The sequence below is a fragment of the Polypterus senegalus genome, chromosome 3 (assembly GCF_016835505.1).
Source record: "Polypterus senegalus isolate Bchr_013 chromosome 3, ASM1683550v1, whole genome shotgun sequence".
Lineage (NCBI taxonomy): Eukaryota > Metazoa > Chordata > Cladistia > Polypteriformes > Polypteridae > Polypterus > Polypterus senegalus.
Genome location: NC_053156.1, coordinates 203,844,962 through 203,989,140, shown reverse-complemented (window position 1 = coordinate 203,989,140; position 144,179 = coordinate 203,844,962). Strand labels below are relative to the sequence as shown.

Genomic DNA, 144,179 nt, shown 5'->3' with positions numbered 1-144,179 from the left:
TCTAAGAACAGAATTAATGGAGCCTAACACACAAAAGCATTTTGCACTTCATTTTGGCACTGTAAGACATAGGTCAGTTTCAAGTTATTCACTCTCTCGTTCTTTCTCAGTACTCTCCCTTCTACCTTGGACAGGGCAATGTGACGGGACAAGAAAATCATGGCATGGTCAGAGTTGCCCAAAGGCAGCGTTTCTCAACCTTTAAGTATTTGCGACCCGTGTTTTCATAAGAGTTTTAATCGTGCCCCCATAACGTTTTTTTGAAAGGAGCCTACTAATACCAATTTGTTCTTTTTTAATTAATGATATCTCATAGATGCATATTTTATTATACCTACTTAACTTTTATCGACATTTATCCAACTCTATATTTACTTTTCTAGTATCAGAATGTAGTTTAAGTTAATTTGTTTTGCTTTCAATAGATGTATTTTTCATATTTTTGATTCTTGTTTTCTTTTTTTCACATCTTCTTGCCTCCCTTTTTGTTACTTCGCACCCCCCTAGAGGGGCCTGCCCCATAGTTTGAGAACCACTGCCCAAAGGGGCACGTGGAATGGCACAGTAAGCTTCACAAATTGTGATTCGGAGTTTTACCCACTCTAGTTGCACATTTCACCAGCTGTTTGTATTTGGAAAGCTCAGATATCAAGGTGCAATTCTTAATGTCACCAAAGATAATTGTGGAATGTAGGAATTCATTCTAAGCAGCTAAGACTCGATTAGCTAAAAGCTGCATTGCAATAGTGCTATTTGAAAGAGGCAGCACATAAACTCCAATTAGAATGACAGTATAATTGGCTCTAAAAGGATTGTCTCTAGGAAGCTTGACAGTCTCATTGCGGGTTAATCAGGCAGTCAAGCCTTGGTAATACAAAACACTGAAGCAAAATGAATAGTCAGTTCTAGAACTCATAAGTAATTGAACCTCATCCATTTTATTACACAATGATTGGACGTTTCAAAAAAACATACTTCATAGCTGCTGACACAGAGGAGAGTCCCAACTCTGCTACCCGCTTTCTTCCACTAAGTGCTGGCTACACTCTGGTCATAGGGTGGATACTCTACAAGTGTGAATTCAACACTTATGCTATTTTTTAAATCACTTCTTAAGATCAATCAAGGTATTTTCATTTTTTTGTTTAGGAAAAAAATATGTTTTTGCATTCACCTATTTAGTTTATCTAAGGATACCATTGCTGGAGGAAAAAATTATTCTCAGACTGCTGCTCCTGTCTAGGATTGGTTTCTGCCTTGCCTGCTAGGATAGACTGTGGTCCTTATGGCTTTGGATTAGATTAGGCAGTTAGAGAAAAGGTTAGCTTTATTGTTTAGAACTACTATGTATGTATAATTTCTCATTGTGGTGTATCAGTTATTGCACAAGAGAGTGTACAAAATTATATTTAAAAATCATGCAGCAATTTCTTTAAATCATTTCCCAAGGTCAGTAGGTTTATGAAATATTGCAACATCTGATATCAGCAAATTTGCGAAAACAGTGTTGCTATGCATTTTTCAGTTTTTAGCCTCTATCGAACTTATTAATTTTTTTTTATCATAAATGCGAACACAACAGTATGGAAGCATTTCTGGGAAAGGTAAAAGGCTATGAAAATAATGAATTGTGTGTAGTATTAACAACCTTCCACTGGAATTAGATTTATTGGTTATAACCCATTGGATGGCTTCAAGTCTCACGTGAGGCTCCTGTTTTTAGAGTTCTCTTCAGCTTTTAACACCATCTAGCCCATCTTCTTTCAGAGATACTTAAACAGATTTTAATTTGGACTTCAATTTGGTATGGTGGCTTATTGACTTTTTAACAGACAGGATTCTATAAGTTAAAGTCAATGGCTGTCTGACATGCTGCCCTCATCCACAGGGTCTCCCAGGGTTTTGTTTTTTCACCTCTTTTGTACACTTTACACCAAAGACTATCATAGTAAATTTAAAAACCAGTTTATCTTAAAATCTGTAGATGACTCAGTGACTGTTAGGCTATTGAATAAGCATGAATTATTTTGCATGATGATTTTGTTAACTGGTGTGATGAGTGTTTTCTATGCCTAAACATTACAAAAACTAAGGAACTTCTAATTGATTTCAAAAGAAACACCATTCACCCACAAGGAACAATCATCAAAGATGAAGCACTGGAAACTGTAATAAATATCTGGGGACAATGATAGACACAACTGACTTTTAATGAAAATACAAAAGCCATCGGCAAGAAAAGGTCAATGTCGCTCTCTACTTAAGGAAGCAGAGTCTTTTTAATGTGGGTCCTACCATTATATCACAGTTTTTAAATATTGAATTAAGAGTGTCTTTAGTTATGTTCTGCCGGCCTGGTTTTGGAAATCTTAAAGTCAACAACAAAAATAGAATAAATCAAGTTGTAAAATGGAGTAGTAGGATAACAAGGTCTAAACAGTCAAATCTCACAGACTTGTTCGACAAGCAAGAATTTTGGAAAGCAGAGCCTGTTTTGTCAGACAGGACTCACCCACTACATTCTCAATTTTAGTTGTTGCCATCCAGTCACAGGCTCAAGGTTCCAAAAATAAAAAAAACTACTGGTTCAGATATTCTTTCTTTCAAACTGCTATTAATTTTCCAAATAACTTCAGTTAAACATCCACAGGCTTAAATCATAGGTTGAACAGCTATCACTTGCAACAGTCATCAGTCAAGTGTTTTTTGTTGGTTTAATTTTTTTCTTTAATATGTTTGATCTGATGCTTCACTATTAATATTATATTCACTGCAATATTTAATTTATTAGTAATAAGTTTATGTTTTTTGGCTCTGTTCTTAATGTTATGCATTTTGTCTCTGTAAATCCTGCTGACAAATCAAATTTCAATAAACTTCAACTGAATTGAAAGGTAGGCCAAATATATGGGAAGTAGTAAGGCAGGTCCTATTAAAAACTGCTAATGATACTTAAATTACAAATGCTAAGTGATTCACTGATTAAGTATAGGATACCATAAAATATGTTGCACTCACTAATTATATGGTGCAGCATAAAACCTAATAAGGTACAGATGTGAAACAGAATTTGTAGTTTATTTATATTGTTGCCCCATTTTTATATGAAGGACACAACATATAATCACAATGCTCATTTAAAATGCAGTTGTGAAAGCTAATTGCTATACTATAAATAAGGTATAATTAGTGACATGTAAAAAGTACTAAGTAGAACTAAATCATATAAGGTTTTAAATGTAGTTATCATTGTTTTGTTATACCAATAACATGTTATTTAGTTGTGGTTAAATAAATAGACCCTAATGGCCTTAGGCCAGAATTAAAAATCTACTGGCTTTTTGAGTAGGCTACAGGCAGTATTTTTAAGGTAACTTCAACAATTCATATATAGCAGAGCATTTTATTTTTTCATTTTGATTTGAAAATTAAAGTGCATCCAAAATATACACTTTTTTCATATTAAAGGTAGCTGAATAGCAAGCATACTACTTTATTTTTCCAGGAGACTGGTTCAAATCCTGCAACTAGATACTTGTTATATAGCTGAAATAAATATACCACTCAATTTTGTTAGTTTTTCCTCTCCCATTATTCTCCTCTTCCTCTCAATTTCACCTCCTCTCTTCACCTCTCCTCACAGCGACCTCTACCTCCAGACTGATTACATCAATATCCCACATATACCCTCTTATATCGATCAGTATATAAAGAAATCTCCAGGTTGTAATTTCCAAACACCTTCTTTATTACAGCAAAATCTCCAACTCATAACTCTCCCTCTAGGAACTATCCTCATATTCCCTCTCCCAGTTCTTTATATATCATTTTTATAGTGCCACCTACTGTCCAATATTAAAAACATTAATAATGCAACATAACATACCCCCTTTTGCAGGAAAAGGTGAATAATCATGAATAATATTAAAGCATTACAAGAAAAGAGCATATATAAACATGCAGTATTTTTTTCCCTTTTTTAATACAGGAATAAACTGTAATCTGTACTTTTCAACATTAAAAAAACCAACCAATTCCACTATCCCATCAACCTTATAACCTGTTCAGTTTGCATGTGTAGCTTCCAAATACTGTAAATTTTTAGCTAATGTAGTCCTTTGCCCACACCAGAGCCTGTTGCATTCGACCTCTCCATGTATTTGAAGAAGCTTGAACAGTTGTAGCAGAAGAAATAGGAGTTGACTGTAAGGAATGGGTCGGCACATATGAATCCTCGGGTTGTGTGGCTGAAGTCAGGCAAGAATGGGCTGGCGTAGCTGGGGCAAGGTGAACTGAATTCCAGATCTTGCCATCTGACCAAAGGTGTGCGGCAGGGCCTTTCTGAGTTATTACCTGGTAAGGCTGACTGAACTTGGAGTGATTCTTTTGAACTATGTCTGGCTTTTTGAACTATGCCACACACAAAACATGTCAATGAAGGTGATTTTGCTCTGCAACGCATATCTGTGTACTTTTTTATTTTTTGTTTCTTCTATACATGCTGTGCCATACTAGTATACTGCTTCAATGGCACAGATGGAAGCAGATCTGTAACATTTAGTTTAGTAATCATTGGGCAACCATGTAAGAGTTCAGCAGGTTATTTTGTGTTATTGCATGTGCAGTAGCACAATATGTCTGTAAAAAAATCAGTCACAAATGATTTCCAGGGCTTTCCTTCAATATTTGCAGTTTGCTTGTGGATAGTAAGCAGAACTGAGAGTGTTTGATGTTCCTATCACTAAGAATGACTTCAGAAGAAACAAACTGAGATTCATTGTTAGTAACAATTCCCAATGGATTCCCTTCCCTACTGAAAACTGTTTGCAAAAAAATGTATAATGGTTTCCAAAGTCACAGCAGATGCAAAAGCAACCTCTGGCCACTTACTGAAGTAGTCAATAAGTGTAAATAGCCATATGATGCATTTTGGAAAGGCCCCACAATATCAATGGCACGTTTGTCCCAAGCTGTCTTTGGGAGGGGCACTGGTTGTAATGGAGTCACCTTTGTGTTAGCGGTTTTATCATGCTGTATGCAAGTAATGGATAATTTCACAGCATCTTCCACTTGGGAGTCCATGCCAGGCCACCAATAATCTCTGTTTTGTTTGTACAATCTCTTGATGTGTAGAATGTGCCAGATGAACCATCTTAGACTGTCATTCTAATGGAACGTTGACTCGATGAGCTCCACATATAATCACTTCATTGTGTACAGTAAACTCTGTCTGAATTCTCAAATATGGAATAACAGTAGGTGCAAGTCCTTTTGAAGTACAAGGCCATCCTTTGGTAATTTAAGTTTTGACCTTTTGTAAAATACGGCATGCAGCACAGGCACTTTGAAACTGATCTGCAGTCACTGTAGCAAAGTCAGCAGACACTAGCACAACAAATTCCATGTCAGAGTCTTGTTCCAATACTGTCTCTGACAGTGGCAAGCACGACAAGCAGTCAGCAATGGTATTTTCATGCCAGGTTTATACTCATTGCTGTAGCTGAATGACATAAGTCACGCTGATAACCTTGCAATTCTAATGCCTGCTTGTCCAAGCCCCTTGCTAGTGAGTAGTGTTGTTAATGGACAGTGATCAGAGCGTAAGGTACAAGTGGGTGTGCCATTTTCCTGTAGCCCACATGCAAGGAAGAGCCTCTATTCCAATAGTACTGTCTTTCACAGTCTGACATTGTACAGGATGCAAAGGTAACAGTTTTCTCAACTCCACCATGATTTTGTGTAAGAACAGCATCAATACCATAATCTGATGCATCTGTACTTACAACTGTTGGCAATAAAGTGTCCAAAATTGCAAGCACTAGACTGGTAGCAATAAGTTTCTTAAAATGATTATAGCTTTCTTGTGTAGCATGTGTCCAAGAAAGTTCCCCAGAATTCCTAACCAATGCATGAAGAGGATCCACCACAGTCGCATAATCTGGAATGAACTTGAGTACTAAGCAGTCAGTCCAAGAAATGCACATCATGAGGTGGTGGAGCTTCAGTTACTGCAATTCTGTGTTTTACATTGGGCTGAAGGCCAACAGAAGAAATGATACGCCTAAACATGTTAGTTCAGTTTTTCTGAATTGATATTTCTCCATGTTAAGCTGCAGCCCACTGTTGTGAAGACACTGGTTGTAACCGGTGTTGATGAACACATGGTGAGACCCATAGACTATGTGGATTATTTGGACCCAGACACAGAGTGTCTCAAATCACACATGTTTATTTACAGCCCCTTTCTCAACACCACAAACAGTGCAGTAATCACCACTAAAACAGTCCTTTAGACCTCCTTCTCTCTCTTAAGCCGCCTCCAACACCACTCTTCAAAGTTCTATCCACTTCCACCCAACTCCGGCTCTCCGAATGAAGTGAGGCAGCTCCTTTTATAATGCCCTGGATGTGCTCCATGTGCTCTATGATCTTCTTCTGGCAGCACTTCCTGATGTGGCGGAAGTGCTGTCCTCCAGGGCTCGGGAACCATCCAGGTGCCCCTTGGTGGTGGCCACAGATACGGAGTTAGGATGGAAACCAGGGGGGCTGCCCCTCTCCCGGTCTTTCCCTGCTCCAGGCATCCCGGTGGGGCAAGGTCCTTGGTTGTCTGTCACAACTATAATGTCATCTAATTAACACTGCTTCCCATCCTGCCCTGCTAGTATCAGGGACATTATTCACTGAAAAGCACTTGGAGCCAACACCAGACTATAGGGTACTCTTTTAAAATTTAAAATTCCACCATGTGTTATAAATGCCATAATATCTCTGCTGTCCTTGTGTGAAGATACTTGATGGTAAGCATTTCGAAGATCAATGGTAGAGAACATTTTAGCTTCTTAAAGCTGTGTAAACACTTCTTCAATGTGTGGTAAAAGGTGGCTATCTATAGCCACAGCTTTGTTTGGCTCATGTAGTTCTACATTCAGTCATATTTCACTTGACTTTTTCTGGATTACTACTAATGCTGAAACCCAAAGCGAAGAATCAGGTTTTTCTATAATGCCTTCATGTTCTTGTCTTTTGAACTCTTTAGAGACATCCTCACAGACAGAAAATGGTGGGCAACAAAATTTCTGCTGAACAGGTATTAAGTCATGTTGTAGTTTAACCTTATGTATAAATCTATTAGTCTCACATAGTGCATGAACATTCTTAACATTCATTACTGTCATCTTATATATAGCGTAACTAGCAAATTGTGCTTTCCAAAATTTCGCAAGAATAAAAGCGTTAATGAAATGATGATGATGGAGAGAAGAACATCACACTTTACAATAAAAAAGGAGATTATTTTAATAAGTAGTGACTTGGGAGAGGACTCAATATTAGAATAGTCACTTGATTAGTATGGGATGTTATTATAGTCACTTACAATAGCATGAATATTTACAATACAAAGTATAACATGAACAGGTTAACAGAACATTTTTCCCCTTGGGATTAATAAAGTATCTATCTATCTATCTCGGTAAGAAGGGAAATGCAGGGCACATGTAAGTCAGTATGTGTGACTGACGTCTATAATAATTGTTAGAAAACACAATTTGTTGCATAAACATTATTGTCAGTGAAAGTATTCCCCTGTGTGTAACCCACAAGTACCTGTACATTTAATCGGTGTTACTATGTAACTCTGGAAAATGTAGTGTACAACTGGCCATGGGTAATAACAGGGCCTGGCAAATAAACTCCAAAGTTATTAAACGTTTGTCGTTGTGACTTGGTGATAGTCATACCATATGCTAAACGAATGGGGAATTGCCTACACTGTAATATAAAGGGAATATATGCTGTTTTGAGTTGTCAGTGTTATGGAATCCCTGTAGTTTCTCCGTTGTAATGTTTCTTGCTGTCTGGCAGTTTGCGGCTGCTCTTCAGAAAAGTTGTGTGTGTAATTCGTTTTTCGTTCACTGCCTAGGTGCAAGAATTGCTGCCACTGATCTTCTGATAATGTTGCTCTGTGGTTTGTCATACGTTGTCTTTGTTGTCATAAGGCATCTTGCCTGTGCTGGTTGGTCTGGCGTGATGTACATGTTTCTGCCTGTGTGCATTGGTGTGAGTATGTAGGCTGGCAAGACCATTTCTGTTGGTTGCAGCTAGGCTGTTTGTGCCTTTTCATTTTATCGCGTGGCTTATGTTGAAGTGAAGGAAAAAGGAGGTATAAAGTGGTATTGTCATAATGCAATTTGGGTGAGTAACAAAGTATGCACCAAATAAACAGTCAAGTACCACAGTCATACTGGTCATATTGAACAACTAAAGACTTGAAGATACAGTAAGCCTAAGACCAAAACTCTGACAGGAACATGGGTTCCTCGCTATTGTTTTGGAGGGATACAGTAGTTGTGGCAACTGTTGTTTATATTGAGCACAGACAGACACAAGCAAAATAATATAAGGATTAGGGATTTTCTTGGCTGCAATTTGTTCATTGTTAATTTCTAATTTAAGTGCCATAAAATGGTCGATGCCTAACAGATCTACTCCCAATGACACAAAGTAAAGTGTAGCTTACAGCATGATGTATCCCTTGTAATAAAAGGAGTAATATACCTAGCACAGGAATAGATTTCTTTATTTAAGTCTTTAGTTGCACTTTTGACAGGGAAAATGGTACAAATGCTGAAGGTAGAATTCCTCTGGCAGAACTGAAACTGCTGAGCCACTGTCTACAAGTAAATTTACTGAAACTGATTGACTGCCAGGAGCTTGCTGGAACACCTGTGCAGTAGAGACCCTTTCTTCATTGTGCAGCTATAATGTCATCAATGCTAAGAACAGAAAGGTCAGGCACAGTAACTTCTTGTATAGCACAAGTGGATGTGGCACCACAACATACTTTGGCAAATTTACCACACTGTCTGCATCTTACTTCTTTTGCTGGACATTTACGATTTTTAGCAAGATCCACAGCGATAACATGTTTTTTCTTGCACCTCAATTGAAGGCTGGGCTGGTGCTTTTTGTTGCTACAATAAATCCAGGTTCCTGCCTCACTCTTCTCGTATCCTGTAAATTTGTGTGTATAGCATTAACAGATGATTCAGTATTAGCAGCCACGGCTTTAGCTTCAGCCACAGCACATTCAATTTGCCCAGCTATAGCAATCGCTTTTTGTAGTGTAAGTTCTGTCTCTAGGAGTAGTCGCTTTCGAATGTGAGGCATATCTATTTTTTCTATGATTTGATCTCTGAGCATTTAATCCACTAGCATGCCTAAATCACAATTAACAATGAGTGTGCGCAATGCTGGATTCACCGAGCTTCTGTGCTCTTTGGTGAAACTTATTTTTTCATCCATGACTTTTGGAATAAAAAAATCTTTTAGAATCTTCAGTCCCTAGGCAATTAATCAACGGGGCGGATTAATGTTTATCTGATAGCTGCATATCAGTAAGAGATAGAACGTAGTTGTCAAACATCTTAATCCAAGAATTAAATGGTACTGCAGGAGAAATGCGGGAGGTGGTGAGAGTCCAAAAGGTGATATTCTCATCACTAATATGTTATATAGCAGAAATAAATGTACCACACAAACTTGTTAGTTTTTCTTCTCCCTTTCTTCTCCTCTGCCTCTCACCTCCTCTCTTCACCTCTCCTCACAGCAACCTCTACCTTCTGAATGATTGCATCAATATTCCACAGTACTTCAATTTTCCTTCCGTATCCTAAAGCAGATTGAGGTTAATAGATGTGAATATGTTTTACCCTTTGATGGAGTGCCACCTTGTTCAGGCTTTGCTCTTGCCTTGTACTTAATGCCACGATGGACATTAGCCACCAGAACAATTAATGTTCTTGAATGAGGCAGGGACTGAAGAGGGATGAGTAGATCTTTTCTATTACCCAGGAAATCTTTTGTCACAACATACAGATTTAAGTATTGGTGACTATTTTTGCATTAAATGAAAATGCATGAATCAAATGTTACTGGTTTGTCACTGTTTAAGAACATGTTTGCATACATGGCAAATTTCACGTAAGAATAAAAGTAAAAATGGGAAATTTTACTTAGGAAACTTGAAAATTTGGAGTTTGGAAATTCCAATAAAGTAAACTGCAGAAGCAAGGTCACATTTGTAATTATCATAACCTTTATCATGAGCTGTTTTTGCTGAACATTTCACAGATATTCTTATCATAACCAACACACACACACATAGTCCAATGTCTGAAGGTGATTCTTTAAAATGAAACTATGCTAAATGTGCTTTGAAGTTGATTAAAAAATTACAGAGTAGCTCTCTTTTTGGTTTGTGATGTAGAGGTGATAATTTGATTATGAAGTAAGCACTGCATACTAAAATATGCCATAGACAGAAATGAAAGCACTTTTTCCAAAGGTGTTATTTTATATTTAATAAAAAATTTTCATATGTTTGTGTAAAATGCTTGTTATAGGTCAATGCTGTTGCTAATCAAAATGACACACAATCACAAACAAAAGCCTGCAATTAACATTTTTTTCCAGGACCATTTGGTATTCAGTATCAATTAGCTGCCTTCAAAGCCTTTTATTTTGATTTGATTCCTGTAGTATAATACTGTAAATATCAACTTTTTATATTATTGTACTTGCCATTCAGCAGTGCTATGTCCATCAATCAGGCCTTGTTTCTACCAAAATGTTTGTAATTCTCATTATGGCAAATTAAGAACCTATACAAACAACATAGTTTTTTATGATTATTGTAAATCTCTTGCTTTTAACCATTTTGTGTCCATTCTGATATTCAAGAGGTATAACATCGATGTCTTTTGTCACAATGGACTTTACAAGAACTTTCCTGATGATGCCTTACACCCACTGTACTGTGCATATTAAAGTTGAAGAAATTTGAGTGGGATCCAAATGTGAAAACAAAATCCTTAAAATTTAACAAATATGCCAGTTTTTCAAGGTTAGAATATTATTGATCTGCATCTTCACATTGCCCACATACTACAAAACAGCAAATCCAAGTCATTTTAGAAATGAATAAAAAAAGCAAAGAGGAATACACTTCACTGAAATTCAGGTATTTTAAAAGAAGACCAGCTCTGCGCTTCACTATGCTGCTCATCATTTACTCAGCAACCTTTCAGTTCCAGGGGTTCTGTTTCTCATAAAAAGTCATCTGCAAGCACTGTTGCAATTGGCATTATTGGATGTTGATATATAAATATGATTTGCTGTTTCTGCTCTGTAAAAAGTAGAGAATAATCTCTAAAATACTGCAATATGATCACTTAGCATGTGCTATAACATCTTGGTTTGAGAGCGCTTTAGTTTTTTTCATTATGGTTTGGCTCTGTCCAATAATCTGCCTTTTCCATTTTCTGAGTATGTTTTATTATGTGTGCACATGCTGAGTGACTGGCATTGTGAACGGAGTGGTCTTGGCTCTTTCAAAAATCTGATCTTTGATAAAAAAAAATGGAATGCATTGTAATCAGTTCAGTTTAGATTTATGGATATGTGTATAAAGTACAATGAAGTTGCCACTTGTATGCTTTACCAACACGAACCACGCCACTTCATGTGATTTTTGCTTCATAGGCTATGTAAAATAACAACACATAATGTATAGCAGAAAAGTGTACTGTTAAGGATAAAAATCATCATATGATTTTAGCTCATATCTGTTGATTAACCACTGTGTATGTATGTGATTCAATATGTGTGTCTGCATTGTCAATGAAAAAATGTGAGTTGAGTACACATGACACAAGAAAATAATATAATTTGAGTGTGCCACCTGCACTTCTAGACATTGTGAAATACCACATTTGTTTACTCAGATCAGATTATTTCAGTGCACACTGACTGCTCATAGTCCTCCATATTGGCTAATATCAGTCCTAAAAAGACTCTTTTGGTCAGATAACTGCTAGAGAACTCTCCCTGTTTAAACATTAAGGAAGGTGTGCAATTTTCAATACTTTGCAGGACCAATCCAGTATAAATATTTCTGATCAATTTCTTCCTTATGAATCTTCTTTATGGCCACATTTGACCCTAGAGAATTCCAAAGGGTTTCCGTATCTCTATGATAAAATGAAAAATAATGACTGGGCACAGAAATGTTAGGTTTAATAGCATTGCCAATGACAGAGAATAAAAATGGAAATAATAAATTGAAGTTTCACTAGGAAATGACCATAGCCATTGGTGCATCAAATTCAGCTTAGTACTTTTTATCATTTGCTTTCAGTTATGTTTGCTATGATGAATGCATTTACAGCACTTGCCTCCATATAATCATAATTCCCTTGAAATGATATTTACCAATGCAGCAAGTCATACTTAGGAATTTACAGTGCCATCAATCAGTCAGTCAGTCAGGCAGAATGCTCCCAAGTAGTGAAGTCTGATCAACAATATGGGCACTAAAATCTAATGATCCAAGTAACCTAAGCCTTCTTATATCAAGCCAAGCATTTAACCATAAGCCATTACGTTTATGGTTCACTGCAGTTCTTCACATTAAAATGTGTAATTATGGTTAATTTATAATTGGTTTTATTGTAGTAAATTTACTGTGCATTTAAGAGCTGGCAAAGATGTGACATAAAGACTTTGAAAATTGAGGCCTTTGTGTAACTTTGCTGATGGCACCACTGAATCAAGTGCACTTTAATTTTTTCTTTTAATCACTGTTAGGTTGATGTTATTTAGAGAACAATGCTTTTTTAAAATGCACCACCACCAAGCTGTGCTTCCTGCCAATATAATTAAAGAGGCTGAACAACAATATGAAAATCTTTTTTTATACATATATACAAACTGTCACTTTTCTCTAAAAAACCAAATCAGCATATGCGATACATGCTTGATTTGCTCTCCTTTCAAACAAAGAAACGCATTTTCCTTTACAGAAATGTTTGTAATTGCTGTTCGAAAGTCTGTACTCAAGACTTATTTTGCATTACCTAAAAAATTCAATATTTTGCACTTGTCACTCAAGGCACTATTCTCCTTGACCTTTAGCACAATCCAACAAATCCTATTGAATTTTTAGGAAATAAGTCAATCTCATAATTAGTAGAATAATAAGGTAGCATTGTGTGATATTATAAAATAAGTAAATCCCATGATAGACAGTTTGATTTGACTCTATTACACTGTATACAGTAGCCCCTGCACTTTCACTTAGAATTTAAGTTAAAAGTAATGGATGGAATATTTATGAAACACAATTGTCAGAATTATTTTTACTTTAAAGCAAACAAAAAAGTGTATTACCTCCCCTGGGTTGCTTGGTGGCAGCCCCCTGGATTGCTGCAGTGCCATGGTTTCCCATGGGGCTGCTTGGGATTTGGAGTTCGGGGTACCACCAGGGGGTGCTGCAGGGCTCGTACAGCTCTATTTCATTGGGCTTCCGCCTTACATGGAAATGCTTCCGGATCACACTGTTGGGACAGATATGAGGACAAATATGTGCAGCTACTTGGAAGACATGCTTAAGTGGCTGCTGTATCTGTTTTTCTGTATGTTCAATGAAGTTTGTGTATCCATGTATGTAAATGTTTTGTAATTTAGCAATTTACTGTTAAAGCAGTACAGTTGTAAATTACTGCAGTTGCTGTGAGTGTGTGCTGCTTGAAGAACACTGTACAAAAGAATAATGAATCCAGTCTATCTGGTTTTGTGGACTTATAATTTCAACTACATAGTTTTAACTAGATGGATCTTATATATACCTATATCCCCAATTCTTGCACTGTAAGGTCAGCCTCCTGTGCTTTGGACCAGATGGCCTCATAAACCGGCTATGCTTGTACAAAGCATAGATAGGAAGCACTGCATTTTCATTAGCATTTGATGTGCATTTGGATCCACTGATCATGCAAACGTTTAACTTTTCATTTTGCTAATGGAGAGAATTATATAGATCTGCTATGATTAGAATAATTATATAAATCTTCTTCAGGGTCAATTCAGTGACCAGTATGTTGTATACTGTACTCTAACAAGCTTGCAATCTCTAAAAGACTCTTGTGGTTTCAGTTCACATGATTCTCACCAAAACAACTGAGATAACAAATTAACTCAGACGCTAACTACATCTCCCTCTTAGCCTGATTGAAGCACATTATGTAGCAGATGCTATTCAAAGTCGCATTAAATTAAGGTATCTGCAGGCCTCTTTGTGTCACTGTTGTGGTAACTGTCTCCTTACTGTCTATGCTGCTAAAGCTTAGAACCATTTAGCCCAGAAACAAACCCTTGAATGGGAAGAAACCAAATTAGTCAACTAATGTCTATTGCTTCAGCTCCTTTCTTCCAGTTCTGTATGTATACAAATGAATTTACTGAGCATCCCAACTCTAATTTTTAAAGACTGACCATGGAGATGAAAAGCATCTGTGCTGGGATCCAGATGGACTCTAGGCTTACAGTATCTCATAAGTCTTGGTCACTGACAAAGAGTTTTCTCTCGTCTTTTTCTGCTTCCCTCAATAATATTATCACAAATTGGCCAATGCCGTTAAATGAGTTAAAAAGCTTTCACTGAGTACTTGAGGTTTAAAGTCACTAGCTCATACTAATATTTTGCCAGGCATATTATCCAATGTAGTCTGCTGAATCACAACATATCGATTACCCAACCTGTATTTTTTAGTTCTAGCCAACTCACTCTGAATTGCATGCTGGGAAGACAGAAAGTCAGCTCCTGTGCTCCTATAGGGGAGAGGTACCTGGACTGGAAGATACAAATTTATTTGGGAAACTGTAGTGAGGATTGATATCAAAAGTCAGAGAAAATATTGTCAAAACTGAAGTGTTCTACAGGGGACGTTACCAAAAGCTAAACAGCCAGAAGTTAGTTACAAAAGATATACCATCACAAAACATGATTGCAAAACTGACAAAGTTGAAAGGTGAACTGACACAAGTCAAAAACAAAAAAAAGATACAAAACATGGTTAAGATAAGAAGTGCTACGAGACAAAAATCAAATAACCCTGAATACTATGAATTAATTTACTGAAGTTGTTCAACCACAGACGCTGTAGCCAAAATCAAAGTGTATAACTGATTAAGTTCCTAAATGGGAATTGCCATAAATCAATAACAAGGTACTATGCAAGAATCAGAAGGCATAAAGCCACCAAAATCTAGATATACTGTTACTGAAGAAGAAATGAGAATTGCTGTGAATCAGTACTGATGTGTGATAAACCAAAGAATCTGTGATATGGTCCATGTTGTCTTCTGGGAGACAGCACCACAAATTGTAAAAACTGTTAACGAATACACCATCATGTTGCACACTTTCAAGTTGTGCTAGCTCAACTGGCTGAAAATAGTTTCTACCCACTCCAGTTTCATGGGCCACTATACTCCATCAATATGGCTCCACTTTGCCAGCTTCTCAAAAAGAATGTGGCTTGATTCTGGACATAAAATTCTTCAAAGGTTGTACAGTTTCTCAGCTGGAAAACTTTGGGCTCTCCAATATCCATCATTGTCACTTATAATGCATACAGTACAGTGATGAATGCAGACTTGTTTCAGTTGCACAGTGTAATTGAAATACCCACTGCCTTGACAGCCGAACAAAAGTACCATCCATCCATGCATCCATTATCCAACCTGCTATATCCTAACTACAGGGTCACGGGGGTCTGCTGGAGCCAGTCCCAGCCAATGCAGGGCGCAAGGCAGGAAACAAACCCTGGGCAGGGTGCCAGCCCACCGCAGACAAAACTACCTTTTGGGTGTTTTATATTTTCTGTCCAGACTTGCAAGTGATGACAAACAATGCCTAATGAGCTACCAGTCACACTTTGGAATGACCATCAGCTTTATATTGCATGTCACAATTCATCCCGGTCTATAGAAATGTGGTGGTAGACATGCTATCTAAACACACTGCATTTTAGTAGGCTGCAAAAGTATTTAACAACATTGAACCTGATCTTGTGATTCATTTTCCACTTTAACACTTTGAACTTGAGGTAGGAGTTAAATTGTATGTCACTGAGACTGTCAAAATGCGACATACAGGAGAACTCATATCTCAGCATACAGACACTATAGATGCAGCCATCTATTCATAATTAGTAGAATAATAAGGTAGCATTGTGCAATATTATAAAATAAGTAAATTCCATGCTTATGAGTCTCAGTTACCTAGTACAGTGCTCCCATCAGATTTCTTTTTTGGAGGCAATTGCACTGTGAATATTTTGATGATGACAGTGATTGAGATAATGACAATTAATTGGATGATGTGGAACCTGTAGGCTCTGATACTGATGCAGATAGCTGTCCCGAAGGCATTTCTTCCCCATAAGGTGTCCAATTTGTCATGGCAGTCAGAACAGCAGTACACGGACATTCTGATACCCGCTGAGTGCAAACAGTCACCAACTATCAAATGTGTTGTGTGCAGCAAGCATGAACAGTGTAAAGAAATGTGATATTGTTGCAGCACATGCTGTTCTAAGCATGCACTCTACAAGGTGCCCTGCTTTAAGGACATTTAATTCTAATGCACATTTTGTGATGTCACTTGTGAAAATCAAGCAATAAACATTTGTTTTACATATTTGACAGAGTTACTGTTGATAACAAAACTGTTGTTTTCTAAAATATTTCTTTACATTTTTTTACAGGTTATGAAAGAGTTCATTATTTATCATAAATACACAGACTTATGCTGCATTGTCCTGGTAATAAATGGTCCAGCATTTCATTTATTAAGACACCATATTGCCAAGAGCACACACAGGCGCGCGGGAGACAGACAGACACACACACACAAAGACAGACACACAGGCGTGCGCGAGACAGACAGACACACACACAGAAAGACAGATACACAGGCGCGTGCGAGACAGACAGACAGAGAGACACACACACACAAAGACAGACACACAGGCACGCGCGAGACAGACAGACAGACAGACAGACACACAGGCGTGCATGAGACAGACAGGCAGACAGACACACACACAAAGAAAGACACACAGACGTGCGCGGGACAGACAGACAGACAGACACACACACACACACACAGACAGACACACAGGCGTGCACGAGACAGACGCACACACACAGGTTCGCGCGAGACAGACGCACACACACAGAGCCCAGAGACAGACACACACACACACACAGGTGCTCGCGAGACAGACACACACACACACACAGGTGCTCGCGAGACAGACACACACACACACACAGGCGAGTGCGAAGACAGACACACACACACACACAGGTGCTCGCGAGACAGACACACACACAGGCGCTCGCGACACAGACACACACACACACACACACAGGCGCGCACGAGACAGACACACACACACACAGGCGTGAGAGAGACACACACACAAAGGCGCACATGTGCATTGTTGCAATGTTACTTTTCTTGGTTGTTTATTAAATTACAGATTTTTCAAATGTTCATTTTTTCCCTGTGCTTAAAACTCATTAAAAAAAAGTGTTTTTGCAGTGTTAGTTTTCTCTGTTGTTCAAGGTTTTCTTACTGTTATTCAATGTTTTTACATTTAGTTTACTATTACGCTGTGCATTTAATGGTATAATTAACTATATTTGTGCTTAAAAACTTAAAAAAATATATATTTACATACAGTTCATACGGTCTGGAACGCATTAATTGTATTTACATACAATCCTATGGGGGAAATTACTTTGGTTCATGACCAAATCAGGTTACAACCAGAGTTTTGGAATGAATTATGGTCGTGAACCGAGGTTCCACTGTCAGACAAAATTACAGGCATTTTACTGAAATACAAACCAGTATTACTGATAAAGAAAATTAAAGGCACACAATACAGTGACGCATATTACAGCCACATACAAGGTCCCTTGTCATTTAATATAGACTGTTCCTACTAATGTTTATGCACTACTGTTATTGTAACAGGCTTAATGTCTAGTTGTAATTAATTTGGCATTGCTTGTGGTTATTTTTATTTACCTTTGAGCAAATATACAGTACATGGCATGGCACACCATGAAACGTTGTGTGGGTTAAGCATCATTACTGATGACTTCAACAGGCACTTTACTGACCTAATTTTCAAAAGAAATATCGGCTCTGCCACCATGTCCTTAGCACAGCCCCTAGTTTGACCAAACATTTGGCACACCTGGGGCTGGATATCTGTGTTGAATCACAAAAACAGTTCCATAACAACAATGTGGTTCATACAAATTATTATATGAATGGGGATCTGTCTGCTACCTTAAGTACCTCAGATTTTATGTCCATTGAGTTCATTATAAAAGGAAATTTTTAATTACTTCTGGGAAATGTTATTTCACTTTCTTTCACACTTGTTGCTAGTTTATCACACCTAAACACCGCACTGTGTTAAATTTAATTAAAAAGTAACATGAAGGAAGCATGTTTCACATTAATTATTAGTCTAATTACCATTATACATCACCATGAAAATATATATTATACAATTTTTTTTGTAAAAAAAATACATTGCAGGTATTATCAATACCATTCTTGTGTAATTGCTGGCTACTTTCATTTTACATGTGGCAAAGTAATAATTCAAACCATTTTGTGAGTTTTCAAAAATGTACAGAAATAAAGATGGTAGTTTTTAAATATGTAGAAATGATACATAAGTGAATGTTCATGTTTTAATGAATTTGATTTGTTTTATTTTATAACAAGTACCTACTTAGCAAAGTAAGTTATTAAAAACAGACTGCTCCATTATCAAACTAAGCTTTTCCATACATTTTCCACAATGTGTTTAGTTTTGGTCCATCTAGGATCACTGCATTTTCTAACATTTTTGGAGGTGTTAAAAACTAATCATACACTAAATAAATTGTATCTTGCCAATCATAGCGGGTTTGGAGAAAATAAAAGCTGAAAGCCAGCAATATTGGAGGCATTTTATTTCTCCTCCTATTCAGTTACATTTATGCCTGCCAAAAGATAATATTGTTCTCCACACTGCAGAGCCTAGTGTCCTCATGGCAGGAAAAAAAAAACCCTGTGCTTCCAAGCAACACTGAATACGATTTTGTCTTTTTGACAGCAGTTAGGAATTGAAAGCCCTGGTCCCTTAGATCTTTAAAACCTCCATTTAGCCCACCTAGAAATTTATTGAATAGACCTGCACTTAGTATTTAATTAATTTCAGTTTATTTTTGTATAGCTTTCTTTATGGAGTATTGGGTCAGACCATTTGCTTAAGTCTCCAGCTTTAAATCAATGAAATAATAATAAAAGCATACATTAAGTACAAGCATATGCACACATACTGTATTAGGTTGACACTCAGTAAATTATATTATACTATTTTAATTAAAATAAGGACAGTTGACAATTGAGGATAGGAAAACCCAAACTCCCAAAAACAGTTTTTCCAAAGAAAATACACATTTGGAATTTATTAAGGATGCCATGTGAAAAAAATACTCTTAAAAACAATGTCCTTGATTCTATTTAGGAAATTAAAATAATAAGCAAAAAAACAGGGCACACAATATCTATAGACAGTAAGTAATTTTTTTTTTTACCAAAATAGAAATATACCTGGCTTTTTATTATTAGACAGCAATTGAAAATTAGCATTCATTTATTTAATAAACACAGAGAAATCTGCTTTTTACATGAATTCTGTCATAATGCTTAACATAAGAGTGTATTTTTTTCCAATAAGAAGACTTTAAAAATAGCTGTAAATCTTTCTGCTATAAATACATATTTTGGTAGTTTGGTCCACATTCCTATTTTTTCATGGAACAAGTGTTATAGCTTCCATGTTAAATACAGAACATAACACTCTCAAACAGGGCTGGACTGGGAAGCTTATTCATGCCAGGATCCCAAGTCTAACCCTGACCACACAGTATACATCAGTTTTCTTATACAGACACAGACTCAAAAAACCAACAAACACCATTTTATCTTGGAATTTTTTATGAATAAGGAGACAATAGATTCAGCTTTTACACATATATTTAACTCTTAAATATTAGTCTCAAGGCAACCTCTGATAAAGTGTGGAACAAGACTTCATAAATGTAAACACTTCATAAATAAATAAACCATGTAGTTCTATAATATTTATATCATAGCAAATGTGCAAAAAAGCACTGAACCACAAAAACTGTTGTCAGTGAAATCAACAGTGCATAGATTATGTTTGCAGTTTCAACTGTGAGTCTGGAATCTACACAGCCGAACCACTGTCAGTGTCTGGATGGTAATGCTGAATACTCTTCCATAAAGTTTGAAGTGTTGGTCAAAAAAAGACCACTTTGAATTTCTTTAATAGACAAAAGACTCAAATAATGTCTCAGCACCACAGAATTCTGTTCAGCATTTTTTAAAGAGTGCACTTATTATGCAAAAAACTATGAAACATTTTGTGTAGCCTATTCAGTCCCTCTCATCATAGCGCTAAGGTTTAACTGTCAGAGCACGAGAGATGTACTTTAAAAATATTAAAATAAGGTAAAAACAAGACACGCTCATTAAGAAACTTATCATGAAATAAAGAACAACAGGTACACTTAAAAACATAAATCATTCTACTCACATATGTGTTTCATTAATAAAAAAATAAAACATTTTGCATAGCCTATTCAATCACTCTGAGGGAAAAAAAACGTAAAAAATATAACCATATGCTACACTTCATTAAAATTTGAAACAATAAAAAAACAAAATAAATATTGTCACAAGAACGAGACATGGACAGATAAAGAGTTGGGGCAGCAACCCGTATAATGTGGTATCCTGGCTGCAAAAGGTCGTTTTATCAAATAATCAGCACTGAAGTGCATTCAACTGAGTCCAGAACAAGACTGAGGAAACAAAGGAAAAGGGGCAGGTTTTAAAGGGGGAGACAGGAAGTGAGGTCATATGGATCCGGCACGTGGTCTTCCACCATTGGTTCATAGCCGGACGTGACATCAGAGGGACTGGAGCTGGTGTGGCCGACTTCCATTGGCTCAGTCCCGGAAGTGATATCAGGAGAGCCAGGTGAAATTCCCGGGATGGTCTACAGGCAAGGGAGAAAAGAGTCAGTGCACTCTGCCACACCCCGGCATGCCTCCGAACTGCCTTCACTCAAGCCCTTTAGCTGCCTCCCATGCGCACGTGTGTGACAATATACAGTAACAAATACCAAAACCCATGCAACTTCCAAATATAATTGAAAGTATATTATAAGCTTTTAAACAATCTTCATATATAACTTTCATCACAAAAGCACCAAATGTGTGCACCTCTCATCATAGCTCTCCTGCTTAACTGTCAGAGCGCGAGACGCACGCAAAGTCAAAATTTGACTTGAACGAAAACATGTAACCATCCAACCAAAAACCAGAAAAAAAAACGTCCAACGTTAAACTGAAAGGATTTGTGCCCACTACAGAGCAATAACGCCTGCTCGTTTTCCAGTATAATAACATTGTATAATTTCACCATTAGTTTATTTCGCTGGTTGATCTGAATGCCAGGCCAGGGAGGAGGCCACCGGGAAAGCTCCTGCTGATTATAAACATCAGTCTGGCTCTGCTCTCAAACCTGTTTACTTAAGTGCAGGGTCATTAAGGTCCGGAGCCTCTTCTGGAAGCAATGGGAATCATTCCTGGACAGTTCACTCCATCACAGGGGCCCACTCACAAACACTCACCCACACTTGGGGCTGATCAAAAGTTGCCAATTAACCTAACGTGTGTTTTGGGGGATGAAGATGGCAAAACCCATGCTAGCAGGAGAAGAACATGAAAACTCCACATAAAGAAATGCCACTTATCTAATTTGTATTCTTAAAGAAGGTGTGCAAACAATAGCATTACTGTGCTGCCCACCTCATTCATTTCCAGACATGTTTCAATAGGGAATTCAAAATATTGGACAAACTTTATTGTGGCCTTTAAGAATTTTTAAAGAGCTTACTTACATCTCTTCACTATTCAAGAGTAAAGTAGATGAGTTACACTTACCTGTATTTTGTCAAATCAGGCTATGGCCCTTAATTCAGTGATGCAGTTTATTGCGTGCAACTGCACAACTTCTAGAGCTACTATGTGTTTTTCAGCATGACTGTAACCACATACATTGCTTCAGGTGTAGTCTCACTAATGCAAGACAAAGCATTATTATGACATCCCTTAGAACATTACATACATTACATACATATATGCTCACACCCCAAGTTCCCAGATTATTAGGTACACCCCAAACATCCACACAAATTCTACCCTCCAACATATCATGCATTACATGATAGAGGTGTGTGTAACAAATTAAGAAGATTAACATTTCTATCATCAGTTAGTATTCAGCTGAGCATTGGAATGGGTTAAAAAAGACACTTTATTGACTTAATGTGGTATAATAGTTGGTACAAGCCATGTCAGTTCTAGCAGTTCTCAAAATGGTTGTTGTCATGGGACTTTTATACAGAACTGTTTTAAAGGTTTACCATAATGGTGCAAACAGTATGGATCATAGTGGATCAAAGGAGAATGCAAAGGAACTGTTGTGATAGGTGTCTGGTCACACTTACAGGTAATCTAACTTAGACCCCATTAAAATATCCGACTACGCCACCCAGTTTTATTAAGAGACTCAGAACTCTTGAAATTTACCGATAATAGCACACAGGTTTCTTAAAATTGGGCAGTGAGTAAACACACAATGAAAGACACAACAGTAATTACGGAAAAGCAAGACAATTACACAAGACATTGTAAAGTGTATTAAAAAGATAAAAGAACATTAAAAAATCTAACTATATCAGGAACAAAATTCCTTTTTTTAAAAGGAAAGCACACAGTTCATACTCTAAAAGTCCATTAAAAACATGAAGTGGAGGATACAACCTTTAGGGGTGCAGAGTCCAGTTTGCGCACTGTGTTACCCCAACAATTAATTGTCCAACTGTCCATGGATGCACTCTGTTCACCGGACACTCGTTTCCCAACAGAAGTTTTGTCAAATCGTTGAATTCTTGTCAAGGTCTCTTCATCGTTCCGTTTTTCCACTCTGGGCTCCTTGTGTTGCTGTGACCTAGGCACGCCTCATTTCTCGTCTGCCAGCTTTGCTTGGTCCTTTCATGCGGTTTCCCTCTTTCGCTGGACCCACAATCGGCGTCTACTTGTGGAGCTGTCTCTTCCTCCCTGAAAGTAAGTGTTGCCATCCTTGTGCCTCACGTCGTACCAGCCACGTACCCTCATCTGCCTGCAAACCCCTGTGCTCTGTGTGAGTGTTTATTTAGCGTTCTCAGTGGACTGTCCCTCTACCTGCCTTCTCCTGCCCAGAAGTTTAAATCTCCTTCAGTCCCTGTCATTGGCAGTTCTGGACAATCGGTTTAAACAATGGTACATCTAAAGTTCCTGGGTTTAATAAGTATTGTAAACACAAGTTAACAAAATGTACTGTAAGCAACGATCAATGAGTACACATATGCTGATTAGAAACCAAAATTCTCAGACATGTTAATTTCCAAGTGAGGTAAATACACACATTTTCTAAGGAAGGAGCAGCTCTTTTATCACAGTTTTGTATTGTTTGTATATTTGATCAGTTAAAACTTCAAAGAGGTGATTCTTGTGTAAGACAGCCAATACCGCTATCCTATTGATAACCATGACAATAATCAGTAACGGGATTACCCAGGGATTCTGCCTTTTAACTTCTTACCCCAGTCCAAACAATAGGTGTGCCTATTGCCTCTTCATCTGTTGTGTTTTAAATGTAATATTTACATGTTCTTTTGCCTAAGAGAGGGATGGAACCACCCAGTGTACAAAAAATGTCCCCCTCTGACACTGTACAAACAAACAGATCACAACCATGCAAATCATATTCATGTTGAACACTGGTGGAGACAAGGTAATCTCAGAATGCATCACTTACCAGACTTCTAAAATGAGTTACAAAAGGTAAAGACCATGTTGGGTGCTAATATAAGGAAAAAATAAGAAAAAGCAGCTCCAGCGATCACAGAAGAATCAACCTGGGTTACTGAAGAACAGAAAACATTTTGTTATATCCAGGTTCCTTGTGCATCATGCTGATAAGAAGTATCTGAATTTGGCTCAAGCAACATGAGTCTATAGACTCAATTTAGTGAATTTTGATTTAAAAACATTTTCTCATTATAAAAAACTGGTATTTGAAATTGTAAAATGTGTGATATTTTAATAAAAAATGATGTTTTATATCATGTCCTACTAAATTTGTGACTTCTGTCATTCAGTCCCACAGTGAGAAGGAGAACTCAACCTGGCTTGTTTTTGAAAACCTGGCATTTTACTAATCAACAGCTCTTAGATGTTTCATAGTTCCCATTGTAAAGATTTTATAATAAACACTCTGCAAAATGATTGCATTCCACAGCTTATAGTATAGTATAGTGCTGACTTCTTTGTAACTCATCCTGTATGCTTTATATACTTGTAGCAGAACCTGAAATAACATTCTCTTTACTATTAAGGACATATGCCACTTTTATGTAGATCATATATCTTGTATCATTGAAATGAAATTCTATGCTGCAGTAGTTGCCTTTTCATTTGACTGCCTTGGTCGGTTCACAGGGTACCATAAGAGCTATTAGTCATATATCAAGTTTCTGCCTAAAGGTATTATCATTTTGTCATCTGTAACGGAATGAGATCTGTCCTGACCAGATAAATCTGGGCCAGGCAAGTAATAAAAATCAAAAATGTTTGATTTTATTAAGGTATAGAAATGAACATACAGTACAGATATACCTTTTAAAATACTATAGAAACAAAATGAATACAAAACTACAACAGGAGAATTAATGGGAAGAAGCGTACAAAATAGTAATAACTAAAAAAATTTGAAAGCACAATGGACCATTTATACTTCAAAAATACACTCCATTAGCTTTTATGATATTACATACAAAGAAAGAATTCATTTTTAATGTAATAATCTGGGATAAAATGGGATAAGTGTTAATACCTCAAACTATTTGATTGCTAGATATTAGTTAAAAATACAATTAAATGCCTAAAAGTAATTTTCTTGTTAAGGTAATAACTCAATTATAATACTAATATAAAAAGACTTGTAGTTAGAAGTTTTCTCAGGTGATATTACAATTTTTTTTCTGTTACAACAATGCACTTTTACCTTTGCCAAAAAGAAAAAATAAAGGCCAGATTGAAAATTATTATTCCCCGTAATTTTATTTGTAATAAGAATGAAAAATGTTCCATTACATTTTATAAAGTATGATGGCATAATGCTACACCGATTAGTGTATGCTCATCACAGCTCCAGGGATCAGGATTCAAATTCCGGCCTGGGTACTACAAGTATGATGTTTGCTCATTGTTCCTGCATCTGCCTTGGCTTTCTGCAACTTCTCCCGTTTTTCCCCACATCCCAATCATGTGAATATTAAGACAACTGACAACTGAAAATTGGCCCAGTACTTGCTTCTGCGCATGAAGGTGACCTGCGATGGACTGGTATCCTGTCCAGTGTTTGCTCCTGGTAAAATACAGGTACATAAACTGATGTATTTTATCAGTTTAAACACACTTGGATGAATGGACTTCAGTCCCTGGATCCTATTTATATATTTAAATAATGTATAATAAATTGAGATGGAACTAGTTAAATTTAGTCAAGGGGAAATACATTTACAGTACATGTTATGGTGCATTACTAAAGGTTAATTAATAAAACCTGGGACTTGTGTGCTTGACATTCACTGTAGCACAAGTTATCTATATTTGGTCACTGTAAAATCTTTGCATTAAACCTTACATATTGTTCATATTTCTGACAAGAACATTATGGAACTGTTGAGATTTATTATATAATCATGAATAACCATTACAACTGTTAAACATTGTCCTCAGTTCTATATCATAAAAACATTCTCATATATACCATTTATAATGATCAGTATTAATTCAACATTAATTAACACTTAGAACACAAAACATAATAAATTTCTTATTGCAAACTAGTCTGTGCATACAAAGCAGTGGTAGGAAACCTTGCATATGTAAGACTTGCATATATGTTTCTCACATTTGCAGCAGGTTGTCCCTGTTTTGTAGTCATTTCTTCCAGACCAGATGTTACATCTCCTTCTCTTCTGTCCCCTTGTATTGGCTTCTTATGTGATTTGTTGATCAGGGCCAGGCACTAGCTACTGAATCTGCTGTGCAGGGAAGGTGGAGTCACAGGGGCCTTTCCAATCTCCTCCAAAAAGAACCACTTCCATTTCCTCTTGCTTGTCCTCCAGATAGGGTTCAGCTCACTCCATATGACAAAGGCATTGTAGGTTGACCTGTTAATTATAATTGTGGAATATCGTGAGATTCTAGTGGGTGGTTCTCTTCTTGCACCTGTATGTGCTTGTTACTTTGTCAACTTCTCCTTTGTTGGAATTGCAGTCAAGGATGATGGCAGATTTTCTGTCATCCTGAGTGCAGATCTCTGCTGCCTTATGTAACATGCTCATAATGATGACTTTCTTGTTCTTCTTTTGCATATATGAGACAACTGTGGTGTCATGGGTGAAAGAAAACTTATGGTTAAAAAATATACACAGAGATGGCATGTACAGTTTCACAGTTTTAAGATTCCGTAAAATCACCAATTTCCTTGATTTGATCCACATAGGTGGATCTAAAATCCATCTCAATAGATACAGGTCAAATTTGACCTGGATCAGCCTCAAAGTTAAAAAATTTGTAGCACCTGTGCAACAGTATACAATTTTAAAATAGTTTCATTTTTGTGTATTTTGGGCTAAAAGAATGACATTTAGAATATTTGGTCATATTTGACCTGAGCAGTATGTAAGGTTTATAGTTATAGAACAAAAAATGTTAAAAAAGCAATATATTTTCTAACTAGATAGCAGAAGTTCACACATTACTGAAACTAAAAAGGTGCAAAGATTCAACTAAAAATGTGATATGATTCAGAGTAGTCCTTTTCCTTCTTACTTTAGCTATCTCCATGAAGTACAAGCAAAGAAAACTGATGATTTATTCTCACATTTGTATACATTGTCATGTCTGCCATGTCTGTAAAAATATTGTGAAAGAGACATCTTTCTGCACTGTGCTCTTTACTTGCAGCTTGCTCTGGCTACAATGTGCTATCTTGCATGTTCTCTATTTGACATGCCTGATTGAAGTTGTCTATGTCCTTCATATACCGATAGCTTTGCAGCTACATGAGATACTTTGCATACTTTGTGCTGTATTGCATCATGTTTAAAGGAAAGGCAGAATATAACTGTTGATGAATAGCTATTCCCATTGAAATATTCATTCCCATTCACTTAGTGCAAGTCAAGCAAACACAACAAGTCACACATTAAGTTGTGGATAGCTCCTGATGTAAATACCATAAACTGAACACTATTCCTAATTTGGAGGGAACTCCCATTCGATAACCAGGGAAACACAGTCCGCAACTTATTTTGCCTTTCACAGACAATAGAAGAAATTTCACTGCTGACATTATTTTCATATCACTTTCCCCAGCAAACAGGCTATTTACCAAAATAAATACCTGCTTACCAAAGCCTTTACCAAAGCCTACTAATTGCAGTGATCAAAATGAGACAGGAATTGCTTTCTTTCATGAAAGACAAGACAAGAGATGATCAAGACAATGGTAACAGAAAGTGCTGACAAAGTTCCAGGTGGGACAATTTACACACAACAAAACAACTGAATAATGTGGTACTTTCCATGGAAAATAAGCTACTTCCCAAAAAGACAATCCTGCTCTGTACAAAACTCTAAAGAAAATGCCACAGAAACTGGCTTCCCTCTGTGAAAGGCTACAAAACAGATGTTCAAGGAGACAAACACCAATTTAGTGCAAAAACAGTGAGAAGTTTGAGCATACACACAAAATAAAACTAAATAAAATTGCACCATTTTGTGCTCAGGTGCAGTTCACAGATTTCAAAATGCTTCTGGACTGCTGATGTGAACATCTTTATAGTTAGTGCGTCACGATACTTGATGTATATATACATATTTGTGAAATGCATAGGTATGCATGGCTGTAATTTAAAAAAAAAAATTTTTTACAAACAAAATATTTTCTACATTATTTACTATTTTATGTTTCTGGCTGATTGAAAAGTGTTGCTTTCCTTTTTACAATTAGAAACTGAATCAGTTTTATGTGTAAAAAGGCATTATATATGCGCCTGACCCGACACAGATTGGACACAGAGGCACATGTATAAAATAAATAAACTTTTTATTTTCTTTAGCTGGAGGGCATGTCTTTCCCATGTCCCCCAGCCACAACACAATCCCAAGCACAATACAGCAATACCAAAAACACTCTCTCTCTCTCTCTCTGTACCACCACCCCTCCCAGGCAACCTTGTCCTCCTCCACCCGACTCTGGCCACTGAGTGGTGGTTGCTGGCCCCCTTTTATTGGGCACCTGGAAGTGCTCCAGGTGTTTGATTGAAGACATCCGGCTGCACTTCCAGGTGTGGCGAAACTAGTTCCCAGAAGGGTCCAGCAGCTCCTGCTGCAGCACCCCCTGGTGGTGCCTGTGGAACCCAAAAGGGCAGCACAGAACTCCAACCCCCATGAAACCCTGGGGGAGTCCGAGGCACCACTGCAACCCAGGGAGGCTAACATCTAGCATCCAGGGGGACATACTGGGTTTCCCATCCTTGCTCCCCTGGAAGATATGGGCCCCGGCTGCCTGCCACATATGCTAAGCAGCCTCACATTTTTAGAAAACCGCTTGTGTCATATCATCCCTTCTGGTCCCAGTTGCTACTGGTAGAGTGACCCGGTGACAGATAGGAAGATGCACACATAATAAAAAATTGTTAACAAAAGATGAAAATCATTTGCACTGACTGCTGATGCTGACTATTTTATTGCTTTCTGTTTTACATATCCACAGAAATAGAATAGTTGTGATTTTTTAAACTATTAACTGAAAACATTTGTTATCATTTAAAGTGAAAATATACACAAACAAGAATCTACGGTATGTTTCATTTTTTTATGTTATGTAAGTGTTTTAGGGAATCTATGATTTTTAAGTGGCAGGGTAGTAGAGATGCACTACTAGAATGATGAGCTGATGTGCCATTAATGAGAACAAAGGGATTCACATGTTACTTATTATTGCCTCAGTTGTTATAGTACTTAAAAAATGTTAGGTAGTTCTAGTGTAAAGAACTACAACCAGGCTAATGCTTTATATAACTTTTGGGTTCCTCTGGTACATTTTTTCATCAAGATCTCAACACCCATAATTCAAACTACCCAACCAGAGCTCAAAATTTTTGCCTGCATCACTGTTCACAAAACCATATTGCCTACTGCACACTTAGCATTGCAAAAGGAGCCACAGCAAATCCCCTTATATATGGTCAAACCTGACCTCTTTTTATTACTTAATATCACACAATGGACCTTCTGGACTGTCCAAAAACTCCTTTGTTACATCTCCGGAAGAGTCTAGTAATTTACATAGGTGAAACAGATAATCTGCAGATTCTTTCAAGGAGGTTTTTAGAGCAGTCAAGATCAAAGAACCCACTAAACCCTGCTGTTGAACATTTCACTTTCTTTGATCATAGCCAGTAATCTATCTGCTTGTGTCTTTTCAGAAGGTTTTAAAGACATCCAATAAAGAAAAATAGAAACAGCTAAGCTCATTCTCAATTTTAGGTTGCACATTCATGCAGCATTAAATGATTGACTAACATTTCAATCTCTTCTTCCAACTTCTCTAATTCTGTCATTCTTACCCACTTTGGCATTCATCTCCTTTCATTCTGTTCATTCCTTCCTCACCCCTTCTATATATACGGTAATGTCTGCCTTGTATCTTATGGTGTTGAGATGAACATGTGTCCCCCTGACACTGAGCTGAGATAGGTTTGATAATGAATGGATAGATATTTGTGTGGGGAAAGGAGAGCTGAAAAAGACTAATGTTCAAAGAGGATACAAAACCTACACTAAGTTGATTCTTTAAATCAAAAAAATAAAGTATCTGCCTAGCTAATATAGAATGCACTATAGCAAACTGTATTGTTCTCCTTAAATTTGTATAGTATTGATCTTTGTAATGACTTAGTTTAGTTCCACTGTGTATCCATGCTGGCTGGATGAGAAATGAGGGTGGAAATGACCACTAAACAGTTTTGAAAGAGTAACAAACAGAGGAAAATATTTTGATATTATAAAATGTGAAAGCAAAATGGCCCATAAATGATATGCAAGAAGCACTGAGTATAATTAAATAGTATCAATAACTGGAGCTGGAGCTAAACACAAAACTGATTAAGCCTTCAGGGAAGTCCACCTTTCCATATTCTAAGCAAATGTTATTTTCAGAGTGGAAAAAAGGCTGAGTTGATCTAAATATTTAGGAACAAATGGGAGAAAGCTGGAGCATTTGATGAATTACAGAGACATGGATAGATCACATACAGTAGAAGGACTGGGCAAGATTCTTAACCCAGGTTCCAGGCAGGCATGAGGCAGCAGCACTTATCATTCCACCACTCTGTTACTCAATTAACTGATAAAGTTTAAAATTGTGAAACACTTTACCAGCATGCAGATTAAGAGCCCCAGCTCTTGAGCGTAGTTACAATGAGAAAAAAAAACACATGGGTCTGAGTCAACAAGGATTTCACACTTTGTACACTCAAAAATATTCTTGAACACCTTGTACTTAGATGCTATGTGGTGGAGCGCTTCCTAGCATCAAGGCAACTATGATTCATTTGCTTAAATTTATTTACTATCAATAAGCAATATTGACTTTACATACTTAGCATTATGATTGTTTTCCAAATTCAGGCTTTCAATTTTTATTCAAATGACAAGTCCTACCTTTAACTGAGTATTTTTTGCTTCATTTGTGTTCTCAGTTTGAACTTGGAAAATCAGATTTTTGTCAATTTTTTTTTGGTATGTATGTATCCCAGTTTAGTTTCACCTTTATTTTGATTCTTTTGTGTGAGATCTCTCTCATCTCTTATGTTCACAGTCAATGTTTCCACCAAAACTGTACCATCTTTATCATTCATTCTATCAGGACTTAAACCCTTTATTACAAACCAACTGAACCAACAGGCCATCAAACAAAGTTTCTCAATTTTTTAGACTGATCATTGCACATGAGCCTGTTTTCCTGACACTTCCTCTATCTCCTTTCTTTTGTCGAGCTCCTAACCTACATAAACTTCTCATCCACAGATCACTTCACATAGGAGAGCAGCATTCCTCACTAGGCACTTTGAGCTGCTATGCCAATTGCAAATCTACCAATACCTGTGAATCTGCCCCCTCTGATAAATTTGACATTAAACAACAGGTCTAAAAACCTTATCTACTGCACTTCATGTAGGAGTTGTCCAGCCATCTGCATAGGTGAAACAGGGAGATGGCCAGCAGACCATTTCAGAGAGCATATTTGAGCAGTTAAAACTAAAGCCCTTACAAAGCCTATTGTAGAACACTTCACATCATTTCATCATACTGTAGTTACACTGAACTCACTGTTTTCTTTCACATGGATTCAACTTTTCAAAGAAAAACAGAAGTTAAACTCATTTTCACCCTGGGATCACATATTTCTCCAGGTTTAAATGACAGAGTAAGTTTAATATCTCATTCTTATTTTCTCTAAAGGAAGCTTTTTCTCTGACTTTGTTCCCTCTTATATACTGTATAATACTTGTTCGTTCCTATTAAGTTTCACAACTAATGAAGGCTATACAGCTGAAACCTTTTATCCTTTTATGACTGAAGATTGCCTAACTTTTTTCTCTTTACAAAAGTTGTCAGATAATAAGGGTTCATCTAAAGAAATGACCAGTTCTTGATTTAACAGGTATACTGAACTGTGAGAGGTACTAGTTGCCATTTTTCTTCATGCAAAGTATTTCATTGTTAGAAAAATAAAATCCACCTAACCTGGCACCGTGACACTAAAAGTATAATTATTTATTTTGCCTACTGTTGACTTCAGGCAGCAATAAATCAATATCTCTGTCAGGGAAAAATAAGCATTTCTTTGATTTTTTAGAGTATGTTATACAGTATATCACATAACAAGCTTTAAAGAAGTAATACCACCAACATATGGTCATTATAATGTTATTTGCAGAAGTAGTACACTGTATATACTATAAATACAATAGTTATTTTAGGTATGAATGTTTTACAGTAGTTGCATAAATCAAGATATTGTTTTCCATACTGAATTCACAGGACCACCCATACATGCATATTAGTGTGTTTGTTTTGGGAGTTCAGTTTTCACTTTATGGCCCATCATACAAAACACTCAACTCATTTGTATCAAAATTAGTTTATTTTTCTAGTGAAAAGTACAATTATTTTGCACTTCAGTTAACAGTAACACCTCTTATGTGGCAAGTATTTGTAGAAAATGGTTACCTCTATTTCCCCTGTGTTATTTCAAGCTGTTTTCAATCAATGGTTCATCAAGTTTTTGGCTGTCAGCAGTACGCAATTGCATTTATTTAAAAGTTATTAATGTGTGTTAAATTATATTCATAGGCAGCCACAAAACAAATTCCATCTTTCATATAGAAAATGAGTTATGCTGAAAAATGTTTTATTTTATGAGTGTAAAATATGTAATTCACCAACACAGTGTTTTGAGCTGTGTAATAATACAAAGGTGTATATTAAAAAATTGATCTGTTACTAATGTTCTAAAGTTAGATTTGATTCAAGTGCTGAAATAACTCATCGGTAGCTAAGTTTCCTGGGTGAGAAACTAGACACGTTGTAAGGTAAAAAAGTAACTTCAAATTATACGTCTACATTATCAAATTGTATCAATAAATTTGTTGCAATTAGTACATAATGAATGTTAGTACTAGGAAGTGCCTTTGTATAATATTTTTTTTCTTTCCCTCTAGTGCAAAAACCACAGACAAAAATAATGAGTGAAATGATTGATTAATGAAAATGTTAAATGTAATTGGTTGGGTTTTCTTGCTTGAAATGCAAGTGTACTAATCATTGCAGTATCATTTAAGCCTGTGTGATGTTCAATAGATCACACTGTAGTATTTCATACTGATTACAATTTTTTGGCTTTGCCTGGTTATTGTTTCCAAACCACTGCAAATGAAAGTGGGAAAAAGATACTGTATTGTGTCTAAACAAAATATGACCAGTAATTCAAATTTGTTATAAGATTTGAGTCATCTATGGGCTTTATGACCATTCACTCCAAACCCGAGCCACCCATAATAGACCTCATCCAAGGGGCAAGGACAAATATATGTCAAAACTCTGATATATTCAACTTTTAATACATCAGAAAAACAGTGCCAGGGAGGTTGCAATGGTTAATACCTTTGGCTTGTAATACAACATTGCAATGAATAACTCTGGAGACAATATGGCCCTAGTAGGCACAACTTGTGGCCAGGACAAAAATAGTGAAGGAAGAGCTTGATTAAAGAAAATAATAGGATGTAAAGGGGGTTGGAATTATACCCAGATTTCTTTGATGAAGTTTAGTGTGCTAACTTTTACACACCCTCACAGCCTGGAATTCATTGTTGAAAACTTTCAGCTTGTGTCAAAAACCTGACTTGTGGTGACCTATATAGCAAATGTCAAGTCTATGGATTAAAACATAAAGCTGTAGATAAAGAACAGATTATGCATTACAGCTATACATATTAGGATAACTCCACACAAAAATTGTTTAGCAAGCAAACTTGTTTAGATAGGGGACCATGGCCATTGTTGTACAGATTCTTTGTTTGTATTAGTTTCAGGTTGGGTTGCCAGCAACCTGCACTTCCAAAGCAATGTTACATGAATAAAGGATCTTACTTAATTTTATAGCAATGCTAGGTGAGACATTGATGTTGCTCAGTTAATGTCATCATACCCTTAATATCATTGAAAACTTTCTTTTTCGATCATTTCAAGTATTATTCAGGAAGATGAACTGCTGCCTCGATCAACCAGATCAGTTATCTAAACAGCTGTGTCTTCCAACAAATCATCTAACATGTAAAGATTTCATGGAAGAAAAATTCATAGAGAAAAACCGATGAGGTACTGTAGCAGCATTTATTTAGAAAGGGTGCTTGGTTACATATAGTATGCACAGCAGTGGCAGTATTATGATTTGCTAAATACTTTGTATTCTAAGTGAACATTTATTTTTTCTGTGGACCTCACATTGCAGCAAAAAAAGCAAAAGATATTCCAATGGAATACACTATAAAATATCTTTGATACTGTCCTGCATGCCGGTATAAGCTGGAGTTGGAAGTAAGATGGTGAAATGCTGGAAACTACTCATTATTATTAAAAAGAGGTTCTGCATATACACTGGGGGTGGAATTTTTCAAAAAATTCTTTATATCTGTAATTATGTTTGTTATACTTGGACAGACTTGGCATCAGATGTAAAATATTACAAAAAACAACAATGGAATGGTCTAGGAATTATTATTTTTAGTACAAGCACATAACTTAAAGACTTTCTCCTGCATATGTCAAATCTATTGCAGGATAAACTTCATTCCATGACAATTTACAGTCAAAACTAAGAATAAAACTGAAGTATGCAAGAGAAACCCATTTTGATTAGAATGTTTACTGGGCATAAGGTAATCAGGCACTAGTGCTTCATAGGTAAACAACCACACTGAAACAGTTAAGAGACCCCAACTAACTTTACAGATACATGGTTGGAATGTTGCAGGAAAACAATTTATTAAAGTCATCAACTTAAAAAAATGATTTCCCTCATATTCTGGCACATAAACCATTAGCTTTTTACTATTTTGGACATGCTACTTGTAGACACTGACCTTGTTCATGTTAGTACATATAAAAGTATCCTATTTTAATGGAAACCCTACAGCCTTTTTAAAATTACTGCAATTTGAGTGTCAAATTTGTTGTATGCAGAGTGACAACTGAAACATTAATAGGGCCAGACGGCTGCAATATTACAGTAGCCAACAAGAATATGTAGTAGATTGATCTTAAATAATAAAGGCACTTTTAAACAAAAATTTATTTTGTTGAAAATTATTAAAATTAACAGAATGAATACTATAAAGTTTAATATTTAAAGAAGCTGCCATATCTGCTTAGACCAGTATAGAGAAATACATTAATGCAGGTTTTCTGGATATGTGATTAAACAATAGAGAGAACAGTTTACATCTATCAGCTTTTCAATCTTAAGCTTCATAATTGTCCTGAAAATTTTAATCAGACACACCCACTCACCTCAGTTTAATAGATATTCAAGACATTTATTTATTTATTTTTTTATAAAAGAGCATTGCTGCTCTCTAGTGTCCAAACTATATTAATGTATATATGTTTTCATGCTTTACTCTAACAGTATAAACAATGAGAAAAAGGATCAGACTATGGCCAAAATCTGAAGAATTTAAAATTCTATTTAATGATACTGAACATTTCTGTAGCATAAACACACCTATGCAAAACCTTGCATTTAAAGAAACCTTATAAATCATAGTCTATACAAAAACACATTTCTTTTACAGATGAGAGCTTTCATTTGCTATACTAAACAAAACCAAAGCCTGGGGCATGCTGAGCAATATACCGAAATTGCTTTATCAACAAAACTACTGTTAAATTTGTTGTCTGCCAGAACACCTTTGATTTTAACACATTTACTCAAGACTTACAATTTTTAAGGCTGACATCAAAAAGGAAAAATGTGTGTATCATTTCATGTCACATTAAATGTAATAATATATTACAGCCAAGTATTTAGGAATACTACATTAGTCCAGCTAGATGTGGCAGTACACTGTTTGGATCCAGAAGGCTGGGTTCAGTTCACTTTCTTTATCTGTGTAATGATCTTTTCTTCTACAATCAAAAGATGTGCAAATAAATTAATGATTAATAGATCGATCCTGTATGGTTTGTGTATCTTAGGATGGTATAGTGTTAGTTCTAGTCATTTTTCTTAAGTGTCCCAAAACATAAATTAGGTTGAACAAATAGCACAGTAAAATTACATAAGTAAATGGAATTATGTTACACTGTGTAGTGCATAAGATTATTCAAAATTACAGCATCCTGAAGAATTCACTTTACTGAAAGGCAGATCCTAGTGAAGCAAACATGTTTTGCAATTCTGCAGTTAGAAAATGCAGGCTTATATTTATTAATGCCAAAATTGCCAGTTCCCAATTTAGAACTGAAAAGAAGTGGGTCCATCCTGTTGAAAAGGAATGTGACACCTTATGTCTTCAACATCTCTAACTCTTGTTTAGCATAACTTTTTGAAATGTCAAATAATACCCTATAGATAAAATATATAGTCTGGTTTGATTTAGGTTTGTGACATGAAAGTGAATAATTAAGCAACAAGCAAGCCATGCTTTGTGATGACCATTCATTTTTAAATAAGTCTGAAGTACCGAGTCCAGGGAACCCCATGAGGCTACAAGCATTTTTTTCCAACCAGTTTCATAATCATTATAGCCATTTTACCTCTAATTGATCTCATTTAATTAATTGGTCTTCTCTTGTTCAGAAAAGCAAAACAATGTGAGTTTTACAATTATAAGACATTTAGAAAGATGTGAATTTTTGTTAGCTTTACATGCTTAACTCTATTTTGTTTCTGTTTGGTTTGTTCCCTTAATTGTATCCTAACAATGACAATTAACAAAAAGCAGAGCAGACACACAGACAAAGACAGAGAATCCTACAACTGCTTTAGCATCAAACCCACTAATATGCTCATTAGTAAATAATGAATTAAATACCCAGAACACCTGGAAAAGAAAACTTATGATGAAAATGAAAATCTTAAAAATAAGGTTATAAAAAAACAATACGTTATTCCCATGTAACATACAAACACATACAGGAAATACTAGGTACACTGAAATAAAAATAATTGGTAATTTCTATGTCACCTTTATAACACAGAAACTGGAAAATTAAAAACTTGCTTAATTAGGCTAGACACATAAGTAAAAACATTTGTTTGTTTGAACAAAAATCTGCAGCCACATGGGGTCCCCAGTATTGATTTGAGAACCGTGGTAACAAGAAATTATTTAATATTTCTAGAAGGCTCAGTGCCTTACAGAATATAAAATAAGACAATTAGGGGTGCAACAAAAGTGTAAGCACAAAGTTTCAAAGAACACAAAGGAGATGCCTAAAGAGGCAATGCAGACACCGCAAAGAAGCCTCAAAACAGAATCCCAAGGCTAAGGTCAAAACAGAGAAGAGGTTCGAAAATGTCAAATAGCACAGTCCCATGCGAAATCCAGAGGTGAGTTTCAAAAACAAGGCACAGGTTCAAAAATCCAGGGGATCAAAAAATAATAGCAAAAACAAAAGGCACAATAACACTCCACTCCAAGTGCATTCAATGAACTGCCCAGAACTGTGGGAGGCCCTTCCTTAAATAGGGTGGAGAGCCATTCCGGGCAGTGATTGGCAGATTGCTCTCCCCCTTGGTGAACCACCCACAAAACACAGAACTTAGGCCACACCCCTTTCCCAACACACACATAGAAAAATGTACATTGTCAACAAAAGAAACATTAATACAAATTTATGAAATAAATGATACAAAATTAAACACAATATACAAGAAACACAACAATGTGAACAAGAGCCAGGGAGAATATGTTGGCTGAAACTTGACAAAAATGATATGTGTTTAGAGGCATTTTGTGTACATTCTCTAATATTGGAAGTTGTAAGATTTTGAAGTTGGATTACAATTAAAGAAGGTCACTCAGAAATGAAAAATACAAGAAAAGCACTGCACCATTGTGCTTTGTGAACGCTGGCTCGGACACACACAGACGGACATCTTGAATTCACCACACACTGTTTATTTACAATATTTACACAAATTAAAGTCATGTGCACAAACCCCAGTGCCTCTTGCACCGATCCCCCAATTGTCCAGGCCACACAGTCCTTTGTGCCTTTCTCTCTTGACCGCCTCCCGTCCTCTCTCTCCAGCTCTGTCCACTTCCACCCGACATCCACTAATGACTGGAGGGAGGCGGCCCCTTATATACAGCTCCCGGATGAGCACCAGGTGTTCCCGGCATTCCTCCCTTGGCCACGCCCCAGCGTGGCGGAAGTGCCGGCTGTCCTCCCGGAAGCTCTCCGGGTGTCTCCCAAAGTCTTCCCCCCAGCACTTCCTGGTGTGGCGGAAGTGCTGGGCTCTCGGGATATTTAGGCAGCGGGGCACCGCCTGCCGGTGGCCACGGGCCCCTACAGGGCTGGGCTTCCAAGCCCTTTACCCGAGGCCCCCAACATAACCAGGACGGACGTCCCCTCGCGGTCTGGAGGAGGCACAAGCCACAGCTTTTTAACATCTTTGATTATTAGGCATTGACACTAGGTGAACACAAGTCAGTTTACCCTAACAAGTAAAGAAATATGTTCTGCTGCTGGAAAACTACTTTCTCAGGCCCAAATTATTGCAGATTAAAATACTCTTTGGGACAGGCATTGATAGTGATAAATTGATGGATAATATGATTTAGTCTGTGAAACAAGTACTTCTGTCAATTACAAGTACTGCATGTCATGTCAGTCAATCTGAATATATATCCCTAGTAACTTATGAAGTGACATACAACACAGATGTGGTGCAACTGTGCATTTATGTCTGAAATTTTGATGGAGAGGAATTTAGAGAAGAACAGCAGCTGATCATTTTTCTGGCCAACAGTGCCTGAGCACCTGCTCTTTTTGTTCTCAGTGCCACTTTCAAGGTGTTTATACCCCTTGCTTTTGAAAGGAAACCCTCCTGCTCAACTCACTTTGTTGTGAATTGCAAAGGGTGGTCTCTGAAATCATACCAGCAAATGTGGAGTTAATTAATTCATTTTTTTAATGAATTATGAATCACTAGCTCTTTGTTAACATGAATTGTGCACCTACCCCTCAAACTCTCCACACATGCATGATTTTATTGATGAATGACATTACATAATTTTATCATAGTTGAAAAATGTGTTGAAAGGTGACTATTGGCCAGAGAAAATTTCTACACTTTTGACATTGGTCCACTTATTGATAAACATGGTTATACAGTATATTCCAACAAAGTTAATCTAACATGTATAACAATGTTACTCTGGTATTCATGAGTGCAAATGAGATTACAGTCTAGCTAAGTACTCTAATTTAGAGAGGACTGAACTTCTTGAGAAAAATGGCACTCCATTTGTGTTCCTTGCATTAGAAGACTTAAATTACAAGAAACTTTTTTGACTAAAATAATTAAGCATCTATCCTAAACTTATATGAACTTGCTCTCCATCATATGCACATTCTCATACATTTAAGACATACTTTTAAGGTGTCTTGAATCAGATTACAGTACTACGTATAATTGCAACTACAGGCATCCTCAGGCATACTAATAAAGAGAAAGGTTATAAACTACTACTTCTGTCTGAGTACTTGATAGAAAACTCCCCATTTTTGATCTAAAAACATCCAAGGCAAACTTAGACAGGGTTTTGAAACTGCTGTTTTAATAAGGTATGTTATACCAAGAAATATCAGTTTTATACTTGAGAGGATTCCCTTTTATGATAAAGCTTTCACAGCACATACTGCTTGCAGAGCCTGTTTATTTCAGTGTAAAAATTCTAAAAGAACCTTCCAATATGGTAAATTGATCAACATTTTTTTCTTTCTTGGATGAACAAATCAAATTTGTAGTTTAAAAGGTTATACATACATCTGCAATTTTCATTATGTATCATGCTTACACATGCCTAGCAAAATCATGGATGGTCACTTAACATAGCAGGAATTAACCAAAACAATTTTTTCTCTAATTCACACTATTTATTTACAATGGTCCAGCACAGAAAAATGGAAAGTCTATACTTCATTTGCCCCTAAGTAAAAACAATGCATAACATTGTATATCTCAGTAAAATACAATACAAAAAGCTTGTAACACTTTAGTTTAAATACTACAAAAATGTATCCATTACTCATTTACTTTTATGCAATAAGACCTTAACAAAGGCTTCTTTGGGTCTTCATAACACATACAAAGCATCAATAAAGTGTTTATTCATCTCTGCAAACTTCACCTTGGAGTGGTCAGAGGTGGCTTAACTGATACACATTTCTCTTGATATTACATATTTAGTATAAGCAATGTGAATTATTAATATTAACAAGTAATTTTACCATCATTTCAATGTGCCACACTGCACAGAGATGAATAATCCATCTGCTGATGTTTTATAAGTGTTATGAAGACCCAAAGAAGCTTTTTTTTTAGTTTTATTGATTTTATTGTAATCATTACATACAAATAGATCAATTTTTACAAACATAAGATCAAAAACAAATCAACCCCCACCCCTGAGAAAGAGAGCTAAGCCAGCAGAGTAAAAGTTAAAGCTAATAAAAATAAGTAAATAGATGAATTAATAAGTGAATAAAGATAAATGGAGAAAAAAAAGGAAAAAGGGGGAGAGAATCTGCTTCCTCAGTGTTTTAAAAGCTTATTCTAAAAAGTTATTGATTAGATCCTGTCAGGTTTTGAAAAAGTTCTGCTGTTCTAAGTGAGAATTTGATTTTTTCCAGTTTCAAATAGTATATATAACATCAGTTACCCACTAACTTAGAATAGGATTCTGCAAGTTGAGCAAGATAAGTCGATGTGCCAGTAGTTTAGTAAAGGCAATTACAGTTTGTTTGTCCTTCTCCACTTTAAGCCCATCTGGAAGTACACCAAACACAGCTGCTAGTGGATCAGGAGGGATTGTGACGCCAAGGCTGTCTGAAAGGCATTTAAAGATTTTGGTCCAGAATGATGTTAATTTGGTGCAGGTCCAGAACATGTGGCCTAGTGAGGCTGGAATTTGATTGCAACGTTTGCAGGTTGGATCTTGCCCTGGAAATATTTTGGAGAATTTTAAGTGATACAGATGTGCTCGATATATAATTTTGAGTTGAATAATTGTATGCTTCGTGCATATGGAGATCGAGTGGATTCTCTGCATTGCTACTTTCCACTCCTTTTCTGAAATATTGAGTGAGAGATCCTTTTCCCACTGTCCTCTGAGATCTTTGAAAGGGAGGGACTGTAAAATGGTTTTATATATTACAGAAATGCTGTCTGAGTCCTCAAAAACAATATTTTTTCTGACATAGAGGTAGGTGGGAGGTGATGAAAAATGGGCAGGTTCTGTTTAACAAAGTAGATGTCTTCTAATAAGGTGAGTGCCTTAAAGCAAATACAGAAATATTATATCATACATAATATAATACAATACATAATATAATAAATACATAATATTATACATTTTATTTGCTAAGCCACAGAGAAGTGCATCATATCAAATGAAAAAAACAAAGTCAAATGAATAAGCAGGTAGACATTATCATACAAATATTAACAATGAATACTAATATTAATATTAAAAATGAATTTCCCCTTGGGATTAATAAAGTATCTATCTATCTATCTATCTATCTATCTATCTATCTATCTATCTATTAATATATTCTACATCTGTTATACGCAGTGTGGTTATTTCTTGAATTACAGTTGAAGTACTGAATAATACATCTACTAGGTTACAACTGAGTTTAAGTCAGTTTATGTTAGACAGTTTAATCTGGAATTAGTTGACAGATGAATAATTCTTTAGAGTTCAAAGTTTGATGTTTACCATGTTATTTACCTTTATTATATCAAAGATGAAATTCCCAAAAGATCTAGTTAAAATTTCAAAAGGAATTCATCAATACTCTTAGTGATTTTCACAATGAGATACATTTCTGTGATATTGCTTGATTATTTTCCTGTTGTCTAATATTAGATATTTTCTTGTAATTAAAGAAGATGCTTTCCAGTAATCATAGAGGTGGAAAAGATAATGAAGTCTCAAACATGTATAATTATTTACATCTGAGCCTGCTCTTTCACTGTGACTACAAACAGCACTCCCTTCAGAAAGTATTCAGACTCTTTCACTTTTTCATGTTTTGTTATGTTGCAGTCCTCATCAAGCAACACTCAATACCCCAGAATGACAAAGCGGAATTTATTAAAAATAAAAAATAAAGAGCACATATAGTCAACTGTGTACTATGTGCTATTTAATAATTTGTGTTTCATTGTTGTTTTTCAATTAATATTTTATATATTTGTATACATTTTCTATGATATTCTTTTTATTATGTACCATTTTTAACGCCCTGATGTTCCTTGTGCTTTGTGGGTGGAGCCCCAAAGGTGGAGCTAGCCTTGACATCATTGCTGCTGAACTCTCACTCTGACTAAATATTTAAGGCCACAACTGAACAAGCTAAGTAAGCTGAGGAGTTGGGGAACAACAAGAAGCCCAAGGATTGGCAGGAAGATGCAGAACAGAGCTGTGACTGCAGTGTAGATGTAAAGAAGTGATAAGGAAGAAGGAAATGAGCAGGAAATGGCTTTGAGTGAAAGAAGGTTTTTGAAGGAAAGAGAATGGCTGACTGTTAGTAACAAGAAAATAAGAGAAGAATAGAGGAGTGTAGTCATGCATCATCTAGTGATGAGGATAGAAGGGAGGACTTAAAAAAAGAAGAAAAGGAAAAGTGTTTAAGGTATTGCTAAACTTTGAATCTGGTCCAGTCTCTTTCATTAATCTGATTAAATTAATGAAAGATTTAAAAAAAGCTTTAAGGGATATTGAAGGAGCGAGACCTTTAGGAGATGGGTCACTGTTAGTGTTTTGTAAAGATATTAACCAGTGTGAAAAAGCTGCTGGTTTAAAGGTAATAGGGGGCAAGAAAGTTATACCAAAGAAATATAATGTGGGCCAGTGGCTGAGGGGAGTGATTACTGAGGTACCTTTAGATGTGTCTATGGATCATGTTAAAAACAATTTAGTCAAAGGAAAATTACTAGAAGCTGCACAATTAAAAGGTTTTCGTGATGGAGTTAAAACTGATAGATGTCAGTGATGATCAAAATTGGAAGGATAAGATGGATAGAGTTCATTTGGGCTGCATGAGTTACATGGTCCAAGAATATGTACCATCTCCTTTGGGGTGTTTTAAGTGTCAGATGTTTGGGCATATAGCAGCGATTTGTACGGGTAAAAAGAAATGCTGTAGGTGTGGTTGAGAAGATGAATATGGAAAGTGTGGAAAAGGACAAGGAGTAGGGCCAAAATGTATTTATGCAAAATTCCCTGCTTCATGCTTAAGTTGGGCAAGACACACCCCACAAGACCATTGCGCATGCACGCTGTTTGCTCTTGCACTGTAATGTGCTTACAGACTCTGCCTGCTTTCGTTTGCAAGATAAAGTTTGCTGCTACCTTTTGTAACTGTGTGTTGTGCATTTTACATTGTCCATAATTACACTATAACTATTATGTAATTACCTCTATAAGTACAGTGTAACTACAAGTTATTACTGTGTAATACAAAGTAAAGTATAGTTAATTACTCAGTTGTCATTGTTATTCCACAGTTTATATAATTATAATGGAACAATTTATCACTGATCCAAAAACAAGTGTACTTACGTAGTTGCATTGTATTTGTACTTTCAAAATGTAATAAAAACATCAGGGTCTGTAACTAGTTATGCAACAGATGTTCCATGGTCTGGGCAATTGCAATGGAGAATTGCAGTGATAACTGCATAATAATTTTTAGTTACATAGTTAATGCACAGTAATTTTTAGTTACATGATGTTTTTATTACATGTGCTATTGTGGTAACTTTTTCTGTATATAATGAACTTATTGTTAAATGTGTGCACTGTTGATCGTTAAGAAGAGATGCACTGTAATTTATGTTGATTTTTGTAGTTTTAAATGTGAAGCAATTTTTTTATAAAAGAATGCTGTCTTGGGCATTACGCTGTACTTTTCTTCTGGGTAATAGTGCCACCTGCTGGTTTGCTTAAAGAATATGTAGTTTGAGGAACTAATGTTTAACATTGCTCTTTCTGAATACTATGCAATAATTTCCAGTTTCACATACATTCACATACATTCATATATGCATTCCACTTGTATTTGTGTACTTATTTTATTTATTTATTTCTGTTTAGATACCATAGACACTTACATATACACATCTATTAAAGTACTTGAAGGAAGCTTGAAAAAGGGTGTCAACTACTGTACTCTCTGGTGTAGCTGCAGTTCTTTCTAGTCGAAGAATTAAGCCAGCAGGTGTACAATCAGTACAGTAACGTAAAACTGTCCTTCACAAAGTGGTCCTTCGAGCCAGATTGTACATAGATTGTGCTATGGCTACATCTACAAATTTTTACAGTGAGACACAGACAACAAATCCTCGTCCAAGTCACACACGGTGTGTGCCAGCTTACTTGGAGGACTTTGTGATTGATCAACCACTGTCATGTATCAACCTTTCTGAGACTGCAGGTGTACCCACAAGAACAGAAAGAAGTTACATATTCAAGCCATGACTCATATGGGAGCTAATTCACTCAGGTGAATGTGAAGAGGGAGATCATACATTTCTTAGAGTCACATTGGAGAGCTCTGAATAAAGAGATAAGGGAGCTTCGGATTGTTATGGACAGTGTTGCACAGGAAACTGAGGATTGCTTCCAATGTGAGAGTCCTGTGCCCCAGTATCAGTCAATTTCTCAGCCAACTCCTCATACCAGTATATCAGCCTTCTCAGTCTCACAACTTTATGGACTTTTGACTGGATTCTCTAGGTCATATTCTTGGTCACAGCCAGCTCCAGTGCAGCCACAGTTCCGGTCAGCTCCTGTGCAGCCTGCACCACCTCCAATGCAGCCACAGTTCCAGACAAATTCTGTGCAGCCTGTGCCAGCTTCACTGCAGCCATCATTTCAACCACTGCCACAGTCCTCACTGTCTAATTGAATTCCGCATCAGCACTACCGAAAGCAGCCTCCTCTGCACATTTACACCCCCACCGATCCCAGTGTGCCTGTATTAATGGAAATGGCAATTGCATCATCATAAGACATACCAAATTCAAAGTTAGCTGTCTTTTCTTCAGGCAAAGAGAGTGACTGTCTCATGCTTAAGAAATTTTTGGACAGTATCCTTGGCACTCATCGCCATTAAACTGAAAATTATAGGTACCAAATATTCCCGGATCATCTAGAGCTACCCACTGCTTGTCAGACCACTAAAAGGTATGTCCATCACCCATTCCCATACACTAGTGTAGTGGAAGCTTTAGAGCAAAAATACAGTCAACCAAGACAGTTAGTTCAATGTGAATTGAAGTCAATTCTGAACACTCCAGGCATGCGGCCAGGTGATATTCATGGCTGTGAGGACTTTGCTACTGCTGTCAACACTTTGGTGGGCATGCTTAATACTGTGGGTAGGCCCACGAGAGCTGAACTACAGTGTGGATTGCATGTAGATACATTGCTAGCTAAACTGCATGCGAACTATAGAGACTCATTTATAGAACACTGCTTTAATAAGCACATTATTATGAATGGCAGTGCCAGAACATACACTCTGCCAGGTCTTGCAGCGTGGCTTGACCGGAAAGCTCAGGCCATATAGATATCCAGATGTGCATCAGAAGCAGTGAAAGGGGAGCCCTACCAAAGTGAGCAGAAGCTCATCAAGTCAACACAGATCAAGATGGTCATAGTTCTTATAGGAAGTAAGCAGCACATGTCTTCTGCTTCAATATCCATCGCTCCATCAACTGACACTAAAGCAACAAGTACAGCTAAGAAGTGGGGCTGTTTTAAACCATTCTGCCCCTTGTTGTAATAATCAGGAACATTACCTCAATGCTTGTGTAACCTTCAGCAAATTGAGCCACACAGAAAAGGAGAAGTGAGTTAAGGAACAAGATAAATGTTGGAGGTGTGGCTAAAGTCACAAGCAGGATAGCTGTACACTTAAGAAACCCTGTTCAACATGCAGAGGTCAACATTTATCTTTACTTCATGACATTGCTTCTGCTACAGAGAATCAGAGCATTCTTACAGTAAGTACGCCTTCACCTTGTTTTTATGTCAATCAAGTCAGCCACTCAGGCAGGGTGATGCTAAAGGTAGTCCCTGTACTGCTGTGGAGTGGATCAAGAATATTAGATACATATGCTGTGTTAGATGATGGATCTAAGAGGACAATTATATTGCAAGTAGCTGCCAAGCATCTTGGACTGAAAGGAGCTGAGAAGATCCTGTCACTGACAACAATAAGACATGTGTGATATTTGGCCGGCTCTTCATCCCAGCCAATACCCCCAGGCCGCCAGATGGAGCCCTCCCTGCAGTATGGAGGTGCCCCGAAGACCAGCAGGGAATCATGGACGCTGTAGTTTTTATCCTCAGCCCTGCTGGATACCTCAGGGGCCGCAAGAGGGAGTTGCAGGGAGGACCAAGGACTTATTTGTGCCCTATGACCTGGATGTTCGTCAAGGGAAGAGCAATGGGCTTCCGGGTTGAAAAAAAGAATTTTTACCTGACCCGGAAGTGATTGAGGATCACATGGACTGGGGATTGGGAACACTTCCGGGTCAGGGGATATAAAAGGACTATGAGAACTCCCAGACGGCGAGCTGAGCTGGGTGGAAGGGTGGCAACGCGTCTGGGAGCTGGAGGATTTGTTTATTAGTGATTATTGTGCATTTATGAGTATAGTGGTGGAAAGTGTGCTTTTTGCACTGTGGCAATTTAATAAAGTCAAATATTGGACTTTTACCAGGTGTCTGGAGTCATGGACAGGGGTTCAAGGGAGAGAGAGCGCCCCCTATCTACCACACATGATATAATTCAACTGAAAGTTGCTGCTGTCTCCTTTGAGATATCTGCCCAAGCAGACCCCAGAGTAAAATTTTGTATTCAAAGGGCTTTTACTGCCAACAAACTGAACCTGGCTGAGCAATTTTGCCCCACTGAAGTATTCAAAAGAAAGTATAAACACTTATAAACCAGTACATGAGTTCAGTAGAGTTCAACACCTGCTTCCCATAGGTTCAGATTACCCTCAGTTGATTACTTCTATTGCTCCAGTTCAGATGGAACCCCCTGGGAGCTGTATTAGTACAGACACCATTAGGCTGGACAGTCCAAGGGCCCACAACCTTTTTGCTATGCCCTTTAAATGAAAATTCTTGTCTCCACACTACATTACTCTCTGCCACTCAAAAACTGCATCATCATGTGGAGAAGCTTTGGCAGCTTGATATATTGACACACAGGAATGAAAGGGAGATCATCTACTCAAAGCAGGACAAAGCTGCACTGGACATTCTGGAGAAAAAAACAACTCGTATCATAGTCAATGATGGGAGTCACTATGCAATACCACTCCTGTGGAAGAAGGATGCACCACCTTCTTCAGTTATGACTCTTTTTAAGAGACACAGAGCACCACCCTCTCAATACATCAGAACTGGCAGCTGTGTATAACAAAGTGTGATAAACCAGCCCAGCCACCGAAAATGCTTTATTTACTGAATATGACAAACAGCACCATAATGCCTTAACCAGTCAACTCAGTCTCTTTCTCTCTATATCTTTTTGTCCTTTCTCTCTAAGTCTTTAGCCACCTTCTCCTCCTCCTCAGGCTCCTGTCTTCTCCCTCCCGACTCTAGCCTCGAGTGGAGTGCGGCGGCCTCCTTTTTACAACACCTGAAAGTGCTCCAGGTGTTTCTTGATTAACATGCGGCAGCACTTCTGGGTGTGGCGGAAGTGTTGCACATGGACTCAGCTCCTCTTCTGGCAGCACTTCCTGTTGTAGTGGAAGTGCTGTCAACCACCGTTCTGGAGCTATCCAGGCGCTCCCTGGTGGTGGCCATGCCCTCCCACAGGGTTGAGCATCCCGGCTCCGTGGCCCCTATGCAACACAGGAAGGCTGCCCTCTCATGTTCTGGGGAAAATACTGCCGCTCTCCCGGTCCTTCACTTCTCCTGGCGTCCTGGCCCCCGGACATCTGTCAAAAAAGAAATACACAAGCTTTTAGAGGAAGGTCATGTGGTGAAGATACCTAGGGAAGAAGTTGAGAGATCTTGTGAATCATGGCACGTTCCCCACCATATCATACAGCATAATGGCAAGGCCAGGGTTGTGTTCAACTGCTCTTACAGCTACCAGAAAATTAATCTAAACGACAACCTTTTGCCTGGACCAACATTAGGCCCACCATTACCTGGAGTACTTCTCAGGTTCCGAGAGCACAACATTGCAATAAGTGGAGATATACAGGCAATGTTTCACCAGGTCCGGTTACTTCCAGAAGATCAACTCCTCCTACTTTTTCTTTGGCGGAACTTGGAAAGACAGCAAATCCTAGACATCTATGAACCTTATCAACACATTTAGATACTTATTGGCAAGAGGAGGTTTTGAAATAAGGGCCAGCAACGTCCCTGATGTTGTAGCACACCTACCCACTGAAGCCAGATCAGAAGGCAGTGAACTATGGCTTACCGCAAACAAAGCTGACCTTCAAGAATCCACACTGGGACTTACTGTATATGGCACTGCGCTTGACATTTGGAATACAAACACCACCCTATTGCTATCAAAGAACCTACAATGAGGAATGTGTATCGGATACTGGCAACTCAATATGACCCACTAGGGTATAGAATTCCTTTCACTACCAGAGTGAAAATCCTGGTGCACATGTTGTAGACTGGGATGACCCTATACCAGAAGACCTCCTATCACACTGGCAGGAATGGATGGAAGAGCTTCCTAACCTACAGAACATAACCATTCCCTGCTGTTACAATCCTGCATGTGAACGGACCTCCTTCACAATCGTGCTGCATATATTTTGTGATGCTTCTGAAAGGGCATATGGTTCTGTGGCTAATCTTCAGATGGAGGAGAGCAACCAGATTCATGTAGCATTCATCATGGCAAGATCCAAAGTGGTACCTAAAAACAATTATTTATGCCCCGTCTTGAGCTTAGTGCAGCACTGTCTTGAGCTCAGTTGGCAAGGATGCTGAATCAGGAACTCACATTGACAATCACTCAGACAACCATGTGGTCAGATTCGACCACAGTGCTGAACTAGATCAGGTCCGAATCATGCCAGTATAAAGTGTTTGTGGGGATAAGAGTCGCTGAGATACAGCATCTGGTTGGATCTGAGAACTGGAGATATGTTGATTCAGACAGTAATCCTGCTGATGACATTACCCATGGCAAGAACCTGTTGAGTTTATCTCAGCCTATCAGATGGAATCATGGTCCAGAATTTTTATATCAGTCTCCAGCTCACTGGCCTGTTTGCTCCATCATGAAGATAGAGGAATCAGAGGACCTCTGTAAGTCTGCATTTTGTGGTAATGCATTTTTCAGCAACACTCCCATGCTTGACCAAAGTAACTGCAAAACATTGGATGATCTCATTATGGCCACATCCCGAGCCCTACATACTTCACCCATATCTGCAGAAGCACACATAGAAACACAAGTTGCTGTCCTCCAGAGATCACAGTCTGAGAGCTTCCCTGAAGAAATCAGTGCTTTGAGGGCTAACAAACCTGTGCCTTCTAACAGCTGATTAAGATCACTTGCTCCATCACTAGATCCTTTGTTGGGTTTACTCAGAGTGGGTGGCAGACTCTGTAAGGGTACGTAAGTACTAGTTGCAGTCCACCAAATGACAGTGCTAATAATTCAAGACTATGACATTCGCATTTTATATGCCAGTCCCGAAAGAGTATTTGCAGAACTAAGAAGAGCCTACTGGATACTCAGTGGTCGCCAGGCTGTAAAGAAACACCAGAGAAATTATGTGGAGTGTAGGAAGTGGTGTAGTAAACCAATTGTACATAAAATGGCTGATCTTCCCTCAGCTCGACTACAAATTCATCATTCCCGATTCGGATCAACAGGGATTGACTGTTTTGGCCCTTATACAATCATGAGTGGCAGAAGAACTGCGAAAAGGTGGGTATAATATTCAATTGCCTTACTACAAGGTGTGTACATCTGGATCTGCTATGCAGCATGGATACATATGCCTTTTTCATTGCAGTCAGATGCTTTGTGGCAAGAGGATGGAAGCCTTACGAATTTCTATGTGACCAGTGCACCAATTTCCGAGGATGTGATTGGGAACTCCAAGAGGCGTTTTTTGCATTGGAACCAGATCTGAAAGCCTGACTAGCTAACCAAAAAATTAATTTCACGTTTAATCCACCTCATGCTCCACATTTCGGTGGAGTGTGGGAGAGGGAAATTAAATCTGTCAAGTTTTCCTTACAAGTCATTAAGGACCAAGTTGTATTGGAGGAAATTCTGATGACTGTGCTGATTGAGGTTGAAAGTATTTTCAACTTTAAGCCACTAGGGTATGTATCATCGGGCATAGCAGACCCAGACCCTATCATGCCTAACTTACTGCTGATGGGGCGTCGGGATGCATCTCCTCCTCAAGCTGTGTATGGACCTAGTCTAATTCTGGGACACCTACATTATAAACAGAGCCAGGTCATTGCTGATCATTTTTGGAGACAGTTCATTCAGTCCTATTTGCCAAATCTTCAGCTCCAACAAAAGTGGCAAAATTCTAACCTGGATCTTAAGGTCCTAATAATGGATCCGCAGTTACCTAGGGCTTAGTGGCCCATCAGATGGGTCATGAAGGTCTTACCAAGTGATGATGGTAGAATAAGAGCTGCAGAATTGGGGAATACATACATCCGTCCAGTGGCCAAACTAATTGAACTCCGAGAAATGCCTCAGGATCAGACATAATTACTTAAAAATTCAGCAGGGACCTTTGTGGATTATAAATTTAAAGTGTAAATTTGTGGGGAGGCTGTGCAAAATTCCCTGCTTAAGCTGGGCAACACATGCCCAACAAGACTATTGTGCATGCACGGTGTTTTGTTCTTGCACTGTAATGTGCTTACAGACTCTGCCTACTTTTGCGTTTTCAAGTTATAGCTTGCTGTTACCTTTAGTAAGTGTGTTGTGCATTACTGACAAAGTAAGTTGTTTTCTTTTTTGTAGTGATCAAAGTAGTTTAATATCTTAGCTAATATTCCAACTTACATTAATGTTCAGTTTGCAAATATACAAATGCGCTATTATAACTATGTTTGCTGTTTATGAATAAACATATTGTTAAATGTGTGCATTGCTGACTGTTAAGGAGAGATGCGCTGTAATTTACTTCACTCCAAGACATTAAAATATGTTGATTTTTGTCGTATTAAAAGTTCTTTTTTGTAAACGAATGCCGTCTTAGGCATTACGCTGTACCTTTCTTCTGGGTATTAGTGCCACCTACTGGTTTGCTTAAAGAATATGTAAAGTTTGAGGAACTGATGTTTAACATTGCTCTCCTTGAATACTATGTAATAATGTTCCAGTTTCACATTTAATTAGTTATGTTCATATTTGCATTCCATTTGTATTTGTGTACTTATCGTATTTATTTATTTCTGTTAAGATACCACACACACTTACGTATACACATCTAATAAAGTACTTGAAGCAAGCTTGAAAAGGGGTGTCAACTACTATTCTCTCTAGTGTAGTTGCTTTCTAGATGAAGAATTAGGCCAGCAGGTGTACAATCAGTACAGTAACGTACAACTGTCCCTCACAGTATGCATTGTAGAGAACACATTGCAGGTTGTCCTGTACATAAAAGAGCAGTAGAAGAGCACCAGGTAATTGTTGAAATGTGAATATCATATGCTGAAGCTCTTCAGAGAGAACAGAATGGTGCTTCTAAGGGACAGAATAATGTTAAAAGTACTGACAAATCTAAATGATTAGTAAAGTGCATATAGCACTTTATAACAAAGGAAACACTAATTGTAGAAAAAACGGTTTGTTACTTTTATTTTAAATATGGTAAATCGTACAGCACAAGCCAAACGTAGAATAGAGTAAATTCAGATCATTTTAAAAGCTGCAGAGAAATATCTAGAAATAAAGGAATTAATGGTAGACATTGTTAATGATGTTTTACAGTGAGGAGGTAACAGTACTGAAACGGCTAGTAGGATCAGTAATGGTAGTTTTAATAGTGCAATGAAATGCAAGGAGTTTGTTAGCAAATATGTGTACAGGAAATTTGGTTGAAATCTCATTTAAGTTTTACTATACAAGTATATATTGATAAAAGATTTGATAGAAAAATAGGGAATGGAGGAGTAGTAGCCATTTTTATTACAAATGGAATAGCACATAGAGTTTTGGAGGTTGGGGTGGACAATGAGTCAGTTACAGCTGAAATATGGGAAAGGAACAGTACAATTGAGATAATAAATTATTATAACCCTTGTGGAAAATTAACACATGAAGTATTAGAAGAAGTGGGTAGAAATAGGAAAACTAAGAGTATATGGTTTGGGGACTTCGATATTCATAGTACAATGTGGGCTTGTAGTAGCACAGATAAAAGTGGGACAGCGACAGGAAAGTCCTGGAAGAAGAATGTTATGTGTGCTTGAATGATGGTAGAGGAACAGGAGTGAATCTATATAATAATACTGTTTCAGCTATAGAGCTTACTCTGGTGTCAGGAGATCTAATGAGAGCATGTGAATGGGAAGTGGATTTCCCTATTACATGTAAAGTGGGTATTGAAGCACATCAATGTAATTTTAAAAAGGCAAAATGGAAGTTATATAAAGATTTATGTAAAAGCAGATTCCCAGATCAGTTGGATATGGAGAATACTGAGTTAAGTTATGATGTTGTATGCAATGCAATTAAAGGTGGTAACAGGAGGAAAATATCCCCTTGGTGGACTGATGGGTGTAAAAAGGCAGCAAAAGAGAGAAATAAGGCATTCAGGAAAGTAAGACTATGCTATTCATATTCTGCCTTTATATTATATAAAAGAACACAATCAGTTGTTAGGAGAGAAGTGAGACGAGCTAAAAGAATATACTGGAGAACATACTGTAACAGTATAAGGAAAGAGATTCAGGTGGAAGAAAGGTTGACCATGATACAGAAGATGGGAGGAGTCAGTGAAACTAATTTACAAAACGTTCTGTTTGAGGGCGCATATGTAGGAGTAACTGACATTGAAAATGCAGAATTATTAGCAAAAACTTTTGTTAAGATACACAGTTCAATAAGTTTGAGGAAAGAACAAATGTTTCACAGAGAAGCAGTTTTAGTACACAATCAACAGGTTGATGAGAAAAAAAATTGACTCTAATTTGGATACTGAATTTACATTACTAGAGCTTAAATTAGCAATTAATAGCACAAGATAGGCATTGCCTGGGGAGAATGACAAATGTTTTAATATGTTTTCTCGTTTACGTATCAGAATCTGTTTATTTTGGAATTATTAAATATGGGAAGGCAGGAAACTCCCCTCATCATATTAAAACCTAATAAGAATCAATCAAATTCATCCAGTTACAGTCCCAACTCAGTGACTTCTCATATATGTAAATTAATGGAACAAATGATAATTGCTAGATTAAAATATTTTCTGGAAATCCATCAAGCTGGATTTTGAAAAGGGAAAATAACAATGGTCTTGGTATTGAGTCTGGAATCAGATATTTATAAGGCTCAAGTTAATAAAGAGTTTGTGGTAGCAGTTTACTTTAATACAGAGAAAGTGCATGATACGTTGATCAATCTTGAAAAGACAGGAATAGGTGGAAGAATTTGAGATTTTCTAGATGAAAGGAGGATAAAGTTCAGGGTGGAATCATCATTTTCGAAAGAGAATGGAACTCCAGAAGGCAGTGTATGTAGTTCCATCTTGCTTAACATCATGATTAATGATGTATTTGATAATATAGTTAAGATATTTTGAAATCACTGTATGCAGATTATGTTACATTATGGAAAAAAAGTAGGAACACATTCGGGTAGTCAGTGTGGGTTTATATTTTCAGTAGAAAAAAGTCAGGTAATTTCTTTTTCTAAAAGATACTATTCCTTCAGTAAATTTGAGGCTGTAAAGAGAATCATTTAAACAAGAATCGGCGGTGAAATTATTAAAAAATGAATGTGGCAGGTACATGTAAGAAAGCCATTAATGTTCTCAGGTGTTAAGTTGGGTGTGATTGGGGTGCAAATAGGAAGTCTCTTAAACAGCTACATACAGTATTGCAACTATTAGATATATCCTTCATTATGGGTGCATTTTATATGGCTCAGAATCACAGTCAGTATTAAAATCCATTGATAAAATACAAGCCCAAGCTCTGGGAATAAGAAGTAATGCTATGGAGTAGGAAACAAAGGCAGACATCCGGTATCAACAACACTAGAAGTCTGTTTTTACACTATAGTAATAAGATTGTTTGGGAAATGAAATGGCAAAAAATCTTGGGGTATTTAAATATGAGCTTGGTCCAAGTGTACCTATTTCAGTTGTTCCGCTGTGGTTTTTCCCATTGCCTAGGGGTTGAGTGTTCAGGAGAAAACTAAAGAAAAAGCAGAATGTAATTCATTTATGCAAATGTGCAAAGGCAATATTTTGGATTTTTACAAATTTATACAGACAGTTCAAAAGATCTAATGACTGGTTATTCAAGAGTTTTAGTATATGTTCCCATGTTTGAAATTAACATTAGGAAAAGGATTACAAATAACTTGTTAGTATTTACCTCAGAGATGGTGGCAATATTTATTGCATTGGGATGGGAAAAGAGGTCCACCCAAACTATGTACTGATTTGTTTTTATTCAACATCTGCTCTATCAAGTATTTTGTCAGTAAATTCCAAATGTAGGCCAGACATATTACTAGAGATAAAGCAACAGTTATGGAAACTGAAGATTCTGGGAATAGCCGTTAATTTCCTATTAGTTCCTGCTCATGTAGGCATTCTGGGAAGTGAGGTAACTTGGCTAAGCAGTCACTTTGTATTAAAAGTATAAATGTAACAGTGCCCCTGCATAAAATGGAAGTAAAAGCCTTAATAAAAAATCCATCATCAATCTGGCAACAGAGCTCGGATAAAGATAAGAAAAGAAGGCATCTAAATGAAATTCAGAAGGTGATGGGAAAGAACAAAGTATGAGTTAGAAAAAGGAGGAAGGAAGTCACAATCACAAGATTATGTCTTGGGCACACAGGGTTAAACTATTCACTGTTTAGAATAAACAAACATGACTCAGGGATATGCAGAAACAGTAAAACAGACATTACTGGAATGCACTGCATATAAGGAGCAAAGAATGCATCTTTTTGAAAAAAAGAAATATATGGGAGAGGAGGTTGTTACAATAGAAAGTATACTAGGACAGTGTTGGTAATTTAGTGTCTCAAAATGCTTATTTGAATTTAAAAAAATAAAAAAATTGGACTTTTGATATTATTTTAGTTTTTTTTTTTTCTTTTTTCAAAGCCCCCTCCCTCCATAGGATATGCTTTCTGAGTCTCTGCTCCACACTCCAGCTCTGTAGGTGGCAGTAACGCACCATTTACATTAGTCTGCAAACCACATTAAAACCCAGAAAAAGCTAATCAAGCTCAGGTCAGGTGTTCATTGTGCTTCTGAGTGTTGCTATTTTGTTGGATCTTCTGGTTTTCTGAATTTATTTTGCTTTTGTCATTGGTTTTTATCTTCTGAATTAAGGATCTCAAATTTCTTGCTTATGACTGCCTTTTAAGTGACTCTTTTTTGCTTACTTTTGTTGTTTTTAACCTTTTTACTTGTATTTTCTATTTTTTATAAGGATTCTCTGACTTTTTGATACAAGTAATCCTTCTTCTGTTGGGGCTTTTGCTATATTTTGTGATTTTTCTTGTTATTTTACCAGCTTGCCTTGTTTGGAATCAGCTAGGCCAGAAGCGTACAGTTAACATTTTTGAGGCTAGCTGGATTTGGGTTGAGCCTCCTTGGGCAGGCTTTTTAGGGTGTGGCCTGCCTTTATGGTCCTTCTAGAAGGCCTCACACCCATTTTGCTTTATTTGGGATTCCTAATCACAACACTGAGATATGACATAAAAACAAATTGTTATATATCCAAGTTCAACTATGGAGTCACGAGGGTACCACAGCCTATGGCAGATACACTGGGCATTTTCCAAAAAACAAAAAAGGTTTTGAGTATTGTTGGAAATGTTTATGTCTGTATGTTTCTGTGCCTATTGAAAAAATGTGTGGATATTTATTTGAGTACAAAAGGTCTGACTCTTATGAAATGTCGTAGCCAACTTGATCTTGTTAGTTCTGAGAACTGGTTTAATTTTGGATGAATTCCAACAACTTGGCTTCAGTTGTTTTAAGTTTTTAAAGAAAATACAAACAACAGTCAAACAACTATTTTGAAGCTTACAGTATCTGGCATGCACATTTAGTACATTGAAAGAAATACTTTTGTGAATAGAGTTCAAAACAAAGCTTAAGCTTTCAGCTTTTAAAGATCAATTCTCAAACAACATAGTGGTATTGCATTTTGCTTATATCTAGATAAATCTACATCTTGCACTGTATTTAGATTCGAAATATGGAGAAAGTAATGTGCTGGCCACATCAGCATTTGTCTTTATTTTCTTCAAAGCTATCAGACTGTGCTTAGTCTTAAGATATGACTGTTGACATTAGATTGCAGCGAGCCCATGCTCAGATTCCCACATATGTGTACACATGACATGTTGAGTATTGTAGTCCCGAAGGACAGCCCTGTTGCGTCCTGTGGAGGGGGAGCTGCAGCACTGGGGAGTCCCTATTTCTTGGGATTTTCACCTCACTCAGAAGTGCTAGCAGACCATGTGGGTGGAAGAGTGGAAGCACTTCCGGGGTGGCTTAAATAAAAGGAGCTACCTGCCTCAAATCAGGGAGCCAGAGTCAGGAGGAGGAGGACAAAGTTTGCTTGGAAGAGGCAAGGACCCGGGAAAGAAGGAAGGAAAAGAGTTGTGCTTCTGCTGTTCTTGTGCTGATTGTGTATACTTGTGGCTATAGAGGTGAGAAAAGTTTATCAGGAAGAGTTTCACTTGTGTCCATGCCTGTTGTGTTGGGTGTTTGGAGAGCTGGAGTGCCCCCTTCTGTTCACACTGTATTGATTTTTATACCACTATCTATTTTATACATTAAAATTGCAATATGGCTTTTAATTTATAAATTGTAACATAATATTCAGAAAATTTTAAATGTATTCAATATGTAATATGAGGATACACTTTATGTTATTTGATCAAGTTGATGCATTTGTGGTACTTGGGCTGCATTTAAAGAATAAAAGCACTTGGTTGAAATTTCATTGTTTCTATAATACCACTTAAATACCCATCTCACATAAAAATACAAATTTAAATAAGTGTAAGTTTAGAAAACCAATGCATTTTTTGCATCCAAGTTTCAGCTTTTAAAAGCCCTCACTACTTGGGCTGCATTTAAAGAATAAAAGCACTTGGTTGAAATTTCATTGTTTCTATAATACCACTTAAATACCCATCTCACATAAAAATACAAATTTAAATAAGTGTAAGTTTAGAAAACCAATGCATTTTTTGCATCCAAGTTTCAGCTTTTAAAAGCCCTCACTATGGCTTTATATAGCAACAATTTAAACTTTCTACTTACCACCTCACACTGTGACTATAGAACACTGAAAAAGCCAAGTCTGAATACCAAACGAAGTGGCAGCATGAGGCAGAGCTTTAAGTGCTGCTGATGCAAGTACGTTTTGATTATGGAGGGAGAAAGCTGACAGTATTAAGCAATAGACTATTATATGCTTTCAAAAATGAATTCAAGAGATACTGTACCTGAAATGTATTTTTACAATTAACTATAGCAATATATGTAAGTATAAAATGCCCTTGCTCTGAAATTTTAAAGTGTATTTTTTTAGTTAATTGATCCTTTTGAAGTTCCAATATTTTAACTGTTATATTCCAATTAGGGGTGCTGGGTGCGAAGGAGGGAGTAATTTGGAGAAAGAAGTTTGCTAGAGAGTATTGTTTAAAGACTTTTATTTAGTGTGTGTATTAGAATCCTAATATGTTTAGGGATTAAAGTATTTAGTACTAGGGTGTTGTACCATATTAGCCATTATGAATGTAGTGAAAAGTCAAGCAAAATGACACCTTTTATTGGTTAACTAAAAAGATTACAATATGCAAGCTTTCGAGGCAACTCAGGCCCCTTCTTCAGGCAAAATGTAATACAGAAACTGGAGTTTCCTGTGTTTATATACACACACTAGGACAAGAAACAACATTGGTAAATCTTTAAGTGAGAAATCGTAAATGTAAAAAAATAGTACACTCCTTCAGGCTAAGGTTCATTTAACAAGACAGAAGATCAATGTATGGTCAAGATCTTTGGACAAGACAACTGTCCATCAAAGTCTTTTGAAGTCTCTAATGAGTTTTTCAATACAATGTGGATCTGTAGTCAGGTTGTCTGTGTCAGTATGAGAGATGCAAACAATCCTCATACCTGGCCATAAAACTCTTGGCTCTATTCAGACCATGCTGCAATGTGTTAAATTTTAGCATGAGTTTAACATCCCATTCTTTTCTCTCTTGCTGTGTTCTGAAGTTGCCCATAAGCACTGTGAGTTTAAAGTCCCTCTGATAGTGTCCATGGCTGTTGAAGTGGGCTGCTACAGGAACATCTGTATTGCCAAGTTTAATATGGAACCTGTGTAACTTAATTCTCTGGCAGAGTGTTTGTCCAGTTTCTCTCACATAGAGTGCAGTGTCAAGTCATTTCATGCAGAGACTTAGGTAGACCACATTAGATGATCTGCAGGAAAATGATCCCTTTATGTGATGTTCTAGTTGGTAGTGTGGTATAACTATACAGTCTGTACTATAAATGTAGGCACACGTTTTACATCTTTTCTGAAAAATGGAAGGTAGGATAGGTTTGTAAATTTCATCAATTTTGATTTTGCTAACTATAAGGCAGTGTTCTTTGAGTTTGGTCCTGCAAAGCTGCAGTGGCTGCTGTTTTTTGTTCCAACACAAATTTCTAATTAGAAACTAATTCTTCCTTAAGTTACATTTTTGAGTTTCATTTTAGTTAACTTGCTTGTTAAGATTCCTACCCTTAACTGCTTCTTTTAGTCTAAACTAGAAGAATTTACTGTTTTAAATTCCTTACTGCATTCCTAACCAGCTGACAATTAATAATGAGGTGCATATGACAACTGAACCATCTTTTTATCTGGTTCTCAACTGCCATAACTGTAAGAGGATGAGGACAAGGAACAGTTGCTTTCTGCCTTCTTGTGTTCTCCCACTGTGGAATAAAAAAGTACAGAGGTGATTACAGTGGTTTGTAATTGGTAAAAGGGAGTAAAACTTTATTGTATGGGTGGATGGTATCAAAGTGGCTTAAGTTGTTGGATGAAAGTATATTTGGTCGGTAGTGTTTTGGGTTATGCAAATTGATAAAAGAGAGGCATTTTCTAGAATAAAACAGAAAGGTAAAAATGTCACAAGAATGAGGTTTGGGAAAGTATCTGTAACCTAGTCTTTGGCAAGGGAAGTTTAAATGTATTGTTTAGGAGCATCAAATATTATGTTATTACTGTATATTATATAAAATTATTTATATAATATACTGTAGCCATGTAAACACAGTTCATAAAGCTCCCAATGCACAGTTTCCGCAATGACATTCCTTCCAGAGGAAGCTAAGAACTCAGTTGTGAGTGATGCAAAGCACAATAGGCGATTTTTAAATGCTATGTACTTCTGTACTTGGTGGTCCTGCTCTGTCACATTGCATGGTTTCCCACTCAATGGCTGAAATCTTGTTGCTCCTAGATGCTTCCACTTCACAATAATAGCAATTACAGCTGTCTGGGACAAAACTAGCAGAGTAGAAGTTTCTTGTACTTACATATGGCAAAGATGGTATTCTACAAACGTAAAACGTTTAAAGTCATATAGCTTATCAGCATGACTCATTCGAATACTAATGCTTGTCAATGGAGATTGCATAGCTATATGCTAGACTTCATGCACCTGTTAAAAATAGTTTTGCCCAAAACATCTAAAAATCAATAATTTGGGTGGGTGTCCACATACTTTTAATCATATTATGCACATGATGATAATTTGTTTCAGGTTAATTCTCAAGTTCCTGAGGATATTGATTGTTGAGACTGCATACAGTGTGTATGTATCTGTTGTAAAGGGATTTTATAATGTGGAAAGCTGTAAGTGTACTTTAAATTTATAATAATGTAGTTTTGGTGTTCTACTGGGAGTGCCTGTGTTGGACATGTTGGTGAAGGGAACAGGGGAGATGAGGAGGTGATGGGTTGGTATGGTGTCAAGGATAGATGATAGTGGATTTTGCAAAATGAATGCACATGGCTGTGGGGAATACTTATTTTAAGATGAGGGAGGAACATAGGGTGACGTACAAGAATAGAGGAAGATGCACACAGGTAGACTACATTCTATGCAGAAGAGTCAGTCTGAAGGAGATTGAAGACTGCAAAGTGGTGGCAGGGGAAAGCGTAGTTAGGTGGCATAGGATGGTAGTCTGTAGGTTGAAGCTGGGGATCAAGAAGAGGAGGAGAGTGAAGGCAGAGCCAAGGATCAAATGGTGGAAGTTGACAAAGGAAGACTGCAAGGCTGAGTTTAGGGATGGGGTAAGATAGGCACTGGTTAGCAGTTAAGAGTTATGAGACAGCTCAGCAACTATGGCAAAAGTAGTGAGGGTGACAGCAAGAATGGTACTTGGCGTGACATCTAGACAGAGGAAGGAGGAAAAGGAACCCTGGTGGTGGAATGGGGAAGTACAGGAGAGTATACAGAGGAAGAGGATTGCGAAGAAGAAGTGGGATAGTCAGAGAGACGCAGAAAGTAGACTCATGTACAAGGAGATAAGGCGTAAGGTGAAGAGAGAGGTGGCAAAGGCTAAAGAAAAAGGTGTATGATGAGTTGTATGAGAGACTGGACACTAAAGAGGGGAAAAAAGGACCTTGTACCTATTGGCTAGACAGAGGGACGGAGGTGGGAATGATTTGTAGTAGGCTGGGGTGATAAAGGATAAAGATGGAAACATACAAGCAAAGAGGGTGTGTTAAGCAGATTAGAAAAGTGTACTTTGGGTGCTGATGAATGAAGAGAATGAGAGAGAGAAGGTTGGATGATGTGGAGATAATGAATCAGGAAGTGCAATGTATTAGCAAAGAGGAAGTAAGGACAGCTATGAAGAGGATGACATACCTGCGGAAGCATGGAGGGGTTTAGGAGAGATGGCAGTGGTGTTGTTAACCAGACTGTTTAATGAAATCTTGGAAAGTGAGCGGATGCCTGAGGAGTGGATATATACCAATTTTTAAGAATGGAAAAAGATGATCTGCTGTGGCAACCCCTAACGGAAGCAGCCAAAAGCAGAAGAAGAAATATTATATTAATTTTTAAAATCTTTCTTTTTTACACACACACAAAACCAGTCAAAGGTTTAGGCACACACAGAAATTCCCATGTTTTTGATAGAAATTAATGCCCTTTTCTTTATCAAGATATCATTTGATTAATTTAAAAATACAGCCAAATCACCAGTATTTTTTTAATGGCTATTACTGTTTCCAATGTTTTTTTTAAGTTTATCATTATTCACATATTAGTGCAAAGACCAAACTCCCTTAGCTTGTCCATAATTTTAAATGTTAATTGGTTATTAGAGAAACCTTTGTAGCTGCATTAGCATCACTGGAACTGATTATTCTGTTCACTTGGTTTGCAAGGTACTGGGATTAATAAATTTCACTTCTGGGTTAAAAAAAATGACTAAAATGAAACACCTTTTTGCTGAATGAAGGTTGACAGGCCTGGATGAAATTGCTTTCATTCTGCACACACAAAACCCCTGAACTTTAGGAATGCCAGTGCCTCACAAACCAATTGAACAGAATAACAGGTTTCAGTCGTTCTAATGCAACTAAAAAAGGTTTCTCTAATAACCAATTAGCATTTAAAATGACAAATTGAAACACTAAGGGTTGACCATTAGGCCACTAAAGAAATGGCTGTGGAAAATAGGACTTCACTGTCAGTTATGAAAAAGAAATTAAAAATCAGTAATTGCAAGCTGAAAGGGCCCTTAGCAACACTAGTAATCACTTGGCTGTATTTTTCAATCACTGTAATGGTGTCTTGATAAAATAGATATCAGGTCCTATCAGAAACACATGGACGTTTCTGGATGTCAAAAGTTTATATTGGTAGTGTATACTGCACACAGTATATGGACAACATTTTACTTGATGCCCTGAAATCATGTGTCTGTAACCTTTGACTGTCAGTTTTCCAACCGAAATACCAGGTAGATTTCTGTAATTGATAAACTGACATGAATTTCCTGCGGTATACTATACTGTATATGAACTTCAAAACTCTAAGTCACCCTTTGAGGCTATACCATTTACTTAAAGCTCCATAAAGTTTTTTTTTTATGTTAAGATTATTATTAAAGATGATTTGTGTGCTAGGGCGTGGTGTTAAAAACTGCAGTAGTCATTAACCTATGACGATTACATTCACACCGGTTACCCGCGACGCGAACTGGAAGGGAATTCAGAAAATTGAACGACTCATTTTTCCTAATCAAAACTGCAATATTACTTATTTGAAACAATGAACTGAATACTGCGAAATGTATGTTGAATACCACTCGTTTACTGCAAATATAAAACGGACTACATGTGTTAATGCCTCTTCCTACCACTTATTTCACCACTTGCACTTGCTCGCCCCTCGCTTAGCAAAAGAGTGACGTCAAAGTCCACGGAAGTTGGCACGTTTCTTGTCTCATGGTTTTGGCAGGTGCAACAGTCTAATTTTCAAAATTATCTGTCGGTTTATTCCTCTCATTTCCGTATAAGCTCTGAAGTTGAGCAGTCGTCGTGGGTCTCACGATTCCAGAACCGTGCAGGTTCTCCTCAGCACGTCTCGTCGATCAGGTATTTGTTTTCGGATTGTACACGTGGTTAGCAGTGTTTCCGAACCGTTAGCTCCGGTTTACTGCTGCAGCACCATGGTGCAGGGCACATGTCGTACGAGCCTCCGGAGCTGCAGTGGCTCTCGGTCTTAACTCAGCATAACCCTTTTTTCCTTTCGGTTTAATTTATCGTTAGTGTTTTCCCTTGCGTATTTAATACACCGATCTTCTATGATCCACGAAGGTGTTATCTAGACGTGCCTGTTTTTAAAGCGGGACTATATTGGATTAATTTGAACATTACTTACACATCCTGCCTTGCGCCCTATGTTGGCTGGGATTGACTCCAGCAGATCCCCGTGACCATGTACTTAGGATATAGCGGGTTGGACGGATGGATTACATACACAAGTTGCGTTCACCTTGTTTCTAAAGTTAAGTTTGCAGAGCTAGAATTGCTAAAACAGATTGTCATATCCCTTTAAGTGCAGGTGCAGTGTATTTTGATGTGCTATGTGAATATGACTATATCTCTTTGCTACAAATTATATAATTGTGAAGGTAAATGCTTAATGCTTTAAGCGTGCGATTTTCAGATAGCTTTTTTTTAACTTAGGTCAGTATTAGCATGCACGTCTGACAGATGTGCAAAATCCAGTTCAGTTCCTGGCACCTTTACCGTTTGCATCAGGCAAAAAGCAGACTCTAGCTCTGGATGGGGGTGCAAACTGATCATATGTGTGAACACCCAGACTGACTGAATGCAAAAATCATGACAGTAGCATTGCTTACATCATACACAGGCTGTCTCCTGGTTTCATCTGAAAGGCAGAATATGCTTTTTACTAGGCTGCTTGTAAATTATCATTCCAAAGTCAAATATTAGATTTTTCCAATGATTATTAACCATATGATTGTTTGTGTTATAGTAGCCTGCAATGTTATTCATGTAAATGCACCTGGTTAGAGTTGGGTTTTTTGTTTTTGGCATTTAGAGGAATCAAGCAGTGAAAACAAAAATCCAAATTGAGATTATGATTTACAACAATGGTCATCAAGCCCAGCCTTGGGAGAGGCCCTTCTGGTTGCCTATTTTTGTTCAAACCAATTTTGAGGTAGTTTTATTATTAATCAGTGCAATTGCTTAATTAGCCAAGCTTTATATTTATTTACATTCAAAAAAGTGGAGTTGTGTGAGATATATACAGGTATGTATATTTTCGGTGTATCTCACTTGTATTCTTTTCACTAAAATGTCTTAAGTATCCAAAACATTAAAGAACATAGTATTAAAAAGAAAAGAATTATTCTCAGCACATGCACATTCCTGCTTCATTTATGAAAAAGCATGGCCATAACACACTAGGAGACTTCTTAAGGTATGAGTTTAATTAAACTACAGCCATAGGGGGTAGCTGCCCTAGACTAAGCTTGAGAACTACAGTTAACAGGATTAATAAGTATTTGCTTTATAACTAGTTTAAGGAATTTGTGTTTAAAAGTATGCTCTGCATTGTGAGTTAAACTTAAGGGGTTTGGTTTTTATTTGGAGAGAGTTTAGATTGTCATGATAATTGAATAAGACATATTTTAAGGGAGGGGATTTCAGGCTGCAGATGGTTTTAGCTGTCGGTGGCAGTGATGCTATTTAATTACCCACTCCAACAAATTTATCTCCATTCTTGTTTTGTACATCATTGACTTGCAATATCTCTTTCTTTCAGAGCTTCCTTCAATCATATAACATCATATTTTTAAAAGTTTACAATATATAAGCCATTTTTATTGCAGTAACTATTCCACCCCCAGTAAGTGAGTCTAAATGTTCTGTTTTTCCCTTTTGGTCCGGTCAGTTGTTTGTTTCACTCGGGTTGCAGCATTCTACAGTTGTGGCCAAACGTTTTGAGAATGACACAAATATTGGTTTTCACAAATTTTGCTGTTTCAGTGTTTTTGGATCTTTTGTCAGATATTTCTATGGTATACTGAAGTATAATTACAAGCATTTCACAAGTTTCAAAGGCTTTTATTGACAATTACATTAAGTTTATGCAAAGAGTCAATATTTGCAGTGCTGGCCATTCTTTTTCAAGACTTCTGCAATTCACCCTGGATTGCTGTCAATCAACTTCTGGGCCAAATCCTGACTGTTGGCAGCCCATTTTTGCATAGTCAGTGCTTGATGTTTGTCAGAATTTATGGTTTTTTGTTTGTCCACCCACCTCTTGAGGACTGACTACAAGTACTCAATGGGATTAAGGTCTGGGGAGTTTCCTGGCCATGGACCCAAAATGTTGATGTTTTGCTGTGTTCTTTTTTTTTTTTTTCATTTTATTGATTTTATTAAAATCAAATAACATTCCATACAAACAAGTCAAGTTTTACAAAAAAGGTTTGAAACAAATGAACCCCGACCCATGAGAAAGAGAGCTAGGCCAGCAGAGTGAAACTTTAAACTAGTAAAATTACATAAATAGATAAATTATGAATAAAAATAAATAGAATAAAAAAGGAGGGGAGAGAATCTGCTTCCTCAATTAAAATGCTTATTCTAAAATGTTATTGATTAGATACTGCCAGATATTAAAAAAAGTTTCGTATAGATCCTCTAAGTGAGAATTTGATTCTTTCCAATTTCAAACAATATAGAACATCAGTTGTCCACTGACTTAAAATAGGAGAGTTAGGGCTGTTTATGCTTCACACTCAGAACGCATGCATGCACGCATCATGGCTGCCACGCGTTCCCAGTGTTCATTTGATGCGTCCTCTGAGCAGGTCCTTAGAAATTAATGCAATTTGTGCGCGAGTTGCATTACCAGCAAAAAGTTGGGGGGCGGGCACAGTGTGATAACAGTTGGAACGTGACATCAAAGTCTGTGTTTACTATCTACATGTGACAGAAAGCCTCTGTGCGGATCCTAGTAGGTTCGATGTGCGCGCTTTAATGTTTGATGAATGGTTCGATGTGGTGAAGCAAAATGCCGACATACAGATGCATTCGTGGTGCTTTTATATTCAAGCGTCGCATATTCCTGATCGTAATGAAATGATACATTTTAAAAGTCTCACATACCATCTTTTGTGCCGTCTTTTTTTCTGGGGCTTCTTCCTCACCTGACAGCAGTGGCAAACAGAAATAGATCGCCATACTGAACACATTAAATGTATGATATTCCAACTCTCTGCACATTTACAATCCATAGATTTATATTTGATATCACTTTCATGATGAAATGCATTAAAGTATGTATGTTACATTTTAAAGATAAATCATTCTTCTTCTTCTTCTTCTTCTTCTTCTTCTTCCAGCTGCTCCTGTTAGGGGTTGCAACAGCAGGGGCCTCATGCATAACGCCATGCGTAGAACTCACACTATAACATGATGTAAGCACAAAAGCTGAAATGTGCCTACGCACAGAAAAATCCAGATGCAGGAATCTGTGCGTTCGCCAACTTCCACATTCTTCAGCTACATAAATCCCGGTCAGTGTGAAAAGTAACGCTCGTGCACGCGCGTGCTGTCCCGCCCCAACTCCTCCCAGAATTACGCCTCTTTGAATATGCAAATCAATATAAATAGCCCTTAAGCTCAGTGTTCTGTGAAATGACAATGACAAAAGCAAGAGGGAAAATGGAAGAATTTCAGCGAATACCAAGTGGAGGCAAGGAAAAACGTACTATTTTTTGGTTTAAACAGTGGTATAAACAACAAAAGGAAGTTGATCGAGTGACATAGCGTGTCGGAGAAACTGGAAAGCTCAAGTTCACAAAGTTGCACAGTGCCCTAAATAAAAAAGAAGTTGTCAGATATCAAAGTCGCCATGAAAAGGTGAGTCGTAGCCCACCGTCTGAGTGTCATATGAAAGCTTATTAGGGCACAGAGAAAAAAAAAGGCATGCAGTGGGGAAAAACCACAAAATGTCAACTTCAATTACGAAATGTCCACTTTAATTATGTAGTTTATTTTGTCATTAAAGTAGAACATCATAAACTTCATCTTAAAATCATTTAATTAACTAGTTTCTCAAATCACACCGTAAGTAAAGTAGCACGTTAAATGCTTTGTTTTGTATGTGTTCTTCTATGTGCTCTATGTGTGTGAATCACTACTTGCTTCTTAAACCAGTTTTCTCTACCTCTGACAGGACACAGAATCCATTAAATTTGTGATATTACAGCTCTCTGAATAACTAAAATACTGAGATGTATACGTGATATAATTTTCATGATGATAGGAGTTAAAGCACGTTATTAAACATGTGAACACGGTGGCTCGGTGATTGTGCGCGACCTTCGATGAAATAATTTATTGCAGCAGTACTCAGGGGCGGCCCTGGGTAGAGGATGGCCCTTATGCACGGCGGATGGCCACATCCGTTGCGGACACTGCATAGCCGCCTCGTGCTCATGACAAAAGCGTTTAACTTTTGTCAAAATTTGCCGCTGCGTTTTTAGCTGTGTCATTATTTTCTCTTTCTGTTTTATATTCAATATATATTGGTGTGGTGGCCCCTGGGATTTGGCGGCCCTGTGCAGGTGCACAGTTTGCACATGCCTAAGGCCACCCTTGAAGTACTGTCTCTTTCAAACATACTAACCTCCAATTTATGTCCTTACTTTTCTTTCTCCAAGTAACCGATCACCACACAATCAGCTCTGTAATGGACGTTAAGCCATCTGTAAGCTTATAACGGCGATTCTTCAAAACTTTTAAGGAACATTGAAATATCTTTGTAGTACATGTTTAATTATTCTGTCTTTCACGCCAGTCCCAGTGAAGCATACAGTGTGAGCGGAGTGGAGCTCCAGATCCTTGCTAGCATAGCAACACCGTGTCCTTTAATTATTAATAATATAGATTATTTAAATGAAGTTAAAGTTTTATCTGTATAATATAATAAACATATTTTGCTGCATTTCATCTTAAAAATGATATTGTCATCATATGTAAATACACTCTTTATAAAGTGGTTCAGGTTGTACAATATTATAACTGTACTGCAAGTTTACAGTGAGGTAACTGTACTAATAAGTGCTAACAGTTCTACAAGGAGAAGTTGATGGACTGATTGAGTGCGTTTAGAGTTCTTGGGATGAAACTGTTTCTGAACCGCGAGCTCCGTACAGGAAAGGTTTGAAGTGTTTTTCATATGAGAAGCAATTCAAATAGGAAGCATGGCTGAGGCAGTGTGTGCTTGATGCTGTATACTGATAATTCTCTTTCAGATCAGCTCTAAGTGGTGCAGTGTGGCAACCCCTAACAGGAGCAGCTGCAAGAAGAAGAAAGTGCAGTAAGAGTAACAACGTTAAAGCAGCTATGGTATTTAGAATAGTTTGACCATTCCGTGGACCATTATATTGTTACTGGTTAATTAAAATCAGATGTATTAAACTAATAAACAATATGCGGTTAATTTCAGTGTATTTATGAAGCCGCGTCAGGAAAAGAAAGGATAACCACACAGAAACAGTAGCACTGCATTGACGCTGGGTGCCGCCAGTCTGCAAAACCGAGAGGAGAACTTGTGTAGGACAGGGTATGAGGTACCGTGGAAATGTGTGTGGCCTTATGCCAAGTTTAGGTTTTTATACATCGCGATTTAAACACGGAAACGTTCTTACGCAACATTTCTGTGCGTATGCACCGTTTATACATGAGGCCTCAGATCATCTTCTTCCGTAATTTTACAGATAAATCATTAATTTTGTTTAAATAATGAACACTGTTAATAATTGCACTCATGGGGGTGACACGGAGGCGGAGCGGTAGTGCTGTTGTCTTGCAGGGAGTCAAGTTGCTGATATTCCCTGCCTGGAGTTTACATGTTTTCCTGCTGGGTTTCCACTAGTGTATGTGAGTGCTTGCATTCACCTTGCGATGAGCTGATGCCTCGTCCCGGGATTGTTTCTGCCTCGTGCCCAATGCTAGCTGGAATGGACACATCCCTGGATTGTTGGATTTAATCATTAAACATCCTTTTCAGAGATAATGCGGTAAGGTGACATCAGATATTTAATGGGTATTCCAGGCAATTCACAACACAGTGAAGCCGAACCTGTTCTCACCGTGATAATATCTCGCACTGCCACCTGGTGGATTCCTCCAGAGTTACGTAAAGTACATGCGCAAGTATAAACAGTACAATGCTTGCGTAGCAGGAGCGTCCAATGCAACATGCGTCGCATGAAGTATAAACCCGGCCTGTGGATTCTTCCAGTTGAGCAAGATAAGTCTACATGCCAATAGTGTAGTAAAGACAATTACAGTCTGTATGTCCTTCTCCACTTTAAACCCATCTGGAAGTACACCACACATATCTGTTAGTGGATTAGGAGGGATTGTGACACCAAGGCTGTCTGAAAGGCATTTAAAGATTTTGATCCAGAATGATGTTAATTTGTTGCATGCCCAGAACATATGGCCCAATAAAACTGGAGCTTGATTGCTATGTTTGCTACGTCCTTGACCTGGAAACATTTTGGGCAATTTTAAACAAAACAGATGTGTTCAATAAAAGATTTTACGTTGAGTAATTGTATGCTTTATGCATACGGAGCTAGAGTGAATTCTGTGCATGGCTGCCTGCCACTAATTTTCTGAAATGTTGAATAAGAGATCCTTTTCCTACTGTACTCTGTGATCTTTGAAACAGAGGAATTTTACATTTTTTTACAGATATATTACAGAAATGCTGTCTGTGTCTTCAAGATTGATCAATGTTTCAATATAAAAGTAGGTGGGAGATCAAGAAAACGGGGCAGATTTTGTTTAGCAAAGTATTTATGGGAAGTTAAATTTGCAGTGTAATTGTTTGTAGGATGATTGAGTTTGTAGTGATGTAATCCCATATGTTTTCTAAACATTAAAAACTGCACACATTTGAAAGGGTGGAAGAAGGTGGTTATCGTGCAGAGGTGCCACAAATAAAAGCTTCTGTGTCTTTAGTTACTTCCTACTTTGGTTCCATATTCTGAGTAAATGAAGCACAGTTGGGTTGTTAGTATATTGATGATAACTCGTATTTACTGGGGTACAAAGCAAGGAATATAAAAAAAATACTGCAGGATTTTATTTCTATTGCGGCCAAGCCTGTGTGTGTTCATCTATTTGTGTCAATTTCCAGTTTTTTTATAGCTTATATATTTGCCCCCCAGTAATAAAATTGAAAATTAGTTAGAGCCATGCCACCTTCTGCTTTAGGTCATTGTAGGGTTACCCTTTGGATGCGTGACTGTTTTGAATTCCAAATAAATGAGGTTATGATTGAATCTAACTTCTAATAAAATTATTTGTTAATGCTTTGAAATAGGAAAAGAAGCTTAGGAAGGATATTTATCCTGAAAATGTTATTTTCTTGAGCTAAAGTGAGATGGAGGGTTGATTGTTTATGCAAGTCTTGCTTAAGTTTTTCTATGCAGACAGTAACATTTTGTTGATAAAGAGCTTTATGTTTCCTTGTGATGTTTACCCCTAGGTATTTATTTCTTTTAGGGCTGAATATTTTTCCAAAAACTCATTTTTTTCTAAAAAGAGCACAGAGCAATGGTTTAACACATCAATCAGCAAAAAACATTTATTTTTGAGAAATGTAACTGTCTTGTTGTATGAGCCTGCATACTATGTGATTTCACATACATGTTACACAGCAAAGTCCTGCAAAGTATGATAACTCTCAAAGCAGTCAATTGCATGCATTGCTACATTGCACTGCTTACGATATGAGTTGCACCAGTGCCGCCTTTTCAGTTGTCTGTTGCTACACACAACACAAGTCAGATTTGTACTTTTTGCACTCGTATGTTGTAGGAAAGTGGTGCTCATTCAGCCTGTCTGGCACTGCTCTTTGTGATGGCCTTCCTTACTTTGCCAAAGGCACTGCAACATACTCTGGCAGCAAGCCATCGACCACCTTCTTTCGGAAATCTGCCGCAGTCGTGGTGCTGTCACTGTTTGCCTGCTTGAACAATATTATAGCCGTCTGTCAGTGCAAACTGACGCATGCGATGACACACAGGTGCGTCAGATGTGCATATGCACTTAGCTGGTTGCCGATCACCTGATTGGACCGCAGCCGAGGCCGGGTCCTTAATCTACTGCTCAATCTCCTGATCACTTTCAACAAAATCTGAGTCCAAAAAGTTAGAGTCCGACTCAGCAATAATGCTTCCTCATGAGATGTCATCTTGCCTTTGTTTATGTTTCGTAACCCATGCACACGCAGGAATCAGATGCTGAGTAAACAAATCTAACATTCCTCCAAGCAAAGAGGGCCTACCTTTAACGTAACAGTGATTTTTGTCACCATTTTACAGCTGATTATCGCCCTCTACCCCTGGATGTTAACTTTTGTCGCAATGAGCCCTCAACCCCTCCTGTTGACTAAAGTCAACATCCGCCCTAAAAGAGTTAAACTGATCTGTGGTGATAAAAGGTAAGGTGTCCAATCTAATATTGTGTGCTACAGAGTTCATTGGAAAGAGCACACTGTTTGGTCATGGAGACATTGTTTCTGAAGTTTTTGTAGTCTTAAATTAAGACATTGTACATTATTATATAAGATAGCTTTGACCTTAATTTCCATTTTTCCCAGGAGTTATTGTCATTAAGCCTATTGTTATGTTGGCACTTCCAATTGTAAGGATTGAAAGGATAAGCACAAATAAATTCTTAATTAGAAGAATGAGCATGTACTGGGTAGCTATAAAAGTACCATATAAATATTCTCAGAAATAAAGGTTTGAACTCTGTATAACCACAACTCTGCTCAAATGATGCCATATATAGTACAATATATTGAATGTATCCTTTCGTTCGGGTTGCTTAAAGCCACTTGTTATATAGAGTGTAGGCCAGCAAGTAAGATCATCAAGTTTTTTACATTTCATACAGTACATGGCATATATTACTACATGTCTTGGCACAGTGCACATCATAAACAAGAAAGTCAAGCTTCATTGGATTGACTTTTTGAATTGAACACCCATCGCTCCCCCTCATTTGTTGGTCAATAGTTTTATCTTTAAAATAGAAGTGAGTCAGATAAGGATTTAGTTCCTTGTTTATGATGTTCATTGATTGCTCCAGAAGTTTATACTTAACATCCTTTTTGCTCATTTTGAGTGTATGATAGGGTAACTGGTATATATATGGCTTATTATCCAACACAAGTAATGTGAGCTTTTCCATTTTCCATGGATGTTTTTCGCATTGTTTCTTATTGTACATTATTGGTCACTACTGGCATCTATTATATAAAACATTTGTTTCTCTATTATGCATGAAAACATATTTTTTTTCTCTGCCACTACAATAAAGTATTTGGGTTAAGTAACATATAAATAAAACATTTTGGGTTAGAAAATTCCTTTAAAGGCAAGATAGGTCTAAAACTATCAAAGACAGAAAAGTCATCACTATTTTCCAAAAGTAGTGGTTTAACTACTGCATTCTTTAAATAATCTGGGAAAACATCTATATCTAATGAACAGTTTCTTTCTAGTACACTATCAATTAGCACATCTGAAACTTCTTTATAAAAGATTTTTGGAACTGAGTCAAGGACACAGATGGATGATTTTAGTTGTAATTGTTTACAGTAATTTTACAAAGTCCATTAAACTGATTTTAGTTAACAAATTTAATTGGATGTAATGAGCATGCTGAGGTTCAACAGGCTTTGCTTTTGAGGAATGTAGTTGATTACATCTAATATTATTTTTGAATCTTTAAAAAATCTGTACAAATGCCTTACTCTTTTCTCTTAAAGTTTTTAGGAGCTGGGTTTAATAGACAATGAATATTATTTTCAACTATTATTAGGTTTCCCCCATTATCATTTGTAATTTTAGAAAAGTAGGGCTGTCTTTGAAATTGTATTTAGTTATGTGAGCCTATTTCATAACAAATTCAGTTCTCTTCCATTTTCACCAAGCCTTCCAACATCCATCCATCGATTTTCCAACCCGCTGAATCCAAATACAGGGTCACGGGGGTCTGCTGGAGCCAATCCCAGCGCAGGACACACACAAACACACCAAGCACACACTAGGGCCAATTGAGAATCGCCAATGCACCTAACCTGCATGTCTTTGGATTGTGGGAGGAAACCGGAGCGCCCGGAGGAAACCCACGTAGACACAGGGAGAACATGCAAACTCCATGCAGGGAGGACCCGGGAAGCGAACCCAGGTCTCCTAACTGCAAGGCAGCAGCGCTACCACTGCGCCACTGTACCGCCCAGCCTTCCAACATTTCTTTTTAATTTAGACACTTGAGTTTTTCAAGCTGTTTGATTATGGAATGCTTCTTAGCTTTTTTGTCTCTGTCAGCTGCATCTCTCACTTTAGCATTGAAAATGATCACACTGATGTTTACGTTGCTGACTCTATTAGGATAAGTGCTAATTTCAGACTGAAATTTAGAAAATTAACACACTAAGAAGCAAAGCAAAATTGGAGTCAAACTAACATCTTTCCACATTCTACATGTTAGTTCTAGTCACCAATATGTATACATAAAATAAAATGCAGAAATGGGCATAATGTATATACTGATATCCATGACCCTGATATGACCTGCCTCAAATCAGTGTTGGATACCTTTGACATTATCAGTTCAGGCACATGTCCTTCTTTGTGTATTGGCTGGGTGACATGCTAATGAGATGAAAGAATGCAGTGGATTAATAAACTCTTATTTTGTGGTCACATTGGTTATCTGCATGGCAACTGAAATTCCTTAATTTTATGGATCTTCATGTATTTTCCACTATTGTCTTTAAAATAAATGCCAGTAGAAACTAGCAAGTATAAACATGCCTCTAAAATTTCCTGATATTGCCATAATCTCTCTATGTCTCTGGTGGCTGTCTTGGTTTTTATATTATATACTGGAAGAAATTATTGCCTAGAAACATTGGAAAGAATATTAGCCATGTGGAATGAAGCAAAGTGGAAAAGACATTGAAATTAAGAAGTTAACTTGTTAAACAACAGAGTGTAAACCGTATTGTTGGGACATAATCTAATTTCTTGCTCTTTATCAATCATATACAGTAATTGTTGATGAGAGAAGCATACATTCTTTAAGTCACTTCCTCTTGCAATCAGTGTTTCACAGAGTCGTGGTTATGCAAATTTAATTGAGGTGTTCAGGTTTTAACACGTAAAAGAAATTAAAAAGTATTCAGGGAAAACATATTTTTTTAACTGACTTTTCTAGTCATCAGAGCCCCCAACGTAGTTTCAGGTCATAATGATACCCTTACCTGATCATAATACACTTTGTCCACTAGATTTTACTTACAGTATATTCCTTTGCCCATTTCAACTTTTTCTTATTTGCCAGTTTCAGATATTTTTTTGTTTGAAACTCTGCCTCTAAGACCTGCATCCCAGAACAGTCATTTCTGTGTTGCAGATGACACAGGTAGTTTGGATTGTATTTAATGAAGAAGCCAAATGACCACCTGTAAGTTGTTTGTTTCTCAAACTACAGACTCTGATGTATTTATACTGTTATGCAGATATGCATCTCATTCTTCCCCTTCTCCTGTCCTGGTCAGTTCCGGTTTGTCTTCTTCCTTCAGTTTCTTTGAAGTCTGTCACGTTGAATAACCTTCATTCTGCAAAGAATAATTGAATGGCATGTTCATTAAGAAGGCTTTTTCATTTTGGCCATTTTTGAAACCAGAACTGAACTTTAGCTATGCTAGTACTTTGCATCCCAAGTGAACAGAACAGCAGATTTCAGTGGTGCTAATGTAATAATAGAAGTTTTTCTGATAACCAGTTAGTATTTATATATGAATAATTTAAAAATGTGAATAAGTAAGTAATTTCAGTCATTAATAGCCATTTGAAACACTAACGTCTTGGCTCAATTTTAAATCAATTCAATGATACCTTTATAAAGTATCAATTTTATCAAAAATAGGAAACTTTGTGGGTTGTTTCCAAACTTTTCTCTGGTAGCATACATGTGTTTTCTATAGAATACTGACCTCAGCATGATACTAACAGACAATGAATACAACATCCATCCATCCATTTTCCAACCCGCTGAATCCGAACACAGGGTCATGGGGGTCTGCTGGAGCCAATCCCAGCCAACACAGGGCACAAGGCAGGAACCAATCCGAGGCAGGTTGCCAACCCACCGCATGAATACAACACTGTACATTAAATACATTATATGCTTACCGTACAGTATATGAAGTATATAAGTAACATTCATGTGGTTGTCTGTATTGGTGGTTTTATAGCCTTATGACCAGTAGACAGAAAATGTCCCACGAGTCTATTGTTGTGAGTACTAAAGGTTCTGTACCATTGGTTAGAAAAAAGTGATACTGAGGAGTACAGTTGAGGTCTTTAAGACCATATGTGTCTGCACGTAAATGCATGATCCACTGACCACCTCAAAACCCTGGAGCTGCTCCACCACACTATGACACACCTGCACAGTTCCCCCTGACCCCAAATAAAGCTTAACTGCACTTTCTAAAAATGTGCACTGCAACAGACATTGCCTAATAAAAATGTTTGGCAGCAATATTTGGTGCTGATGTCACTACTTGCCTATAATGGTTTGCAGTGCTAAACTGAACAGGTGCTGTTCAGGATGTGAAGCAGCTACTGAAGGTGGACTGAAGCTGGATCACGGATGCAGATATCTGAGCTTTCCTCAGACTAGAACAAAGGGAGGTTGGAATTTTATAGGCCTGTAATATATATGGGTGTTTAATTTAAGGATAAGTTGCAGCCGCCCTTATTTCTGGAATAAATGTAATGCTACCTTCCACAGTAAAACCTGAAAAATGATAACAATATGTTGGTTGTAACATCTTAGTTTGGAAATGCTTTGCTCCTTTGTGAGTTGTACGACTTGTCATTACAAAGTGAATTATGTTCTTTATGTGTACATTTCTCTGGTACCAATTGAGCTACATGTTCATGCAATCTAAGCATGTCTGGGGTATGCAACATGACAGTGGTAAAAAACAAAAGAAAAAATCAATGCCATAACTTTACACTATTAATAAAGAAGAATATTTCAATTAATATACCTTGAGAAGTACATTCTCATTGTTATATGTCCCTAACACTACAAAGTGCACTGTTAAAATGTTATTTTGCTTGCAGCTAAAGAAATTAAAGTGATCTCACCAAGTTACTTTATGTAGTGTTACTACACTTTCTATCAGATGCTTACAGTATATAAAGGTAAAATGTAAGTAACACTTTCTCCACTAGATGGAAGCTAATATCCATTCTTAAAATTTCTGATACATTTTATACTAAACTAAGTTTTCTATGATATTGTTTATTTTCCTAATTTTTTATTCCATTTTCTTTTATCTATGTTATGTTTAAATAGATTACTAACTCTAGCTCTGACTTAGAGAAAATATTTTACCTGTTTAAGAAAAATATTTTCTCATGGCATTATTTAATGTGTTAAGAGTCTTTCCCTTTTGCCCTCTTTTTAACTTCAGTTTAATTCACTTGCTTGTCAAAAAATGTTTTTTTTCTATTTTATTTGCTTGAGTAACCAAAAGGATATTAGCCATATTCTTTAAATATTAGTATCAGGAAATGCAGCAAATCTGACAAATTACTGTCATTTTTCACATTTTTTATGTTCATTAAGTACTACTTTCTGGTAAATATTTTGAGAAAAAAAATCTAAATTTGAGAGACTGTATTGGTTAAAATTTTGTCTTCTAAGACTGTAGCATAAATGTAGGCATGAAGATATTTTACATAACAGGAAAATTGTCAAAAGGAGCAGAGCTGCAAAAAATGGTTTCTACTTAAGAAGTTGGTTTATAGTAAAAATATGTAGCCACTAGATGACAATTCCGTATTAGTGACCTCTCTTACTATAATTTGTTTTAAATGTTTCAGGTTTATTTATCTATACTAATAAAAGGCAAAGCCCTCACTCACTCACTCACTCCCTCACTGACTCACTCACTCACTCACTGACTCATCACTAATTCTCCAACTTCCCGTGTAGGTAGAAGGCTGAAATTTGGCAGGCTCATTCCTTACAGCTTACTTACAAAAGTTGGGCAGGTTTCATTTCGAAATTCTACGCCTAATGGTCATAACTGGAAGGTATTTTTCTCCATTAACTGTAATGGAGTTGAGCTGGAATGACGTGGGGGGGCGGAGTTTCGTGTGACATCATCACGCCGCCCACGTAATCACGTGAACTGATTGTCAACGCAGTGCGTAGAAAATCAGGAAGACCTCCAAAAGCGCTTAAGAAAACATGCATTATATAATTGAGAAGGCAGCGAAAAACAATAAGAAGCGAGCGAGTGACATATACTACCATATTCATGAGTGTTGCTGCCTCGGAAAGAAAGAAAGGTGTAAACCTAAACTTTAAATTAAGTTCATAGACAGGCTACCGCTGGCGTTTCACATGCCCACAGGTAATGCGGGATACAAGTTTAATGAGAGGACGCAGGATATAAACGAGAGTTTTGATCACTTTGTAACTAAGTTAAAATTGTAGGTGAAGGGGTGTGCTTATGCAAATTCCGAGAGACTGTGTTTGTGGGGGATTGACAGTTAAGGCGGGTGGGGGAGTCACGTCATCATCTCCCTCCCATTCATCTAATTTCGGTCTGAGCTGAGCTCCTCGGCTAATGCCTTCTTTCGAAGCAACTTAGTCAGACTGCCACCAAATACTCACAGAAAAATCCACAAGTTAATACACACGCTATCTCTCGAGTTTCTCCACACTGAATCCTCCAGGCACTACTTACAAAAGGTCACATTGACAATCGTGTTACGTTATTTTTAAAATCTTTCCTTTTCTTAGCACAAGCACAGCTGAGAAGCTTCGATGCATGTGCTCCATAACGCGTTAAAAATAATGCATTTAATCACACTTTGCATTACAAGCAAAGGAGAGCTTTTGTCAATGCATGATTTCCTGGTACACGGATTACATTGATCAGCGCATCCCGATTCATTTTACCCTCGCACCACCTTAGTTTGAGAAGAAGTCTGAAAAAATATGAGGTTAACACAGAAAAACATCACAAATTCAAGCTTTATGAATAATCGATTCGCCATCAATAATTGTTTTGGTAAAGCCATCCTCCTTCCATTTTATAATTTTTCCGCCAATAGCCATGATTAAATGAACGGTAAATAAAGTAAGAGACTTATTTAGGCAGGCATATATATGACAGCAACACTCATGACAATGTCAATCATGTTACGTTATTATTAAAATGTTTCCTTTTCTTTTTATTACTTCTTTAACACACTACTTCTCCACTGCGAGGCGCGGGGATTTTGCTATATATATAATATATGAATGACCTCCAAAGAGCGCTGAGACTTTTGATATCATGAACGTGTCTGCAAAAACTGTGGTCTCCTGCCCAGCAAAAGTCGAGCAGCCAGCGCGCATAGCTGTGCCGGCCTTTGAGACGCTGACTGCGCTCTTGCCTTAAGTCAAAGTGAGCACTTTTAATTGTTTTCATCCTCCCCCTGCGCTATAGCCCAGACAAGTGCAAACACGGGACCCCTTTTCTACACCACGAAAAAATAATATTAAGGCGATTCATCTCTCTATACTATATAAAAGAAAAGGCAACTTTCCTTTCTTTACACCTTTTATCCCAAACCAAAGCCTTTCTCTCTTAACAGTGCAGAGGACACAAAACTAATTTTCTTTAAATGCCGGTAAGGCACATTACCAGAGGCACAAATTTGAACGTTCACATAGAAAATGTAATTTCTATACCACAGCCGTTGTGTAGCGCCTTTCAAAAGGGATCTACTACAGAGAGATGATCCATATACATTTTAGCTGCTGTTAGTTACTTACCTGTTGTGTTACACAGTCTTTAAAATGTAGTTTACCCGCAACCACTCCAGTAGGGCTCAATGTACCTGTACTTCTTAAAACGTTAATGTTTTACTGTTTAATAACTTATAGACTATATTTTATTATTTTTCCCTTGCACTCAGTGACCAAAGCTATACACACACATATAGACACATACAAACATACACACAAGTATATATATATATATATACACACACACACACACACACACACACACACATACATACATACATACAGACACACATATATATAATTTGTGTGTGTGTATGTATGTATGTGTGTGTATATATGATGTAGATAGGTATTTATATATATACTGTATATGTGTATATGTAAATATGTATATAGATATGTAGATATGAAGATATGTATGTGTATATATGTATATATATATATATGTATGTATGTATGTATGTGTGTGTGTGTGTGTGTGTGTGTGTGTGCGTGTATATGACAGCAGCAATCCAAGCTGTGAGAAAACAGTAAAAAGGAGGCGTGTCAGACGTCGTGGTACATTTTCTGATGCAGCTAGACGAAAAAAACTTTGTGACGCTGCCACCAAATACACAACACAATTACTTTGACAATCATGTTACATTATTTTTAAAATGTTTCCTTTTCTTTTTCATAACTTCTTTAACACATGACATCATCTGCGAATCGCGGGTATTTTGCTATATATATATATATATATATATATATATATATATATCACAGTGACACTCATAACAGTGACAAAACAATTACATTGACAATCATGTTACGTTATTTTCAAAATGTTTCCTTTTCTTTCTCTTTCCTTCTTTAACACACTACTTCTCGCTGCTAAGCGCGGTATATATATATATATAGATAGATAGATATATATATATATATATATATATAGATAGATATGAGAACAACATATATATATATATATATAGATAGATATGAGAACAACACTCATATCAATGACAAAACAATTACATTAACAATCATGTTACGTTATTTTTAAAATTTTTCCTTTTCTTTTTCATACCTTCTTTAACACACTACTTCTCCGCTGCGAAGCGCGGGTATTCTGCTAGTTTGTCATATATAGGTAGTGCAATGTAGATGTAGTGCAATGTAGGTGTGATGTAAGTGTATGTGGGTGTTCAGGTGTTGCTGTTGAGGAGTCAAATGGCCTGGTGGTAAAAACTGTGTACAAACCTATGTTGTAAAATTAAGTACAAGGACAAAAGGGGAAAATTAACACGTTCTTGGTCTAGCCCTTTTCAGTTTTTGAACCTTTAATTGAATTTTAGGAATGACAGTACATTGTCACCTAAGGAAACACAGTTTTACTTGCTTTTTTGAACAGAATGACAGATTTCTGCACAATAACCACCTTTTTCCACCGACTCAAAAGTATGCAGTTTTTAATGTTTGGAAAACATACAGGATTAAATCACATTTGAACACAGATAACGTCTTTGCATCCTACGAATAATTACACTCCAAATTTAACTTTCCATCTCTGCAATTGTTTAGAAACTTTGCTAAACAAAATCTGCCCAATTTTCATCACCTCCCACCTACTTTTATTCCATAAGAAATATTGTTCAGTCTTGAGGACTCAGACAGCATTTCTGTAATACAGTATATAAAAACATGTTAAAGTTCCTCCCTTTCAAACATCCCAAAATACAGTGGGGAAAAAGATCTCTCATTCAACATTTCAGAAAAAGAGTGGAAGGCAGCCATGCGCAGAATTCACTTGAGCTCCATATGTGCAAAGCCTACAATTATTCAACTTAAAATCTTTTATTGCGCACATCTGTCTCGTTTAAAATTGTCCAAAATGTTTCCAGACAAGATCCAACCTGCAGACATTGCAATCATGCTTCATCCTCATTGGGCCATGTATTTTGGGCATGCACCAAATGAACATCATTCTGGACTAAAATCTTTAAATGCCTTTCAGACAGCCTTGGTGTCACAATCTCTCCTAATCCATTAACAGCTGTGTTTGGTGTACTCCTAGATGGGCTTACTGTAAAATGGAGAAGGACAAATTGTAATTGCCTTTACTTCACTTTTGGCACGTAGACTTATCTTGCTCAACTGGAAGAATCCTAACGCACCTCTTTTAAGTCAGCGGGCAACTGATGTTATATACTATATAATATAATATATAATATTATATTTGAAATTGTGAAAAATCTAATTCTCAGTTAGAAGATCTGTGCAATTTTTTTTTTTAAAACCTGGAAGGATCTAATCAATAACATTTTAAAATAATCATTTAAATTGGGGGAAATAATTTTCTCCACCCCTTTTTTCCCTACTCTTAAAAATCTGTCTGTACAGAGGTCAGTAATTTTTATTTTCCTATTCTTGCCCTCCTCCATTGTGCCTGACTTGAAATGTTTGAGGTTTATCATTAGACTGGTAAAAGAGTGCCTGTTGTACCCAATTACATTATGTTTTTTTGATGCATCTGTGCTACATCTGTTACAACTATGTAATTATTCTTCTTTGCTTCTCAGTAAATTTTCTTGTATTTAATCAGTACTCACTGTCTTGGCACATTCCATTTGATTGTCACACGGTAGGTTTTTTTTAATGCATTTCATCCATTTTTTTTATTAGCACAATCTGGAAACTAAACTTCATAAATGGCAGTTTTTATTTATGAGTGCCTGTAAAAAGCACCACAAAGCAGGCCAAGGACTTCACTAGGCTGTCCAGAAAAGCCTCACCTCAAGTCAGTCAGCCAGCCCCCAATTGCTACAGCCAACACAGTGGAAGAAAGGAGGAGTGAATTACCTCAAATTTTGCCAAGGCATTATTCACAGCAAATTTGCTGTATTTGCGCTTGCCATTGTTCATCAAATTATTTACTGATAATTTGGCCCGTTTAGCTGAATATATTGTCACGCTTGGGTCACAGATTTGCACAGAGACACAGTAGGTCGTAGAAACAAGAAGGATTTTTATTCAAACACCGCAAACACATGAGCTTAAACGTGCTCCATGACAAGTCAGAGATGACAGTTCCGCTAGGAGCAGAGAGAGAGATAAAAGCAAACAATCAATTCCAAAACTGACACGCGCTGCGCAAGGCTTATAAGTCGGCGGAGTACCGCGCAAGGCTTGTATTACGCGTTATAGTGCAAGAATAAGGAGCAATGTGAGGGTAGTCAGTGTTTCAGGGTTTGTGGTTTTCCCAAGGGCGTCTGTATTTATTTGGGGTGCGATCAGCCCTCCAGCTCACAATATATATGATAATTATTTAATTTAGTTTTTGTTTTTTTGTTTACCAGCACCCCACAGTGCTTTGCAAGGCCAGCATGACATCCTCCGGAGCTTTAACAGCCAACATTGCAGGTTGATCTTCAAGTTCCATATCAATATAAGAGAAGGAGGTGCACGCCCTATGCATTCATAATAATTAGCCACGTGCATGGCACACTGAGAGTGAAAGCAAACCTCCAAAGTCAGTGCAAAGCATTAGCACAGACAGTTTGCAGGGCCTTGAGGGCAACTTCAAAAACCAGAATAATTTAGTCTGCGGCTTCAATCATGACAGAACACTTTGAATTTTCTGCTTTTAAAAGACCTACATATTTTTTCTGACTTTTGACTTCAATTTCGGTATTTCTGCTTTGTTTTGAAAAAATATATGACTATGTGTCTCCGACTGTGTTCTTTTTTTTTGTTCTCACAGACGCATGGTGGTGCAGTGGTTGGCACTGCTGCAGCACAGCTCAGGTCACCTTTTTGGCCACAATAATCGGTCCAGTATAGTTCGCAGATGCTTCACTAAACCTTAGGGACACTTTAAGATGATTGCACCATTATAGTCCTGTCAAATCTAGTTCAAGTAAACTTCCCCATTGACTTCATTGCATTTTGCCGAGTTTGGCGTTATTCGAGTGAACACTTCTGTGATTTCTCTGAAATCAAGGTGAAACGATCACCGTGAAGGTCACTTATCACTAATGTTTATCCATTACCTTTTCCCAGAAATATCTTCACCTTCATTGGTAGAACATGGCACAATGTATTTTTTCTTCTCTGTATCGTACAGGAATACTGAAGTCATGATGTTTTATACTTTCTAGCAATTCGCTGTTGCAACATACTGTACATTTCTGAATTTGACACTATAGTTAATTATTGGACATTTAAAATGAGCTGAAGATATTTGAAAAAAGTCAAGTATCTTACAGTTTTGCTATGGTAAGTAACTGTAAGTTCATGAACATGAAATTTGTCACTGATTAAACTGTTAACAAAAGCAGTGTTCAGTGATCAGTAATCCTGTGTGGTTGGGGGCTTAGGAAAGGAAGTGTGGCTTGACACATCATCTCAAGTAACTGTCCTTCTTACTCATAAGATTTACTTTAAAGTTTTATACAACCCAACCCCTCCCCTGTATACAGTGCCACATTCAACACTTTACTGTACATATGTTTGAATTCAAATAAATTTATTTGGCCATGTATCTGAACAGGTCTGAGTTCTGTCAATTTCCATGTGTAATGATTATGCTGAATCTTGGGTATAGGCTATTTCATCTAGCATCGTGTCATCAGCAAACATAACTAACATATTAGTTGTATGTGCCTTACCATTTATATATGATAGTTCTGTATTTAGTGAGTGCCATAATCTTTTCTTGCATTTTGCCTCTAGAGCTGTCATGGTACCTGCATTTGGTGAGGAGTGCTATGCAAGAACAAAATAGTTTTTACTATTGTATTGTATTTCTGAGGTGACAATCATTGACCATTTAGCTCTGAAGAGCATTACTTGTTTTCTTTTTTGTGTATTTTATGTACTCCATATTTTGACACCTATAGACACGCCACCTACCTGGAAGGTGGTATCTTTCTGAATTGCCTGAATTTCTTCCTTCTTTATTGGGAGTTTTTTCTTCTCTTCTTAGGAGTAAAGGTCGACTGTCAAAAATTAAGGCCCTGTTAAAGCCCATTGAGGCATTCCTTGTGTAATTTTGGGCTATGCAAGAAATATGTTGTTGTTTTTGTAGTTGATTTTTTTTAGATTATACAAATTTAAAAGAGCACTGGCCTTAAGGGACACCAATTTTAAAAGTGCCTAATTCAAAAATACTCATTATTTACCCTATGCTTCCTGTTTTTAACCAAATTTTGCACCCATCTACATAACAAGGTTTGAACTCCCACAAATTTTGCTTTATCAGAAGTCTCCCATGTGGTATTTTTATCAAAAGCTTTTTGAAAATTGAGATAAAATATACATGTCTCTGTTTAAATCCTTTTGTTATTTCCTCATAGACTTAACGTATATTAATAAAAAAATATCTCCTGTCTGAAACAGCATGTCATAGGCAGATTTTTAGAAAAGACTTGTCAGTTCTCTACCTCAGCTCAATACCTAGCTCTTAGAATTTATCTTGAGTATTGATAGTAGCTCTCTTGTGAAATTTTAATGCTTTAAACAGACTCCTGTCATTGCTAGTGCTTTAGCTGTTTAACCTCCTAAGACAAGATTAATAGCATGACTGACTATTAGCACAAGGTTGACTAGAAAGGTTTACTACATCATCAGTCAATGCCATTGACAAAAAAGTCTCATTAGTTGTAGTCTATGAAAGATACTGTATAAAAGTCTATTAAGGTCGCATTTCACTTTAATTTTCTTTATTGCAGAAAAAAATGTCAATTCACAGTTATGAATTTGCCTATAAGAACAGATTTATTAACAACTTGAAAAGTAAATTAAGAACATTTTGATTCTTCAGTATTATTTTAAGGCAAGAATACTGTGTGGCCAGTTAACTATTTAACTCTGCCTGATAAAGTAAGTTTTCATCAAGTCATTATGATAAATCCAATAACTCATGGTTTCTACTTTTCATAATCAGACTTTATTTATAATATGCTGCTACTCATAATGATTTGGGCAAGAACATGAAAATACACCTCTAGTAGACGGTGAGCAGTTTTTTAGGTTCAATATCCTTATTTGTAGATTTAAAATAACTGCAAAAAAATAACACATATAATGTAATTATAGACTAGTCACATGTTCATGGGTTTATGTTGTTGAACACCTTGGCTGTAAAGATGAAGATTTTAGTATAGAAATGTTTTATGGTACTGATTTCCAAACTTTGTCCAGGGGACTCATTGTGTTAAACTTGCTGTTATTTCCCATTTTAATTAGAAATTTTCATTGTAAATTTCTAAGCCTTAATGCATGTCTCATGGGAATAATTTTTTTTTTTCTTTTTCATCATTCAGTATCTTTTGCCTGGTTTTCTGTACCTCATTGTTAATTGTCATTAGACTATAATTTGGGTAGCAAACTGCACAGAGAGAAAGACCAAGTAAATATTTAACTCTTTTGATTTCCCATCAAAGTTATAGTAAAATACATACTGTATATTGTGCTTTCTGAATGCAGAGTGAGAAGCGAAACTAACCTTAACTAGATCAGCTAGGCTAAAGTACTTGATGGTTATGAATCGTGTTGGAGCAACAACCCGCAGCTATATGGGGTCCCCAGGACCTAGTGTGAGAGCCTCTGTTTTATAACATCAGTTGGGGGGCATTTAACTAGGCTAATTTACAAATTGTTAGTTTTGCAAGGTTATATATTTGAAAATTGTTCAAAATCAAGAGTAAGACTAAGAGCAATACAAAGAGTCAAAAAAACAAAAAGAATAATTAATATACAAAATAAATTGGGTGGGGAGGGAAGGGAAGGGAAAGAGACAAAAAAGGAGCAGAATAGCACAGGAAAACCAGCAAATACCCATACAAGGAGCTGTAGCAATCAGCCTTTTTAAATAAGGGTCTTTAGATCACACCAGAAGGTCCTAATAGTATGTTAGTAAGATGAGGCCACAGAGCAAAATTTCAGACTTTACAGTGAATGTAAACAGAAATCAAGGAATTGGGGTAAAATTGCAAAATTAACAAAAAACAAAATACTAAAACTCAAGAAACAGTTTTACCAGTTGAACACAGGAAGAAACTATTAAGGCTATTAAGAAGCAGGTAAGGGAATGGAACATCTTTTTCACAGAGTCCATTTTTCTACAAACAAAAGAGGCAGTTTCCACAATCTTAGACGTGAAGGAACAAAATGCAGTGAAGTGCTTTGCGCTTAGCCCATGAAAACTGATATTTGGGCAATTTTCAGAACAGTTAAAATGCAGTATCATGTCTTTTGGATCCTTGCTGCTTTTGTTTGCCTCTGATATAGTTTGTAGTATTCATTTGTGTTGCCTGAAATGTCTTTCTGATTAAAGTGCATTGTGTACAAATGTCTGGAAAACAGTGCTAACACGTTTTCTGTATTTATACATTTGGATATAAAAATGGAAAAAATGTATGCAAAACCATTTAAAGCACAAATCACCATAAATAAATTTGTTTTTACTAGTTAATTCAAGGTGGATTGTCAAACGCAACTCACTCATTTTTTTTTTTTTGTTTTCTGACAGGTGAGCCTGGTTAAACCTCTTCAGTCCCAAAATACCCTCTATCCTGAATTTTGGCTTTCTGCCAGTCCTAAAAGAACAGCCTTTAAGAAGGTAATATGGATCCAGCTCTTCTGATACACATACTGTATACTGTATGTGTCCAAGCATGGGCTGAACTTGTCTGAGTTGAGTTTCATACTTACCTGTATTTTTGTATTGTAAAATTGATCTGTTTACATTATTTCCCTTTCCAGTTTTTAAAAGTAAAACTTTGTTACTTTTATGCAAATGGGCTATTAAAAATATAAAAAATCTTTTAGAATACATTTTCCACACATGCTATATATATATATATATATATATATATATATATATATATATATATATATATATATATATATATATATATATATATTCATTTATTTGTCAAGTACACTTGAATTTTCCACCATCTGGTTTTGTGTGGGTCTTAAATCTGTAGGTGGTTAATGGCATCCCCGTAGAATCTCCCTTTTAAAGGCTAAAAATGGTTCCCCACATGCCATCACCACCCACGCAAGGAGGGTTCACTTCCTGGTGGGTGGCTGTTTCTCTTTTGCACTGGCTTTGCAATCTGCAAACTTACTTAATGATCATGTGATCATTATGTTTTTTCTGAGATTTTTGACAAAAGCATTTGTATGTTTTATTTTTTTTTGTCATTTATATTTCATTGCACTTTTTAATTGCCGGCTTTATTTACAAAAATATATGTTGCATGACTTTTTTGTGATGTGGTGTGTGTGTGTGTGTGTGTGTATACAGGGTGTCCATAAAGTCCGTGTGCAATTTAAAATAGTTGTAACTTTGTAAATATATGTGATAGAAAGAATTCGTAAAAAAGAATTAGAAAGCTGGATGTATCTAGTATTTTTTGTCTTTAAAAGTTTTATTTTTGCTGTAATTGGAGAACTGAAAACCCACATGAGTCTGTTGAACATGAAAGAGATTCTCCAAAATTTAATGTGTGGTGTGCTTTGGGAAAAAATCAAGTCACAGGACCATTCTTTTTGGAAGGACATGCTGTTAATGGTGATATCTATTTAGAAATGCTGCAAAATTACTTTATTCCTCAACATGAACAATAAGGACTGATAGAGAATACAGTGTTTCAACAAGATGTTGCTCCTTGTCACTTTGCTTTGCATGTTAGACAGTTTCTACATGAGAAATTCCCTAACAGATGGATTGGAAGAGGTGTGCCATTTTCTTGGTCTCCATGTTCACGTTTGCCAGATTTGACTCCATTGGATTTCTTTTTATGGGGCATGTGAAAACTAATGTTTATTCAACCAAACCTCGATGTTTAGAAGACTTGGCAAGCTAGGATGACTGATGTGATTGCTGGTATTACTGAAAATCAGCTTGAAAATGTTTTCCGAGAACTACAGAATAATATTACCCTTTGTATTAGTAGTGATGGTGGACATGTTAAAAATTAACAAGAACAATAACAAATGTAAGTGTTTCTTCTTTCTAATCCTTTTTATAGATTCTTTCTATGACATATACTTACAAAGTTACAACTATTTTAAATTGCACACAGACTTTATGGGCACCCTGTATATAAATTATCATGCTTGGGTCACAGAATTGCACAGAAAACACAGGAGATTGTAGAAACAGGAACTTTATTCAAACACTTCAAACAAACATGTCTCTTTCAGAAGTAAAAGGAGCTCAGTATGCAGATAGTTCTTGATTAAAGAATAGACATCATAGGGTAGCACAATGGGAGTGGGACCCCGAACAGGAGCAGAGGATGACCGGGGGAGCAGAGAGAAAACAAAGCAATCAGCCAATCCCAAAACAGACAGGTGCTGTTCAGGCTTTTAAGTATGCGGAGTACCACGCGGAAAGCATATTGTGCGACAGAGCAGCCGCAAGTAAGCCCAGCAAGTAAAGGTAGTTTCTCAGAGTTTTTACGAGGGGTTTTCCAAGGAGTTTACGTATCCTCTAGGGGTATGATCAGCCCCCCAGCTCACTATATATATATATATATTTTTTTTTTCTTAATAGCTTACTCATTAACTGTTAGGTATGTGTTGCGGGGGCAGAATTGAGGTACAGTTAGTCAAGTTTTAACAAATGATTGCTGTGCATGATTCAAGTATCCCTTTGTAATTATTTGCTTAATTCTGTTAATTTAAAATTTGTAAACCTGTTATTTGAAGTATAAGATTATGCAAACCTTTTAATACAGCTGATTCAATGGGGATACAGTGAAGTTGCTTTAATTCTAAAGATCTTTGTATTGATGTTTGCATTCAAGTTGCAAAAGGTACTCCCTTGGACAGTAGATAACTAAAATTCATAATTGAATACAAAGTTAATTTGGGCTCCTGCATTCTAAAGAGAAGAGTTGTTACAATAATGTGTATAGTAGCGGATTTTTGTGAATTGTTATTGTTTGCTTTTTTGTTTTCTATCTTTGTCAAAAAGATGAGGATAGTTGTATCTGAGTAAACTTGATAAAGGAAACTAGTACTGTAAACTGAAAGTAAATAATTCAATACTTTATATTACATTCTTTACAAACACATACTGAAATTGTGCATGTAAAAATGATAGGTATGCACTTCCATAAAGTTAGTTCACAAAGTTGTGTGTGTGCATTTTTTCTTTTTTTTTAATAATCCAATTTGTTTCAGGACAGCCTTCTTTGAGTGGGTGTGTTGGTGGGTTGGTAGTTTTCATCATGGCAGTGGTGTTGCGAGCCTTTAAGTACAATTTTTTTAAGGTTTTTTTTATTTAACTTTTCAAATTTTGATTTAAACACTGTAAATGGTAACCTGTCTATACAGAAAAATGCAATTCAGACATTTTAAAAAAACTAAAGTAATTGATGGAGCTTGCTAGCCAGGAAGACATGCTATGGATTTCTAAGAATTGCTATGGATTTTTCTAGAGGGGCAATGTTAACAGCCATACTGAACCTGCATTTCTTTAGCTAATTTTTTAACCAAAGGAAAATGCATTCAGTTGTACCTAGTACCTTCACCTATAAAGATTTAACAAGTTGGTGCTCTTAATGGCATTGACTCCCCCAGCCCCCCAACACAAACTACACAAAGGGCAGTTGTGCTAAAAACGCTGCAGATGTAATTAAGGGCAGAAACTGAGTGGAGAATCACTCAGAAAAAAATATACAATGATAGCAAATTTTCTGTGCTTTGCTAAGCTTGCAGAGCATTATCATAACTTTGTCCCAATTGGTCCAGGTAGCATCAATGACAAGTCTGTTTTGTTTGGTGTTGTAGTGTTTGTGAGACATGCATTCTTTACATCCCTGCTAATTTGTTTAAGCTAGCATTTACAGCACTACTGCTTGATTACATTTAACCAATGGAGGTTGCCGTGATTCTTTGAAAAATTTTACTGTTCCAAAAAAAGAATGTTGGTACCTCATATATTTCATTAATAAGGCCTATACAGGCCTATTTCTACATACATCATGATCACAGCATACACTTAGTGAAAGACTATTCACAGCCTGCAAGCGTCCCATGAATCAAGTTACATTTATTTTTCTTTTGCTTGTAAGAAATTAAGTTGCATTGAAAAACCTGTCCCTCTCAGGTTTTGTAACTTTGCCTCTAGTTCTCTTTCACTGATGCCTCCCTTGTTGTGTGCTATATTTTTGGAACCTGAAATTAGTGTTGGCCTACTAATCTTTGCTATAAGAAGTGTTGATAATTCAATGGGCTGCTAAATTTTTTCATTGAAAGTACCTTTAAATACAATTCTATGAAAATGCCTTTTTTCTTTCACTTTTTTTTGGTAACAAGCTTTTTTAAAACAACCTTTCACAGTTCTTTTTCTACGAATACATCAATTGTACTCCAAAGCACATACAGATTTGCTGCTAAAATAAATCTGTGACATGGTGGGAACAACAAAATCTATTTTTAGAGTTTCTGGAAGACTTTTCCCCCTCTGCCTCAAATATGGCAGAGCAAAGAAATAATTAAGCAACAATCAATGTAAGGCTGCGTAAATGTTGTTCATTTTTCTTTTTTTTAACCTAGGATTAGCTTCATTTCTGTTGTGGAAGTTCAGCCCCCTGTGACAATGCGGGTTTGCTGCATACTCCCATCTGTCATTACGGGAGCCCTGAACCCGACACCGTTGGTAATGTTACCGATGAGCTAGGCAGTGAGGCACAACATAGCAAGGGGATGGTGCAAAAGTGGAAAGTACTTTTATTAAAAATCAATAAACAAAACAATGATCAAATAATTAGTGCAGTGCCTTCAAAATCATTAAATAAATAATCCATTAAAACAGAAGTGAAGTGCAGGTTAAAAAATCCAATAAATAGAAAAAAAAACAATCCTTTAAAACGAGGTTAAAACAATGCTGGAAGCAGTTTCTTAACAACACAAAGCCTGGTGCTTCTTTTACCTAGCGGGTCTCCTGCTTCTCCCTTCTGGGCTACACAACAGTAGAGTCACCCTTCTCCAGCTAGCCTTCTCTCCACATGACTGATCTGTAGGCTCCCCGATCCCTGACTTCGGTTCCACTCTTCTGATCGAGACTTGGTATTAAACCCAACGGCCAGGATGCTCACGTTGGGGCTTCTACACCCAAGCTTCCCGACTCCCGCTGCCTTCTTGGCTTTACGAGGCCAGCTGCCCTTCTTCTCCTTCTTCTCCTTACTCCAGCTCCATGATCGCTCAGCTGGAGCGACCGCTTCCTTCTGCCCCACTGAGTGCTGGCCAAACACAATTCTTGGGGCTAACCTTCCAGCTGCATGCCTGCGAGCCTTTGCTTGCTCGCTCACATCGGCGCTCTTTCTCTTCATACTGCTTACTGCTTCCTGCAACCTCCGTTTCTGTCTTTCATCTCTTTTTTTTCCTTAGCCACCTTGTGCTTCTATTTATCAAGAGGACGTGGCAGCTGTGGCAATCAGCAGCTCCTGGGAACAATTACGAATGCGGACCATTTCTCAACTGTGCACTTAGGTGAGAAACGCCCACATCACGAACTCCTCAGGAACCACTTTGGCCACACACCACCACGCCCCCTCGCTAAGCCGTGAAAGCGGCACTTATTTATTTTAAAAGTGGCCCTTTTAACATGAGCTGTGGACCACACCCCCGAACATAGACAGACAGACATCAGATGTCCAAAAACACACACGTTTATTACTTTTCTGTAATGTGCAACACCACACAGTGCTCAAACCAGCCAAATTACTCAGTCTCTTCTTTCTCGCTCTCTCTTTTTCTCTTTCTTCCATCCTCACTCCTCCTTACTCCTCCACACGCAAGTTCCATCCTCTTCTACCCGACTCCAGCCTGACTAATGGAGTGAAGTGGCCTCTTTTACACTGTCCCAGATGTGCTCTAGGTGCTCCGTAATGCTCTTCTGGTAGCACTTTCGAGTGTAATGGAACTGCTGCAGTTCATGAATCTGTAATCATCTGGGTGCCCCCTGGGAGTGGCCATGGGCCCCCAACAGGGTTCAACTTCCAAGCTCTGATCCCGTGGCCCCGATGCAGACCACGGCGGCTGTCCTCTCATGGTCCTGTGGAGGTATTGTCCTTGGGTAGGATCCCCAGCTGTCTGCCACACTATCTAATCTGCAATTGTAGAATTCTATTCTATAAGACTTTTAACTATTTTCTCTCTTATGGATACTTGATTTTTAACTCTTTTGTCTTCTCTTTGGACAAAAACTTTGCACTTACAGAAATCCATCTTCAGATTTAATGCTTTCCTTTGATAGTCATCATAATAATAATATTTCATTTTACCTATAACAAATCCTAACTTTGCCTTTTTTGAGATATTATAAACATTATTTACTGATGAAAATGAGGATTACAGATATCTGAAATTCAATACTGATTTGACAACATGCATTAGATATTTACAGTATAATGTACTTTTCTGTATTTTACAATTGAGAAACTTTTCCATTTTATATCTAAGGGGTTTTCAATTATATTTTTAACTATATTTTAGATATCATTGAACACAGAAGATGTCCAATTCTAACCTTCACAGTCAAAATGTAATTAAAGAAAATCCTAAATAAAAGTCCTTAAGAATTCCACAAAAACTGCCAAAGTGAAATTTCATACCTACAGTTTAAATTCTGACCAATTCAAAAATTTAAATTATAGATATCCAAAATAGAAATTTAGGATGAGGCATTAATACAGTTTTGCTCTTGCAAATTCAATTTTTAAACAGCAATTAAATTCAAGAAATTAATAGATTTTATTGAGTAACTATTTTATTTATTCTAAGTAGGATTACATGGTATATTGGGGCTAAAAAAGTACCAAAAAGAAATTTTTTTAAATTTGGGTACTGAAAGTATATGGTAGTTTTCAAGCACCTCATTCTCAGTTATTAGTGTGATCACAAAGCCTCTGTTTTTTGATGATATACAGTGCATCTGGAATGTATTCACAGCGCATCACTTTTTCCACATTTTGTTATGTTACAGCCTTATTCCAAAATGGATTAAATTCATTTTTTTCCTCAGAATTCTACACACAACACCCCATAATAACAATGTGAAAAAGTTTACTTGAGATTTTTGTAAATTTATTAAAAATAAAAAAATTGAGAAAGCACATATACATAAGTATTCATGCCTTTGCTCAATACTTTGTCGATGCACCTTTGGCAGCAATTACAGGCTCAGGTCTTTTTGAATATGATGCCACAAGCTCGGCCTTTGCCCTGAAGCTCAAAATTAAGCTCCGATGCATCCTGCTTCCCCCGATCATCCTTGAGATGTTTCTGCAGCTTAATTGGAGTCCACCTGTGGTAAATTCAGTTGATTGGACGTGATTTGGAAAGGCACACACCTGTCTATATAAGGTCCCACAGCTGACAGTTCATGTCAGAGCACAAACCAAGCATGAAGTCAAAGGAATTGTCTGTACACCACTGAGACAGGATTGTCTTGAGGCATAAATCTGGGGAAGGTTACAGAAAAATTTCTGCTGCTTTGAAGGTCCCAATGAGCACAATGGCCTTCATAATCTGTAAGTGGAAGAAGTTCGAAACCACCAGGACTCTTCCAAGAGCTGGCTGGCCATCTAAACTGAGCGATCAGGGGAGAAGGGCCTTAGTCAAGGAGGTGACCAAGAACCCAATGTTCACTCTTTTCAGAGCTCCAGAGGTCCTCTGTTGAGAGAGGAGAACCTTCCAGAAGGACAACCATCTCTGTAGCAATCCACCAATCAGGCCTGTATGGTAGAATGGCCAGATGGAAGCCACTCCTTAGTAAAAGGCACATGGCAGCCCGCCAGGAGTTTGCCAAAAGGAACCTGAAGGACTCTCAGACCATGAGAAACAAAATTCTCTGGTCTGATGAGACAAAGATTGAACTCTTTGGTGTGAATGCCAGGTGTCACGTTTGGAGGAAACCAGACACCGCTCATCACCAGACCAATACCATCCCTAAAGTGAAGCATGGTGGTTTTTCAGCGGCAGGAACTGGGAGACTAGTCAGGATAAAGGGAATAATGACTGCAGCAATGTATAGAGACATCCTGGATGAAAACCTGCTCCAGGTGTCAGCTCTCTTGACCTCAGACTGTGGTAACAGTTCATCTTTCAGCAGGACAACGACCCTAAGCACACAGCCAAGATATCAAAGGAGTGGCTTCAGGACAACTCTGTGAATGTCCTTGAGTGGCCCATAGAGCCCAGACTTGAATCTGATTGAGCATCTCTGGAGAGATCTTAAAATGGCTGTGCACCGACGCTTCCCATCCAACCTGATGGAGCTTGAGAGGTGCTGTAAAGAGGAATGGGCAAAACTGGCCAAGGATAGGTGTGCCAAGCTTGTGGCATCATATTCAAAAAGACTTGAGGCTGTAATTGCTGCCAAAGGTGCATCGACAAAGTATTGAGCAAAGGCATGAATACTTATGTATATGTGATTTCTCAGTTTTTTTTTTTTTTAATAAATTTACAAAAACCTCAAGTAAACTTTTTTTACATTATCATTATGAGGTGTTGTGTGTAGAATTCTGAGGAAAAAAATGAATTTAATCCATTTTGGAATAAGGCTGTAACATAACAAAATGTGGAAAAAGTGATGCACTGTGAATACTATCTGGATGCACTGTATATATTGTAAAATAAACACAGGGACAATGAAAAAGGTTTGGGAATCCACACCGTTTACTGGATAAGATGCAAATGCAAGTGAAGTTCTTTACAGACATGAGCTCCAGACAGAACTGACTAAGGTAACATCATAGCTGATATATATGTATAACAGACAGGAAGAGGTGGGTTTAGGAAGTTATGTAGTCCGCAGTGTGGAATCCTGGGAACTAGAAGAGGAAATGACATCAGGATAAAGTGGGATGTTGAGAGGTGGAAGAGGAAGTGACAATATTGGGAGGTGACATTTGAGGACTGGAAGTTGGATTAGGCTAAGGTATCTTCTGTTGTTCTGTACAGGAAAAGGAGAATAGGCTAGAGGAGAGTGCCAACGCCTGGTCTAATTGGAAAATACAAGTACTTGAGCCCAAAAACTGTCTTCCATGTGCACATGTGTGACAATGTATTTGATCTTGCTCAATTCACCACTGGGGACCAAACATTATCCCCCTTGAACTCCCCTCACCTGGGGCTCTTCTAATGTATACATTTATGAGAAGGACTATAAACTCTAAAAGGTATCCACTCTCCTGCTCAGACTTTTACTGAATTGCAAAGTACAGCAAGACAGGGAGCTGCGCTATTATACAGCTAAGCTGGGAGGCCATTATGAAATTGGGTATTATGATGTTTTCCATTATTTGCTTTAGTACCATTTTTGGTACTAGTACTGTGGTCTGAAAGCTGGTATCCATATGAAATACAAAATTTTAGTAATAATCCCAAGATGTGCACCATGTATCCGACACCAACTACAACACACTTTTAATCTTTATATTTTAGAGCAAGTACTGGTACAGATTTCCCAGGACTAGCACATTTTACATCCTACTAGTCATTAAGGTAACGATGTTTGCTGTTAAATTACAGCTGTGCCATTTCCTAGTATCTTTTTTTATTTTAATATCTGGTTGTATATGTCTGTAAGCTTTTGACCTCCAGTACCTTCAGCTGACTTTAGGATTTCTACTATAGTTCAACATGGGACTTCTACTTACGTCTGTTTATTTCTTAAGTGCATTTATGATGACCATAGTAGCTTACACTGAAAGATGATGAAAAGCACTTTAAAATCAATTTCAAATCCAAAAGAAACTACTAAGTGTGAGATTTCAAGTAACATGTAAAGTAAACAGGGTGTCTTTGATTCTTATAAATGACAAAAAAAGCAGTGAAAATGAGAATTGACTAGGGAGAAACTCATGTAATTGGACTCATGGCCAAAGTAATCAAAATCAATATATTTCAATTTGTGCAAATTAATTAAATCTTATTTGCAACTGAAATGCAATTGAAATGTCATTTTTTTTTGGTTGTGACCACTGCCACATCTTAGGTGATTTGAGTATGGTTTTCAACAACAATTAATCCTTGGCTTATTTTTACAGGTAGAATTAACTGTATCCATATGCAAAATATTTTCATGAACATTTTACTTTATTCAACAGTTTTACTATCATAGATTCATGTACTTTATATCAATTGTTGTTTTTATTCCACCTTTTCTGGGGAGGGTTGTAGTAGTAATGTGGTAATCTTGGCTGACCTATCATCTCTAACAAATCACTCTTGACTGCCAATCATTCCAGTATGCGGTGGAGTTTAGTCTGAGGCCTATATGTTGGCAGCTGCAGTAAACACCAAAGGGAAGACTTGTATTGTAACAATCCCCTTCCTCTTCTCAAGGCTTCCTTAGAAGAGGCAACATTCCCTGGCGCCTTAAAGGTAATAGTGCTAAATAAAAAAATATCTTCAAGATCAGGCATATATTCAATCTCTACCCCAACCAGACCCCAAAATGGTGGTATATATATAATTTTTCAATGCACACACGAAAAGCAATTGCTGAAATTAATATATTGTATAAATCAATACATGACCATAACATAGTCATACCACTGACACCACAGATATGCACATTCCTATATATGTGCAGTGCATTGAAAAGCTATTTCGCTTCTAGAATTATTTTTACATTTTTTGTAGATTTAGAACTTACATATATTAAAGATCTCCAAATGAACAACATGCCAAATGAAAAAATAATTGTAAACTGTAACAATTTTTACTAAAGTGATTTTCTACAAAGCAAACCAAGATGAAGATGAAAGAAAATTCAGAACAAGTCAAGGAAAAAATTTTAAAGAAACACAGATCTAATGAAGGGTACAACACCATCTCAAAGGCACTGAACATGCTGTACATCAGAGTTCAGTGCTTCTCATCATAAGGAAGATGGAAACAATATGAAACTGCAGCCACAGTTGCTTAGGTCTGGCTGACACTCTAAACTTAGCCATCAAACAAGAATGGCAATTGTCAGAAAAGCTTTAGTGGTGTTAAGTGTTACTCTGATTTTCAGAAGTCAGTTATGCAATTGGAGAGGATGTTCATGGTCAAACAGTCTCCAAGGTATTACACAGAAGGGGCTTTTATGGTAAGGAAAATGCCATAACTGAAGAAAATATGTCCTTTCCTCTAAGAAATATAATACACTACCGTGGCTGTTTTTTGTCTGTCCAGGATTTTAAATCACCCATAGCTCACAAATCATTTGACCTATTGACCTGAAATTTGGTACACATATACTACGTGATATCTACTATCTGCTTTTGGGGTAGTGATTGACCTCCAAGGTTATTCCTCTTTTTAGTTTTATTTTATTTTATTGTAGAATCGTCAGCCGTGTGGCGCATGCGTACAGGTGCCGTTCTCATCCCTACCACCTTCGTCGTCATTTCCCCTACCTCTTTATATTTTAAATCATTCTTGAGGCAGATTGAAGACTTAAGTGCCAGCTTAAGTGAAAAATTAAAGAAAAGTAATTACAACACAAACCTTGACATAATCAGTTTTAACGCGAAAAGATGCTGACGAAAATAGAGAAGAGGCAGGCCGCTAGGGTGGAGAAAAGAAGAGCTGCTCAGGAAGCAGCAAACGCATCAACCTCTGAGCAAACACATGCTAAATGTACAGAGAAAGAGTATGAAAACTATGAATGCTAAAGTCAAGTGTATTCACAGCACATTATCATTGTCATTTCTGAATACATATGTCAAATCTCTTGTAAAACACTTCCTTGTAGTTTGTTAGCTGGTTTGATTAAATCTTGTCTGGCTTCTGATGGTGTACTTTTCCCACGTGTCATAGCATGTGATGCTACAGTCTATGGAGTGTACTTGACCATATGTGATTTATATTAGGCTGATTGCCTTTAAACCTGAACCTATTTCTTCTTATTCTTTTGGCTACTCTCGTTAGACTTGACAAAATTTAAGCCGGATGCCCTTCCTGACGTAATAATCCTCCCCATTTATCCAGGCTTGGAACCAGCACAAAGAAACACACTGGTTTGTGCATTCCCTGTGGCTGGGTTGCCTTTAAACCTGAACCTGAAAAGTAAAAATCAGACACACACAAACAGATTACAAAATAATTTGAACATTATGAAAATTGGCTGTAGAATGCAGCCACCTCTTTGACTGTGTAAAGAAGCATAATGCAGCAGAAAACTAGGGGCTTTTGTAGGATCAATAAAGTGACAGCACTAGTCAGTCTGCACTACTGTGCCACTGAAGCTAATAATGTATTAATTATATTTTAACTAGCAAAATACCCACGCTTCGCAGCGGAGAAGTAGTGTGTTAAGAAGTAATGAAAAAGAAAAGTAAACATTTTAATAATAACGTAACATGATTGACAATGTAATTGTTTTGTCATTGTCATGAGTGTTGCTGGCATATACTGTATATAGACAGGTGGACATGTTGTAACTCAACCACCACACGTTTATTTACAATATTTACAAACAAGTTCAATGGTCACACAGACCCAAATAATGGTCACTAAGACCCAAATTAGTGCACAATACCCCAATATTCTCAGTCCTGGCCACAATGCCTCTCTTCGGGCCGCCTCCACTCTCCTCTCTTGCCTCGTCCTTCTTCCACCCGACTCTAGCCCTGAATGAAGGGAGACAGCCCCTTTTATATCCTCCCGGATGAGCTCCAGGTGATTCCCGACACTCCTTTGTTGGCCACGCCCCAGCGTGGCGGAAGTGCCGGCTGTTCTCCCGGCAGCTCTCCGGGCGCCCTTTTAATTCTTCCCCCCAGCACTTCCTGGTGTGGCGGAGGTGCTGAGGTAACAGGTCCCCAAGGCATTAGGGCGCCTCCTGGAGGTGACCACGGGCCCCTACAGGGTGGGGCTTCCATGCCCTCAACCCATGGCCCACAGAGCAACCAGGAAGGCGGCCCCTACGTGATCCAGGGTGGGCGCAGACCCACATCCGGTCCCTCACGCCGTCCCGGCCGGGTCATTGCCTCTGGCATTCCTGACAGTATATATATATATATATATATATATATACACATATATTTATCATATATATATATCTATCTATCTATATATATGTATATATCTATATATATATCTATCTATATCTATATATATCTATCTATCTATCTATCTATCTATATCTATATATCTACATCTATCTATCTATATGTATATCTATATCTATATCTAAATCTTAATCTATATCTATATATATATCTACTTTGGGGTGCGCGCAGCTGTTGCTGGGGGTGCCAGAATCCATCGAGGAAGAAAAATTAAAAACATTATTTGTACAAAATGTTAATTTATCTATCCATTCCTAAATAATTAAATGGCCAGGCTATTTCGTGTTAGTGCAATACGCTGCTTGTTAAAACGGATAACTCCTGCTCTTACGTGCACTTAGTGCTGCGTGGGTATTATGAACTATCGTATCTGTTTAAGTTCTATTTAAATTTTAAATATAAGTAATTTTTACTTAGTCGACAGAAATATGTTTAGTAGGAATGTAAGTTAAATTTAGTCATCATTGCATAAATTTTTCTTCACCATAGAAATTTAAAGACTAAATTCAACTTCCATTCCTACCAAAGATATTTCTGGTGACTAAATAGAACCTACTTATATCCAAATTTGAGCTATTGAGCTATCGCCTGCCTGCCTGAATAAGTCACCCTCGCTTCGCTCTTACATTTTTACCGTTAATTTAATCATGGCTAATCGCGGAAAAATTATAAAATGGAAGGGGGATTACACTGAGTATGGCTTTACCAAAACAATTATTGATGGCGAATAAAGTTTCAGTTGGTGACCTGCTTTTTTGCGTTAACCTCATATTTTTTCATACTTCTTCTCAAACCAAGGGGGTGGGAGGGTAAAATGAATCAGGAAGCGCTGATCAATGTAATCGGTGTACCAGGAAATAATGCATTGAGAGAAGTTCCCCTTTGCTTGGAATGCAAAGTGTGATTAAATGCGTTATTTAATAGCCTGTCTATGAACTTAATACAAATTTTTAAGTTTACACCGTGCTTTGTTTGCGAAGTAGCTGCACTCATGAATATGGCTGTATGTGTCAGTCGCTCGCTTCTTATTGTTTCGCTGCCTTCTCAATTGTATAATGCATGTTTTCTTTAGCACTTTTTGGAGCTCTTCCTTGTTTTCTACGTACTGCGTTGACAGTTCACGTGATTACGTGGGAGGCGTGATGATGTCACACGAAACTCCACCCCCCACGGCCATCAAGCTCAACTCCATTACAGTATATGGAGAAAAATACCTTCCAGTTATGACCATTACATGTAGAATTTCGAAATAAAAACCTGTCCAACTTTTGTAAGTAAGCTGTAAGGAATGAGCCTGCCAAATTTCAGCCTTCTACCTACACGGGAAGTTGGAGAATTAGTGATGAGTCAGTGAGTGAGTGAGTGAGTGAGTGAGTCAGTGAGGGCTTTGCCTTTTATTAGTATAGATTAAATATCTTGAATTTCTTAAAGTATCAGCATTTACACTTACAGAGTTACTATCTATTGTACTAACTACCCTGCTAACTTACTAACTCTCTTAAAGTTGAAAAAAATTATACTCTTACCAGTAAAAACAGTGTATTTTACATTCTCTTGAATTTTTTGAATTACTGTATTGATGTAACATTTCCTCAGTAAGTCATGAACAGAAACCTCTACATGCAAAATGAAAGAATTATTTAAAGTTAAAATAGCAAAAATAAGTTATTTGAGTGACTGGCTGATAGCTTCATCCACTCTGCTTTATCTACTATTTTATAAAATACGGTAAATGTCAGAGAGAAAATTGTGAGGTAACAAAATGGAAATATATGAAATATATCAGAATCAAAGTGCTTTTTAAAATTTATTCTCTCTCCATAGGGAGTCCTTGTGTTAAAATTTAAAAGGTGTCCAACCCCCCTCCCCCCACGTCCATTTCAAAAATAATATTGAAGCACTGATTTTTAAAACCTCTGTTTACTCAGTTCTAAGAATCTGTTAGGCACTGCTTGCAGTTTTCTTTTTCCCACAAAATTTTAAAATTCTATCTACCAATAGACTTTCCAAATATTTTGAACTTGCTTTCTATTTGAATAAATGTCTACTTGCTGTATCCTTTCAGCCCTGCTTAAGAATTGTGAAAATAACTATATTTATTACTATATATTACTATATAAATATTAGTAATTTTTAATATTATGTCTGCTATGGTCACCCAGCTCCCACTGTAATCTGCATCATATAATTTTGCTGTTGCCCATCCATTTTCAGAATAAGTATATACCACTGCTGTGTTGCAAGGCTGTAAATTTCTCACTAGTCAGTATTTTGTGACACTTTTACATTTTTTTCAGTATATTTTTTCAATCTTAGTACATATAATGCTGACATCCCTTGGTTTTGTGGCACCTTTCCTGCTTAATTGAGATTTAAAATGTGTTTTGCGGTGTTTTTTCTTGCAGGTGTAGAAAATATTGTGGTGTAGAGTGCAGCTTAGCATTTAAAACAAAGAGCTGTTGTAAACCACATCTGTACGTAACTCTGTTAAATTCATTCAGCATAACCATTTAAAGAGGATGTTTATTACCATAAAATGTGAATATAGCCAGAAAGTGCTGTTGAGGGACATAGCAAAACTTAAAAGATTTTTTTTTCTGGTGTGTCATGTCTTTACCCAGTTTTGCATGTGTGTTAAAGAAATATATGTGGTTTAAATTAATATGAAAACATAAATGAAGCCTTAATATAGCATTATAATTACATTTTCTTTGTTACCACAGAAATGGTTTTAGTTAATGTAGCTTTGTTAATATTTTTGAACCTACTGGAGGGAGTAACTGGAAGGAACATCTCATTGGTACACACCTACATTCACTTGCACCTGGATGATTCAGGTGTATTTTCTTTGTAGCTTAGTTCTTTTCAAATTTTTATTTACCACTAGTGAAACTTTTCTAATTATGTTATTGATTTTGTTTTTGCATTTTCAGTGAGCTGGTGGCACATTCTGTTGAATTCTTGATTAGTTTAGTATTTCAGAGTTATAGTTCCACATAAATGTTTATTCACCAGGTCATGCAGCTGATGGGTCATTTACTTTTAGTTATTCCACTGGATTACGTCAAATGTGATTATTGGCATGTCGATTTACATTATACAGTAGTACATTGTGTAAGTCTGAGTTTCAAATGAATGCTGTAATGCTTTCAGTTTCCATCTAACATTATTATTGCAGCTGTATTTATTAAGCATTAATTAAATTTCAAAAGATTTAGCATGGCGCAGTTGGACTGTCTTGTGCCATATGTTTTTTTATACATGTTGTATTAGTATTCTGTGTAAATAAAAAAAAAATGAAAGGGAATATATTTTTATGCTTATTTACTCTATTATGAGCGATCTAATGTCAAACTAAGCAAATTTTCCTCTGACCAATGGAAATTGTATCCATAAAAAAGTTAATGTTGAACCCTGGAAGAAAATTAGTAATGCACTTCCAGGATGCTGAAGGGCAGATTATGTAACATGTGACTCAAATGCCTCAGGTTAAATTAAGAAAGGGGCCACAGAAGGGTAAAACTACTCATGATCATTAGAGGGCTTTCTTCGGTCTCAAGCCAAGGGAAATTGGACCATGTCACCTTTTTAAAGTTACTGACATGAGAAATTAATGTTTTACCACTAGAGCCTGAAGCAGAAGGGATGGGAACATTTTGCCTTTTAAGTAAGGCAGCTCAAACGCTGCCTAAACACTTTGTCCCTTTTAAGGAGTACATAAAGCTTAGGGTGAGGTGGTTTCTGTTGCCACCAAAGAGAACAGTGGCTTGAACATGAGACTTATGGACTCATTTCCAAACCCTTAAAGTTATTGGAGACATTCCAGAATTTGCTTTAGGGTTCGGATCAAAGGCTCCTTAAGGCTAAAGTTCCATGTATTTTGAAGCTAGACGTGAGTTTGGGCAAGGACACCCTGGCAAAAGGAATAGAGGTTACACTTGGAAATAAAGGTGAGAAGTGAAAAGAGAGGTAATATTTTGCAGTAAGATTACTGAGCAATTCACCCCACCTAGCTGAAGGGGATTATAATAATTTAAGAAAAGTTAGAGGAGGATCCACAGTTTATTTTCCTTCAGCTTACTTTTGTGTTATCTGTGTACTCCTCCCTTGTGTTTATTTGAATACTATTGCTACAACATTGGCCTTTGTGTTATAATAAACACTGACACTTTCTATAAGACTCCCTTATTCCAGCCCCAATGGAAATGTCTGTTTATCCATAAAAGTGCCCAGCATCTAATATACCGAAGCGTCTCTTAGAAAAATGCAGTTACCTTACTGTAGCCAAGTGCTTTTACATCATTTGGAAAACTAATATCCAATCCAATTGTGGATTTAAAAAAGAGGCTAGCAAACTGATAATGGTGGCATGATTGTTTTTTAGGGAATAGTTTTAAATTGCAGAATGTAAAATAATAAAGTCAGTTAGCTCTACTATTCACTTTTTGATGACAAGTCACTTCTTTAAAATAGCCATTTTTATAAATTTGCAAGATTTTAGAAAAATTCCAGTAAACTATAATCTTAAATCTTTTGTCCTTTTGGAAGAATAAGTATGATTTTATATGCCTTACTGCTGTTTTTTATGTACCTTTAGGTTTTGTAATTCTCATAACAGTGTATTTAACTATTCAAGCATACTAGGTGATTAGATACAAATTTTAAATGAGGAGACCATCCTTTCATCTGCTTTTTTTCATTCAGGTTATAAAGTTGTTGTTTTTTTTGGTTTTTACAGTCTTCTAACTTTTTAGAATGTGCTTCCCCTAAATTTTGACCAGTCTCCTTATTTATACTGTATGATTTTCTATTTAATTGAAAGATCTTGAGTCATACTTTTTATGCAAATAAGATTTTTCAAGACCTAGATTAGTTTCAACACCAAAGACATTTGCTACCTTTATAGTGTGTGGTGCTTTTTTCATTAAAAAAAGCCTACAGATGTTAATTACAGATTTGCATATGTCCTTTCAGTTATATTTGTATAATATGTAACCTATGTTTAATTGCTTCAGCCTATCACCTGGAAAGTGAGAATGTTGCATCAACATGCTCCTCATAATTTCTAGGAAATTATATTAATAATAAGTATTCATATTTCCTGCATCACCCACTTTACAGTTATTTACATTCTATTTCGCAATTTTGCACTACTGAAAATATCATCAGACTTGGGGTTTTATTAGTCTTCAAAGTAACTTGTTCCTAAAGCACATCTGACTGTATCAGCCTGAGGCATTTATTTCTTTCTTTTTCTGTAAAATTTAAGAAACATATTTATTTTGTGTTATTTTTCTGCTTATTGTTTGTTTTTTAAAATACTTTTCCAGTACTACTGAATTAAATGTTTGCCTTGACTTCCATTTCAGTTCTGTTTTTATTTTTTTGAACCAGAGGATTTAGATATTTGTTGCTCTCTTTCTGAAATTTTCTGTCTATTTATCCCTTAGTTTTTAACCATCTTATGCGGTTAATGTTCATAGTGATTTTGCTAAGCTTTAGTTTTGATTTTGCTTTTAACGTTCCTCTAAAGTGATAAGCTTTGTTGTATGTTTTAAGCGTCTTATTCATTTACCCCATTTCTTTTGTATTAAGTTTTTGAGATATATAAAAATAATGCTGAATGTAAAAACAAAACTCAACAAAGAAGACCATGATTCATTAATATGGAGACAGGCACAGTACATGTCTTGTTAATTTGCAGTGCAAGCTGTAGTTCCCTTTCGGATTCACACATTTACTACCAGTCCATGCTCTTTGTTGCACTGTTTAAACATAAAACAGTGCCACACACCTTTTTAATGAAGGTCCTTTAGAATATGTTTAATGTCAGATGATTAAAGCAGTTAAATCTGCTTCTGATAAAGTTTTACCCACAGGGTTTCTGCCTAAAAACCGCCCCCAATTTTCACCAGTCAGTGCACTTAAAACATTTGTGGTTGCAGTGTTCCATTTCTCCTCATGTATTAGACAACTATGTAAATTAACTTGAGAAAGATGGAGAGAGTAAAAAGTGAACAAAAGACATAACACTGAGAGAAAACAGAACATTAAAATTACTTTTATCAAGTCAAGATCTTAGTACCAGAAACTTAATGATTATATGTCTTACTCTCATTTTGACTATTGGATCACTACATGGCAAACAGCAGTAACGAGTATTGCTCATTAAGAGAAACATTCTCTCTCTCTAAAATAAATATGTGTGTGTTTGTGTATGTACAGTAGTGCTGGGCAGTATGACCAAAATTCTATATCACGGTATTTTTCAAAATTATAACGTTTCACGGTTTTTTTCCCCATGCATGAGTGGATGTTAACCACATTTTCCACTGCAATTACTGCAGTAGACTGGCTAAGAATAACCTATTCCGCTGTCATGAGAATTGTACAAAAAAAATTTTTAATGTGCACACAAGTATTAATACAGGTTTGCATGGCCCTATAAAGTGATAGTTTTCAAGGGGGTGGCACTAATGAAGAGAAGGAATCATGACAGTTGCAGTCAAAATATAGAATCTTTTTATTGAACAAATTCTGCAAACAACTTAAACTATAATTTTGACAACATATTTTCAACCATCCAAAGAGGCATTTAGCCTTAGTAAAATATCCAGAGGTGCTTGTCAAAAGTTGTATTGCACTGAACATGCCTTAGAAAAGGAATAAATAGTAAATATGTTTTGTAAACCAACTACACTTACTGTTAATGTTAACAATCTCTGTCCACTGACATGTTAGCTATCTGGATTGTAATGGCGTTGGTTATCTCGATCCACCACTTGCTCTTTTTGTCGTAGGCAGTACCTCTAGCAAATGCATCTACAAGTGACATCTGACATCTGAGTGTTCTGTAGCATTTTCAGTTTTACCTGAGGATGTGGAGGGTGCCAATCTTAGTTCCATGCATTCATGGTACTCCAAAGCATGTTTGCGGCTAAGGTAGTGCAGCAAATTGCTTGTGTTGACAACTTTAGCTCTACAACATTTGCAGTAAATAGTTGTTTGGTCCACATCCGACCTTTTAAAACAAAAGAATCTCCAGACAACAGACACAGCTTCTTTTTTCGGCAAAAGTTCTTCTGTGTCATCATGTTCAACTTTATTGTTTGCTGCAGCTTCAGTTTCTGAATGTTCTCTGTCCATTTTCACCACTCAATACCTCCTCTAACGCATGTACTCCGGTGTAGCAGTGAAAAAGGTGCCCCCTTAAACAGTTTTCCGCTGCGCCACATTCTGAACGTTGTTTAGGCTATTTAAACCAGGATTGCTGTATAAGAAAAATCCATATCATAACAAAAATAAAAAATGGTTTTCGGTATGAACCGGTATACCAGCACTAATGTATAGTAGTGAAAAGTCAAGCAAAATTACTCCTTTTATTGGCTAACTAAAAAGATTACAATATGCAAGGCCCCTTCTACAGGCAAGATGTAATCAATGTACTGTATGTACAGTACATGCAGAGAGAGAGAGATAGACACACACATACTACATGTACAAACAGCTGAAAATTACAACTCCTGTAGCTGTTCTTTAACACCTCGCTTAACAGGAGCTCTTTTCACCTCTGTGATGGCCCACCCTTTAGTCTAAATGGATATTTTACAGTTCAGCTTTTTGCAGACGCAGCTGTCATTTCTTTCAACTTCCAATTGACTCAGGTAGTATCATCATAAGTGAGAGCGACAGACATCATATACAGCTGGCTGTGACACGTTATGTTTATTTTTAACACATTTAAAATGTTGTCTTCATATATGACACACATTTATGCTTGATGGGATTCTTTTTAGGAGACCTTTTCTACCATAGAAGTTTATTCATCGTGACCACAGGCATGCTGTCCGTCAGACCAGGTTAACAAGCACACCATCCCTTTTCGTTGTATGAAGTATTTGCATACATAATGAAGAGGTTTAGTTCTTTGTTGGTGCTAGATACTGTATGAAGTGGTTTCAGTGTCTTAAACTGCTGCCCTGCTGGAAATTTTATGCACCACTCTCTCTAGAGTTTACAGCAATAGCTGACTCGAGACTCAGCTAAAAATGGAAAGTTAATTTTTTGAGCAGGGACATGATCATCAAAATTGAATAATTAAAGGATGGAAAATTTCACCCAGTCTGACAAATCTTCTGTAGAAATATGTAGATGGCAGTTGTAGAATTTGGAATAGGCAGCATTAATCAATGGAGCCATCTTGTTTTTCCAGGTTGGTATTGGTGTGGCAATGATTTCTTTGAACAAATTGAGTCTCTTAATTCCTACTGAGATACATTTGAATGCTGCACATTATCTCTTTATCCATCCCTGCATGTTAATTAAATTAATTTTTCACATATTTAGCTGTTTGAAATCACTTACAAAACTACTAGAACCTGTAAGCTTTTATGTAATGAATAATACAGAATAATGTCTTTACTTAGTTTCATACAAAGTAAATGAAATTGAAACGTTACTACTGCGTGTAGAATTCTGCCTCTATTGCCAAATCATTCTGAATGGCTTCATCTGTATATCTTCTAATCCTTTATTAAAGATAATGAAACCCAGTTGCTAATAAGCTAGGGAGAGACTTGGCCATAGCTCCTTGGTATGGGAAGAAAATGTTTGGATTTTGATAGATTTACCTGATTTATATAAAATAATTTCTCAACTGAGACCCACCACCTGTGTCCTTGACCCAATACCAACAATTTTTTTCAAAGACGTATCGGGCATGCTAACTGAGTATTATTCTTGACATAGTTAACTCGTCATTAGATACGGGGGTCATCCCAGGCTGTCTTAAGACTGCTGTAGTTAAACCCTTGCTCAAGAAAAATAATCTTGACTCCTCTACTTTTGAAACTTTGAGACCTATGTCTAACCTGTCTTTCTTAAGTAACATTCTAGAGAAGGCAGTCATTATGCAGCTTGATGATCACCTCAATAAACATGTTATTCTTGATAAGTTTCAGTTGGGTTTCAGAACAAATCACAGTACAGAAACTGCACTCGTTAAAGTAGTATATGACTTGCGGGTAAATGCAGACAGATGCCGTTTATCTGTTCTCATCCTCTTAGATCCGAGTGCCGCATTTGAAACTCTCTGGCAATGTCTTAAATTGGTTTGAATCCTACCTGGCAGGTAGAAAATTGTTTGTAAGTTGTGGTAATTATACTTCAAAGACCCATTATATTCTATATGGTGTTCCACAAGACTCTATCCTGGGTCTGCTGCTCTTTTTGATTTACATGCTTCCATTAGGTCAGATTATCTCGCGGCATGACGTGAGCTACCACAGCTAAGCCGATGACACACAGCTGTATTTATCAATAGCACTTGACGACCCTGACACTCTTGATTCACTGACACAATGTCTCACTTGTGTTTCCGAATGGATGAGTAGTAAGTTTCTCAAACTAAATAAAGAGAAAACAGAAATTTTAGTGATTGTCAATAATGGATATAATGAGGTCATTAGAAATAAACTTGATGCATTAGGATTAAATGTCAAGACAGGGGGTAAAGAATTTAGGGATAACTATTGACTTTGACCTGAATTTTAAAATCACATATAAATGAGATTACTAGGATAACATTTTTTCACTTAAGAAATATAGCAAAAGTTAGACTTCTTATAACACTGCAAGATACTGAAAAATTAGTTCACACTTTTGTTTTCAGTCGGCTAGATTACTGTAATGCACGCCTCTCAGGACTACCCAAAAATGAAATCAATCGATTGCAACTAGTGCAGAATGCAGCTGCTAGAATCTTAACTCGGAAACGAAAATCCGGGCACATGACTCCAGTTTTGATGTCACTACATTGGTTACCTTTAGAATTGAATTGACTTTAAAATACTACTTATGGTTTAAAATGCCTTAAATAATCTCACTCCATATTTCAGAATGTCTTATGCCTTACACTCCAAATCGTAACCTTAGATCTTCAAATGCGTGTCTACTTAGAATTCCAAGAGCTAAACTAAAAAGAAGTGCTGAGACGGCCTTCTGCTATTATGCACCTAATATCTGGAATAGCTTGCCAATAAGAATTTGATAGGCTAATACAGTAGAGCACTTTAAAACACTGCGGAAAACACATTACTTTAATATGGCTTTCTCATAGCTCATGCTCTGTATATTCAATTAATTATCATTATTATTCATGGTGGCTCCAAAACCTGTACTAACCCCTACTTTCTCTTCTGTTCTTTTTCTGGTTTTCTGTGGTAGCGATCTGCGCCACCTCCACCTAATCAAAGCACCGTGATGTCTTTACATTGATGGATTAAAGGCCAGAAGTCCACATGACCATCATCATCAAATTCTTCCGAAGAGAACCCTGAATACAATGAGGACTGATGTAATTTATGTTAGGTAGAATGCCTAGAGGGGACTGGGTGGTCTCGTGGCCTGGAACCCCTGCAGATTTTATTTTTTTCTCCAGCTGTCTGGAGTTTTTTTTTTTCTGTCCTCCCTGGCCATTGGACTTTACTTTTATCTATCCATTCATCCATTATACAACCCACTATATCCTAACTACTGGGTCCTAACACAGGGCACAAGGCAGGAAACAAACACCGGGCAGGGCACCACACACACACACACACCAAGCACACACTAGGGACAATTTAGGATCGCCAATGCACCTAACCTGCATGTCTTTGGACTGTGGGAGGAAACCGGAGCACCCGGAGGAAATCCACGCAGACATGGGGAGAACATGCAAACTGCACGCAGGGAGGACCTGGGAAGCGAGCCATGTCTCCTAGCTGCGAGGCAGCAACGCTACCCACTGTGCCACCGTGCCGCCCACCTTACTTTTATTATTGTTAATTAAGGTTTCCTAATTTTAATTATTTATTCTGTCTTTTTTCTCTTTCTTCATCATGTAAAGCACTTTGAGTTACATTGTTTGTATGAAAATGTGCTATGTAAATAAATGTTGTCGTAGTAGTTGATGTTGCTACAGTCTTGAAAGGGATGTTATTTTTCAAGTTGGTATTCCTTGGCTTCCACTTTTATTTAAAAATACCCTTTACTAGCTTAAAGTTGTACTTTAGTATTAGAATTGTGTATATTATATAATTATCCTGCTACAGCAGGGGTAGGTAAAGTCAGTCATGGAGGGCTGCAGTGGCTGCAGGTTTTTGTTCCAAACAAGTTTCTTAATGAAAAGTCAATTATTGTTGATGAAGCACTTATTGGTCAAATGACATTTTTCTGTTTCCTTTTTGTGGTCTCTTTTGTTAAGGTTCCCCACTTAATTGCTTATTTCAGTCTTAAACAGCTGCATTCAGTGGTTTTAATGGCTCCTTATTGGCAATTAAATGAAAATGACAAAGGAGCCAGCAGTTCTACATCAAGCTTGCTTCAATTTACACTTATGTGGATTCATCATGCACTATTTGGTTTAATAAAACACTTGAGAGAAAAATATGACAGACTGAAAATTGTCCATGTTAGGCTTCCTTGGAAAGGAAAACATCTACGATATAAGAACATTACACTGCAGACAACCATGCCATAAAATTAAATAAGTTCTGAGATTGGCAATCATTGAATTCTAATTAAACAATTGGGTTGAAATGAAAAAATGCAGCCATTGCAGCCCTCCAGGACCGATGCTGCCTATCTCTGTGATACAGGACTAATGTATTCTAAAGTAACAATACCTACTCTGACTTCAGTAAGGTTTATTTCAGGATTGATCAGAATGTTGCTGTATTGTTTTAATGGTCTTTTCCACAAGTTTTCCACCCAATTAAATATTTATATAGCCTTATGATGTCACCACCATGGTTAACTCTAGAAATAAGGTTCTTCCGTGTGTCAAAAACAACCAACATTTTCAGCTTTTGATCTATCACTTGGATCAGCACTTTCTGACAGGCCTTCTGGCAAATTATAATAAAGATATAATGTGACTGTTTTCACACAATAATATTTGTTCCTGTCACAGTCCTGTGCTATGAAGCCCAAATTAGATTTTTTTTTATTAAATTTTACGCAATTTACTTGGCTGGGAAAACTATTTCAATTAGGGTTTCCATGGACATCTGGATGATTACACTTTCTTGCCAGATAATCAGTTCTAAGGGTAGCAGCTTTTGCTACTAGCTGTGGATCTATCAAAAATGTGTGTATTTCAAATGAATTGTAAAAAAAAAAGTTTTAATTGCAGTGATGGGTGGATGGTTTATTTCATTCTATGAATGATTGGACTGCAAAGAAAATGTATGTAATCACCCTGTTTGTTATAGCAAAGAAAGTGTATACATTAATAATTATCTGTGTACATTAACAATTATTTGTGTACATTTTTATTAAAAAATAAGTGACTTCCTATACAGTCATGTTCAGTTTGTCTGTTCAGCTGTATTATCATACCATCCACCAATACTTTAGGATCTGTTTAATAACAGATGATGAAAGCACCACTCTAGGAATAAAAGAGGTGGAGCCTTTCTGACATTGTAGTGAGTTTGTAGTAACCTTTGACCTAACAGAGGTGACAGCAGAGCTTTGAACATCTAGTAAGAGACTAAGTGCATCTGATTATTTGAAATAATCAGATATGACAGCTTGCATATTGTCACAATACTTAAACCTGCAAGTTATTTGGGTTTAAATACACTAACTAACCTAGTATGAGATTTTCAGGTTTTTCAGTGGAACAAGCTATTTTTTTTATTAAAATACTTAAGTGTACATTAATTTGGACAGTAGTAATCAATTTAAATGATGATGAAAATACTGCCTTCATTTTCCAAACGTGCATTTTCAGTTTATATTGCATAGTATAGGAGTCTAAACAGAAACATTGATACAAGGTAAGAAACAGACCAACAGGCAAACTTACGCTGAGCCAGTCTGGGGAATATTTGAGGCAACTGAAGTCATTAAAATGGTATACAGGACCCTACTGCAAAGTTGTAATGATCATAGTATGAGATGTCCTTAATATTGTTCAGTTTTCAGGTAACAGATAATGTTTTCTATGTAGAGATTAACTGAGTTTAAAATGTACATGTGCATCTTCTTTAAGGAGGAAACCAGATTTCATCTAAGCTATTTGCTTTGTGGTAATCCTCAGAAGTGCAAGCAGCGGAAATCAAGATTCTCCAGATGTAAGAGTCTTTTATACCATGTTTATAGTATGGGAGAGTGTATACGTTGTTAAAAATATAATTTCATTTGAAAAGATTTTAGTATTTTGAAAGAGAGTGAAAATCTTTTTATAATATGGCAGTCTGCATGTGCATCTTGTCTCAGGTTAGCCTGAGTTTGGCTTTTAAATAATCAGAACATCTTAACAAGCAACATTTTATTTTTGACAAGCAAGTTTCTTTTTGCCTTATGAACAATAAGAAAAAACATTTAATTTGAAATCTAGTTAGCTTTTTATGTTGAACACTCTGTACATGCTTGCATGTTTTTTACACTGGGAAACTGAAGAAAGAAGAAAATAGAACAAAAATATTAGATTCCATGGCAGTCCTGAACTGGGCATTTCTATTCAGGATTGGTGTGTACATAATTATGGCTGACAATATATGGTATTCAAGTTTAAATCCGTCGTGCTTAATGACCCTGTTATTTAATATTTTTTTTTGGATGCAGAGAATACCTTTGTGTGAGTGTGGACTACATCAATATAAGAACAATAGAGCCAGAAGCTCAGTAATGTGTATAAAAAGTGTGTAAAAGACATATGGATTATTCAACATGAATAATGTGAGTTTTTATCTCTTTTTTAACATGGCCATTTTTCACAACGTTTGCCACTGCCCAACATTGGTCACCTATCGATCCCATTTATGAGAATCTCTCTTAGGTACTTTCTCCAAGAAAACATGAGATTAGTAACTTTTCTTGAACACTGTATACAAAGTACATGGGATAAGTAACATATAAAAAGAGTATTCCTTTAAAGTTCCTTTCTCAATATGTTTAGAGGTTTTGTTTGAAACCCCAACTCATAATCCTCAGCTGTGAATTTTGCTTTGACTGTACCATGGTGATTTAATTGGTTGTATGTGTGCATGTGTGTTTTTATAGGTTTAATTTTGCATTGTTTAAATATCATAAAGATTTCTGATCTCAGAATTAATTTGACTAAAAGTGTCCTCTTTCCAATGAATTCTCAAGCACACAATATTAGATTGGACATCTTCCCTTTTATCATTGCAGATCAGTTTAAATATCTAGGGGTAAGCAACACAAGTAAACATAAAGCTCTTTATCAACAAAATTTCACCGTCTGTATGTAAAACTGTAAAAATTAAGCAAGACTTGCATAGATGGTCAACCCTTCATCTCATTTTACCTGGAAGAATTAACATTGTTAAGATGAATATCCTTACTAAGCTTCTCTTTTTTTATTTCAAAACATTCCAATATTCATCAATCCATTTTCTAACCCGCTGATTCCAAACACAGGGTCACGGGGGTCTGCCAACACAGGAACCAATCCTGGGCTGGGTGCCTACCCACCGCAGGACACACACAAATACACCCACACACCAGGGCCAATTTAGAATCGCCCATCCACCTAACCTGCATGTCTTTGGATTGTGGGAGGAAACCCACGCAGACACAGGGAGAACATGCAAACTCCACGCAGGGAGGACCCGGGAAGCGAACCCGGGTCTCCTAACTGTGAGGCAGCAGCGCTACCACTGCGCCACTGCGCCACTGTGCCGCCCTCAATAAATCATTTGTTAAGAAATTAAATTCAACCATAACCTCATTTATTTGGAATTCAAAACATCCAAGTATCCAAAGAGCAACCCTAAAAAGACCTAAGGCAGAAGGTGGCATGGCTCTACCTACAGTAACTTTCAGTTTTATTACTGGGCAGCAAACATACAAGCTATAAAAACCTGGACACGGTGTTGTGTTTTTTTTTTTTTTTTTTTTTATTAATTTTATTACAATCAATACATAGCAATCAAGTTTTACAAAAAAGAATTATGCTAAGAACAGATCGATCCCCACCCTTGAGAGAGAGAGCAAGCCAAACGGTGTAAAATTTAAGGCTTTTAAAAATACCTAAATCAACAAATTCTCTGTGCTTTATAAAATCATTTCAAAATATTACTGATTAGATCCTGCCATGTTTTGAAAAAGTCTGCACAGATCCTCTAACTGAGTATTTGATTTTTTCCAATTTTAAATAATATAACACATCAGTTTCCCACTGACTTAAAAGAGGAGAGTTTGGGTTCTTCCAGTTTATCAGAATAAGTCTGCGTGCCAAAGTGTAGTGAATGCAATCACAATTTGTTTGTCTTTCTCCACTTTAAGACCCTCTGGAAGAACCCCAAACACAGCTGTTAATGGGTTAGGAGGGATTGTGAGTCCAAGACTGTCTGAGAGGTAATTAAAAATTTTTGTCCAGAATAATGTTAATTTGGAGCAGGCCCAGAACATGTGACCTAGTGAGGCTGGAGCTAATTTGCAGCGTTCACAGGTTGGATCATGCCCTGGAAACATTTTGAGAGTTTTAGTCGAGACAGATGTGCTCGATATATAATTTTGAGTTGTATAATTGTATGCTTTGCACATATGGAGCTCGAGTGAATTCTCTGCATTGCTACTTTCCACTCCTTTTCTGATATATTAATTGAGAGATCATTTTCCCAGTGTCCTCTTGGATCTTTGAAAGGAAGGGATTGTAAAAGGATTTTATATATTGTAGAGATGGAGTCTAACTCCTTGAAATTGAGCAATAATTTTTCCAGCGTGGATGAGGGTGCAAGATGAGGAAAATCTGGAAGGTTCTGTTTAACAAAGTTCCTGATTTGAAGATAGTGAAAGAAATTTGTAGCTGGAATGTTAAATTTGGAATGTAATTGTTCATAGGATGCAAAGACGTTGTCTATATAAAGATCTCTAAGCAAGTTAATTCCAAATTTTTCCAGATATTAAAACTGCATATGTTTGTGAGGGTTGAAAGAGGTGGTTCTTTTGCAGGGTGCCACAGAAAGAAGCTTCTCCGTCTTAAAATGCTTTCTACATTGGTTCCAGATTCTAAGTGAGTGGAGCACAATTGGGTTATTAGTGTATTGCCGATAACGTGTGTTTATTGGAGCACAAAGCAAGGAATACAAAGAAGTACTGCAGGATTTTACTTCTATTGCGGTCCATGCCTGTGTATGTTCTTCTATTTGTGTCCAGGTTCTTATCGACTGTATATTTGCCCCCAGTAATAAAACTGGAAGTTAGGTAGAGCCATGCCGCCTTCTGCCTTTTGTCTTTGTAGGGTCGCTCTTTTGATGCGTGGATGTTTAGAATTCCAAATAAATGAGGTTATTGTTGAATCTAATTGCTTAAAGAACGATTTATTAATGTATATTGGTATGTTTTGAAATAAAAAGGAGCTTAGGAAGAATATTCATCTTAACAGTGTTAATTCTTCCAGCTAGTGTGAGATGAAGGGTTGACCATCTATGCAAGTCTTGTTTAATTTTTTCCATGCAGACGACGAAATTTTGTTGATAAAGAGCTTTATGTTTACTTGTGATGTTTACCCCGAGGTATTTAAACTGTTCTGCAATGATAAAAGGAAGGGTGTCTAATCTAATATTATATGCTTGCGAATTCACCGGAAAGAGTACACTTTTATTCAGATTAATTCTGAGACCAGAGAGCTTTTGAAATTCTGTGAGTGCTGCTAAGACTGCAGGCACAGAATTTTCTGGGTCCGATATATACAGTACCATGTCATCTGCATATAATGAGATTTTCTGTTCCAGTCCTTCTCTGCTAATCCCCTTTATCTGATCAGTATTTCGACAATGTATTGCCAGTGGTTCAATGGCAATTGCAAACAGCAGTGGTGACAAAGGGCATCCTTGTCTTGTGCCACGTTCTAGTTTAAAGTAGTCTGAGCAAATGTTATTGATGCAAACTGAAGCTTCTGGGTTAGTATACAGTAATTTAATCCATGCACAAATGTTCGGGCCAAACCCAAACTTCTCCAAAATAGTAAAAGGTATTTCCATTCAATCATGTCGAATGCTTTTTCTGCATCCAATGATAATAATATTTCTGGGGTGTTTGATTTAGTTGGTGAGTATATTACATTAAACAGGCGTCGAAGATTTGAAGATAAGTGTCGGCCCCTAATAAATCCAGTTTGGTCTTGTGATATTACTGAGGGGAGCACTTTCTCCATCCTTCTAGCTATGATTTTAGAGAGTATTTTAACGTCGTTATTCAGAAGTGAAATTGGTCTGTATGATGCACATTGTAATAAGTCCTTATTTTGTTTTGGGAAGACAGTGATTAGTGCTTGGCGAAAGGTTTGTGGAAGAGATTGGTTATCTCTGGCTTCTGTAAATGTTGCTAATAGGAGGGGAGCTAGCTGAGCGGAGAATTTCTTGTAAAACTCTGCAGGGTAGCCGTCAGGGCCTGCTGCTTTTCCACCTTGGAGTGACTTTATAGCATCCAGTAATTCTGATAATGACAGAGGTTTATCGTGTTGTGTTTTTATACTTAAACCAACAGTATACTAGTATATTAATAAAGACAGACACAAATGCAGCAATTATCAAACTTCCATCACTTTATGTGTGTAACAATTTCCAGCAGTAACGTGCGCCTTAATACCAAGGTGCAGGCACATCACACATTCAATGCACTTATTGGTAACATTAAATAGACCTTATATTTAGTCTTAAATTCTTACATATACATAACACACAGTCACAAATAGATGAACATACACAGGCTTGGTCTGCAATAAAAAATAAAATCCTGCAGTACTTCTTTATATTCCTTGCTTTGTGCCCCAACAAATGCAAGTTATTGCCAATATACTAACAACACAATTGTGCTTCACTCACTCAGAATATGGAACCAATGTAGGAAGCATTTTAAAATAGAGAAGCTTTTATCTGTGGCACCTCTGCAGGAGAACCACCTTTTTCCACCCTCTCAAACATGTGCAGTTTTTAATATCTGGGAAACTTTTGGGATTAAATCAATTAGAGATCTGTACATGGACAACATCAATTACATTCCAAATTTAACTTTCTAGCAGCACATTTCTCTCACTTGAACATCTCAGAAAAGCAGTGGAAGGTAGCAATGTAGAGAATTCACTCAAGCTACATATGTGCAAAGCATACAATTATTCAACTCAAAATTATATATAGAGCACATCTGTCTCGTTTAAAATTGTCCAAAATGTTTCCAGGGCAAGATCCAACCTGCGAACACTGCAATCAAGTTCCAGCCGCACTGGTTCACATGTTTTGGGCCTGCACCAAATTAACATCATTCTGGACCAAAATCTTTAAATGCCTTTCAGACAGCCTTGGTGTCACAATCCCTCCTAATCCATTAGCAGGTATGGTGTACTTCCAGATGGGCTTAAAGTGGAGAAGGACTAACAAACTGTGATTGCCTTTACTACACTATTGGCACATAGACTTATCTTGCTCAACTGGAAGAATCCTAACTCTCCTCTGTTAAGTCAGGTGGGTAACTGATGTCATATACTATTTGAAACTGAAAAAAAATATCAAATTCACACTTAAAGGATCTGTGTAGAACTTTTTCAAAACCTGGCAGGATCTAATCAATAACATTTTAGAATAAGCTTTTAAAGCACTGAGGAAGCAGATTTTCTCCCCATTTCTTTTTCTTCTCAATTATTTTTATTTAGTTATTAATTCATGTATTTACTGATTTTACTAGCTTTAAGTTTTACTCTGCTGGTCATGCTCTCAGGGGTGGTTGTTTGTTTTTAATCCTATTTTTGTAAAAATTGATCAAATTGTATAGAATTTTGTGTGATTGCAATAAAATCAATTATATAAAAAATAAATAAATATCATAAAGCCAATTTCTGAATCACATTAAGAGTAACGTAAAAATGTGTGTGATGCAGTAAAACTACATGAGACAATAATCAGTGATAATTTTTGTGGCTTTGCTTTTATAAAAGCAATATCATAGAAATATCATTTTTGCAGTTGATATTTGAGAATAAATGTACTCTCTTTAAAATAAGCATTTTGTTTAAGTGTATTTAGTATCTATTAAACTTTCCAAAGTTACAGATATAGTGGTCTCTATTTCATTAGTGATATTACAGTGTGGGCCACTAGATGGCACTTTTATAAAGGCATAAACAAAGTACTGTATACTTAATGATTTAAAATTTTGCTTTGTATAATTTTCTTTAAAAATGTACTTTAAAATGGACACTAAAAGCTGCTCCTTTTGACAGTTAAAATCATACATTTATATATTTATGAACTACATTTTCCATATCACATTTGTAAGATAAAGTATCTTTGCCTGGAAGCTTTATATACATTGATGTAACCAACTCTGGACTGGATACTTTTCAGTCAAGGGGCACAATACTGCAGACCTAATCATACTGAGCTAATTGGGAGTTCCAAGTTAACATTAAACATACATCTTTGTGAAGTGTAAAGAAGCTGGGGTGTCCAGACAGAACATTTGTATATTTCGAGGAAAATATACAAAATGTCAAGCATGCAACGAATGAGCATGGAATCAAATCCAGTCTGCTTGAGCTATGAGACCTCAACTACAACTACTATTCCATGTATTGAAAGAGAAATGTATTCTAGCTATAACATCCCTATGTACAAATATCCTTTGTATTATGTTCAATTAGTAGTGCATAAATCTAGAAAATTTCCATAGCCTGAATAAAAAATAAACTATAATACAGGTATATAGTATAGAACTTTTAATCAGTACTGTATTTTTTTTTTTTATTATTGTGATCCTTTACCTTCCTCTCTGTTTCCATAATGGGTTCTCAGCAGAACTGAATGGTTTATTTTATTATTGAAACTGTCATTTATTGGTATGAGCTTTTCATAGAACAGTTTGTGAACAAAGTAGAAAAATACATGCTGTATATAGCTTGAGGAACCTGAATATGAATCGAAGCCCAATATAGTTGTCTTTGAAATGCTGAACACTCTGCACATGCCTGCATGGTTTTTACACAGGGAAATAGAAGAATGAAGAAAAGTTAGCAAACATATTAATCCTGAACTGGCAATTTGTTTTGAGGATCTGTGTGTACATACGTATGCCTGGCCACGTATGGTATTCAAATGTAAATGCTTCTTGTGCTTAATAGGCCCTGTTATAGAATTTAGAAAAATAGATGACAAGTTCTTTACACATTAAAATAACTGATATTTTAAAATATCTGAAAATAAATGATGGTGGTGCAGTGGTAGCGCTGCTGCTCGCAGTTAGGAGACCCGGGTTCACTTCCCGGGCCCTCCCTGCGTGGAGTTTGCATGTTCTCCCCGTGTCTGCGTGGGTTTCCTCCGGGCGCTCCGGTTTCCTCCCACAATCCAAAGACATGCAGGTTAGGTGGATTGGTGATTCTAAATTGACGCTTGGTGTGTGCTTGGTGTGTTTGTGTGTGTCCTGCGGTGGGTTGGCACCCTGCCCAGGATTGGTTCCTGCCTTGTGCCCTGGGATTGGCTCCAGCAGACCCCCGTGACCCTATTCGGATTCAGCGGGTTAGACGATGGATGGATGAAAATAAATGATTTAATGCTTTTTATGTTTGGAATTTCAGATTTTTTAGGATTAGGTAGTAGTAGGGTGTTGTACCATGCTAGCCATTATAAATGTAGTGAGAAGTCAAGCAAAATTACACTTTTTTATCAGCTAACTAAAAGATTACAATATGCAAGCTTTCGCGGCAACTCAGGCCCCTTCTTTAGGCAAGATGTAATCACATCTAATTAACCTAATTAGGATTAGGTAAAAATTCATAATTTAAATGTTATATAAGCTAGTTGAGCAATAGTCTTGAAATTAACTGTGCATTACATTCAACATTTATTAGTCTAACCAAATTTCATTATGTGAAACATTTCAGTGTATAAAATGCTTTTTGTATTTTTCAGCATAACTTTATAAAATTTTGACTTTGATAACCTGGAAAAGAAGGAAATCTTTATAAGGTAACATGCTGCTGCCTATGATAAACTACTGTCTAAGGTAAATAGAAATCAATCTTGAATAATATTTGTATGATGTTATTTTCCATCAAAGTGAATTTAATACATTCATTAAACTGCCTACATTGATTGTTTCTTTCTTGACAGCCTCTTCATTGGCATTTTTTTTTATTATATTTATTATAATTATCAGGGTGTTAATATGAATTAAGACCTAAGAAATTAAGTGTCAATCAACAACTACTTTTAATATTTTTAAAAACATATTGCTTTGCCATACTTCGGGTACCTGGATAATATTGAAGAACTTATGTTTGGATATGTCGGTTATCTTATAAGGCTAGCCAAGGCACTTGGCGAGTGGGGTTAATGTAATTTTGACCCTTTTGTCATTTGTTCTTTTGGTGTATAATTGGATTCCAAAATTGCTGTAATTCTTAGCTGGGTGGAAACAATGAATGCTGCTTTTTTGCATTTCTTGGTTTAGTATGGTTTCATGAATAGATGCTTAATCTCACATTATTAATGTATGCCAAATTTATTACCTCCATTGAGTGGTTTGTGTGTAATAATGTCTTTGGACTTCATCTCCACCCCAGCCCTGTTTCAACTTAGTTTCTGGATGGTACATTTGAAAGGGCTTAAAGTCTACATTTTATGTTTTAATATCCATGCAAAATTTCATGAACTTTCATGACACATTTTTTGCCACCCTATTCCAACCAAATTTACAATGAAATTGTTGAAATGCCATGTAGCTTGGATTTTAAGGTGGTTACAGCAAAAGCTTATACTGAGTGTTACAGACTCAAATCAAATGTGTTTTTATTATATAAAAGTAATAATAATAGCAGCTTAATACTGAAAACGGTAAATGTGTGGAGGACCTGGGCTCGAACCTGCACCCTTTTGATTATGAAGCAGCAATTCTTGCCTCTGCACCAGCCAAGCTGATATGTTCAGTTTGTGCTTCGGTTTTCAACACATTGACTGCAACCTGTAAATTGAATTATTTCCTTTTCTCCGGTTATATTTTTGAGAAAACACACTTGTTTTGTTATACCTTTTGCGAAAGTGTTTATTTGATATTTGGACTTCAGTCTTCACACATTATACAGTTCACGTCAGCATTTTGTCATTACATAAAAAAAGTTGTTTTAGTTATGTGTTCAACATTTCTTGCCTCTCATTTCCTGTCATTCTACATTTACACGGATTGTTGTAAACACAGAACATGCATGTATTCCAAATACAAATATATTATTTTCTCATACAATTCCAGACACCTAAATTCCAACTAAAGAAACTTCAGCTCTGAGAATTTTGCATCTAACTTGACTTCACCTGCCTCAGTGAGAGATGAGTGAGCAGGCTACCTGTTTGCAGTGCTGATTGACACATTTGCACAACAAAGATGCTGATGAGGAAGTGCAAGGAAATTTAAGGTGGCCTGGCATTACAAATAATTTTGTAGGCTTCAGGGATTTTAGTGTTAAACTAGGGAATGGGGGTAGGGAGTTTAGGACAGGCCAGGTTTAGAATTATACATGGAAAAACAAACAATGGTGTAAAAATAAAAATGTGTAGTAATGTAAATTCTAACCCAACATTTAAAGTTAAAAGGAGTAACACATTATAAATAACTTACCTTAATGCTAGATGTATCAGAACAAGGCAAGTGAGTGGAGCTGTATGTAGCAGAGCGTAATTATGATATTATAGCGATAACGGAAACCTGGCTAAATAACAAAGGTAGGGATGAGTATAACATAGAGGAATACATATTTTTAGGAAGGATAGACAGAACAGAAAACGCATGTTTGACAATGAACCACCAAAGTACGGACATGTAGCTTCATCTGGAAAGCATTATGGAAAGAGGCCTTATTTTAGGAGTGTGTCATAGACCACCCAATGCAGATATCAATTCTAATTCTAATATCGTTTTAGTAATATTAAAAAGGCAAGTTAACAGGGGGAAATTACATTCCTAAGGGACTTTCATTATCCATCCATTTTCTAACCCGCTGAATCCAAATACAGGGTCACGGGGGTCTGCTGGAGCCAATTCCAGCCAACACAGTGCACAAGGCAGGAACCAGTCCTGGGCAGGGTGCCAACCCACCACAGGACACACACAAACACCAAGCACACACTAGGGCCAATTTAGAATCGCCAATCCACCTAACCTGCATGTCTTTGGATTGTGGGAGGAAACCGGAGCGCCCGGAGAAAACCCACGCAGACACGGGGAGAACATGCAAACTCCACGCAGGGAGGACCCAGGAAGCAAACCTGAGTCTCCTAACTGCAGAGGCAGCAGCGCTACCACTGCGCCACTGTGTCACCCGGGACTTTCATTATCTGAATATTAACTGGGATAACCCTGCAAATTGCGGAGCACAAGAGCTTTTAGAAGTAATCAGTGACTGTTTATTAACACAGTATGTTAAAGCAGCCACACAGGGTGAAACTTGTCTGGATTTAGTATGCTGTAATAATCAAGATAGAATTGTGAGTGTAGAGGTGATTGAAGCACTGGGGTCAAGTGACAATAATATAATACAGTTCTCAATGTTTTATAAAAGTATGGATGCAAAGACTAAAATTGTTAAGAGTAACTTTGGCAGGGCAAATTTTGTCTATCCTAAGGAGGATAGATTAGGTTAAGCTTTTAAATGTAGAGACAATTTTTGTAATTGAAATTGAAAGGACTACACTTCTATGGGTAATAATGCTCTGTTTCATTTAATTTGTTAATTTCCTTTTGCTGTAGTAACAACAGTCTTTTCCAACTCAGCTTTAAGACCAACAAAGGGATTTTAAGTAATCAACATAGTTTGGGACACCTTTGCAAATTGTTTATTTTAACTTGCAAGGCTTAATTTATTTTAATTGCTGAAGAACATCTATAGGTTGTAACCTATTAGTTGTTCAATGAAGAAGGTCCATTTGTAATAGTCTGAAATTTCCTTTTTTTCAGTTTTTGCTAACTTTAACTTTAAATTTAAACCCCTGGCACTTTACCATTTTAGGTAATTCATTGCATTTCAACTGATTAAATATGAAGAAAAACTGAAGTGTTGTAAAACTTCTGACCAGTAGTGCACATATGTTTATTTTCAATGGAGATGCCTAACCACCCCTGTTCTCCACCACTGTCCAAAATTCTTTACATATTGTGGTAAATTTTGCTGCACTTTCATTCTATGGTGCTGAATAAGCCATAGAGAAAACACACTTTTAAACAGCTTAAAGATTAGCTTGTACAGGATCAGCTGCACTCAGTAGAGCACAGGTCATGTATGGCTTTAATCCAGCTCACTTACCCAGTATTTTGTTTTCTTTCCCATCAAACCGTCTACACTCCTGCTCCCCTCAACTGAGCACTTCAGAGGAACACACCTTCAAGTTATTTTAATCTGAAGGAGATGCCAATGGAGCAAAACAAAGCTAACCCTAACCTTAACATCTGTGTGTTTGACTGAAGTTTCAATACTGAATAAAGCTACAATACGAAGTTCTTCCCTAGCTATTTTCATTGGTATCTGCATACTTTAAAATGAGAACCCCTTAAGAAGCTTTCAAACTATAGTACAAGCTGTTATTTCCTTCCATTTCAAGTTCTAAAGAAAACAACAAAAAAGTAAAAACCTTCAATTCATTGGTACCACTAGTTTACATACTGTAAAAATAATTCTATTGTTTGTTTACTCTTATATAACAAGCCTCAACAACCTCAGCAATTGCTTCTTTTGGTCTTCATAACACTTATAAAACATTGTTAGATAAGGCATTCATCTCAGCAGTTGGCTATATTGACATGATGGTAGAATTACTTGTTAATATGAAATTCACAGGTCTTATACTAAATATGTAATATCAAGAAAAATGTGTCTCGTTTAAACCAACTCAGACCACTGAAGTGAAGTTTTGTTCGTAGATCACATTGCAGAGATGAATAAGCACTTTATTGATGCTTTGCCAGTGTTATGAACACTCAAAGAGGCATATGTTAAGGTCTTGTTACGTAATAGTAAATAAATAATAAATGTATAAGATTTGCATTGTATGTGACAAGGATGATCCTGATTAAAAATGAGTACATGAGAGGGTCAGCTCAGGTTGGATGGCTGGAAGACAAAGTCAGAGAGGTGAGATTGCTTTGGTTTGGACACGTGCAGGGGAGACATGCTGGGTATATTAGGAAAGGGATGTTAAAGATAGAGCTGCCAGGCAAGAGGAAAAGAGGAAGGCCTAAGAGAACGTTTATGGATGTTGTGAGAGGGGACATGCAGGTGATGGGTGTAACAGAGCAAGATGCAGAGGACAGAAAGATATGAAAAAAGATTATCTGCTGTGGCAACCCGTAACAGGAGCAGCCGAAAGAAGAAGACTATAGTAAGCTTCCAGATTGTTAAGATTTGTTTAACTGAACTTGAAAGTCATTAGAATGCTGCTGATGTGCTTTTTTTGGGGGTGTTATTCTCTCATGCCTATTATAAATGTATGTATTCTATCTCACAGCAGAAACATAGATATTGTAGGGCTATGTTTAAAGCTCACCACTATAAATCTGAATAAGTTAGCAGAGCTACAAAAAACTGTGGCAATAAGATGCCACAAAAAATTAAGTTTAACAACTTAAAATAATACGTTTTCAGACTTAAGTTAGTGATTTGCACTATTACACTGCAGTCAAATTAAATCACTGCATATGTATACTCAAATATTTTAGTAATATGTAATAATAATTTAAGATTTTATTCTGAGATCAAATTAAGTCAAAGCAGCTTATAATTTTAAAGTTAATAACACTGTCTATTTTCATGTCAACTAAACACAGTTTTATCCTTTCATTTAAATAAAACTCAGATATTCACTATTGTCAGCCAAAAGTTAATTTGACAGTCAATTACTTTAACTTTAAAACAAATGTACAATAAAGAAATTCTATAAAAAATGTAAAATATGCACAAACACGGTGCATGAGGCTGCATAAGAGAACACAACCTTTTTTATGGTTGAATTCTTACAAGCAGTGTTACTTCTTATGGCTTCCTCTCGAATCCGGTTCAGATCAAATGTTCAGGATGAGGTGGATTCAAACATTCAGTTTGTATAGTTATGTTACATATTTGAACAATTTACAGATTTAAAGATAATAAATTTCTTGCACATCTTAGGCTTCACCTCATCTCATCAAGAATAATGAGATGAAATCTATACTAATAAAAGGCAAAGCCCTCACTGACTCACTCACTCACTCAATCACTCACTCACTGACTCACTCACTGACTCATCACTAATTCTCCAACTTCCCGTGTGGGTGGAAGGCTGAAATTTGGCAGGCTCATTCCTTACAGCTTACTTACAAAAGTTGGGCAGGTTTCATTTCGAAATTCTACGTGTAATGGTCATAACTGGAACCTATTTTTCTCCATATAATGTAATAGAGTTGAGCTCAATGGCCGTGGGGGGCGGAGTTTCATGTGACATCATCACGCCTCCCACGTAATCACGTAAACTGACTGTCAACTCTGTACGTAGAAAACAAGGAAGAGCTCCAAAAAGCGCTAAAGAAAAGATGCATTATACAATTGAGAAGGCAGCGAAACAATAAGAAGCGACCGAGTCACACATACAACCATATTCATGAGTACAGCTACTTCGGAAACAAAGCACGGTGTAAACCTAAAGTTTAAATTAAGTTCATAGACAGGCTGCTGCTGGCATTTGTCATGCCCACGGCTAATGCGGGATACAAGTTTAATGAGAGGACGCAGGATATAAACGAGTTTTGATCACTTTGTAACTAAGTTAAAATTACTGGTGAAGGGCTGTGCTTATGCAAATTCCGAGAGACTGTCTTTGTGGGGGGATTGACAGTTAAGGTGAGTGGGAGAGTCATGTCATCATCTCCCCTCCCATTCACCTCATTTCGCTGTGAGCTGAGCTCCGCAGCTAACGTAGTCTTGAGGAACCAACTTTGTGAAGCTGCCACCAAATACTCACAGAAAAATCCACAAGTTAATACACACGCTGTCTCTACAGTTTCTCCACACTCTGAATCCTCCAGGCACTGCTTACAAAAGGTTACATTGACAATCGTGTTACGTTATTTTTAAAATGTTTCCTTTTCTTAGCACAAGCACAGCTGAGAAGCTTCGATGCATGTGCTCCATAGCGCGTTAAAAAATAACGCATTTAATCACACTTTGCATTCCAAGCAAAGGGGAACTTCTGTCAATGCATGATTTCCTGGTACACCGATTACATTGATGTACACATCAGAGCTACAAAAATGTAACAGTCGGAAGAAAGCGCGTTGCTACGACAGATTGAAGGAAAATTTCATTTCAAAAGAAGCCTTGATAAAAGCGTGGTTTTGTGCACATACAAAATCGCGCTTCGACTTTCGCGGCTTCACTCTATCGCGGATTTTATATGAAAGCATAACTAAATATATAACGCAGATTTTTCGCTACTTTGCAGGTTCTGCGGGCAATGTGTCTTTTTACTTCCTGTACATGCTTCCTCAGTTGTTTTGCCCAGTTGATTTCATACAAGGGACGCTATTGGCAGATGACTGAGAAGCTAACCAATCAGAGCACGCAGTTAAGTTCTCCTGACTGAGAAGCTAACCAATCAGAGCACGCAGTTAAGTTCCTGCATGCTGAATGCAGTGTTAACCAGGAAGTCTCGTCTCGCTCATTCAGCATCAACGTGTTTCGCTGTGTAAAGAGATGTGCTCTTTTGCGTTTATCTTTGTGCATAGTCAAGCCCTTCATTATGGCTCCAAAATGATCTGCTACTGCTTCAGGGGCCGTGCCCAAGCGCAAACAGAAGATGTTAATGATTGCCGAAAAGGTAAACGTTTTGGATTTGTTTGAGGCTACGATTCTTTTTATTTAAAAAAGTAGGAAAGGAATATAAGATCTACGGCCGCAGTGTCCTTTTAACCAGGGTGCAAAACGAGTTGTAAGTGGATGTAATAAGGCAGTAGTCTGGATGGAATCTGCTTTAGGGATTTGGATTGAAGACTGCCAGAAGAAGAACAACGGCAGTGCTACACAATCGCCTAAAGTGGCTCCTTTGGAAGAGCTGTAACGCTCTCCTTTGTTGTGCAGTAAAATTAAACTCATTGTTATCGGACAAGTCATCGTGTAATTGTTGTTGAGTAACCATAATTAATTTTCTACTTACAGTACTTAGTACATGTACGTACGTTTAGTGTCACTGTACACACATTTACTGTATACTATTTTTCTTGCATTGTACGTATTTATTGCTGGTGGCCTGTCTATCGTAATGGCTGTAAAATATGTGATATCAGAGACACTCAATATCTTTAAAATAATATTTAGGTTTTACTGTATATAAACAGTGTGTTTATATACATAATTTCAATGAATCTTACCTAATATCTAAGAGAATACAAAGGGATTATGCTGTATAACGCTGCGGGTAATATTTATAAACAGCGTGGGAGAGTTTATAAGGGCTTAAAATATGTAAAAATAACCATACAAACATATGGTTTCTACTTCGCGGATTTTTCACCTATCGCGGGGAGGTCTGGAACACAACCCCCGCGATCGAGGAGGGATTACTGTATATATCTATACTAATAAAAGGCAAAGCCCTCACTCACTCACTCACTCACTCACTCACTCACTCACTCACTCACTCATCACTAATTCTCCAACTTCCCATGTAGGTAGAAGGCTGAAATTTGGCAGGCTCATTCCTTACAGCTTACTTACAAAAGTTGGGCAGGTTTCATTTCGAAATTCTACGCCTAATGGTCATAACTGGAAGGTATTTTTCTCCATTAACTGTAATGGAGTTGAGCTGGAATGACATGGGGGGGCGGAGTTTCGTGTGACATCATCACGCCTCTCACGTAATCACGTGAACTGACTGTCAACGCAGTGCTTAGAAAACCAGGAAGACCTCCAAAAAGCGCTTAAGAAAACATGCATTATATAATTGAGAAGGCAGCGAAACAATAAGAAGCGAGCGAGTGACATATACTACCATATTAATGACTGCTGCTACCTCGGAAAGAAAGCAAGGTGTAAACCTAAACTTTAAATTAAGTTCATAGACAGGCTACCGCTGGCGTTTCACATGCCCACAGGTAATGCGGGATATAAGTTTAATGAGAGGACGCAGGATATAAACGAGAGTTTTGATCACTTTATAACTAAGTTAAAATTGTAGGTGAAGGGGTGTGCTTATGCAAATTCCGAGACTGTGTTTGTGGGGATTGACAGTTAAAGGCGGGTGGGGAGTCACGTCATCATCTCCCCTCCCATTCATCTCATTTGGCTCTGAGCTGAGCTCTGCAGCTAACGCCGTCTTCCGAAGCAACTTCGACTGCCACCAAATACTCACAGAAAAATCCACAAGTTAATACACACGCTGTCTCTATAGAGTTTCTCCACACTGAATCCTCCAGGCACTACTTACAAAAGGTTACATTGACAATCGTGTTACGTTATTTTTAAAATCTTTCCTTTTCTTAGCACAAGCACAGCTGAGAAGCTTCGATGCATGTGCTCCATAACGTTAAAAATAATGCATTTAATCACACTTTGCATTACAAGCAAAGGGGAGCTTTTATCAATGCATGATTTCCTGGTACACCGATTACATTGATCAGCGCATCCCGATTCATTTTACCCTCGCACCACCTTAGTTTGAGAAGAAGTATGAAAAATATGAGGTTAACACAGAAAAACAGATCACCAATTCAAGCTTTATGAATAATCGATTCGCCATCAATAATTGTTTTGGTAAAGCCATCCTCCTTCCATTTTATAATTTTTCCCGCCACTAGCCATGATTAAATGAACGGTAAATAAAGTAAGAGCAAAGCGAGGGTGACTTATTTAGGCAGGCATATATATGACAGCAACACTCATGACAATGTCAATCATGTTACGTTATTATTAAAATGTTTCCTTTTCTTTTTCATTACTTCTTTAACACACTACTTCTCCGCTGCGAGGGGCGGGTATTTTGATATATATATATATGAATGACCTCCAAAGAGCGCTGAGACTTTTGATATCATGAACGTGTCTGCAAAAACTCCTGCCCTGCAAAAGTCGAGTAGCCAGTGCGCGTGCATAGCTGTGCCGGCCTTTGAGACGCTGACTGCGCTTCTGCCTTAAGTCAAAGTGAGCACTTTTAATTGTTTTCATCCTCCCCCTGCGCTATAGCCCAGACAAGTGCAAACACGGACCCCTTTTCTACACCACGACAAAATAATATTAAGGCGATTCACACTTTCTTTTGCACGTATACGATTATGAGGTTCTCCGTCCGGATTATGAAGACACGCACACGAGTAGAGGACTGACAGTGCCATCCCAGCCGATTAATGGCGAGGACGTCTCACCAGTCTACACAAGACCCACCGCGACTGTCCTCAAAAGGCGATCATCTCTCTATACTATATAAAAGAAAAAGGCAACTTTCCTTTCTTTACACCTTTTTTCCTTTTATCCCAAACCAAAGCCTTTCTCGCTTAACACTGCAGAGGACACAAAACTAATTTTCTTTAAATGCCGGTAAGGCACATTACCAGAGGCACAAATTTGAACGTTCACATAGAAAATGTAATTTCTATACCACAGCCGTGTGTAGCGCCTTTCAAAAGGGATCTACTACCGAGAGATGATCCATATATATTTTAGCTGCTGTTAGTTACTTACCTGTTGTGTTACACAGTCTTTAAAATGTAGTTTACCCAACCACTCCAGTAGTGCTCAATGTACCTGTACTTCTTAAAACGTTAATGTTTTACTGTTTAATAACTTATAGACTATATTTTATTATTTCTCCCTTGCACTCAGTGACCAAAGCTATACACACACATATATAAAAGCTATACACACAAGTGTATGTATGTGTATATATATGTATGTATGTGTATATATATATATACACACACACACACACACACACACACACACATACATACATACGATACATACATACATATATACATACATACATACATACATACATACACACATATATATAATTTGTGTGTGTGTATGTATGTATGTGTGTATATATGATGTAGATAGGTATGTATATATATATATATATGCGTGTATATGTAGATATGTATATAGATATGTAGATATGAAGATATGTATGTGTATATATATGTGTATATATATATATATATGTATGTATGTATGTATGTATGTATGTATGTATGTATGTATATGTGTGTGTGTGTGTGTGTGTGTATATATATATGACAGCAGCAATCCAAGCTGTGAGAAAACAGTAAAAAGGAGGCGTGTCAGACGTCGTGGTACATTTTCTGATGCAGCTAGACGAAAAAAACTTTGTGACGCTGCGCCAAATACACAAAACAATTACTTTGACAATCATGTTATATTATTTTTAAAATGTTTCCTTTTCTTTTTCGTACCTTCTTTAACACACTACTTCTCCGCTGCGAAGCGCGGGTATTCTGCTAGTATATGTATATATATGTGGATGTATATGTATATATGCTGTATATACAGTATGTGTGTATATGTATATATATGTTTATGTGTGTGTGTATATATATGTATATATATATATATATATGACAGCAACACTCATCACAATGACAATGTCAATCATGTTACGTTATTATTAAAATGTTTCATTTTCTTTTTCATTACATCTTTAACACAGTACTTCTCTGCTGCGAAGCTGGGTATTTTGCTATATATATATATATATATATATATATATATATATATATATATATATGAATGACCTCTGAGCGCTGAGACTTTTTACCACGTGAACGTGTCTGCAAAAAGTGGTGTCTCCTGCCCTGCAAAAGTCGAGCAGCCACCGCACGCGCATAGCTGTGCCGGCCTTTGAGACACTGACTGCACTTCTGCCTTAAGCGAAAATGAGCACTTTTAATATTTTTCCTCCTCCCCCTGAGCTATAGCCCAGACAAGTACAAACACGGGACCCCTTTTCTACACCGCGGCAAACTAATATTAAGGTACTTCTCACTTTCTTTTGCATGTATACGATTATGAGGTCGTCACCTCGGATTATGAAGACACGCACAGGAGTGGAGGACCAACAGTGCCATCACAGCCGATTAATGGCAGGGACGTCCCACCAGTCTACACAAGACCCACTGTGACTGTCCCCAAAAGGCACTCATATCGTCAGTGAATACATCTCTCTACACTATATAAAAGAAAAAGGCAACTTTCCTTTCTTTACACCTTTTTCCTTTTATCCCAAACCAAAGCCTTTCTCTCTTAACACTGCAGAGGACACAAAACAAATTTTCTTTAATTGCTGGTAATGCCGGTAAGGCACATTACCAGAGGCAGAAATTTGGACGTTCACATAGCAAATGTAATTTCTATACCACAGCCGTCGTGTAGCACCTTTCAAAAGGGATCTACTACCGAGAGATCATCCATATACATTTTAGCTGCTGTTAGTACTACTTACTTGTTGTGTTACACCATCTTTAAAATGTAGTTTACCCGAAACCACTCCAGTAGTGCTCAATGTAGCTTTACTTCTTAAAACGTTAATGTTTTACTATTTAATAACTTATAGACTACATTTTATTATTTTTCCCTTCCACTCATTGACCAAAGCTATACACACACATATAGACACATACATATATATATACACATATATATACCTGTTTGTATGTTTGTATGTATGTGTTGTGGACGCTGGCCCGGACACAGACAGACGGACATCGTTCTTGCACCCAACACACTATTTATTTACAATATATACAATTAATAAAGTCACGTGCACCACAAACCCCAGTGCCTCTTGCACCGATTCCCCAATGTCCAGGTCTCACAGTCTCTGTGCCTCTCTCCTGGCCGCCTCCAGTCCTCTCTCCAGCTCTGTCCACTTCCACCCGACATCCACCGATGACTGGAGGGAGGCGGCCCCTTAAATAGGAACCCGGATGGGCTCCAGCTGCTTCCTGGCATTCCTCCGTAGCCACGCCCCAGTGTGGCGGAAGTGCCGGCTGCGCACCCGGAATCCATCCGGGTGTCCCCTGTCGTCTTCCCCGGCTGGCGGTGGCCACGGGTCCCCACAGGGCTGGGCTTCCAAGCCCTTCAAACGAGGCCCCCAACAAAACCAGGGCGGACGCCCCCTCACGGTCTGGAGGAGGCACAAGCCCTCCTCTGGTCCTCCTGGGCGTCTCGGCCGGGTACCATAGTGTGTGTATACATATATATATATATATATATATATATATATATATATATATATATATATATATATATATATATATATATATATATATATATATATATATATATATTTACACACACCTATCTACATTTTATATATATATATACACACATACACATACATACATACACACACACACATACCTGTATATAATTTGTGTGTGTGTGTATGTATGTATGTATGTGTGTGTATATATGATGTAGATAGGTATATACTGTATATATATATATACTGCTCAAAAGAATTAAAGGAACACTTTTTAATCAGAGTATAGCATAAAGTCAATGAAACTTATGGGATATTAATCTGGTAAGTTAAGTAGCAGAGGGGGTTGTTAATCAGTTTCAGCTGCTGTGGTGTTAATGAAATTAACAACAGATGCACTAGAGGGGCAACAATGAGATGACCCCCAAAACAGGAATGGTTTAACAGGTGGAGGCCACTGACATTTTTCCCTCCTCATCTTTTCTGACTGTTTCTTCACTAGTTTTGCATTTGGCTACAGTCAGTGTCACTACTGGTAGCATGAGGCGATACCTGGACCCTACAGAGGTTGCACAGGTAGTCCAACTTCTGCAGGATGGCACATCAATACGTGTTATTGCCAGAAGGTTTGCTGTGTCTCCCTGCACAGTCTCAAGGGCATGGAGGAGATTCTAGGAGACAAGCAGTTACTCTAAGAGAGCTGGAGAGGGCCATAGAAGGTCCATAACCCATCAGCAGGACCAGTATCTGCTCCTTTGGGCAAGGAGGAACAGGATGAGCACTGCCAGAGCCCTACAAAATGACCTCCAGCAGGCCACTGGTGTGAATGTCTCTGACCAAACAACCAGAACGACTTCATGAGGGTGACCCAAGGGCCCCATGTCCTCTAATGGGCCCTTTGCTCACTGCCCAGCAGAATGCAGCTCGACTGGCATTCGTCATAGAATACCAGAATCGGCAGATGCACCACTGGTGCCCTGTGCTTTTTACAGATGAGAGCAGGTTCACCCTGAGCACGTGACAGAAGTGAAAGGGTCTGGAGAAGCCATGGAGAACATTATGCTGCCTGTAACATCATTCAGCATGAGCAGTTTGGTGGTGGGTTAATGATTGTCTGGGGAGGCATATCCATGGAGGGTCACACAGACCACTACAGGCGTGACAAAGGCACCTTGGCTGCCATTAGGTATCAGGATGAAATCCTTGGACCCATTGTCAGACCCTATGCTGGTACAGTGGCTCCTGGTGCACGACAATTCCTGGCATCATGTGGTGAGAGTATGCAGGCTGTTCCTGGAGAATGAAGGAATTGATACCATTGACTGGCCACCACACTTTCCTGGCCTAAATCCAATAGAACACCTCTGGGACATTATGTTTTGGTCTATCCAATGCCACCAGGTTGCACCTCAGACTGTCCAGGAGCTCAGTGATGCCCTGGTCCAGATCTGGGAGGAGATCCCCCACAACACCATCTGTCATCTCTTTAGAAGCATGCACCGATGTTGTCAGGCATGTATACAAGAACACAGGGGCCATACAAAGTGCTGCGTACAATTTTGAGTTGCTGCAATTAAATTTTGGCAAAATGGACTAGCCTGCCACATAATTTTTTCACTCTGATTTTTGGGGCGTGTTTGAATTCAGGGCTCTGTAGGTTGATCATTTTCATTTCCATCAAACGATGTGGCATCTTTTCGTTCCTAACACATTACCCAGTCTATATCAGTATAGATATCCAGGAGGATTTCTTTTTCCCATTGAGATCTGATGTGTTTTCAAAGTGTTCCTTTAATTTTTTGAGCAGTTTATATATATATATATATATATATATATATATATATATATATATATATATATATATATATATATATATATATATATATGTAGACTCAAACCGATTATGACAGCAGCAATCCAAGCTGTGAGAAAACAGTAAAAAGGAGGCGTGTTAGAAGTTGTGGTACATTTTCTGATGCAGCTAGACGAAAACAACTTTGTGATGCTGCCGGCAAATACACAAAACAATTACTTTGACAATCATGTTACGTTATTTTTAAAATGTTTCCTTTTCTTTTTCATAACTTTCATAACACATGACTTCGCTGCGAAGCACGGGTATTTTGCTATAAATATATACAGTATATATATATGACAGCAACACTCATAACAGTGACAAAACAATTACATTGACAATCATGTTACGTTATTTTCAAAATGTTTCCTTTTCTTTTTCTTTACTTCTTTAACACACTACTTCTCCGCTGCGAAGCGCAGGTATTTTGCTAGTGGTTTAATAATTTCAAAAACTGTAAAATTACACCAGCAAAAGATAATTTAATGGGCAACGACGAAGTAGTGTATTCAGTTTTTTAAAACTAAGCATAATTTAAGAAGGTTCAGCTTCACCCCAGTTCTCCAGAAATCTCTGATCTGAGTTGTTGTAGCAGCTATTAAAAAAATTCAAATGACATGCAACGCAGAGATATGGCAGAATAACTAATCACCATGCAACCATGGTGTAGTGCAAGAGCATGAACATCTAGTTTCCACATGATATCAAACAAAGCCTTTGAGGAACAGAAAACATTTAACAACTACTACTGTGACTCAATGTATTACATTTTAAAGTGCGTAAATTGAACCTTTTCAATACAATGCATTCCAAGCTAGGCATTAATATTTCTTACACTTTACCATATTAATTTCTACATATGTATCATCAAATCATTCTTGAGTCTAGTTGACAGTTTGCCATCTTTCAAACCAAACAAAATCTTTTGAAAGAATTCGGAAGTGTTTGTCAGTTCTTTTGCATCACAAAGATGAAGTGCATAGACAAGATCGAATAATAACAGAAAGGCATCCAAAAATCTGGGAAGGTTGATTAGAACTTCATTTTCAATGACAACAAAGATGTTTTCATGTTGGTAGTGAACCAGACTGTTAATGTTACTGTTGACTGTAAAAAGGGCCACAGAAGCAAGCTCTGTCTCAACATGATCCAGAATTAAATTAAACACCTCTCACAGAGAGGAGTTTTAAAGTTTAAAAGGTGTGATAAAAGGTGTGTATGTCATGTAATTCCTAAGGAGAAGAGAATTATACTTGTAATTGTAGTTTATTGCACAAATGAAGTGGACAAAATAAACACCAGCTATGCTTGTCAAAGTTGAAATTATAAAAGTGAAGTTATATGTACAAGAAGTGTTTAGTTTACTGCATTTGTGGGACTATAGTTATGCCATTAAAGATAGACAAGTGTCACAAACTCAACAATGAGCCACAAAAAGGTTTGGGGCAGCCACTATATATCATTTCCCAGCTGCACATTTAGAAAATAATTGTACTGAAGTGTACAGGTTGGAGTCCAGAACAGAACAGATTTAACATGGTCAAAATGGAGGTTTTACGGGCAAGCAGAGGAAGTGGTGTCTTCAGGGATGAAACCGGAAGTGACATTATTAATGGGGTCGGGACCGTAAGTGGCATCATCAGACCCAGAACTGGAAGTGACCTCATCAGTGGGCCGCACAATCCAGAAGAAGCATTGTTGGGCCCCGGGACCAGAAGTGATGTCATCAGGGCCAGGCAGAATTTCCCGTAACTGGTCTGCAGAGAAGTGAAATAAAGAGTCAATGCATTCCACCACCCCCTGGTCTGGCATGAAATTACTCTGATTTAGGCCTTTTAGCTGCCTCCCATGTGCACTTGTGTGACACAAGATCAAAGATCCTGATTTTGAAATCCATAGTTGCTTTTAAAATTTTTTTTTTTTTAATTCAATTATCAAACCTATTCATGGAAGTATTGAACATACATTCATTGTAACAGTTGACGTTTTCCTCAGGTACTCTATTCCATGGGTCTAATACACATGAGGCAATTATATGCGGCCACAACAACTTACTTGAACTGCCAAAAATCTACCACTAAAATCCGTTTTAATTTGCACCATTTTCCTCACAATACTGTTTCCAGTCCAACAATCAGAATTAAAATACCATTCTTCTTACTTACCTCAACATTCGGTGTTGTTACTTTTACTTCAAGTGATATCAGTTAAGCATAAACAGTCGATGTAAACAGTGTTTGCAAATTACTTTTTATAGTTCTTGCTTTAATTGTATGCCTTATTGTTGATTAAAGTCATTAATGTTGTCTTTGTTATCGAAAAACCAAAAGATTGCTGACGAAAAAAATGGGAAAATTGATATTTTGTCACAGAGGTTGGAGACATAGGCCAGTGTCATGTTTGTTTATAGTTTATCTCGGTGTTTAACACTAGAATTACCATAGCCTACGAGAAAACTTGTAAATCCGGCCCACCTTAAATCTGTTTGCACCTCTCCGTCAGCGTTTTTTGTCCTGTAAATGTGCTGATTAAGACAAGCAGCAAGCAGCCAGCTATTCCATCCCCCCACCGTCTCAGAAAGTTCACAAAATTCTTCCATCTTATGCCTTGTTTGATTATCTGGGATTGAGTGAACTGCTAGAGTTTTAGAGTGGAAATAATAGATCGTTATTTGGAACACATGCATTTCATGCGTGTTCCGTTTCTACAATAATCTGTGTAAACACATTGTTAAAACAGAAACTTTTTCATATTTTAATAATAAATGTTACAAAATGTAGGCATAAACTATAGAATGGAGTACAATGTGCGTCAACATTACAATACACTGCATTGAGAACAGTATGGTACATTGTCTGGCAAACTGCGTGAGGAAGAGTTTCAGCAACTGAAAGCATCAATTATAAAACAGCAAACCTTTTTTTGAAATGTTAGTAATTCAAGCAAACATTCTGTAAAAGGGAGTTTTGTCCTCTGTAATATAATAGCAAAATCTTTGCAGCCGTTCACTGAAGGCCAATTAATAAAAGATTGTTTTATAAAGCATGTGAAATTATTTGTCCAGACAAAAAGAAACCATTTGAAGGCATACGTTTGTCCACAAATATTGTTGCTAGCAGAATCACTGAATCTGCTAGAAACATTCATCAGCAACTGATTACAGCAGCACAAGGTTTTGAAGCATATTCCATAGCACTTGACGAGAGTACTGGTGTAACAGATACTGCATACTGTGCTGTGTCCATTTTTGGGGTTGATTAAAACCTAATCTTAACCAAAGAATTATTAGATTTATTACCTATGAAAGGAACAACGACTGGTCTTGACATTTTTTAAGAATTGGAAGTTTGCATTAACAGAGCAGGACTGCCATAGGATAAACTTGTGTCCATGGCAACAGACGGTGCACCAGCAATGTGTTCTGAAAACGTTGGTGTTCTGGGATTATTGAAAGCAAAACTAAACCAGCTTTCTTTGTCGGGTCCTTTTACTGCCGTACACTGCATTCTGCATCAGGATGTGCTGTGTAGCAAAAGTCTCCAATTGAAAGAAGTTATGGACGTTGTTGTTAAGATGGTTAATCTTATACGATCAAGAGGTCTCAACCACAGGCAGTTCACTTCATTCTTGTCTGATATGGATATTGAATATGGAGAGTTGCTGTATCATACCAAAGTCAGATGGTTGAGTCGGGGAAACGTGTTGAAGAGATTTTTTTGGCATTGAAAGATAAAGATGTTTGCTGATCCATCTTTTCTATCAGATTTAGTGTTTCCTACAAATGTCACAGAACACCTCAATGCACTCAGCTTGAGGCTTCAGAGACCAAAGCAAGTGATTACAATGATGAACGACAGTGTCAAATCATTCAGATGCAAGCTGTCTTTGTGGGCCAAACAGCTACAGTCTGGCATTTTGGCTCATTTCTCATTTTTGGCTCTTTTTTCTCATTTCTTGGTACGCGTTGAAGCAGAATGCTTGAAATATTACTGAGATATCATTTCTCAATTACTTGAAGACTTTGATCGACTTTTTGAGAAGTTCCGGGCTCTTGAACCTAAATTTGCACTCTTTGCGACTCCGTTCACGTTTCAGAAGATTTATAGATGGAGATTGTGGACTAGATGAGCATCTGCATGCACCATTGCGACTGGCAACCATGCATGACATCAAGCCCAATCTTGACGTTCTTGTGTCTTCCAAATTCTGCCAACTGAGTAGACAGACTGAATTTAACAACATTTGAACTGGAAAACTGGATTTTATAATAAGCACTTTGAGTAAACTTGTGAACCTAGCTGTATTATTGTAGTATTTTAGTTCAAATAATTGATTAATAATAATATTGTATTGTATTTGTATTGTTTAGAAATTAATGGTGCCTGCCACCTAGCACTTTTTTCTATGTGCAGCCCATTTATCCTGCTGAGTTTGAGACCTCCGCTCTACACACATTTCAAAATGTTTATCCATCCATCCATTGTCCAACCCGCTATATCCTAACTACAGAGTCACAGGGGTCTGCTGGAATCAATCCCAGCCAACACAGGGCATAAGGCAGGAAACAAACCACGGGCAGGGTGCCAGCCCTCCATAGGGCGGCACACATACACACACCCACACTAGGGACAATTTAGGATCGCCAGTGCACCTAACCTGCATGTCTTTGGAATGTGGGAGGAAACCAGAGCACTTGGAGGAAACCCACGAAGACACGGGGAGAACATGCAAACTCCACACAGGGACGACCTGGGAAGCGACCCGGGTCTCCTAACTGTGAGGCAGCAGCGCTACCCAGTGCACCAACGTGCCGTCCCCAAAAAGGTTAAATGAAGTGATTTTTTAAATGATAGAAGCAGACTTGAAATTGCAAATAAATTGTTGGAAATGTTAAGAAAATAATTGTTATCCAAATTTTTGCTCATAATGTTACACTTTTGCAAACTGAAGCCATTTTACTTAACTTGTAAAAATGATCATACAATATTTGAGAAAGATGAGCTGCATAGACCTTTCCAAAGAATGCAACCAACATTAAAAACAAAAGAGCAAACTTATGTTGGGTGAATATAGCCAAGAAAGTTGAAAATAGGATGCCCTGCCCTTGCTAATATTTCCCTAAATATAAAAAAATGGAAACAAATGCCATTGCTCATATTTAGTACTTCATGTATCTTCTGTTTAATTGTATCAAAAAATATATGAGCCATTCATTTATTAGTCAGCCTATCTCCCTATCTATGCCTGTGTTGATGAGCTCTGAGCAGTAACTGAAAAAGTGAGATTCCGACTGAAATTATGTTTCCTGTGCAGTTTTCCTGGGCTTAATGTTTGTGACAATGTGAGGAGCTTGGCAGTTTCAGAGCACATTGGAGTAGAATTATTTTAGCTCTCTACATCAAGAGGTCCCTGTTGAGGTGTGTTAGGCATGTGGTTAGGATTTATCCTGTTGCATACATGGCATGTTCCTTTTGGAGAAAACCAAGACATAGATGAAGGAAATATCAGAGGGAGCAGAACTCCTGGATATTCTCGAGGAAAGTCTGTAGAAAGTTGGTGGAGATAACGAGACCTGATCATCTTAACCCAGCTCAGCATAGTGTGTTGCTACTCAGAGCTTTAGCAGGATAACAAATAAAAACTATTCTGAACACATTAGCCGTTTTAGATGGGTGTATGACTATCATATAGATGACATTGTTTTTGTATTTTCCCCCAACACAGATTTGGGACTCTTTGGAAGGGTGGAAGCCCAAGAAGAGGTAACCATTTTCAGAATTTCATTTTTTTATGTCTTTCATCTCACAAGGTCCGTACTGCATGAATAGCAACTTTGTGTGTGTTTTTTTAAGCAGCACAGAAAAGGTACACAAAGTTCGTGAAAATCAGTATCTAGTCATCAGGTTTTTTTTTTAAAAAAGGACAAAAGAAGAATGATGTTAGAGCATATGGTAAGTGAAAAATGAATCCACAGCTTATACTGAACATGTCAAATATCTTGGTTCAGGAGACATTTTACTTCTCTTGAAGTCTTCTGAATGGTAATCTTTGAAAGAGACTAGCGGCAAGCATTGTAGGGTTAAAAAAAATTTTAAAATTATGCATCAGGAAAGTTTTTTTAAAATTGGGTAATGTAAAGGGAATGACCCTCTGCCTTTTAAAGTGCAATTGTGTTGCATGAGTCATAAATGTGAACACCACATTACATAGCAATATGTCATGTATGCAGCCACAATATGACAGCACCCATTAAAAAAACATGGATAGTTATAAAAAAAACAGAAACAAAACACTTTGAAATACAGAGATGTCAATGTTTTTTCTAACAACTGTTGTCCTTATGTATTATGTTTATGGTAATGGTAAATGGTAATGATGAAGGCCTAATTGTTCAGCCTTTCAAATTAACTGTATTGTCTGTTGCAATGGCAGATTGTAATACAAGGTGCTGATGTGCTGCTGCTCCCTCCAAATATTTTTAAAAGTCCACATTAATTAATTAGGTAATGCAAAATAATCATGAAATAATTTTTTTTGCACAACATGCCTGGTGTCAGTGCATGTCAACATCCATTAAAATTGGTTCTGATTTTTATTTGTTTAAATTCTGTGTTAGTACATATATGTCCTGAGTGAAGGGTTTTACCTTTTGGCAAGCAGGTGACCTGAGACTCCTCTTTAATTGGTTGCTTTCAGATTTTTCCAGGGATGTAGCTGTATGTTCCTCAGATACTCCCACATTCATTGGCAGCAAATTAGTGTTGTTTTAGGTTTTTTAACCTAGTACAATTGGACAGTCATCAATACTCAATTTCAAGTTCACGTCAATGGTTCACAGTTAAGTACAGTAAAGAAAATACCCTTTCATAAATTGTTATCGAGGACAAGCTTACACACTGGCTTTTTCCTGCTCTTTTTATGACAAATGCAGTTGGCTAACTGAATGTGGTGTAATCCCTTTTTTTGTCTTTCACTGTTTGCTGTTTAAAAGTGTTGTTACTGAAGCATTGTGGACAACAACTCGGATATGAGACTTAGAATATCTTTCTAAAAAATGCAAGTGGCATGAAAGTAGCCTCAGTCATCTAGACTAAGTTTAGACTAATATGTTTAGCAGGCTTAATATTGCTGAACAGCTAGATGAAGGCTACAGGATTGGTATTAGAAGACACAATGAAGAGGTGACCAAAAATCAAGAAATCCTGGTCAGAGTAATAGACTTGAGTGAAATTTTGTAGAACATCTGAATTGGCTTTACGTGGCCATGATGAGAGTGAGAGCTCCAATAAGCCCAGAATTTTCAGTGGGTTGGTGGATTTTGTTGCGTCTCTTGATAGAGTGTTGAAAGAGCACCTTAAGAATGCCACTGTATTTAAGGGAACTCCAAAAACTGTACGTATCAAGCTTTTGGACTCCCCAGAACACTCTGCGCCATGCATACATTTTCTAACTTAATTAAAAAAAAAAATTACACTTGTTTGGATTGGCATTTGGGTAGCACTGTCATCTGGAGACATTTTATACGTTGTCATTGCTCTGCATTTTGTTTTTTCCATCCATCCATTATCCAACCTGCTATATCCTAACTACAGGGTCACGGGGGTCTGCTAGAGCCAATCCCAGCCAACACAGGGCGCAAGGCAGGAAACAAACCCCGGGCAGGACGCCAGCCCACCGCAGATTTTGTTTTTTTAATATTTCTATTTATTATGTTTTATTATTCAATGCTTTATGACTTTTGTCTGTGATAGAAGCTTTATAAATAATTTTTTACTTGCTTACTTAAAAAAATAAAAAGGTGTTTATTTTGCCACAAATACCATCAATAAACCAAGAAAGTGTAATTTCAATATCAGTAATGGAACTTGTGTAACTTTTCAGAATTTCAAGGTTTTAAAGTGTTGTTTTAAGTGAGGTTTAGGTCATATTAACTTTATATTGCAAACAATTTATGACACGTGACGTGATAAAATATGTTAGAGTTCTATTGTGACTCTGAAAATATGCATTTTTTTAAATGGTTCATCTGCCACCTATTAAGAAGCCTAAATTTCAAACTCTTTATCTGTTGGTGTCCTGCAGCCTATCAAACATTCAACATTTGCATATTTGTCTACATATTAGGATGTTTTTCAAAGTACATAAATGAGAAAAATAAATAATAATAAATAAAAAAAAAATAAATGAGAAATTCTGAAGCCTGAAGAAAAGGAGGGCAACATTTATGCTCAAGTAGTGCTACTGGGCAGTGTGTAGGCAACATCACAGTTTGTGTGTGTGTGTGTTTCTTTTTATTTTCTCCTCAGCTATGAAGTGCTGCTTCAGTTTACCATCACCCAAAAAAAAAAAACATTTTTTTTACCAGCTGCTACTAAGTCTGTTGATGCTATTTTCTGCATCAGTGAGAGATGGCAATCTTCTCCTAGCCTCATAATGGCATCTTGTAAGTAATGTTTTTGAGCAGCACAGGTCTTGCACGCTCTTGACAGTGTTACAAGCAGTGATGACAAAGTGAATGTGTCTTCAGTCAGTGAAATTGAAATGGAGAGTGAAACCGAAAGCGATTCTGATGAATCCAAACGTGACACTCGAATTTGGATTTCTGTTGACCCAGCTTCAAATAAACTAGCACCACCCTGTTTAGATTTTGTGGAGCAGCCACAAATGAAAGTGAACATTAACAGCCAAGATGCACTTACTTATTTGAAGTTATTTCTTGATGATGATGTGATCGAAAGAAATGTTTTTGAGAACTGGGACGAACCTTTAAGCTGAACAGTGTTGGGTAAATGACCATAAACCTTAGCAGTTTTTCCATTCAAAGATATACCACATAAAAGACATGTTTTGACAATATATAAGGTATTAGTATCATCATCATTGTTATTCATTTGATATTATTATTATTTGTATCATAATTATACTTTTTATACTTCTGACTTTGTACTTTAAGTGTTTTGCATGTTGCACAGTAGAAAAGTAAGATTTAATAAAAATGTAATTTTTCAACCCAAAAAAAGCAACTCTTTTTACATGTTTTTCTGAGAAAAAATGCAATGCTAAGGAGGTGTTGGTTATTCACTGGTCTTGCTCCTGTTCTCCATATCCACTACTAATGCTGATCATATATTCCCCTCTCCTCAGGTGCAGTTTGACATAACAGCTGTGTCTTCCTCCACACCACTTTTAAGCTGATCCATGGCAGGAAAGGCCATTGGTGTAGAATTGTCTCCTTTGTGCATCTGTATCCTTGCTAAGTACTGTCTATTAATGTCTGTAATGTCTGAGTTTATTTTGTATAAAGCTCTATGAAAATGACAGTAAAATTAGTTTTGTGTTCAATTTTTTGCAATTTTGTAATGCAAAACTCACTAAAAATATTTTTGGGGTGGAAAGTAAGGACAATTGCCACCTTTTGGGCCCTTACCTTTCTCAGAAAAAGGGTTCCGATGAAAGTAAGCAGGAAGTTGGGGAGGAGTATCCGTTGAAAGTTTGACATGACTATTAAACTTTTGTTTCATTGTTGGGGTTTATACAGATCTAGTGGCCATGTCTACTACACCCTCACTGATTGTCTGTTATGTGGAACTTTTGGTGATCACCTACTTACAAGAAACAAGAAATAAACATCTTTCTTCCACAGCATATGTGTTTGCATATAAAATAAAGCAACAAATTAAAATGGGGGTTAATAAAACAGTTCTGGTATCCTTTGTGTCCTACATTCAAAAAAGTTTCTGTAAAATAACAATGTTTTGCATTTTCTCATTTAAGTGTTTTAATTAAGCAAGATATCATTTATTTAATCTATATGTGCCAAAGTTGGCTTTTATTCCTAGCGTTTCAACTAAGACAGTGAGCACACTGGTTATTTACTCACCTTTATGTTTAACACAACAGGCCACAAGCTTAATCATCGGTACATGTGTGCAATGCTAAATGTGGTGGTGTGGTTATGATAGTGCTGTAGTCAAGTTAGCATTTGTCAAGTCCAAGACTAAAGCTAATCAAGTCAAGACAGAGTCTAAAAGAGTGTAGAGACCAAGTCAAGGCCAATTCCAAATAATAACAGAATCGAATTGAAACTACGAGGGACCTTCAAAAAGTTTCCGCACTTTTATATTTTCATTGGAAACGGTGAAGGTGGGAGGAGTAGTAATTGGGCATTAAAAAGTTGGTACGACGCTGGGAAAATTGCATCGCAAACGAAGGTGACTATATAAAAAAGTGATAAAATTTGCTTTTAAAATTCTTAATAAATACAGTTTAAAAAAAGTTTGGAACTCTTTGAACGCTTCACGTCGAATTTACTAGTTCCAGCTCAAATGTGCCATTTCCCT

At 37.0% G+C, this 144,179-nt stretch overlaps 1 long non-coding RNA gene across 2 annotated transcripts; it reads left to right on the top strand.

Annotated features, from left to right (window-relative positions):
• Nucleotides 1-62,710: 62,710 nt before the first annotated feature.
• On the top strand, nucleotides 62,711-143,332 carry LOC120526860. 2 transcript variants are annotated; one of them, XR_005633201.1, is made up of 3 exons: nucleotides 62,711-62,869; nucleotides 139,564-139,601; nucleotides 142,984-143,332. It is a non-coding gene; the product is annotated as an uncharacterized LOC120526860 (long non-coding RNA). The 2 variants fall into 2 exon arrangements; XR_005633202.1 differs by lacking the exon at nucleotides 62,711-62,869 and adding an exon at nucleotides 119,671-119,757.
• The last annotated feature ends 847 nt before the right edge of the window (nucleotides 143,333-144,179 follow it).